Source organism: Panthera uncia, chromosome B1, assembly GCF_023721935.1.
Source record: "Panthera uncia isolate 11264 chromosome B1, Puncia_PCG_1.0, whole genome shotgun sequence".
In the NCBI taxonomy this organism is placed as follows: Eukaryota; Metazoa; Chordata; class Mammalia; order Carnivora; family Felidae; genus Panthera; species Panthera uncia.
Genome location: NC_064811.1, coordinates 59,055,101 through 59,199,279, shown reverse-complemented (window position 1 = coordinate 59,199,279; position 144,179 = coordinate 59,055,101). Strand labels below are relative to the sequence as shown.

General features: G+C 41.6%; 1 protein-coding gene across 1 annotated transcript; it reads left to right on the top strand.

Moving 5' to 3' along the window:
* The first annotated feature begins 41,019 nt into the window (after positions 1-41,019).
* On the top strand, positions 41,020-87,616 carry BTC (betacellulin). The gene is made up of 6 exons (XM_049630650.1): positions 41,020-41,488; positions 66,700-66,798; positions 76,854-76,971; positions 81,673-81,819; positions 83,914-84,024; positions 85,420-87,616. Exons 1-5 carry the CDS (start codon positions 41,425-41,427, stop codon positions 84,020-84,022), a joined length of 537 nt encoding a protein of 178 aa, XP_049486607.1. The 5' UTR covers positions 41,020-41,424; the 3' UTR covers positions 84,023-84,024; positions 85,420-87,616.
* The last annotated feature ends 56,563 nt before the right edge of the window (positions 87,617-144,179 follow it).

Genomic DNA, 144,179 nt, shown 5'->3' with positions numbered 1-144,179 from the left:
CCATCCCCATGGCCCTGTTTTCTGTTACCACTATTCTTATCTGGCTTAAAGGTCAGTCCAGTTTTCACAGGCCAGGCAGAAGGAGAAAACTGCCAAGCCTTGTCGGTCCACAAGCACCCAAGTTTCGGTGCTAACCCCATGGTGCCTACATGCTTGAACACTGGCCCTGAATGGTCCCATGTGCAGACATCCATTCTGTGGCCGAACTCTTGTTGACCCAGGTGTATGTTCAGCCTGTGGTTCTGCCTATGCTTGGTTTTCAGAGCTCTCCGCACGCTTACATATTTGGCCAGTTTTCCTCATGTTATAGTACCTTGCCAAGATGGCTAGATACCTGATGTGTAGAGGTTTCCAGACCCAATCATGTTTTGTGCTGGAATCAGCCTCTCCAATAAAGACTCATGGCCTTATGCTCACCCTGGATCATCAGCGTGAGTAAGGTTGTTCACTCATTCATAAATTCATTTATCCATGCAACATGTATTTATTATGCACTTACTATGTGCCGGGCACTGTTCTTATCAATAAACAAAATAAAATCTATCTTCATTGGCATCTTTTGAACAAAAGCGGAAAAAAAAATAAAAATTGAGTACGTAGAATATCATACATAATATGGAGAATAATGAAGTAGGTGTTGGAGGAAGAGATGGGAGCTGGTGGAAGCTGCTGTTTTAAATAGAGTGGTCAGTGCAGGATCCATTGAAAGGGAGATGTTTTATGAAATGCTTTAAGGGCTGGAAGGTATTGCACGTAGGGGGAACAGAAAGAACAAAAGCCCCGTGGTGTGAATGTGCTCTGTGCATTCTGGGAGGAGCAAGGAGGTGAGGTGGCTGGAGCAGAGTTGGTCGGTGCAAAAGTAGAGATGAGAATAAATTTAGAGGTAGTGGGGAGGGAGGAGGGAGCCAGACTACAGGACTGTGCAAACAGTTTAAGGATTTTTTATTTTACTCAGAGCCAATTGGGAAGCCACTGGAGGGATCTGAGCTCAGGAAGACTATGATCTGACTTAAGCATCAACAAGGTCACATTGGATTCTGGGGGGAAATAGGCTGCAAGAGAATATAAACAATAAAGAAAAAAAGAGTAGACTTCTCATTAAATTCAGAGGATTGAAGACGTGCATTTATCTTGGATCTCTCCTGAAATAGCGCTAAAATGACAGCATAGAAGTATAACAATAATATACTCATAAGGAGAGAGTGAGAGAGAATGAGAGTGAGAGACAGAGAGAGAGAGAGAGAGAGAGAGAGAGAGACTATGTTAGCAGTCACAATATCTATATCTTTTATCTATCTATCTATCTATCTATCATCTATCTCTATCATCTATCTATAAGAAGATAGAGCAGTACGTCCAGGCATTCTTCTTTGTAGCGAACGAAACAGTATTTCTTCTTTCATCCAACTTTTGGTTGGATGGTTCCATTTGGTGGAAGGGTGGGAAATAAATTTAAAAAAAAAGTAAAAATATATCAGATCTTGCAACTTAGCATCTTGCTGAGGAGGCTGAGGACCAGGAAGCCTGTTCACTCCGGAGAACCCCAGAGGGGCTCACAAATGGGAGGTACTAGTTACCTCAGAAGACTGTGGCAGGCAGAAGGTTGCAAAGAGAGGGCATCGATTGAAAACCTCTACGTGAAAAAAGAGGTTAGAGTGGGAGAGAGCCAAAGCATAAGAGACTGTTAAAAACTGAGAACAAACTGAGGGTTGATGGGGGGTGGGAGGGAGGGGAGGGTGGGGGATGGGCATTGAGGAGGGCACCTGTTGCGATGAGCACTGGGTGTTGTATGGAAACCAGTTTGACAGTAAATTAAAAAAAAAATTGGAGGATAAATAACATGACTATAGGTATCCTGCTATAGAATAAATAAATAAATAAATACATACATACATAAATTTGGAATGTGTTAAAAAAAAGAAAGAAAAGAAAAAAAAAAAAAAGAAAGAAAGAAAACCTCTACGTGGAGTAGATGGATCCCTGCTCTCCTTTCTTTTACCCTTAAAGGAAAGTATGGGTTTACTCTTTAGAAAAATTGAGAGGCCAGGGACATCAGCATATGAGAGGGCTGGAGTGAAAACTGGAAATTAACTAAATGTCCACCTGCTACTCCCACAGCCCTTTCCCCCTTTTCCCAAAAGCTGCAGCCAGAGGTACACCCCCAGCCGGAAGTGTAAAGGATTAGTATCTGGAAGAAACTTTGCTGAAAGCCCGACGGGCCACCCAAAGAATTTATACGGATGTAATTTAGGGTTTAACTAACATTTCTTGAGCAGCCAGCGTTCCTGTATGGATGTTGGAGGGGAAAAAAAAAAGAGTCAGGGATGTTCCTTGCCCTAAGCTCAATTCTACTGAGGGAGAAAGGCCCCCCAAAGGTGAGGAGGGTTCCGGGCAATGTCAGTGTGGTGAGAGGTGCAAGGTACCATGGGGACTCAGAGCAGGGCCTCCCGAAGCTAGGAGGTCAGAAAGGGTATCCTGGTGATGGGAGATAGAGCCTGTGCTGAGTTCTGAAGGCGGTTGCTGTGGCCGGTTGGGGTACAGAGGATTCCTGGCAGAGGGAGCAGTGTGAACGAAGTCTGGGAAGCATACGTGTTCAATATTGGTGTCTTGCCTAGTGTGTGTATTGGGGGCGGGGTGGGGTGGGGACATGAGATGAGGCTCCAGAGGCTGTCGGAGTCAAATCAAGGGGAGCCAGCCATGCCATTGCTGGAGTGAGTGGAGAGCCCTGGAAGGGTTTTCAGAAGAAGAATGACATGGTCAGATTTTAGGAAGATGGCTCTAGTCTGTCCAGGTCCTGGGGAGTGGATTTCAGCAGGGCAAGATGAGGAGTGGGAACGGAATGTCCAGATGAGAGATGAGCAAGCGAGGGGTCACATCAGCAGGAGAACTTGCTGAGTGAGCGGCCATAAGCAGCAGTGTTGTGGCAGTGTAGTGTGGACCCGGGTTCTAACCCTGGCTCTGCCAGTCACTCCCTGGGCAAGTAACTGAACCTTCATATCGCTCAGCAGATCACCCTTTCGTGTTCACTTTCTTGATCTTTACCCGCCTCAGTTTGCCTTCGTGACTCTGCTGGTACAAGTTCTTGCTGTTGTTCCGTGTTTCGCCAAGATCCTGAACACCCCTCACACCTGTTCTGTCTTTAACTCCAGGCTCACTGACCTGCTGTCAGAGTTACATGGGTTCCTAAGCAAACCTTCCCTTTCTTTCTCTTCCAAGTATGTGTGTGACTGTCCGTGCCAGTGTGGGTTAATGTAGAGCGCAGTCTTGCCTGATGATACAGGACTTGGCTTATTAGTGGAATCTCTACACTGGTCCATATGCTTCCAAATATTAGTTGGTGTGCATGATGTGGATAGTATCTCCTTAGATGTGGCATACTTGTGCAGTGCACAACCTGAACATATGTACCGGAAGGGGTGGCTGGTTTTTCAATACCCAAGTATTTTAACAGGTAAGCCTTTGGGTATACTAAATTTGGTACTTAGAAGATCATGCCTTAGAAACGAAAACTTACCCAATATGTGTCTTTAGTGATGGCAGATCATTTGGTAGATTAGAACTGGAAGCCTGTGAAAAGCACATAGGGCTCTTTTTCTCTACTTGGATATCTTTATAGTGTACGTTTTCCGAGTTGGGTTTAGATATTTTCAGAACTAGGCAACCTTAGCGGCATTTGCCTAGGAATAGCCCACACTTCTTACTTTAAGTCATAGCAATCAGAAAAGGCCTATCACCCCTAACAAAATGTATGGCTAATACGTTGGCACCGTGGCTCTTTGCCCAGCCTCCTTGGCTGAGATAACTCAGTCTTGGACATTAGTGCTCACTGCATTTTCCTCTGGGCCACTCACAGAGGCCACACCTCTCAGGTGTAGTCAGTTGCCTTCTGAAATGACTGTCACCCTGGAACCATAACATCGTTAATGACATACGCTATCCCATATGCTACTCAAGTCAGTGTGACTTTAATTATTTCTCCTGGGATGAGCTCAAGGGTTCAGAGATTCTCAGAAATTGTGGAATAAGACTGTGACTTAATATGCAGCCAGACAGGGCGTGATGGATCCCCAGTAGGGCTTAGCAGCTGTGGCCCATCTACATTGAAACAGTGATGCACACAGATGTCACCATGGTGACCTCCATAACTCAGAGGGTGTGGGAATTTAGAGATTCCCAGGGGAACACTGCAGTTGCACTCATAAGGCCCCTGTAACCTGGCACTCGCAGGCTTTCAAATATAAGTTGTCCCAATTAAGATTTCTAAAAATCTGGTTCTCTGGTATCCATGTGCCACAACCAGGTGAACTTTAGTGGAGGAGTGGAGGAACTTTCGAGCCTGAGTGCATGTGTGTGTGTGTGTGTGTTATGAAAATGTGGGGGGATTTTACAGTGTTTGTATTAATGTCTCACAAGGCATAATACGACCCATGAGCTCCCTTTGATCGACATTTCCCAGAATTATAAGTTTCTGTAGTATCCTCTTCATTTCCAAAAGTTCAAGTTTTTTTCTCTTTATGCTCTACGATTCCTCATAGTAATCTTGACTACCGTGTCTAAATTTTGATAATTCAATTGATTTATCGAAGAAGAGTTATTGAATACCTACTCTGGGTATAGAATTATGCTTTATGGTTAGGCGTCACATGTGAAAAATGGTATGGAAGAAGAATTAATTTCGGTTGAAGCAAAGGTATTCAGTGTTCCTTGTGCAATTTCATCATTTAAAATCTCTACCTTGAAAATCTGATTTATGCAGATAGGCAGAGGCAACATGAGTCAATTTGTCAAGTTTGCAGATGAAGAAAATTCTTCATCTGGTTGACAGTAAATTAGTCCTCAGACCCAGATAATCAATTAATCAGAAACCTCATTCATTCATTCAGCACATATTTATTGAATCTACAGTCTGGCCAAGATAGGCACCTGGGCATACGATGATGAATGAAGCAATTGGAGGCCCTATTTTCATGAGCTTATGGTCTAGTGGGGAAGAAAGACAATAACTGCTTAAACTAAGATGAATATAGAATTACAACTTGAAAAATACATTCAAGAATTAAATAGGACAATGTGGTAAAGAGTAGCTGGAAACTTACTTAAATATACATGAAATACTGAATGTAAATGCATGTATGATTAGGAACACAGCACACACAGGCGTGTCTGGGAGGCTCAATCAGTTAAGTGTCTGATTCCTGGTTTCAGATCGGGTCATGATCTCACAGTTCGTGGGATCCAGCCCTGCATTGGGCTCTGCACTGACAGCATGGAGCCTGCTTGGGAATCTCTCTCTCCCTTCCTCTCTGTCTCTAGCCCCCTTAAAATAAATAAATAAACTTTAAAAAAATAGAACATAGCACACAGAGATTCATTTCAGGGGTAGATTCATTTCACACAGAGATTCATTTCATTTCATTTCAGATTCATTTCAGTATCCTGAAGAGGATACTACAGAAACTTATAATTCTGGGAAATGTCGATCAAAGGGAGGACAGGACAACTGTATATTTGTACATTAGGGACACATGCCTGCCTAAGATCATGGTCAACTGTATTCAGGGCTTGAGGATTTAATATTTGAATGACATAGGAAGATATGGGAAGAGAGAAATGAATCTGTGGCCTCTTCTAAGACCAAAATGAATTTACTTTCTCACCCGGGAAGTGAGAGAAAACTAAGGGGGCGGTAGGGGTGGTGTTAAAGATGCATCTAGCTTTATCAAAGATGCTGGAGAATCAGAGTTAGTGTTTTTGTGGGACTGATTCCTAGGTCAAAACAAAAAAAGAGAAGTTGACATTTTTCGAATACCCACCATGTACCAGACAGTTTTCATATTATCTCATTTATACGTGGGTATTGTTTCTATTTGGGAGATTAAGAATCGAGGCACAGGAAATTAAGTAATTTGCTTGAATTCTTACAGACAGTAAGTTAAGAGCCTGGAATCCAACACTTGGTCTGCTTGACTTCATAATTTTCTAGTCTACGTTGTTTTGTTTTGCTTTGTTTTCTTTTTACCACCTCTATGGTCACAAACAGGCACAATCCCATTTATAATTTATAGGACCAACTTATGTTTATATCTTTTAAATAAAACATTTTATTTACATTTGTATATTTCTCTGTAGTATAACAGTAGGTACTATAATAATTTAACACAACTATTTTATTTTTTATTGATTTTTATTTTTTTAATTTAATTTATTTTTTAATTTACATTGCAGTTAGTTAGCATATAGTGCAACAATGATTTCAGGAGTAGATTCCTTAATGCCCCTTACCCATTTAGCCCATCGCCCCTCCCACACCCCCTGCAGTAACCCTCTGTTGGTTCTCCATATTTAAGAGTCTCTTATGTTTTGTCCCCTCCCTGTTTTTAGATTATTTTTGCTTCCCTTCCCTTATAACATAACTATTTTAAAGCATCTTTAGAAAACTTAGGGTATAAAAGGTAGAGAAAGACTATGTTCATGGATTAGTGAATCTATATTATAAATATATAAATTTGCCCCAAATTAATCTATGAATTCAATATAATCCCAATCATAATATTAGTATGATCTATTTTAAGGAAACTTGAGTCATTCTAAAATTCTTATGGATGAATACGGTTCACAAATAACTAAGAAAAAATAAAGAACACGGATTCACACTTTTAGCTGTGTTTTGTAACTAGTGTGATAACAATGCAGGAATAGTGTCCAGAAACAGAGCCACCTTTATGTGGATATATATTACATATCAGGGATGGTAACACAAATCAAGACAAAGTGGCTACCTATATGGAGAGAAATATAGTTGGATTTCTCACACAGCATTAAAGAAATGGATTCAAGATTTAATTATGAAAGAGAGGGCTACAAAATTCTTGTTGACCTCAAGTAGATTCAGTGTTCTTAAGTAAAACCTTAGAAGTTCAAACACTAAAGGCAATCAAAACAAAACAAAGCAAAACAAAACAAACAACCCCCCCCCAAAAAAAAACGCTCCAAAAATAAAATGAAAAAACAAGCCAGTGGATTTGACTAAATAAAGCAATTTTAAATATTTTTTTATAATGAAGAACCCCAAAGATAATTAACATTAGGGCAACAGATTGGAAGGGAATATTTCCAATACAGGTAAGAGATTAATATTCAGTATATTGAAGAAATTCATACAGGTGAAAGGTACTATCTCATTATGGTTTTGATTTGTAAATCAACAAGAAGGAAGAAAATTTAAAAGAAAAGTGGCAGAGGTTATGAAGAGGCAATTCATTCAGCTGATAAATACATCGAGAAGTGCTCCACCTCACTATTAGCCAAGAAAGTGCTAATTGGGGCTCCTGGGTGGCTCAGTCGGTTAAGCATCGACTTTGGCTCAGATCCTGATCTCCCGGTTCGGTTCATGAGTTTGAGCCCCACATCCGGCTGTGCTGACAGCTCAGAGCCTGGAGCCTGCTTTGGATTTTGTGTCTCCCTCTCTCTCTGTACTCCCACCCCACTTGTCTTCTCTCTCTCTCTCTCTTAAAAAAATAAACATTAAAAAAAAAAGAAAGTGCTAATTGAATAGCAAAGAAAAAGACGTTTTCACCCCATAATTTTGTCAACAATTAGAAAGTTAGATAATATGCAGTGCTGGCAAAGATGTGGAAAAAATACAACTCTCATGTACTATGGCAGGAATGACAGCTTGTGCGGACATTCTGGAGAGGAATGTAGTCGTACTTAGTAAAACTCCACATGAAAATACCCTCTGACCCAGAGTCTCCCATCTGGATATATACCCAAAGAAATCCCTCACATCTCTACAATTCCATTCCTCGCCCTATCAAAACGTGTACGTGTGTTCACCGAAAGATTTGCACGAGAATGTTCATATAAACACTAATATGTAATAACCAAAATAGTATATGTGTCTGATTATAGTACAGTTAAGTAAACAACTATGGTTAGATAAAATAAATTAGGATATATTCATAAAATTGAATACTGTACAACAATAAGAATAAGTAAACTGGAACTGTAGAGAATGGTACAGCTGATCTCACAGATATTGTGGTGAGGGAAAGAAGGGAGATTCCTGAGTATGTACAACAGGATTTGATTTGAAAAGTTCCAAAAACAGACAAAATTAATGTGTGGTGTTAAAATTCAGGATAATGGTTACTCTTGCTCAGGGAGAGACGTGCCTGGAAGAAGGCACAGGCGGGACTTCACAGGGGGTGCTGGAAATGTGCCGTTTCTTGATCTGGATGCTGGATGTGGGTGGGCTCATTTTGGAGAAATCATGAGCTGTACATCTATGATTTACATACTTGTCAGTATGCATGCTGTGCTTGAATAAAATTTGTATTAAAAATAGGTACGTGCACAAAACAACATTATATAATTTTCAAGTATACACATCAGTCTAAGTTACCATTGCGTAAGGAGTCAATTAAAAAAATACTGATAATTTCCGGGGCACCTGGGTGGCTCTGTTGGTTAAGCATCGGACTTTGGCTCAGGTCATGATCTCACAGTTCGTGAGTTCAAGCCCTGCGTTGGGATCTGTGCCTATAGCTCAGAGCCTGGAGCCTGCTTCAGATTCTGTGTCTCCCTGCCTCTCTGCCTCTCCCCTGTTCACACTCTATCTCTGTCTCCAAAATAAATAAACATAAAGAAATTTATTTAAAAAAAACGGATACTTTCCAATGATGTTGAGCTGAAGATTAGATTATATACAAAATGCACTAATGTTGGTATTTTGTAGGGGGAGAGAGAAATGCAAGTAGGGACCAGCCTCCTAGTGTGAGGCCCGGAACACAGCAGGAAACCAGGAAAACACAGCCCCTGCCCTCAAAGATCCAAGAATCCTGTCAGGAGACAGCCATTGAACAAATGCCCAACTAATAATGACTTACAATTCTGGTAAGTGCTACAGAAAAGAAGAAAGAAAGAACTGAGGAGGATAGAAACTGTAAAATGGAGTTCCCTTCTGCGGTAGATCTGGAGGAGAGAAGTCCACAGAATGGGAGAATAAGGTAACTGGGAAACTGGGCCAGGATGTCAGCAGGAGCCCAGGAGTGTTATAGACACAGTGGGGGAAGGCTAAAGGATCATAGGGCATCAAAACTTAGATATCCCTCGCCAAATGGGATTTCCATGCCCCTTGCTTCATACAATATTTCGATGTCTGCCTATTGGTTTTACCAATATGGCAAAATTACCTGGCCTGTAATTGAGAGTGGAAGTGACTTAGGAGACAGTCAGAGTAGAAATGCCATCTCATTTAAATGGGGATTATCTCTTCCTTATTTGCCTACAGAGTCAGATAAACCTAGTAAACGGTTTAAATATTGTTAAAGGGGCCATCATCAGAAATTACCAGTATTTTCTAATAAATTTTTAAAGTATGCATTATGATACAGATGACAAGTCTTCTAAAAGCAACTGAAAGGCTTAGAAGTTTCTAGGAAATATTAGACATAAGGACTGATTTCAAAGTTAGATATTTTTTATCTCTTCTGTGTATGCATTATGGACTTCTGCTGTAAAATATACAGGCCCTGTCTCTATGATCTCAAAATTGACTCAAACACTAAGACAAACAAGACAACCACATTTCACATTTAGGAGTACAGATTTTTTTTTTTTTTTTTTACTAAGTTTTAAAAATATGAAGCCCACGAAAGCTAGGAAACCTCACTAAAATAGGACCCCTGGAAGAATTTTATCTTGGCATCTATGGGTCTGTTTCAGCTGCAACAACATTAATGGGCTGAAAATTCAAAGTCATTAAAAATGACTGGTATTATACAGAGTGTGATATGTGTGAGTAATACTTAACAGACTGTTTCTGGAGAGATCTCATGGGTTGTTAAGCACTGATACGATTAACAGCATCCAAAACAGGTACTTAGCTTTTCATGTTTAGAAACAGAATTTCTATCTGGTTATGCAAGAGTGATCAGTCTAATGTGTTCTGAATCTTCTTACATATGTGTGTATATATACACATATATAAACATATATATTTATGTTTCATTTTTTGTATTTTGAGAGAGAGAGCAAGTGTGAGCAGAGGAGAGGCGGTGGGGGTGGGGTGCGGGAAACAAAGGATCCTACAGGCTCTGTGCTGACAGGCTGACAGCGGAGAGCGCCATGCGGGGCTCGAACTCACGAACCATGAGATCATGATCCGAGCCCCAGTCGGATGCTCAACCAAGCGAGCCACCCCAGCGCCCCTGAAGCTTCTCAAGGAGAGCAAGCAGACAGAATGGATCTGACTTCTACTTTGTTCCATCCTTCTGGGCTTGTAGGCAAGTGCATGAACCTTGCTGTGGACTGATCTCACCTTGGGGTGGGTGGGTCAGTAGTAACGCAACTCCGATGGTCTCTTCATTTCAACAGGCAACCTCTCTCCCTGGGAGCTATGATACTTTGAGTTGGCTTCCTCAATGACTTGTTTTCCAGTACTGGGGTCACTACCAAGCTGAACGAGCCATGTGAATGCTTCTTGATGAACGCGAACCCGGGACAAAGAAGGGAATGTACGTGGAGGTATTTCACCTTGGCTGCGGCAGATCTTGAGGAAGACCTCCAGCTCCTTAACAGAACGCACCTTCTGAGAAAGCCACAGAGAAGGGCCACTCAGCTCTCTCCTCAGGGAGGAACTTGCCTTCTAGCTGCAGGGAAGCCTCCAGCTGCAACCCCCTCGGCATCTACCACAGCCTGGGAGTGGAGGCCACGCCTTTTCTGGGCAGCCCACTGTCGGGGAGTGAACAGAGCAGCGGGGACCCTAGGGCCTTGCCATTTCTGCCTAGTGGGTTCCAAATGACCCACTGGACTGGTAGAGGCGTGCCTTGCAGTCTGAGGCTCTCCCTGTTCAAATCCGCTTCCTCCTCCCTTTCCTTTCCACAGGTCATCCTGCGGTTAGAAGGCTTTTCTGCCCATTCCTTCTTCTTCGTCCCTCTGTGTCTTTTGTGATGGTTCATTGGAAAGATGGGGGAGGGGCAGATGGCCCCCGCTGTCACCTCTGCCTCCATAAGTGTGCGAGATACATTTCCAAACCAGGCAGTTCATGGTATTTTGTTATTGCGGCCTGAACAGGCTAAGCTACCTTTCGGCGACATTCTCCCCTCGCCCATCTTTCTAACAAGCCTCTTGCATTTCTAAATTTGTCTCACCATCTGCTGTCTGGACAACCTACACTGGCATTCCTTTCTAGTGGCCAAGCAGTATGTCTACCTCGTTTCACGTCTTTCTCCGTGGGGACAGTGCTGGATCTGTGTCATCACCAAACACACACAGAAAACGAGCCAAACGAACAAAACCCCAAATGAAATGCTCTCCCCTTTAGTTCCGTCTTGCTCGCCACCTTATTTTTATGGTTGTCGTGATAACATCACCCGTCTTCGTCTTAACGTAGTCTCCTTACAAGTGACAATTCTCAAAACTATACGTTTTTTACTGGCCATTTTATTTTTTATTATTATTTTATTATAAATATTTATTTTATATTTATTATATTAAATTTTATTTATATATATATTATATACATTTATTTATTTATAATAAATTTTATTTATATATATAATTAAATTATATTTATTAATATATTTATTATAAAATAAATAATATATTTATTATTATTTTAAAAGTTTTTATTTATTTATTTTGAGAGAGAGAGACAGAAGAGAGGCGGAGAGAGAAGGAGAGAAAGAATCCCAAGCGGGCTCCATGCCGTCAGCGCAGAGCCCCATGCGGGGCTCGAACTCACGAACTGTGAGATCATGACCTGAGCCAAAATCAAGAGTCAGACCCTTAACCGAGTCACACAGGCTCGCACAGGCTTGTAATTTTAGATTGTTTCTGGTAGGTCTCACTCCCACACTAACATCATCGAAGACTCGGCAGTGGCTCTGGGGAGGAACAGAATGAAGAGATGCCGGGGTCCGGGCGTTGTGTAGTCAAGTTCTGCTCCCAGCTTCGTCACTTACTGTCGGTGAGACCTTGGAACAGTCACTTGACATCTTTGAGTCTCAGATTCCACCTTCTGTAAAATGAGGGTAATATAATTTTTGATGTTGTTGGCAAGATCTAAAAGCTATACGCAGTGATTGGCATACCACTGACCCCATTACCCCGGGAAGGTTTTGGTATAATGCTGATGTCATCTAGGTTGAGCTGGTTTTGAGAACATTCACTTCTGGCCTTTGTTACTTGTACCATTATATTCCTTGCTCTAAATCTTGGGGTCAGAGCACCTCGGTGGCTCCAGTCAGTTAAGCGTCCGACTCTTGATTTAGGCTCCAGTCATGATCTCACGATTTGGTTCGTGGGTTCGAGCCCTGAGTCGGGCTCCACACTGCTAGCTCAGAGCCTCCTTGGGATCCTCTCTCTCCCCCCTCTCTCTGCCCCTCCCCCACTCACCCACACACACTTTTGCACTCTCTCTCTGTCTCTCTCTCTCAAAATAAATAAATAAACATAATTTTTTTTTTTTTAAATCTTAGGCTCTATTTCATTTTGGGGCCTGTAACCAAATAACTTCATAAAACAGAAGAAAATGAAAAAGCCCTGGTTTGTTTCTTTGCACCGTATTATAATCTCATTTACTTTTCCAACCTTAACCTGAACAAGTGGAGTCATCAAATGGAAGTTTCTTGGTAAAAGCTAAACATTCATCTGCCTAACTATGTGGATTTGATCTAAGTGATCTAAGTGATCTAAGTTAATAAGATCACTTAGTCGTCATTGAAAACTAGGTAAATGTTCCGTAGAGGGATAGACCCTAGCCCTTAGAATTAAATCTCGTTAGACTTGTTGAATCGCTATGTTGTATGCCTGAAATTAATGTAACACTGTGTGTCAATTCTCCTTCAACAAGAAATGATGATATTTAAATCTTGTTAAAGATTTAGTAAGTTAAATAATAGTTAAAAGTTAAATAATATTAAATATTAAATAATAATAAATATGAAAAGCTAAGTAATTTCTAAAATAATAACAATTAGGTCTTGTTAATCACAAAGCCCTTCCAGAGTGAGCAAAAGAAACACCGCCCTGGCATGGAGAACAGGCCTGCACCCATTGCAAGGTCTCAGTGCCCTCGTGCTGAGTAATTTCATAGAACACCAGCATCAGACAAGGGTCTGATGGGTCGAGACAGCAAGACCACTCCATAATCACAACTGAACACTACAAAATCATGAACCTTGTCCAAACCACAGAAAGGACCCAACGTTCTCGCACCCCGCCTGAGGCGAGTGGCTGCTGGATCTTTACCAAACACAGCGTCAGCCTCCCTCTACTTTCCCTTTCTCTAGATCAGGTTTATCAAGAGGTCCAATCAGAGCCACTTCCCGACAGCACCCCATCTAAAGCAAAGCCCCATTTCCTTAAGCGCTCCCCAAAAGCGTCTTAAAATAAAGTCGGATTCCTATAATAAGTCCTTCCTTATACTTACTGAGATGCCCCCCGTTCCCCAAGGTGTACTTTCTTCCCGGCTGTGGAGATAATAGACCCATCTTGTCCAATCACAGGTGTGTTCTTGCTAGAGGACATTGATAACAGTATTCTAGTAGGTGACGTACCAATGAGATTACTGCGTCCCCCCACATCCATTCATTTGTTTGCTCACTATTTATTCTACACACATTTTTAGAGCACCTACTTTGTGCCGGGAATTCTGTTGGACATTGAGGAGCTGGAGATCGATTACATGCTGCTGATCACAGAAGCTCTCTCAGGGAGGTGAGAACCACCGTGGGTTACATACCAGCAATGTGCCTGGCACTGTACCAACCGCTTTACATATTTATCTCTGGTCCTCCTAGCTAAGACTTATTATTTCAGTCCTACAGATGAGAAAACTCAAGCTCAGAGAGGTTCAATATCCACCACTGGAAAGAGACAGAAGCAGGATTTACATAGCTCCAAAGTCCGTGTGCCCTTTCTTTCTAACAGGCTACAGAAGGAGAGAATAAAGTTACAACAACAATTCTGGTGCAACAAGAATAAAGTTAGTTACCAGTTAGTACATATTAGTTTGAGAGAGCAATTCCCAGAGGAAAACATTCTGAACAATATTTAAAAAATTTTTTAATGTTTATTTATTTTTGAGACAGAGACAGAGCATGAACAGAGGAGGGGCAGAGAGAGAGGGAGACACAGAATCCGAAGCAGGCTCCAGGCTCCGAGCTGTCAGCACAGAGCCCGACGCGGGGCTCGAACTCACGGACCGCAAGATCATGACCTGAGCCGAAGTCGGTCGCCCAACCGACTGAGCCACCCAGGCATCCCTGAACAATGTTTTAAATGTTTATTTATTTTTGAGAGGGAGAGAACGCACCTAACCGACTGAGCCACCCAGGCACCTCTGAATGGTATTTTAAAATGATAAAGTCACTATCATGATCTCATAGAAAGATCACTTATATACCCTAACTTGACACCTGTTACTACCTTTGTAAATTAACTTCTGGTCTTTTTCATACACGTAATGATTATGTACAGCTCCGATCGATACATAAGCTTTGTGTCTTATCATACTAGCTCTGAAGAAAGAAGAGTTGCCAGGCCAGCCACGGTGGTGGTTGTGGTAGTGGCGGAGGGACGGGAGGGAAGGGCGTTCTAGACAGAGGGAACAGAAAGTGTGAAGACATGCACGTATGCTAGAAGTTAGGACATAACCACCTGAGCCTCAGCAGTTGCAATGCGCATGCTTAAAGTCCACTATATCATATGAAAATCTGTTGAATCCAGAAAGAGGTGTAATAAGAACAAAGAGAAGGGACTCGGCCAACATGGAGATCAGAACCAGAAATGAATGTGTCGACGTTAATTCTGCACCGCTCAGGTAAGGGCACTTTCCCCGGGTGAGCCGCATACCATGATGGGCAGGGGGTTAGCTCATGTCATATCATGGTTCTCCGGTGGCTTAAATCAAAGATCCCTCAGGAATGTCCTGCCCACCTGCACTGATCCCAGCTGAGTATGTAACTTCCCAACTAGCTCCCCTGATTCCAAGGAAGCTGAGGGATGATTATGCCTTCCTAGTATTTTGGATGAGATCTGACGTCCCGTCACTCATCCATTCTCGGGTGACACTCGTTCCGACAGCAAGGACAATACTTTTTGCCCTGCCTACCTCACGGAGCTGCTGGGAGAACCCGATGAGGAACCGGAAACGGCTTTGTCAGGGTCCAGGTCGTCCCCCTGAAACTGTTACACGGTTTTTGGTTATTCCGTTAGAATGACCCGCTTAAAAATGTCTGTTTTCCGGAAGCCCCTTAAAGGGCGACCCTAAGGGAGGGGATTTCAGACACCACAGCAGAGTTGACAGAGAGGCCGAACTCCCACAAAACGTGCTGTGCACGTGACTGCTTCATTTCACTCAAATGCGATTGGCCCCGTGGGAATATAACAAAAGTGATGCCCCAGAACTATCTGTTCTATGGAGAGAGGATTTATGTGTGTTCAGGACTACGAAGTCTTGTGTTATAACTTGCTGCTGCCACACATCCCCTTGCGGTGTAGTTAATGATAATGATTTCATAACGTATTAGTCAGCTCAGGCTGGCAGAACGAATTAGCACAGACTGGGTGGCTTGAACAACAGACATTTATTTTCTCACAGTTCTGGAGGCTGGAAAATCCAAGATCCAGATCCCGCTGACTTGATTTCTTGTAAGTGGCCTCTTTGTGGTTGTGTCCTCACATGGCAGAGAAAGAGAAGCGGAGAGGGAGAGAGTAGGGGGAGAGAGAGCTCGCGCACACGCGTGAGTGAGCATGAGTGCTTGCGTCTCTTCTCATAAGAGCTTTAATCCCAGCATGAGGGCCCACCCTCATGATCTCATCTGACCCTAATTACCTCCCGAAGGCTGCATCTCCAAATAACATCACGTTGGGGGTTAGGGCTTCAACATAGGAATTCTGGGGTGACACACACACTCGGTCCGCGATACACAGTCTCGTCTCTGATGAAGCATCTGGCATTGTAGACTCAATGTTTTGCCCATGCAGAGCACCCAGCGGTGGAAGGGGGTGCATTTTAACAAAACTACCGAAGAGAATGCACTTGGAGCTTTCTTGTTTCTTATTCCTAAATCCAAAGCAGGGCATACACCACAGACTGAAGCTGCGCCACGTTTAATGTGGGCCTCTTGTGAATCTTTCACCAGCCGTCATACTGCCGTGGATGGTAATAAGACTGTGGAGCTGGAGGTGATGCCATCACTGTCTAACTCAATTCCTGCTTTATTCTTGAAATCAGGGCAGGTTCTAGCAGCTAGACAGAAGGCCAAAGAGGCAGAAGAAAACTGAGCCTCTCGAATACGTCCTATTGATAATATGATTATTCTGGCCAAGCCACATTCTCTTTAGACTCCGTAACTCCTAGTCAAAAGTCTCAAACTCAGTTTAGATTTTCTTCCTTTTTCTTTTTTGCAAATTCTTAAGAAGCACATGTTAAATACTCACCACCATTTTACTCTCTTTTTATGAGTTTGGTTTCTTTAGATTCCATGTATAAGTGATATCCTACAGTACTTGTCTTTTTCCGTCTGACTTATTTCACTTAGCCTGATGTTTTCAAAGTCCATTCATGTTGTTGCAAATGGCAGGATGCCCTCCTTTCTCGTGGCTGAATAATATTCCATGGTATGTATATATACCACATCTTCTGTATCCATTCATCTCTTGATGAGCGCTTAGACTCTTTTTGTTGGTTCTTGTGAATAGTGCTGCAATAAACATGGGCATGCACATATCTCTTTGAGATCCTGTTTTCATTACCTTTGGGGATATGCCCAGAAGAGGAATTGTTGGATCATAGGGTACATGAGTTTTTAATTTTTTAAGGAAACTCCTTATTGTTTTCCATTAAATTATGTGGATAATTAAAATTTTTTAATGTTGATTATTTATTTTTTGAGAGGGAAAGAGAGAGAGAGCACAAACAGGGGAAGGGCAGAGAGACAGGAAGACACAGAAGCAGCCTCCAGGCTCTGAGCCGTCAGCAGAGAGCGACCCAGAGCTCAAACTCACCAACTGTGAGATCATGACCAGGCCAAAGTCGGATGCTTAACCGACTGAGCCGCCGAGGTGCCCCAATTATGTGGATAATTTTGATTATAATAAGATAACTAGTGATTTTGCTGAATAAATGTAAATGAGGAAAAATAATCTTAGAGAATAGACTTTAATCTTTTTTTTTTAAATTTTTTTTAAATGCTTTTATTTATTTTTGAGACAGAGAGAGACAGAGCATGAGCAGGGGAGGGGCAGAGAGAGGGGGAGACACAGAATCCGAAGCAGGCTCGAAGCTCTGAGCTGTCAGCACAGAGCCCGACACAGGGCTCGAACTCACAGGTCGCGAGATCATGACCTGAGCCGAAGTCTGACGCTCAACCGACTGAGCCACCCAGGCACCCCATAGACTTTAATCTTTTATACATGATTCAGTATATAACTTAGGGTGATAGAAATGATTGAATATATAAATACATATAAAGTATTAATCATGTGTATATCACATATGGCTATTTACTCAACCAGACATCACGAGGCCACCTGCACTGGGCCACCACTAATAACAGACCACCCAGATCTGTGCAATAACAGTTAAGCTCCAGCATCCTCAGCCAGATACAAAGCATGGCTTCACAAAACTGTTTATTTTGTTACGGCTGCGTATCTGTTAAGATGGGAGAATAGAACATATTCTGTTCTAAAAAGCTGTTTTGAACAGCTTTTTAGCTCGAGTTATATTTTTGCAATATTTAGATATATGATATACGGGTCTCTATTTTTATTCTTTCCCTAAGCCTCACAATTGTTTGGGGCAGCTTAGGTGGACCCCGTTCCTATCTCTAGAGAACGCCTCACTCCAATCCTTCATTTTTCCCCAATTACGTGTCAGTTCTTCTCTTTCCATCACTTTCTCCTCCTATTAGCACCCCTGGTTTTCTAACAGCAGGAAGCCATTCTGACAAGTTTGGCACCGGGTCTCCTCCTGACAGTTCTGGGAGCTTCCACACTCCTTGGTAAGGTGATGCTGGCACTCTGACCACTGCTGTCTGCTGCAGAGTTGTGAGGCTTCATCGCGGAGGGCCAAGCCAGACAGAATCGTGTTGAGGCCGTGTGTGCATGTGTGTGCATGTGTGCGTGCATGTGTGTGTGTGTGTGTGTGTGTGTGTGTGTGTGTGTTGGGATGGGGATGGTCATGGAAGAAAGGTGCGGACAAAGAAAGGAAAATCAAGAGGAAAAGTGAAAATAAGATGTACGAATGTACAAAATGACAATTATGGGTATTTGTTTGTGTTACAGTTTCAAAACGAAAACCAATGGTGAACATAGGGTTCTGAGGGTAATGACAAAGTGGTGGTGAAACCCATCTCTTCATCAGTAGTCGTGGGAAGCTCACTTTGGGAACTACAGATATTTCGAATCAGAATTCTTTAACTCGGGTAATCCAATTCACTTTAATGAATAAATCAGAATTATACTTATTCTTTTTAGCCAAAGCCTAGGCAAATTCATCAACAGGACATAATACGGCTTTCTGAAACTTTGACCCCAAGTGGCTCTCCTCTGTTTACTTCAGGCTAAGCTTCTCAACACTCTCAGGCAATTGGTCAAGCTAACTATGGCCTCATCAGTCCAAATGTCCTTCGATATTAGAAAGGTAACTGGGAGGGCTGCCTGGGTGGTGCAGTCTGTTAATCATCTGACTCTTGATCTGGGGTCAGTTCATGATCTCATGGTTTGTGAGTTCGAACCCTGATAGCTCAGAACCTGCTTGGCATTCTGTCTTTCCTTCTCTCTGCCCCTCCCCAGCTTGTGCTCTCTCTCTCTCTCTCTCTGTCTCTAAACAAACAAACTAAGGGGAAAAAAAGGTAACAGGGAGGAGCACCTGGGTGGCTTAGTCTGTTGAGCAACTAATTTTGGCTCAGGTCATGATCTCACAGTTTGTGAGTTCAAACTCTGCATTAGGCTGGCTGCTGTCAGTGCAGAATCCCCTTTTGGTCCTTTGACCCCTCTCTCTCTGCCTCTCCCCCCACCTCTGTCTCAAAAAGAAATAAAACATTTAAAAAAATGGTAACAGGGTTCTGGCAATGGCTCAGGTCTTCAGAAAGGTATGAATGGGAATTAAAGGCAGTGAAAGATGAAAGGAATCCCAACACCCTCTCCTTAATAGTTGTAGTCCCAGAATCAGCAATCTGCTTCACAAACAAAAATAGGGAGAAATAAGATAAGATGATAAAAAGAATTCAGGAGAACAACCGAATCAAGAGACAAGATACAAAGCAGGGGGCTGGGGAAGCTTCATACGTTGTCACTCTAACGGGTGTGACTCCAGTGAGGGCCAATTACAATACCGGGGGATACCATTCCTGGATCCTGAGAAAATGCAATAGGATGATTTTGCTGTAAACCATAAATCGTAATTTGCAACTCCCGCTTGGGAAGGAGGTGTTATGAAAGCTGTCGTGAAAAGAGATGCTGTCCAGATCTCTCCTAGCTTGCTCTGAGAATCAGAATCCATCGCCTGCATCAGAATCACCCGGCACTTGTGAGGTGATTGCCTCCGGGGCCTCACCTGAGACCTACTGGAGCACCAGCTCTGAGATCGGGGCCTGGGGGTAGGAAGTCTCTTCAAACTCCACAGAAGGTTCATATGCACAGTAACGTGTGAGAATTTCCGGCTTGGAAGGTAACTAGGAATATAAATTTTCTTTAATCCATTGTCCCAACTTGTGTTTTGACTGGTGAGAAATGAAGTGGTGACACTGAAGGTTTCCAGGGAGAACCCAGAGAATCTCTGTAATGATCATGATCATGAGATCAGGTCATGATCTCATGGTTCATGAGATCAAGACCTATGTCGGGGTCTACACTGACAGTGGGGAGCCTGCTTAGGATTCTCTCTCTCCATCTCTCTGCCCCTCCCCTGCTCCTGCTCCCTCTCTCTCTGTCTCTGTCTCTCTCTCTCAAAATAAATAAATACCCATTAAATAAAAAAAAAAAAAAAAAGAAAAGAAAATCTCTGTAAAACAAAAGCTTGATTTCATAGTGTGTCACTGAATGAGACAACTGTTAGTGTGGAGGGCAGGTTGAATATCCTCACTGACATGAGCTTACCTAGTTTGGAATTTGAAGAATTACAAATTACAGAAATTTATTGAAGTCGTAAGTATGGAATAAGAATGAATGTAAATAAAATATGATGGAGTATTTAGTTAAAGTGACACAACAAGCTCTGAATCTGTAATGTTTGGATAAGGTAACTCTGGTTATTCTTAACTATTCATTGAAGTCATACTGGACTGAGCAATGGTTACATAACAGGCTGTTAAAATAGAAGCATCAGCTAACGAAGGGAGTGGTGAGAGAGAACATTGATTTGAAATAGAAAAATATAGGTGTCCAAGAATTAGTTGACTTTTCTCAGCAAGAGAAAACTCAACTCATCTCAACTCAGAGGGAGATGCCAAAGGAGGTCCTTGAGAGCTTACTGAGATCATTGTGAGTTGCTGGCAGTCTGAGAGATTCACCATGACTATGTGGGAATCCTACCTGAAAATATGAAGGGCAAAAGTGTAGCTGCTGACAGATGGGCTGATGGGTCAGTGTCCTGGGACTGGCTTGCACCCTCAGGGTTGCAGTGAAAGGATACCTGGATGTTCCCTTTTGGTCAGAATACACAGGGTATTCTGCACAGTGGAAATGTTGGACTAGAGTTGTCTTAGTTTGAAAAGACCCCCCTGGATGGACTAACAGGGCTCAGCAAAGAGAAACTAAGGACACAGTCAGATTCTTAGGATGTAGGCAATAAGGTAGAATAGAGAAGTACTCAAAAGAATCAAGAGAACTTCAGAAAGACCACCCTAGTAATGGAAGGTTCCTGGACAATAAGTGAATGTGCTCATCATTAGAAAGGGCAACTCTAATTATCTTCCAGGCTTTGACAGTTCTAGGCTGGCTTATGATGGTGCCAGCCCAATGAAGAACTTTCCTGCTTCCCTTCCCTTTCTTCCCTTTCACTCTCCCACATCCCTGTCGCCAACCTCAGAGGCATCAGAGGCAGCAGTTGGCTGACTAGGGAGAATTGAGAGAAAGGGAGAAAAGAAGCCAACCACACTCTCCCTCCCAGCTTCAGCCTTGTTATAGGCAGCAGGGCCTGGCTGGGGACGAAGGGAGAAGTCTCACTTTTGAATGAGGATCAGACATTCCGATTTTGAATTGAGACTTTCCAACTTTCAGTAATCCCATTTTAAAATATTTAAAGATGTGTAATGGTATAAAACAAGGATCTTCTGAGTGTTCATCCAGGAACAAGGAAAACAAACAATAATGACAAAGCGATAACAAAATAAGGACTGGAGGAGACAAAAAATAACGTTGCTTTATACTTGTATCCCATGATACAACTGCGCGATGTGCTAGTTTTATTTGGTTAGTGTAGCTCTAGAAGTTGCGTGCCTTGGGTGTAATTTGAACAACCTTTTCGCTTTCTTAATGTTATCCTTTTTGCTTGGTAACTCAGGCTAAAACCCCGGAACTAAGGAAGATTCAAACTCTCTGGACCCTGAAGTCCTAGGGGTCCTGTTGAAACAAAGGATTGTAAAATTACAAGTATGAAATTTCTAGGGCCCATCTCAAATGCCTGGAAAATGTCCTTTCAGGTGAATGGCCTTGAAACTTGGACTTCTTCAGCTTTACGGTATATCAACCTCCCTCTGAAAGTTGGCTTTTCTCTCTCCTGTCCGTCATCCAAACGATTAGCAAGTCCTGTCAGCTCTACTTTTAAAATATATCCCAAATCCCATTACATCACAGTATCTCACTAACCCTAGGCCAACACACCATCAAATTCTCGCCTGGACTGACTTCTCATTTCTAACTTGTCTCTGGGAGTCCACCTTTCTACCTCTTGCACATTCAATAGTCAAAATGATCTTGTGAAGAGATAAATGAGATTCTCGTGTTGTTTCTCTTCTGTGATGGATTCCTATCAAACTTTGAAGGAAACCCTAAGTCCCCTATGGTCTTATGGGACATTCCGTGATCTGGCCCATGACTGCTTTCTGACTTCATCTTCTGTCATTCTTCCCCTTTATGGGGGAATATTGGCCATATTGGCATACTTATTCCTCATAAACACCAAACCATTCCCACCCCAGGGCCTTCACATTTGCTGTGTTCTCTGCCTGAAATATTCTTCCCTATAGTTTGCATTTCAGATTTCACCTCCTGAGAGAAGCCTTCCCTGAGCACCCTATCTAAAAAAGTCAGAATAGGGGTGTGTGGGTGCCTCAGTAGGTTAAGCGTCCAACTTCAGTTCATGTCATGATCTTACAGTTCGTGAGTTCGAGCCCTGCATGAGGCTCTGTGCTAACAGTTCAGAGCCTGGAGCCTGCTTTGGATTCTATGTCTTCCTCTCTGTCTGCCCCTCCCTTGTGCTTTCTCTCCCTCTCTCCAAAATAAGTAAACATTAAAAAAAATTTTTAAAGCCAAAGCACACACACACACACACATGCCCACTCCCACATTACCACCTGATTTCAATCTCTATTCCCTAATGCTGCTTTAATTTCTTCACAGCACTTAACATCGTTCATGACTGTATTAATTGCTTAAGTTCATTGTAGATGTCCCTTATTCCCCTATGAGGCAAATACTTCATCTCATTTAATGTCACATTCACAATCGACTAGAACGACGTTTGGTACACAGAGAATGCTCAAACATGCATGGGAAATTAATGAATACAAGTCTTAAATATATCCTGAGATGGAGACTTTCTGTGAATGCAGAAGACCTCCTTTCCAGCAATCTGTTCTGGGGGGATTTGCTACAACAAAAGCATCTTCTAATTCTTCCCTCTTAAATTAGAGACATCCAGAGGTTAGTGTGAGAGAGCATGGATGTTGGGGTTCCATTCACAAAGACTCAAGAATGAGCGAAGCTCAGCCCCCCTCCCTTTTTTTAAGCGTTTATATTCTAAATAGGAATAGATTCTCCTTCCAAAAAGTCCAAGTCCTCTGGGGCCTTTTCAAGCCCATGATGGAGACCAGACTAATAGGCTAGAATCTGGTGCATCCGGCCAGAGTATGACTTAGTGGTCTTCTAACCCTAAAGGATGCCCTAAATAGAAGACTGTTCTGCCTACATCTTCCTGAACCTACCTTATGACAACTGCTACTGAGCCACGTTGCTAGCGAGAGCATATAACCACAGAAGGATGAGCCTCCTTCTTGCTGCTGCTAGGTGCTTAGAAATCCCAGTGCAGTCAGCAAGGTGGCCACATCTATTGAATGGCTACTGGGTGGAAGAAAGGGGAAGGATATGGCGTTCTGTGATTTCTCCCTATGAAGATTCACCATGTTCATTCATGTGGAGACACTCCCATATCACAGCGTCTGCATTCTTGATGTGCTGATCAAAGACATATGCCTGCCAAGGACATACATGAAAAAGCTGATCAGAATAGGATTATATTCATCTGTTCTCCAGAGAAACAGAACCAGGGGTCTTTATTTTAAGGACTTGGTTCATGTAATTGTGGAGGCCAAGGAGTCCCATCATCTTGATGTCTGCAAGCTGGAGAACCCGGAGAGTCCATGATGTAGTTCCGGTCTGAGTGCAGGAGAAGACGGACATCCCAGCTCAAAAACTGCCAGGCCAAGAGCAAATTCACCCTTATCCCACTTTGTGTTCTATTTAGGCCACTAATGGGTTGGATGAGGTCCGCCCACATTAGGGAGGGCAATCTGCTGTACTCAAGTCTACCAATTCAAATGTTAGTCTCATCCAGAACCGCCCACGCAGACACACCTAGAAAAATGGTTAACTAAGTATCTGAGCACCCGGTGGCCTGGTCAAGTCGGACATAATTCACCATCACAAAAATTAAGGTGCAGACTTCTTGAAGAAAAATTCGAGGGTGGTTTTGAAAAAGGAGAGACTTCCCTACGGAAAAGGGATGTGGGATTACCTCGGCCTTTAATGTCTTCCAAGAGTTTTTTTCCTACTTCTGGCTGCACAGACTCCTTCTATGAGAAGCCTTCCCTAATCCTTACCATGGATAACAGGTCTACTCCCTGCCTAGTGCTTCTTCTGGATCTTGTTTGTAGCTTTTCTGAATTTTTCCGAGTGTACCGTTTTGCTACTGCACATTTACACGGCTCTGTGCTCCACTTAAGCTGTGGGTTTTTTGCAGGCTTCTTGGATATCCAGCTGTGTATGGCACATAGAAAGTACTCAGTGTGTGCCACAGGAGTGCTGGCCAACGAGGCAGGAATAGAGGTTGCAGGTGTAGATGTATACCCAGGGTGGGGTTAAAGAATGAAGACCCGGTCACTCAATCTGCCTAACGTGCCTCAGGATATGTGTCTGGGTTTAAATCAGGGCTTGGTCCTTTATCAGCTGGTTGGACAAATTACTTCATTTTCCTGACCTGCAAAATGGAGAACAATAGTATCTGCCCTTATAGGGCTGTCTGACTTAATACATGAAGAGTTAATACTATGGGAAAAGTCCTGTGTGGCTGGAATGTTGTACAAATTTAATTAATTTCAGCAACCATTGTTGTCCTTGTTATTATCACTATTACTCTATTTATCATACTTTACACAAACCTTTGATGTATTTTTCTGTTCTTTAATCGCACTACACATTCTGAGAGCAGAGTCTTGTATAATATGCTATTCCCAAAGCCTTGCAATGTACCTGGCGCATAGCGGGTACTTCCTTCCCGCCCCCGATTGTTGAACGAATTAATTGAATGGATGTGAGTATGAAGGAAGTACCCTGGGAAGAGGGCAGAAGATTCTCCTTGTCTATTTACGCTGCAGATGTGTATTTTGCTGGAAAGCTTGGGCTGGAGGAAACAGAGCTGTACCCAGGGTGGGTTATAATATGCTCAGCAAGATAAACTGAGAGCACAGACCACATTTTGGAGAGAACTTTCAGCAGCAGCCCTGTGAGTTTTTCTTACTCCCTGTCTCTTGGCCTGCAATTTGAAGTTTAACTGACCTTCACGCACAAAATCCTAGTAATGAGTTCAACTCATCTTTGGACAGAAGGTGATAAAAGTAATACTGCGCGTCGGGAAAGTAGGGGAATTAATGAAGTAATTAACCTTAGTCAGCATGTTGTGTGACCCTGGCCCAAGGAACAGATAACAAAACAAGGAAAAATGCCTGAACCAAAAGAGGGTTTATCATCAGTGGGGAAAGAGGAGGGTACTTGAGAGCAGTAGTGAAAGGGCAGCACCAGAGAAAGTTTTATGGGGCGAGTGCTCAGGGACTGCCCCCACTGAAAGATTGTGGGTTGAGGTTTGGGCTAATGACACACAGGGCATTCATTGTAAGGGTGGTTTTGATGGAGGAAGAAGCAGCATTTCTTTTCTTTTTTCTTTTTCTTTTCTTCTTTCTCTCTCCTTTTCTCCTTCTCTGGCTTCTCATCTGTTCCTGCCTCAGCATTTTATTTAGTTGCCATTATTGGAAGCTCCTTGCAAGTAATCCCCATCTTTTGTGATGGCCCACCCCCTAACCCCTATACTTTAAGAGAGACAGCCCGGAGTTAATGCAATTCAGGAAAGATCCAGAGATCTGGGTGGTGCAGTAGGACCCTCCCTTGGCCACCATGCCTCCATCAGCAGGTGTGAAGGCTGTACCCCAGGTTCCCTGTGTGCTCCTGGTTGGACCCCTACCTTCCATCCACGTTCAGTACTCTCTGCCTCACCTCTCTTATCTTCCTTAAAAGCATCAACACTAGTCTGGAGTTCGAAGCAGAGAGGCAGAATGGCTGACCTGGAGGTGCTTTGCTTTCTAACCTACGCTCTGCTATTAGACGTATTAGAATAAGCAGAACCCAATGGACATTTTTCACTCCTTCCTATGAATATATCACAATATATATTGAATATCTGTGACTCGTATGACCTTGTTTGCACTGGGCAAAATGCTGGGTAAATGAGTAGGTTCTCTGCCCTCAGGTCACCTGTAATGTAGTCAAGGAGAATAGCTATGGAAACAAAGGAAACCAATCCAGGGTCTTTGCTGCTGAGATAGAACTCTCTCGGGATATACCAGGGGCACAAAAGGGGGAGGAATTCATTCTACTTGGGACTGGAGAGTCAAGAGAAGTGTCACAGTCGAGGGGACATCGTGAAAGGTAGGAGATACTGCCAGGGAGATAAGACAGCACAGACATTCGGGTCAGCAGCATACGTTCAGCTGTATGACCAGGAAACCACACATAGTGCACGTGCTTCAGTGCCACTGCGGTGAGCTCTCAGAGTAGGGCTGGAGGAATGGGGAGGGACCCGATGGCCAGAGCCTCCTATGCTGGCTGAGAAGTCTGGACCAACCTCTGGCAGTAGGGAAATCCTGAAGGGGATTCAGCGGGGTGGTAACGTGTCTACTCATTTATTTATTCACTGTTTTATAGGATAGATATGTTTTGAACAGGTTGCACACCAGGCATTTTTCCAGGCATTAGGTACGTATCAATAAACTAAGAGATAAAAGCCTCTGTCCCTGTGGGGTTTACTTTCTACTGGTGGGAAACAACTGATATTATCACTAAGTACACCACAGAGTACATTAAAAGGCTGTATGTGCTACGGGAAAATACAGGGCAGGTTAAGGGGATCCATAGTACTGGGTGGAGGAAAAGTTGCATTTCCAAGTGGTGGGGGCGGGTGGGGGGGGACGGTCAGAGATTTGAAGTAACTGGAGAAAATAATGCAGATTGATGGACAGAGAAGGTGTCGCCTGCAGCAGGACCTCTTGGTTCCCCGGGAGCAGGCCTGACTTGTGTGAAGAATCTTGGAGGCCTGAGGGGCTGGAGTTAAGTAAACTAGGAAGAGTGTAGGTGGGGATGAGGTGAAGGAAGTCATCAAAAGGGGCCATGGGCGCCGCAAGGCCTTGTTGACCACCATGAGGACTTAGGTTTATATTGTAATGAGATGAACAGCCGTTAGGGAGAGACTGAGAGACAAAGGGAGAAGAGAGAGAAAAAAGAGAGAGAGAGAATGAGCAAGAGTGAGCAGAGGGTGACATGATCCAACTTAAAATTCAAAGAGACCACTCAGCCACTGAGCGAGGCACAGACTGCAGGGTAGGGTCCAGAGCAGAATCAGAAAGAGTCGCAAAGGGGCCGTTGGAATAATCTAGGCAAGCGATGCAGGTGGTCTGGACCGGAATGGTAACGACGAAAAGAGATGGGAAGTGGTGGATTCTGGATATATCCAGATTTTTATTGCAGAATTATCAGTTGAACAGTATAGAGGATGCAATTTTGCATGGGGTTGACATTTACTGAGCGCCTATTATGTGCCGGATACCGTCTACACACTTGCCGTGTATTTACTCATTTATTTTCCACAGCCATCCAATGAAAGACAAATCATTATTATTCTCCACTTTATGTATGAGGGGACTGAAGCAATAGTGGGGCTGGGAAAGTCAGAAGATTATTCCAGGCACGAGGTGATAAGGGTCTGAGTTAATGCAATAGGATTGGAAATGAAGCGGGAAATCAGGCTATGAAGTGGTGGGGGAGACGAGATAATATTTTCCATCTTTAGTTATTTTATTTCTTTCTTCCTGAGCGGGGCATCACATAAGTGGCCATTAAGATGGCGCAGACAGCTTGAACCTCTTCTCTGGACAAAAGACTTGTGGAAACATTTTCTCTGTGAAGCCATGAGAGACGTTTATTGTTTGCAGGAGCTATCATTTTGATGCATGGGGAACCAGTATTTTAGGTGATAATAAAGCAGATCATTGAAATAACTTCAGTATAAATATATCCTTAAGCTGGGAGAGGTGATGGAAATGTAAAAATTGAGAGGGCTGAGGGAAGGTTTTTATAATAAATATTTTAATTTCTTTCCCATACCATTTTCTGCTAAGCGGATTTGTAAAAGAGGGGCATAATTTCCTTGTCGTCCCTGGAATGATGGGCGATGCCAATTTGCAGGTCCAGATTGACTTGAAATGGGTCTTATCCAGGAAGTTGTCAGCTCTAAGCGGCAAGATATAGCGTGCCAGATTATGTATTGGATTCGGCGGTAAAGACCTTGACCCTGGCTCGAATGCCGAGGCTTGCCTTATAAAACTTCCTTATGCCTTATTTATAAAAACAAAGACAACAAGAGACAGCAAGGGCAAGGGATGCTTTCTTGTTGTTGGGGTGAAAAGGATGCTAAAGAAATGCAAAGGTACATAATGAAAAACGAAGATCTCACACTATGAAACTTTGAAGGCAGAGAGTTAAAGTTGGGTACTCACTCGGAATTTTTTTTGCTGGGTTTACCATTTTGACAGTTTGCCCAAAGAAAGGGATACAGCACTTAGAAGTTATTAAGATTTACAAACGTCATTTGTCATCACAGCTGGAAGACTCAATAACAGCTTTGCTGTCTAGACTGCATTTCAAGTCTCACTCTTCTTCTTAGGGCATTGGCTGTAGTTACAAAGAAGCCTTCCTTTAGGTTTCTCTGCTCATGGGAATGGTGGCTGTGTTTTGGTGCAGTCTATGTTTGTTTCTACTGCTGCATAAATCTCCATTTTGTACCCTCAGGCCTCCTTACAAATATATTCCAGATAGCTTAAAGAAGGTGGCTTGGGCTGTGTCAAAATCTAACCTATGTAACTCACATTTAAATGATCGGGTGATTGACGTTACTTTGGACTTGTTGATAGGCTACGAATGCAGAAGTGGTTCAATTGTATCACGTAGGAGACCAAATAGACCATGATTTGTAAGAAATACATTTCAGTATTTATTTTTTATTTCTCTGGGAGCAAGTGAGCATATAAATATTACGGGCCATAAACCAAAAGGATGGGTCTTAAATTAAATTGCAATTTCAAGATAGTCTAGAATATGGGGAATCCTTCGCCATTTATATGCTAATTTGCTTTTTAAATGATTTTTTAAATGGCTAGTTTCATGGCAGATTTAAGCAGAAATAGTTTCTTAGTGACCATCTGGTCATATTAAACCGTGTTGAAAGAAGAAATCTTGACATGTTGTATTTGCATTTTATGGCTAAAAAAAAGCTTTTAGGGTCATCTCATCTTGGGGCCTCAGGATCTCCAGGTTAGGAGTGAGACGAAATTATCTGAATTTCCTTTTCAATGCACAGCATGCCCCTTTCCAGTGCCAGGGAACTCATTATTTCCCAAAGGAATCTATTCTCTCATTAGAATGTTCACTGGGACTGAACAGTACGAATATAATTTGGTTTCTATGTGACATCTCTTCGAATATTTGAAGAAAGCTCTCATGCAAGCTACCTGCCCCCTTGCCTATGTCCTCTCTGCTTAAGGCTAACCACCCCAGAAAGAACTGTTATTTATGAAACAGAGGCAAGAACCCTTGCCACTCTGGTTAAGTTTAGCAACCTATCACCTTCTTCCCTTTTGGGATCACTAATAAGTATGTTTCCTTATCTTCAGTCTTTTGGAACTGATTTCACATAGATTGCTAATAGCTCATCCTCACCCCTCCCAGACCCCTGTGTCTAGGAATGTAATTCATATGAATCAAAACACTTGAATTCATCAAAGGATTTGGGACTCTTTTAAAATCTCTATATTGGCTTTGGATTCTTTTCTTTCTTTCTCTATTTCCTTCTTTCTTCCTTCTTTCTTCTTTCTTTCTTTCTTTCTTTCTTTCTTTCTTTCTTTCTTCTTTCTCCTTTCTTTCTTTCTTTCTTTCTTTCTTTCTTTCTTCTTTTCTTTCTTTCCTGTTTAAGTTTATTTATTTTGAGAGAGAGAGAGAGTGTGTGTGTGTGTGTGTGTGTGAGCATGAGCAGAGGAGGGACAGAGAGAGGGAGAGAGAGAATCCCAAGCAGGCTGTATGTTGTTAGCATGGCCCAACTCGGGCCTTGATCTCACTAACCATCAGACAGATCGTGATCTGAGCAGAAACCAAGAGTTGGGTGCTTCACTGACTGAGCCACCCAGACATCCCCGTTTCTTTTTCTTTTTACATTTTATTTTATTGCGGTAAGAAGACAACATGAGATCTACCCTCGTAACAAAATTTCAAGCATACAATATATTGTCGTTGGCTGTAGGGACAGTGTTGTAAAACCAACTTCCAGAGTTTATCTATCATGTTTAACTGAAGCTTTATGCTGGTAGATTAGTAACTCCTCATTTCTCCTTCATCCTGGCCCCTGGCCATCACCACTCTACTCCTTGATTCTATGAATTTGACTATTTTAGACATCTCATATAAATGGAATCATGTGAGATTTGTCTCTATGTGACTAGCTTATTTCACTTAGCGTAATGTCCTCAAGGGATATCCATGTCGTTGCATATGGCAGAAACTCCCACCTGTCAGTATGGTTATTATATGAAAAAACAAAAGACAACAATTGCTGTTAAGGATGTGGAAAAATTGGAACCCTTGCCAGTATGGAAAATAATATGGGAGTTCCTCAAAAAACTAAAATTAGAACTACTATATGATCCTGCAATCCCACTTCTGGGTATTAATGCAAAAGAATTGAAATCAAGACCTTGAAGAGATATTAGCACTCCTGTCTATGTTTCCTGTGTCACTATTCACAATAGCCAAGATGTGGAAAGAACCTAATTGTCCGTCGACCGATAAATGGACAAAGAAAATGTGGTGTGTACATGCAGTGGAATGCCATCCAGCCTTTAGAAAGAAGGAAATTCTGCACTCATCTCAGATTTTGATACCTTTTCAAGCACTCTTCCTGCCTCTTTTGTTCTCCTGGGCAGAATAATTAAACCACACCAAAAGTAAAAACTTGTAAAAATGTGCGTGTGCTTGTGGTGAGCATAGTGTAAGGTAGAGACTTGTCGAATCACTATGTTGCACACCTGGGCTAACGTAACACTGATACACAATTTTTTAAAAAGCTAAAAATAGGGACGCCTGTGTGGCTTAGTTGGGTGAGTGTACAACTTCAGCTCAGGTCATGATCTTGCGGTCTGTGAGTTCGAGCCCCGCGTGGGGCTCTGTGCGGACAGCTCAGAGCCTGGAGCCTGCTTCAGATTCTGTATCTCCCTCTCTCTCTTCCCCTTCCCCACTCACACTCTGTCTCTCTCTCTCTCTCTCTCTCTCAAAAATAAATAAACATTTAGAAAAAAGGGGGAAGCTAAAAATAATGTGCACGTGCATCCCATGTATGTTGCAGCATTGGCCCAGAGTAAATTGGTCGTGCTCCCATTTGCTATTTTCATTGTGAACATAATTAGGGCAAACTTTCCATGCTCCCAAATCATTTTCATGTATCTCAGCTTCTTCAGATGCTATTTTCATGGGTCTGTGACAGTTGTTCTTTTTTCTTTTTAAGTCTATTTATTTATTTTGAGAGAGAGAGAGAGAATGAGCCGGGGAGGGGCAGAGAGAGAGTACCATGCAGGCTCTGCCCTCTGTCAGTGCAGAGCCCAATTTGGGGCTCCAACCCACGAAGAGTGAGATCGTGACCTGATCCAACACAGAGAGTACCATGCTTAACCAACTGAGCCATGCGACACCCATCCTTATCTGCCCTTGGCCATGTGACTTCCCCTCCCGCTTTCATAGAATTCTTAACTAGAATTGTTAATAATTACATGATTGGAGTCATGTTTTTTGAGAACTTATAATTCTTCTCAAGCATTCACTCTTTTTAACTCCTCAAGCCCTCTGAATATGCCTATTTGTCTCCAACATGCCTTTGAAAGCCTGTCTTCTTTCAGTTGAGGCTGCATAGCTGACTCCAGCCTTTCTCCGTGTGGCCATGACTCATTCTAGGGTTGCACTGTCATTTCTCTCCTATGTTTTATTCTGCCTTTAACTTTACAACCAATTTCACCTTGTGAGTTAGAATTACATACCAAACAGCAATCCTGGCCCCCTACCGCCATCTCTTCCTCTGTATTTTGAAGAGATACAATTTTTTCAGGAAGTCAAGTGAGGAACTCATTAGATACGCTGTGATTCCCGAATGAGACTTCCAGCAGGTGGCTGAAGGATTGACTTTACCCGCCACTGCTATTTGAGCTGCTTAAAGTCATAGTCAGTGGTTTACTATTCTGGGTCATTGGAGTTGAGGAACGTGCTCAAGATTCAGAATTTGAATATATGACAGCATAGCTCTGCCACAAATCAGCTCTGTGATTTTGGACAACTTCTTTAACTTCTGTGTCCTCATTCCCTTATCAGAAAGGAGGAGGGCAATAGTTGATCATTCAAGATATAGTCAGTGAGCATTAAAAAAGTTAGAATTCCCACCAACAGTGCAAGAGGGTTCCCGTTTCTCCACATCTTCGCCAGCACCTACAGTCTCCTGATTTGTTCATTTTAGCCACTCTGACCGGCGTGAGATGGTATCTCAGTGTGGCTTTGATTTGTATTTCCCTGATGAGGAGCGACGTTGAGCATCTTTTCATGTGTCGGTTGGCCATCTGGATGTCTTCTTTGGAGAAGTGTCTATTCATGTCTTCTGCCCATTTCTTCACTGGATTATTTGTTTTATGGGTGTGGAGTTTGGTGAGTTTTTTATAGATTTTGGATACTAGCCCTTTATCTGATATGTCCTTTGCAAATCCCATCCCATCAGTTGCCTTTTAGTTTTGTTGATTGTTTCCTTTGCAGTGCAAGTATTTTTTATTATAAACAACACTGTGATGAAAAAAAAATACTTAGAATGGTGGCTGGTATACGATAAGCATCGCTAAGTGTTCATTGTTACTGTCACTCTGGCAGAGGGATGTGGCACTTATGTCCCCTTAACTGAAAAAAGCCATTTCTCCCCTACCTGTAAAGGGGACCTATGGAATAACTAGGGTGGACAGGAATATTCACCTTGCCCAGAGTGGGGTCAAAGATGCTACAGGCCGACCACCCTCATATCTGATGTGTTTATTTGGGTAATCCCAGGACTTCCTAACATATGACTGGTACAAAGTAAGCATTCAGTATCTGTTTGATGAACTGGAATATAGGGATGAGAGCAGAAAAAAAAATTCTTTTGAACAATTTTGCCATTATATGGGTTAGGAAAATATTCTCTATCTGGCCAGTTGTTTGCAAGATAGTCTCACAATAATGTTACTTGTATGCCTCTGTCTCCCCCTTTCCTTACCATTAAAACTTTCCGCCATGCTTCAGAAGCTCTGTTTTCAGGACCTGAGATTCCCGCAGAGATATAAATACCTTCTAACAAATCTGCTTCTTTCTAATGTCCCGTACCAATGATCGCTATAATTGCACCACATCTTGGGATAACTTGGAAGCCGTCTTGAGTATCATCATCATGATACTCAGTTAATACTGAGTACTTACTGTGTGCAGCCACCGTGCTGCATGTCTTATAGGAACTCTCCCTCATTAAACCTGCTGTAAGTTTCAATTTAGAGATGCAAAACTTTGGGTGCGGAAAAGTTAAGTGGCTAGCCCAGAGTCACAGAGCTGATAAGGGACAGTGCTGAGATTCGAACTGAAGTTGTATCCTTCCTTAAGATTTAGATTTCAAGACTGCAGTTCTCCTCACTTGAACGTTTTAACTTACTTTTCGTACTTATAACATTAGCACATATAAGACAGTGTTGTCTAAAAACTTTCCCAAATTCTCTTTCTCATGGAGTCTATTGTAACTCTCACGGATTGAGTGCTGGCCACTTACATTAATCTCTAGGGGGTGCTCTCTTTACCCCTCTGTACTTCATCCCAAGGGAGGAATAAGATACAATGGAGTCTCCAGACATTGACAATTGAGCCGCTGTGCTAAGAGGTGAAGTGTTTAGATGGAGGAGCGAGGGATCATTGCTGCTGTTTCCTTCATGGTACTATATTCTAGTTTGGAGAAAGAAGACTTTCAGATATTGCAGGACCAGGATATGGTACAGGGTAAAGGAGGTAGACAGACTAGACCAGCTTTGCCCTCTATCAAAGGGAAATGGCTCTCTTGATCCTGTGCTTGGTCTCCTCACCTTCTCTTGAAAACTGTCTGCTAAAAGTCAGAGGACAGGATCAGGATGTGACCTAGAGAAAAGGCACTGAAGAGATGGGTATATCATCTTTTAGTTTCGCTATGCTTTGTTCATTGTAACTTCTCCAGGAAAAATAACTAATGGACTAATCAAATGATGAACTAATCACTCTAACAATTCATTTGACTAGGGGTTTGTTCACACTTAATATTCTTTCCTTTGTTTCCACATTTAAATTTTTATAGTACATTTGTCTTGAGAACTAATTAAGAAGCTGGAGGACATAATCAACTTTCTAGATTTTTCTTACAGGTTTTTCAGCAATTTTGCATCTTAATAGAGGAAGAAGTAGTCATTGAGACTATTCCTGGAAGGTCCTCTGAATTTTAGCTGTCCGGATTTAGAACATCTCTACCCCAGATTCATCCAGCTTTGCAGAGTCCTACCTTTTTGCTACAGTCTATAAAGTTGGTCTAAGTTTCCAAAAAGGTTAAATTCTCTTCTATTGTGGTTGCAGCAGTAAGATGCCATCCCACCAATGCACACCTCCCACATCCAGGCTCACGTGAAGAAGGAAAGTTTGTCAAGGGCCTGGAAGATTCCATCTTCAGGATATATGGCACCGTCCCCAGAACGCATGTATGTAATTACCTGTATTATGTCCCCTATGACTTGACTTTACCTTCACAGCTTCAAAACCAGCAGAGAGGCCTGATCTTATGTTAGTAAAGTCTGGAGTTCTAAATGATAGGCTCTGAGAGCGAGACTTAGTTATATCACATCCCATGGATGCATCCCTAAGCAAGTCATTTAATTTACTTTAGCCTTACTTTTTCATCTTTACAATGAGGGAAGTAACACCTCACAGAGTTATGATGAAAATTAAATGAGAAAATACAGCAAATAGATTCTTTGTATATTATCTCTATTGAGGTTTTATAAAATTAGTAGCAGATAGTTGCACCATCATGGTGCCCATCTTAACCAGATTTCACCTGTGTGACTAGGAGGCACAGGAAAAGGGCCTGCTCTCCCCAGGTTCAGCTCTACCCCAGGTCGAGTGGGGAGGCACCTAGGTTTGCACTTCCAATGAAATTCTACAGATCTTTCTGCTAGTGGAGGACTGTAGGCCAAAGTGGACCATAAACAAAATGGAGGGGAAGCAGACTGCCTGGGATTTCCCTTCCCTGAGCTTTCACTGGGATCTTTCTCCCTTCTCTTATTCCCTTGCCCCGGCAAGCTGACCTAATTTTGAGACTCGCATCCCAGCCAGCAGTCTTTAATGATGCCTTATGTAGCAATCAGAAACTGCTTGTCACATCTCACCTTTTACACTAAATTTGCTCATTGACACCAAGATGATGGCAAATGGTATTAACATCTCAACATGTTATCTCTCTCAGGTAACAGCTCTGAAGTTTTCATAAGCCCCTGTGGGAACTTTATTCACTGGAAAAAATAATTTTAGTCAATGGGAGTTTTAGCAAACCAGAGAAGGGCAGTTGAGTGTTTATATTGGAGGCCCCTGAAATCACACAGCTGAGTCACCAGCATGTCTGCTGAAACTGTGCTGCCCCAGACCAGGAGATAGAGGAGTTTATAATTTTGAGTTCAAAATGCCATATTTTATCTAATGTAAAATCCCATTGATAAGATGCATATTATTTTATAACCGTTAAGAAGTTTTTTGAATTAAAAAATTTAAATTATAACCCATCCTTTCTTTTTTTATAATGTTTCTCTATTTTTGAGAGAGAGAGAGAGAGAGAGAGAGAGAGAGAGATAGAATGCGAAGCAGCAGAGACAGATGCGGAGCTCACATTCAAACTCACAACTCACAAACCATGAGTCATGACCTGAGCCACCCAGACGCCCCGTATACTTTCTTATTACTTAGAATTTTAATTTTGCCCTAGTTGAGGTATATATACATAAACTTCAGGATTAATCACATTAATACATGAGTATTGATACATATATGTCAACATTCGATGTGCACAACAAGGAACACATAATACGTGAAATAAATTGGTTAATATATTTCTAAGACTTTTTCAATTCCAAGTCCTACTTTTCCTAACCATGTTCAACTCTGAATCTTTGGCATTTTTGTCTTTTCACACATTATTTTCCCTTATGCATTTAAAAATGTTGGTGACGTAGCATTACTTAAAAGGGCGTTCCCCTTTGGTCTACAGGATTTTCTTCTAAGCCTTTGAAACTGCTCACAAGCCATGGCGATTTCATTGTAACTGCTGCCCGACAGCAGCAGGGATACATCCTGATGTCAAAGTATCAAAAAATATGCAGCTTAGGATGGATACATTCTAAATTAGTCATGACTGTTAAGGGTAAATATTTACATTTTCAATACGTATTTTTTTCAGTGCATGAAGCTAAAATGAGAAATCACCATGATACTTGACCCTTGTGTATAACTAGTTGTCAGAGCATTTTTATACACATTATCTGATTAAAATTTCAGCCAAGAACCAAGGTTAGCAAGAGTGTTATTTTCTCTGGTAGTAGATAATGAAGATCAATGTATTCACCCATGTATTCCCTTTCATCTCATTTGCTAGCTGGGGCAGAGGCTCTATGTCCACCCAAATCCATTCTTCTCTTTCCCCAGGGCACAAAATCCAAACACAACAAATTTAAACAGAGATGTTTGCTTTGTTTTCTTTGGATTACAGTTCTTTGAATCTCAAAACTATTGGTGTGGACCACCATTAGGTGGTAAGGCTGAAGACTAAATTATTAAAGACCTTCTGTAGTTATCAGGAGGGACATTAAAAACTTTTAATTCATCAAGCAAACAGAAGACCAAAATAGCAGAATACTCTGCAGGCACGATACCAAATTTTCTGCGAAGTCATTTGACAACATTTTACATAGGTTATAACATTTTAAAAATACTGTATCAACGGACAGAGAGCAGGTATATATTACAGGGCTAAGGAAACATTTCAGAAAAAAAAATTATGCTATGAGAAATGTGAAAACAATTTAAAGCTATCATTAAAAGAGCACGCACGGTTTCCTCTGAAAAACAAACTCAAGGGATTTTGAGGTTAGGACATAACTGAATTGTCTGTGGGAATCATAAGAGCCACTAAACTATATTGATCATTTTAAAGAATTATTTCAAGCTTAAGTGTCCCCTCCTTTCCTGTTTTGCTGCTTCCTACTTCTTACTCTCTCTTTTTTTCTTTCCCAAAAAGTTGGAGGAAGGAGAGGGAATGAGCTTCTAAGCCTGGGGGGATTTATCTTCTACTTACTTGTGAAAAACTAATTGAACATTAATTTCTTTGACTTAAAAGATTAAAAATTTATTTCTTTGGTTGGAAAACTAGATAGCTCATTTATTTGGACCTTCAAAACATAGTACTTTCAATTTACTGTTTAATAAATTATTATACCTTGGGTTCTATGTCATCTTGATCTCTAAAGAGGAGGAATGAAAAGGAGGGAGAAGAAGGTCAGAAAGGTCTGAGGGAGGATGAAGAGGGAGAATTAGTGCCCAAATCCCTGGAATTTTGGGCTCAGCATTACTTTCCCATCAGGGTTTTGCTGGGTACTGTTTCCTTCCCTCCAGCACAACTGTTAGCAAGAGAAGGCTAGTGAAAGAAGCCAGTTCCTACTTTCTACGGACCTACAAACAGATTTTGATAATAATATGACACCCCTAATGCCCTGAATAACTTCTAGTATGCAAGATTCTTGCCTTAGAGATATACATCAATGTGAATCATAAGGATTGCAAATCGTTACCATCACATTTTATAGATGAGGACACTGGGCTCAGAAAGGTGAGTAATTTGTGACCCAGGCCTCCAGCTCCAATTTGCACAGACCTAACATACTCAAAAACCAATTGTACATAATAGCCCACCTCTGTTGTCCTAGCCAGAGTGTCTGGGACCGCATAGGAGTGGATGAAGCCACCGTGGAAGGTTTTACTAGGTTGGCATGTCTAGGGCCTTTGCCATATTATAGCTTTAAAATCATACCACTTAGGCACTAGCTTACTTTGTCTACACTAGGGCCAGCACAAAAGCCCAGGTTAAAAAAAAAATCAGCATTTATCTTTTTGGTGTATGTACGAATGGGTAAAGACAAAGATCATAATGATGGGCTGAAACTCATAGATATAATATCACAGAGAAGATTATATCTTAGATTTTATTAAGTTTGTATTAAGCTTCCATTTTGAAAATATGGCAAGTCAAACAGATTGAGGCATATACATTTAAAAAAACAGCATCCCTAGGAAAGGGGGGGATGGATGAAATAGGCAATAGGGGTTAGAGCGTACCCTTGTCATAATGAGCACTGAGTAATGAGTAGAAGTGTTGAATCACTGTATTGTGCACCTGCAACTGATATGACACCGTATATTAATACCTATACTGGTATTAGTGACCTAACTGGTATTAGGTATTAATTAATACCTAACTGGTACTAAAATTAAAAAAAGCTTAAAAAAAAGATCCTTGAAAGACTGAACAGGAAGGTACAATAAAATAGATAAGAAAAAAATAAAAGTAATAATCCTCTCCTTCCAGAAAAACTAGATTGTAAAACAAAATCACTTGAATGCAACTTTTGGGCAGTGATTTTTCACTGGTTTTCCTTAGAGACTAGTTCAGTGACTTCAAATGGAATATTTAAAAGCTCTCTACATAGATCATACCACTAATTTTCAACGAACTGCAATGCAAAATGTTTATCATTACAACAGAATATTATTTTTTAAAACTTTTTCACCATTCATATTTCTTTTCAGTCACCCACTCTTACTAGATTAAATAAGGTTAGTAGCCATTAGGAAGTCATCTTATACTACTGAATGCCTTAAAGCGATAATTGGGAGAATACAGGCTGACCTAGAAAGAATACATTCCCACATTTTCTTTTCTACCACCACCTGTGGCTTATATGTTGTGCCCACAAATAATCACAAGCTTACATTGTCCTATCCAGAGGTGGGAGGAGTGTCCCAGCTGGAGGCTGATCTGTGTAGGAGAAGATTCTAGCATAAAGGCCCTCCAAAGGAATCCACTCAAGCCTCATACCAGATTTGGGAGGGCTGGTTTTACCAGCTTAAAGCTGGCACAGGAAAGACACCACTAAGCAGTCACGTGGCCGGGGACAGTGGGGATACAAATCCTACCTTGTGACTCTGGTGGACTCTCCTTCCATCCTTAGTTTACAATCTTAAGCTCAGTTTACAATCTGAAACATTCAGACACGCCTCAGCTACCCGAGTGAGGCCACAGAAAGGTCAGTTCTTACCTTCTACTCTTCCAAAGTTTATGGCTGAAAGCATAAGAGACTGTTAAAAACTGAGAACAAACTGAGGGTTGATGGGGGGTGGGAGGGTGGGGAGGGTGGGTGATGGGTATTGAGGAGGGCACCTGTTGGGATGAACACTGGGTGTTGTATGGAAACCAATATGACAATAAATTTCATATATTGTAAAAAATAAAAATAAAAAAAAAAAAGTTTATGGCTGGATCATAGATTGACCTTCCTCCACCGAGTGAATGAATTGAGAGAGAGTGGGGGGGAAGGAAGGGAAGGAGGAGGAAGAGAGGTAAGAAGGAGGTGAAGAAAGGTAGGAAGGAAGGAAGGAAGGAAGGAAGGAAGGAAAAGGAAAGTGGCTTGACCTTGAAGAGATTGGACCTCCAGTGCCAGGAAATTTGGAAGGCATATTCTCCAGAGTACTTATTTTATTTCCAGCATTACATAAAACCCTTAGGGAAGGCTATTAATTGATCTGTGTATTAAATTACACTCTTTCATACTCTAGAGCCTGAAAAAGTTAATTTACCATTTGAATGGTACGAATGATGAATACACCAAGGCCAGGCACTTTACAATACTCGACAGACATTTAGCCTTTTTTATTGTTTTGGTGTGCTTTATTTTTTATTAGTATCTATGGAAAAGGAAAATAAAATAGTTATGTTCTGTTGGAGATAGCAGGACAGCTCCTCAATAGTGAAAGATGCTTCAACATAGGGCCCTGGAGGAAGGAGAGACTATCAGAAAAGAAAAGAGAGGGAGGGAGATGAGGCCAAATCTCTAGCCTCCTGTGCACCTACCCTTTTTATTCGAGATGGGGTAACTTTCTTTCTCACAACCTTGGATTTCTTTAACCCCCATGCCTGTCCTATCAATGCTTTATGAGCTGTCATGTGGGGGCTAGAATGGGATTCTGAAAATGAACAGCTGATTTTTATTCCTCTGGATATATCAGTTGCCTGGAGCACTGAAATCATGGGAATTGGTTTTGAAATGAAATGTCACTTGTGGAAGACACGTGCATTATAATTTGTTTAATTTAAACAATGCGGGGGGACGGCCATCGGAACTGCATTTCATAGGCTAATGAATGTTTATTGGACTTTGGATACTATAGAACTAGGACTTCTGTACTGAGGGGGCGTGATTACATAGCGATCTTGCAAGACGAATACAGATCAGCATGAAAACAGCTGTGCCCTTTAGTTATTTTGCAGGCAAATATACTTAATCACATAAGGTAACACTGGATGTGGCGGTAAGGATGCTTTTCTGTTCCAGAAAATGATTGGTGCGGAACCATCGGATTCCATGTCTCCATAAAGGGAGGGTGTGATGAGGGAGCGAGTGCGGGAGGAGCCCAGGCAAAAAGCGTTTTTTAAATAGATCCAATACAGTGAATGAAAATACAATGAATAAAGGAGTCACTGGGCACAGAAGAAAACAGAACGAAATTTCCAGAGTAGCTCTCGGTGAGCCAAACTTCCAGACACGCAATACACGACCCATGTGAGAGAAAGGCTTGTAGATTGTCAAAGGCCTGCGGTTAACCACAGCAAATGTTGGCTCTGGTCCCTCCGGAGACCCCAGCAATTGGTTGAAATAAGGGAGGCTAGCATTCAGGGCGCGCGTGGGGCTCCAGGGCGTTCCAGAAGTCTAGAGCCCGCGTCCCTCAGTGCTGCCTGCCGGCCCAGCAAGTGGGCCACCCCTCCGGGAGCATTCTTCTCTGCTCCCCACCTACCTGGCTTACGCCCCAGGGGGGAGGGAAACCGAGAGCCAGGTGCGACCCAGCAGGGGGAGTGGGTGAGCTGGTCCCAGGGCAGCCCGCATGTGTCCTCGAGCGTGGGTGTGGGGTAATTTGGGTGGGAACAAAGTGGAGGCTACCGCGACCGAGTCCCGCGCCTCGCTGGCGGGGTGTGTGCAGAAAGAGCGAGGATAAATAGGAGGCTCCCTCCTCCCAGCCCCACTCCCGGAGCCGGCCGGCCGCCAGCCCCGGGTGTTTGCCCGCCCTGTGGCCGGGGTGCCAGCCTGGGGAGTAGTTTCGTTTCCTGCTGGCCCGAGAGTAGTTTGCAGGCCCGCCCTCGGGCGCCCGCGGCCCGGGAAGGGGCGCAGGAGGAGGCGGGGGACTCGGCCAGGGGCTGCCCGGCCCCGCAGCGTGGGGTTGATGGACCGGGCCGCCCCGGCCGGCGGCGCCAGCTCCCTGCCACTGCTCCTGGCCCTCGCCCTGGGTAAGTGGCGCGCCGGGCACTGGAGCCCCAGGAGGAAAGTCTGGGGTGGAGTGGCCGGGAGGGCGAACCCTGATCCGCGCGGGCATCTGGACCCCAGGGCGCACTGGGGGTTGCAGCTCAGGGGCCTGTCGTAGCACCGTGACCATCCGGCTAGCGCTGGGTTAAGGCTTGGGCACTTGGCACCTAAGGCTGCACCTGTTGGGATTTCCGGAGGGTGGAAGGATCCCGTGGGCCCGGCTGCTGGGGATGCAGACGTGAGCTCAAGTGCCGTCGGGGCAGTGGGGGCGCCTTGACCTCCCTCGAGTGAGGCGCGTGGGAGGCCAGTCCAGCAAAGAAGGAGCAGGAAAGACCGGCCGGAGAAGGACCTTTGGAGGGAAGCAGAGGACCGAGCAAGGTGGTGAGCAGTTTGGCAGGTGTGTGCGCGCCCTGGGCGTGTGCGAGAGTTAGAGACTTAGGGGGATGGCTCCTGGAGAGCCGGGCATAGATTCTGACACCCAGATCTTGTCAGGGCAGTTGGGAGGGGCTGGAGGAGAAAAGGAGACACTTCTGAGACCTCAGTCTCCTGCTGCTGATAGGGAAATGGCATATTCTGCCCAGGACACTATCTAAGAAAGGCAGAGGTGTTTTGCTTGGAATATATTATTTCCTATTTTCAGAAGAAAGTGGGGAGGGAAAACTTTTCTTTGTTGAGAAAAATTACACTTGGGCTGTTAGGTTCAGGAGCACTGGGTGCTTTGCTGGTGAGGAAGGGTGGTGGGGATGGGGGACGTCTCTATAACTGAAGTGTCTACATGATTATCACTCCTGCCTTCAAGCCTGGGAAGGACTGGAGGGGTCCATTTCTCACGTGGAGGGGAAAGAGGTGGAATCTATATGGACACTTTGATTTGGCTGTAGTCCTTGGAGTAAGAGAGGTGGCTAGGTGTCACGACCTTGGTTGGAAGTGCATCTGACTTAGGGCTGTGATTAGAGAGAAGAGACTGACTGATTTAAGAAACCCAGCAGAGGAAGAAGTCGGTAACCATGTGATCGGGGCATCATGTGGAGTCTGAAGAAGAGCAATGGGGGTAGAGAGTTAGGCTCAGAAAACGGTGCTGATGCTTTGGACGGCATCACTCAGATGAAGCAGGTGTTTTCTTCCTCCACCTTGTCTGGACTGTCCAACAGAGTATTGACTGAGAATCTGTTACCATCAGCCAGATGTTAGAGTATATGGAGATAGGGGTGGGAAGAGGGCTCAAGAGATTCCTAAGACATGAGTCTTGCCTTCAAGATGTTATGCAGAATTTGGGAATGCCAGACCCACCGGTAGGAAACAGTAAGAGAAAAATTCATAAAACCAAGGAAGGGCTGGCTCACCAGTGACGGACAGAGTAGGGGAAAAAGCTGTGGTAAAGGACATGAGTGGGTGCTTCGATGCTTGGGTAACATTTGAAAATAGGGAAGAGAGGCCAATGATAGAAGGTGCGGTGTGGGTCGAGATGGGGGAGCTGTGGGCCGGAGGACCTGATTGTCTGACAGGTAAAATCCAGGGGTGAGCGAAGTAAGGCCTGGGTGAGCGCACTGTGCCAGCAGAAAGGTTATGGTAGGAGGGGTTGATAGACATTCTTCCCCCTGTACTATCACATCGTGCTTTATTTTTTCCTCAAAACGTGTCGCAAGGCAGAAATGGAAACAACAACAACAACAAAACTCTACTCCGGTGCTGTTGTGTCTCAGGATAACCTGGTTGTACATCTGCCCTGTTGAATGTTCGGCTTAGGGAACTGAATCTAGGCTCCAGATCCCCTAAGCTCCACTGCTTGCAAAATTCCGAAGGATATAAGTGGTTGGCGTCAGCGTTCCCGTAAAGTGATTCTAGTTCTCTCGCACACACTTAGCTTAACTTTTCAGTCTCGTCCCTAATTTAAATCACATGTTCATGTTATTTACTTTTTGAACAAAATGTGAGCAATGCACTGTGTGATGCACTAACGTGTGTGTGTGTGTGTGTGTGTGTGTGACTGTGGAAAGTGCCTTGAGAACTCTGTGTGTGTGTGTGTGACCGTGGAAAGTGCCTTGAGAACTGGCCTGGAGCAGACATGAGATCTGGTTCCAGCTGGGCCATCCTGTGACTCTGAGATGTCTATAAATGACAGCTTTCTGGACATTGTTTTTTTCATTTGTAAAATGAAGGGGTTGCTTTAGATGAGCCTACGGTCCTTAGCAACATGACATTGTACTCATCTTTAACTAACATTTCCACTGGGAAGTTTAAGAGAATTCTTTGTACAACACTATTTAACTTCCAGTCACTTTGTAAAGGGATCTTTGTTTCATGCAAACTTTGTAATAACAGAGAGAATCATGGATGCATATTTCTTTGAGAAAGAAATTTCTTTGGGAAAGAGGCAAAAACTGTGCTTAAAGTATTCTTTTTTTTTTAATCTCAAAACAATCAAACTATTCCTTTTTAAATTCTGTTTTTGAATTCCTTCCTCTCATCCAATTTCCGTGTAAAACTAAAACTGAGGGGCACCTGGGTGACTCAGTTGGTTAATCAGTCCCGCTCTTGATTTCGGCTCAGGTCGTGATCTCCTGGTTCTGTGGGATCGAGCCCCGAGTGTGGCTCTGGCTCCTCACTCTCAGCATGGAGCCTGCTTGGGACTCTCCCTACCCCTCTCTCTCTCATCCCCTCCCCTCTAAATAAATAAATAAATAAATAAATAAACTTAAAAAAATAACAAAAAACTGAAATCATAACCAGTGAAAAAGGTAAAAAAAAAAATGTTACCTTTTAAAAATTGAGTTTTAAAATTAAAAATACGTTCCCCTCCTCATTAGAATCAAACACATTAGTGTTTGTAAGTTGGTTTCAGTTCTGCTTGAGAATACGGGCATTCATGCCATTTACCTACCTTCCAAGTTATAGAGCAGGTAGGTGACAGGAAGCAAAATTCCCATTAAACAGATGCAGTAACTGAAGCCCCGAGTGCTGTAAGATTTTGGGCTTTTCCTCTTAAGTCGTACTTCCGGTTTAGAAGAACGGGAGGAGTGTTTTTTGTTTTCCTCTTCAGAACCCCAGGTTTTGCACATAAGCAGCTGTTGCTAATTGATTTTTGCTATTGCCCCATTCTCAGTTGTTGTGTGGAAATTCCCAAATAATTCTGGAAGATCCCACCACGGCAGGCCTGCTTTGTCATGCCCACAGGAGGTGCCCCTGCTGCTGCTTTGGCCTGCCAGTGTCTGTGCTTAAGTCAAAGGCCCTGAGGACAGAGAGTACCTACGTCTGTCCCAGAGTCTCTGCTGACACCACTCGTCCCAGCACCCCCGTGTTCCTCAAGTCCTCAGAGAACGCAGCATGAGAACCTCATCTTGTTTTTTCTCGCTCTTTTACTGTAGTCTGCTCATGCCAAGACATAGGCATGAGTGTCACGAAGAGGACAGTCAGGTGGATAGTCAGAGGCACGGGCACCAAGCTTGTACCTTGAATCAGCTCTCGGCACCACCAGCTTGGCTTGTAAACGTCTCCATTAGGACTTAGCGTCTTCCCAGGAGGGTCCAGACAAGCCAGAATCCAGGCTGCATGCAGTTGGGTCTAAGCCATGGTCCTGATACGCTTCCAAAATTGTTATGACAGACTCCTGGATCTACAAAGTATCCATAAACCAGTGTATCAGGGTCAGGAGGGCTCCGAAGTAATATGTAAGAGGAAAGCAATCTTATTAAAATGGGTATGGTTTGTAATGCTACTAACAGCTAGCATTACAGGCTATTTAGTATCTTTAGTATCCCAGGCGTATTAGTATCTTGAAGAAGGAATCTCGGTAGCTCAAATGACTCTCTAATTGCTAAAATTTGAAGCAGTCAGAGGGTTTTTTAGATGGTTGGAGAGAGAGGGGGGATTTCCTCTTAATTCAGATCAGTTAGGCAATAACCTACTTTGATCGTCAGCAAAGTCCACTCAAATAGCCACGAAGTACTTTTGCTCATTCTTTACATTTTTTGAGAATATGTAGCATGTTATTTGGCTGACCTGTAGAGTAGAGGCACTGAGTCCAAAATGGTGATGAAAAGTATAACAAATGTTTGTGTTCAGGCTTTTTATTGAAATGTGCCTGAGTTGGTAGTATAACAGGATGAGTTATTAATACAACATTTCCCCCTTTCCAAAGTCATGGATTTATTCATTCACGTAGCCTTATTTACTTTGGGGGGGAGGGTGCATAAAGAGCGCCCGGCACATAGTAGGAGCTCAAAACATATTAGTTACTTGAGTGGGTGAATGCAAGTGTCTGTTGGTGACAATGCCCAGTCACTGAAAAAACGGCAGATTCGGTAAAGAAAGCTGTTCCATTTCTTGTTGGCAAAACACGTGCACAATCCAGAGATGCAGAAAGACTTGTCTCTTCGTCTTTTTTTACTTGGGACTTGCTTCCAGCAGCGCTAGAGATGCTTTCACAAAAGGACTTGTGTTCTGCCAGTAGGAAGTTTACTTCTGTTTCTTATGTGCTGTACGGGCGGCTCAGAAATGCTATAGGTCTCTCACATGTTTGCTTCTAGGGCAGATCTCATCAGTCAAAATAGGAGTTTTTAAAACAAGTGTTTAGGGGCACCTGGGGGGGGGGCTCAGTAGCTCGATAGTCTGACTTTGGCTCAGGTCATGATCTCATGGTTTGTGAGTTCGAGCCCCACGTCAGGCTCTGTGCTGACAGTATGGAGCCTGCACGGAGCCTGCTTCGGCTCCTCTGTCTGCCTCTCTCTCTGTCTCAAAAATAAATGAACATTAGGGGAGTCTGGGTGACTCAGTTGGTTAAGCGTCCGACTTCGGCTCAGGTCATGATCTCATGGTTTGTGAGTTCAAGCCCCACATTGGGCTCTGTGCTGATGGCTCAGAGCCTGGAGCCCGCTTCAGATTCTATGTCTCCCTCTCTCTCTTTCTCTGTCTGCTCCTGCTCCTGCTCTCTCTGTCTGTGTCTCTCAAAAATAAATAAATGTTAAAAAAATTAAAAAAAAAAACATTAAAATAATGTTTAGGGGTGCCTCGGGGGCTCAGTTGGTTAAGCATCAGACTATTTCTGCTCGAGTCATGACCCTAGGGTTGCGGGACTGAGCTCTGTGTCCGGCTCCGTGCTGAGCATGGAGGTTGCTTAAGATTCTCTCCCTCTTTCTGCCTTTGTTGCTATCCCCTTCTCTCTCTTGCTCTCAAATAGATAGATAGATAGATAGATAGATAAAGCATTTAAAGGGGGAAGCAGGAAGGGCATTGGATTTAGGGTGTTGTCCAATGGGTCACTTAAAAATGCCCTTTGAATTCTGTGAGGTGTGAGGTAATTTGCACTCTCGTCTGATGATGACTTTTCCTAACACACATACGTTGCATCGACTGGGCGTAACCGAGTTGCTATATTCATGGCTTCTGCTTGGTATTAAATGGAATAAAAACATTTGGTGGAGCCTATGGAAGTTGAGATAGATTTGCTGTGCAGGCCGACTGCAGTCTGAGTTGTTAGTGTGGAGGAATCCTTACGTGATCTAACATTGTCTGTAAATATCTCACAGCCATCATTTGTCGGGAATGACAGGCCCACATTCCCCTGTCTTGAGGTGAGTCACATAGTCCAGGCCTTTCCAGAGCAGGAGAGGACAGCCTGCCTCTGCCTCCTACTCCTGGAAGCCTAGTGGGAAGGCCAAGAACTGTCATCAGAGCTGAATGAGGCCCCTTTAGGAGGATTCACCTTTGACTTTTTCAGGACCACCTTCCCACTGAAATGCCATTCTGTGTTTCTGACACTTGACTGGTCCCGTCTCCTAGAGTGCCCGACCCAAGATGTTTCTGATGACACAAGCAGATACCTGCTTGACCTTTGGTGATGGAATCTCCACGTAACCCTTTACATTTTGGGGATGTTTACAATTGAAGAAGCATTTTCGTGTCCTCGTCTCATTTGATCTTTACACCAAAAACAACCAGAGGGCAGTTATGTGGTATGCACGCCAGGCACTAGTCTAGAACCTAATGACCCGTTGTATCCGTATTACGCTATCCATCTAACACACAAGCTACACATCCTTCCCGTTCCCATTTATACAGGAGGATATGAAGCACAAAGGCATTAAGTAACTGGTCTAAGATTCTGGCTCTATGAGCGTGACCTGTGGAAGATCAAGTAACGGTGCCTGGATAGTAGTCGGTAAATACTTGTTGCTGAAGGAGGTAAACAGAGGGGAGATGGGACAATGATATGTCATTGCATTGCAGAGGGAGCATTGAACTTCATCCTAGACGTTTTCTACCATCTTTGCTTTCCCTTGCCGCCTGCCCATGTATTTGTGGTATCCCCAGCTCTGGATACACCTCAGCTTCGTGGATTCCTGGCTCTTGATCCCAGCCAGGAAACCTGCCTGCTTATATTTTAGGCCCAGGCCATCCTAGCTCATGGTGAACAGTTGGTGGGAAAAATGTTCCTAATTGAATCGCAGGCCTATAGCTAAGAATGGCTAAAAAGAACATATCCTGAGGCAGTATAGTGTTGAGGTCAAGAGTGTAGACTCTGGGATGGGCGATGTCTGGACATGACCCCCAGATGCGGTGACTTACCAACTCCTTAACCTTGGGAAAACCTTTTAAACCCCCGGGCCTCAGTTTCTTCATCAATAAAGGCCAATAGTGACAGAACCAAGGCTATTGTATGGTTCAATTAGCTAGTGCATAAAGCACTTAAAATGTGCCCAGAACATAGTAAATTCTGGATGAACATGGGCTACTATAATAGATAATAGGAGATTACAGAAGAAATGATTAATTATAATCCGTGTATTTTTAAAATTGTGGGTATTTTGATTTGGGGTACTTCTTTCATGTAATCCAGGTCAACCAGTTGATAGGGTAACTGTCTCTTATCTTTACTGAGAAAATTCCTTCTCCCACTAGTTATGAAATAGGAACTAGACAAAAATTCTCAAGAGTTCTATTTGACTGCTTTGTTAGAAAGGAACAAATGTAAAAAAATAATCCTGCAAAAGCAAAATGCATGTCTGCTTTCTAAAAATGTCTCTATAGATTCTTCTTCATCTGCCAAATTTGATCCTAGTTTTATGCCATGAAAAGCTTCACAGCGCTCGCCTGGCATTGACACTGAATCCCAACATCTTAAGGTTGAACTAGACCCAAAAGGCATCCTGCACCAGCAAAGAAACATGAAATATTTAGGAGATCTTTTTAATATTTTAGGTACTCTCATCAAAATGGGGCTATGCCACTTATTTGAATTATACAACTAATTGCCTTAATTAAAAAGAAATAAAACTCATCTTGGCAGAATGGATGATAGCACAGTGTCAAAATTTGTTTCTAAAAAATCATAAAAATGGAAAAATAACTAGAAATTATTTTAGGGAGTGCTCTCGTGACAAAATAATTTTTTTCAGGTTATAAAGTGTAAACAGCTATGCATAAATATTGTTGTTCTACAATATTGTCTTGTAACATTGAGGAAGTTATTTAATCTCCTTGTGCTGCATCATCTCATCTATAGAATGATAGTGACAATGATGTCTGTCATCTAGGGATACAGGATTGTTTTGAGGATAAAATGAGATAATTCAAGAAAAGATTTTAGCAGAACAATTGGCTACTAAATGTTCAGTATGTTACTAATATTCTCCCATGTAGATAAATATTTATGTAGATAAGTTATTTCATAGGTATTGACTGAAGAGGAGAAATAGAATCATTGTGTTTTTTAAGCCAATTGAAGTATTAGTGTTTGTGCTTTGATAAGAGGAAATTGCTGTAATATTCACCACTGGAAGCAAAGGGGAAAAAAACAGGAATCGGCTCCATCATAACCATGCTTTCAATAGTGCTTTAAACAGTTCCATTGGAATGTAAGTTCCATCATGGCAGAGATTTTTGTGTGATTTGTTCACATCTGTATTCCCAGAGCCTAGAACAGTGCCTGTACATAGTAAGTGCTCAATAAACATTTGTTCAGTAAATGAATCTGAGTGCCCATCAAGGAGTCCTCCTAGACCAGTAGCTTCTCATAGTGAATCACAAAGATCGTGATGTAAACTTTGTGTACACACACACACACACACACACACACTAGCTCCTATATTCAAAAACAAAGAACCCTTTATGTCTTCCAATAACTGTTTATATTTCATCTTCACTGTCTCTGAATTTGAGAACAATGACTTATTTTAGGTAATTCTTCACCTGGATGGAAGCTCTGCCTGGTTTTACTGAGTAAGCTGACCTGATAGAATGAGATTTGCTCATGAAATTTTGGTATTGACTGTCACCACCAGCAAAACATGAACTTACCCAAAAGCAAGGGTCTCTTGCCAATGGCATAGTGTTGGGGGGGGGGGGGGCTGTTGGAAAGTACTCTTTATTTCTAAACCATGTAATAATAAAGAAGACATAATCTAAAATTTTTTGCTAACGTGTGTCTAATAGCATTATAAAATGTGTCTAATACTGTGTTTAGCATTAAGGAGAATGGTCTAAGTATGTCATTGTCTTTCCACAAAGAGTTTGCATTATAATGGGAAAAATGTTCATCAGAAATGAATACCTAATAATGTTCAAATTACATAGTAAAACCTAAATATGACCTCAGAGAAGGAGAATCTGTTATGGGCTGGAGGGATTGGGGAAAAAAAATCATGAAGGAAATAGGGACCTGCGTTAGTTTTTCCATGATGATGGTGGAGGAAACAATGGGAGAAAAATTAGAAAGTGGACAAATTAATAATTACCTTTTCTTTGTGGGTGCAGCAGAGAGTGAGCAGACCCAAATGTCTAGAACAAAGAGGTAATTTTGTTTGGTATTGAGGGAAATGTTGACTGGATAAGGACCTGGTTTCCAGGATGAGAATATTAGTTAGGATCCTGAATTCTTGATGCAGTGCCATTTTTGCAGGATTTTCTAGGAATTAAAGCCAGAAGATTTTGTAATTTAGATAAATACATGCATTTAGTTATACGTTAAGACTTTAACTTTAAAATGTTACATGGTCTCCTACCTGGGGAACTTGTTTGAATACTATGGAAACATCCAGATTCCATTTTACTGCATGCCCTGTAGCTTGGTGAAGAGCTGACCTCGTCCCTGTTTAAGTCCAGATTAGAGGCTGACCTGAGTGGTTTGTTTCTCATTCCTAACCATGTACTGCTAGGCTTTCCATGGTTGAGGGTGGCTTATAATCATGAGGTGGCCCCAGGCCTATCTTAGAGTAGCAGATGCATTTGGTGAAAGAGGCTAATCCAAGAGGACCGATTCAAGAGCGTTAACTCCTGACCATAGAACATTTAGAGAAAAACAGAAGTGAATGAGTTTAATGTGCCTAACTCTTGACAGAGAGAAAGCACATTAATGGAAAATTGGTGGAGTTAGAACGAAGTCTTGAGTTTATTTATTCTTCTCACTGGCTCCCCCACCCCCCTTTTCTATGACAGCTTCATTCTCTAACATTAAAGATGTCATTTAGTGCCTAACTCATGTCAGAAGGCCTCCTTCTTGGGAGTGTAATAATAATGGATAATGGGTAGCTATTGTAGTATTTTCAATAGGGGATTAATACAGGGAATGCAGTGGTTTTAAGATTGCTTTTCATTTGCAGAATGGATCAGATGAGGAGAGGTTAATAAGAGGCAAATAAAGCAGAAGCTACTGTTTTAGGCTAGGAAGTAGCCTAGAAAGTCTGGACCAGACATCGGAGAGAAAAGAATAAATTCAATAAATACTTTTAAGTAAGAATTTATGAGACATAATGACAAGTCATGTGTAGGTAAGAAAGGGGAAAGAGGAATGAATTAAAGTTGTCTCCAAGACTGCTAACCTGAGAGAGAAAAAGAATTTATGATGCCATATGTGAAATAAAGCTGCTTTTTGTTTTTTTGGGGTTTTGTTTGTTTGTTTTTTGTTTTTTTGGTGGGGATGTGAAATGCTTTTGAGATATTCAAATGTCTTACTTATGAGCATTTGGAAATGTGGAAATTGACTTCAAGTTAGAGCAGTGGGTCCCAAATCTGATTGTTCTCCCAAGAAATGTAAAAGGTACAAATTATCAGTCCTCTTCCTAGACCTGCTAAAGTCTGGTAGAGATGTTCCTATGAAACTAAATTTTTAAAGACTTTACAGGAGAAAAAAAACCCAAGTATTTCTTATGGAATAATTGCAAATAATGTGTGTAGATTCTCCCCCAGGTAGGGAGTAGAAATTAATTCCTTGCTCTGTTTGAGTGTAGGCTAGTTTTAGTGACTTGTTCCCAAAGAATAGAGTATGAACAGGAGAAAGAAAATGGTATCTTTACAGTGTAAAAATCTGGCAAATGCTACTTTAACTAAGTGGCCAGGATTAACATAACAGGGTTAATGATGTCATATAAATATCATGTATCTTTCATATAATGTGATGAGGGAACACTTCTCTTTAGTGTTGTTCCTAAAATCCATAATCCCAGTCCAATCATTACAAAAATACCAGTCAAACCCAACATTGAAGGGAATTCTACAAAATACCTGACCAGTACACATCAACTTTGTCAATGAAATCATAAAACTAGCAAAACAAAGCACAGAAAGAATGAGAACCGGTCACAGACCACAGGAGACTAGGAAGCTTGACAGAGAGAAAGCACGTTAATGGAAAGTTGGTGGCATTAGAACGAAGTCTTCAGTTTAGTTAACAGTAATATACCAATGTTGGTTCTTCATTTTGATAAATATGCTACCTCGAATGATGACATTAGAAGAAAGAAAAGTAGGTGAGGGGAGTACAGGGGTACAGGAATGCTCTGTATTTGCAACTAGTCTATAAACCCAACATTATTATGAAATAAAAAGTTTAGTACAAAAAAAAAAGAGGCTTTATAGGAAATTCTAATGGCTACCTAGTTTGGACAGTCACCTGGTCAGAAAATACGGCTAAAAGCATAAAGTAATTATTTAGCTGATTATAATTTCAGGATCTACCACAGTGCCTAGCACATGATAAATTCTCAGCCAATATTTATTTAAATACTGAGTCCATGGGTATTTTGTGATATTGTCTGGCATTGTGAAAAAGAATACCAAGGCAAAATCATAGCGATAGAAAGTAGAATGGTGGTTGCCAGGGGCTGGAAGAGGCAAGAAAGGGGAGTCATTATTTACTAGGTAAAGCATTTCAGTTTTGCAAGATGAAAAAAGTTCTAGAGAGGGATGGTGCTTATGGTTGTACAATGGTATGAATATGTGTAGTAGCACTGGGCTGAACACTTAAAGATGGCTAAGGTAAAGAATTTTATGTTATGTGTGTTTTACCACAATAAAAACATTTGGGAAAAAAAAGACTGAGAGTAGAGTGCTGGTGGCACCAATTTTTGTGGTGTGGGAGACAGGAAAAGGGTTGGCAGAGTTGAGTGAAAAAGGAAGGACAAGTCAGGAAGCCAAGAATGGGGGTGGATTTTAGATGGAAGATTTGGGAAGGTCAACCATATCAAATACTGTGGAGGAGGAGGAGGCTGAGGATCAAGAAGATGCCACCGGTGGGTGAGCTATGAGGAAATCACTGGTGCTCTTAAAAAGTCCGAGACAAGACACTGGTGGTAACTGAAGACACCACCCACCCCCCCCCCCCACACACACACACACATGACTGAGAGGATAGAAGTTGAAACGGTGGGTAGAAAAGAGAAAAGTTTGGCTTATGAGAGCCGATTTCACCCCACTGAAAAGGTGTCTCAACAAAGGTTTCTTCTGTGCAGTTCAGAGGGCACAACTTGGATTAATGAACTAAAATTCCAGGAAGACATCTCTCACCTTAATTTTCTCCCGTGTGGAGCTTTGAAAAAAGTGGAATCAGCTGCTTGGGATGTGGTGGCTTCCCATGCCTGGACATGTTTATGGTCTGCTTACACTTATGGAAGTTGTGTAAAAATGATTCCCGAGTTAGGTAGGAAGTGTGTCAAATGACCAGCAAGGGTTCCTGTGTCTCTGTGAACATACATCATGTTACTGCACTTTGGGAATGCTTTGGAGTTTGGAAGATAGGGTTTTAAATCAAGACACTGTCAGAGGACCTCTCTGGGAAGAGAAGAGGCGGGACACTTGGAGCCTTGTGAACCAATGGTGTTGAATTTTGAAAAGTAGCTTGAGTTTTTCCTTCCTAAACTGTATTCAGCGACCTATCTTCTCATGAATGGAGATATCAAGGTTAACATCATCAGTGATGTCATGTGGGTATCATGCACTTGTCACATGATGTAATAAGAGGATATTTTGGGATTTAGAACCAATACCATGCCCAGGCTATTTTGATCTTCTATTTTACCATTTATTAGGACAATGATTTATCAGTGGGGATCTGATTATGAATACAAAAAAAAGAAAAGAAAGAAAAGAAAGAAAACCCAAAACCTCTGGCATAACTTTGATAAATTATATTGACAAAAGTTTCAAATGTGATTCTTTCAGGAGACACATGTCTAACATTGCCATCCTTTGATAGGAAACATCTATGTGGAAATCCTATAATCACATTTAGATACCTGACAATTGTAATGGAGGGTACAAACAGTGGCTGAATGTGTGATTTAGATGCAAGAAGAAACTACACCCAAGAATAAGCTATGCTTCCCATTTGCCTTTGTAGAAGCCCAACAAAGGAAACCCGTCCCTTTTTCTTACTGGTGTCTATCCATCAGCATTCACCACTATTAAATACTTCTTAAGTGGTTTTCTAGACTGGTCAGATCCTTCTGTTGGGAATCTGTCTTTCAGGATGTGGTGAACAGACACTACAAAGCTTTGTCTGGAAATATGTGGTGTGACCATGTCTTAATGCATCTTATTTTCCTAGGTCACACAAGGAAATCAATTGAATTATTGCACAGTCACACCATGCACATCAAGAAGGCCCTTGTTCTTAATACTCTTGGTGGAATTCTTCCCTCCAGCTGGACAGCTTTACTCATTATCTCCCAAACACACTACACTCGTTTCTATGTCATTGACTTTGATTCAGTTTAGTTCCCAATCTCTGAAACTTTTCCCTATGATTTCTCCAGCTTAACACATTGCCTCTTTTTGGGATTCCAATAGAATCTGTTTTCTATATGCCTGACACTTAAACTATATGGCCTAATATTTCTTTCTTTCTTTATACTTTTGGTCTCTGCAAATAGTTTTATTGGTAAAGAAAATAATTTATTAATGTTAAGTTGGATTGGCTTTCCCTAACGCATTTTTAAGACCCTAAATTCTGGGGCTTTTTCAGGTTGGGTAAGCATCTACTCTAAAATTCTATCTTCTTTTCCTTACCATTATTAAAGTTTGATGACTGTTTCGCCATGGGTCAGAGACTGTGTTATCACTAAATCCAGAGACCAACTCCACATTTTCTCCTCATTTTGCAATCGGATTATCCTCCCTGATAACAAATTGTTCTTTTGGTTGGTTCCTTTCGCCTCCTCTCTATGGACTACTATGGAAATTCAGTGAGCCAAGAGCTTTTCATTTAAAGTATTATAATGTCTGACTGTCTGGAATGGTCTTATCATAAAGGAATGGGAATCAAAAAGTCAAGTTTTGACAACTGATGATTTCTAAGAAACTAGCTCTAGGTTATTATGGGGCTCCCATTCAATTTAGTCATTGTCACAGATTTAATAATGGTCATGGTGAGAAAAAAAGAGGTTGATTTACTGGCAAAGGCATTATTGTAGTGTTGACAGTTTTCAGATATATTAGTTAGTTTATGTGTGACAGGTTGTTAAATTATTTCCCTCTCTGGGCTTTAAAATATGAGATTGTGGAGTACTCTTATCAAAAAAGTGTTATCCATCATTCCTTAGCCTTTCTTAAACAACAAGATACTGTTTCTGCCATTTGGGGTAAAATTTTACATTGGAGAAGGAAAGAGTTTATATTTTAATTTCTTAATTTTGAATGAACATAAAGTATTTGTGAGGACCCCCTTATTTTTTTCTGTCCTATCACTGCTTCTCTTCCTAGCTCTGAAAATCCAGAAGCCTGTCCTTGAGTTTTATAGCATATGCAGTTTTCCAGGTGATTTGAGAGATCTTGGAAAAATACATCCTTATCTTAGAACATGTCTTTCCGTGAGATGTCCTGATGCCCCAAATCCTCACTGTCCTGGGACTCAAATATTACACCCCTCTTAAGAGTCTTCGACTATTTCCCTTATATATGCTCAACTCCCTACCCATAGCAGACTGCCGTTCTTTTTTCTTTTAAAGTAAGCATTTGTGTTTTTTTAATGTTTATTTATTTATTTTTGAGAAGGAGAGAGAGACAGGCAGAGAGAGAGGGAAATAGAGAACCCCAAGCAGGCTCCACATTGTCAGTGTAGAACCCGATGCGGGACTCAAACTCATGAACCATGAGATCGTGACTTGAGCTGAAAACAAAAGTCAGATGCTTACCTATCTGAGCCACCCAGGCACACCTAGGTTGCCCTGTTTTTGGACTTGGATAACACCATGTCCCAGGACATCAGTTCTGGCCTCTCATTCAGCAAGGGCCAGAGATGGAAGGAGTTAGCACTCATAGGGAATTTTGTCCAGGAAATGGGTGATGAACGTGATTGAGGCAGATAAATTTCTCCTTCATTCTTTGTTCCATGATCTACTTCAAGATGCATTCTTTAAAAATGCTTTGTATAGCTTATGTATGAGTGAACGTGTTGTCTGAACAAATTTCAGTGTCTTTTTGTGGTGCAACTTGGAGCTGCATCAGTGTGATGAGTACACACATTGCATTCATTGCTTTGCCTTCTTCTTTGCTTCATTTCCTTTTTTTTTTTTCATTGTCATGACCCCAGAGCATGTACCTCCCAAATAAAGTCATAATCCCTTCATTTGTATCTCAGACTTTGCTTTCTAGAAGACTCAGGTTGAAGCACTTGATTTTAGAGTATTTGAGTTAAGCCATTTCTCTCCTTGTATATCTGCACTGAAAGCAAATACATTTGGAAAGGAAATTATATTTAAAAGCTATCCTCTATTTGGAGGAATTTCAGGCCAGGACAGAGATTCTGGTTTATAGGAGGGCGAAACAACAATGGAAAAAGAGGTAGTTAACAAAAAATGCTGGAAGAGAACACCAATGTCAAACTTCACCTGTTTCAGCTTTTGTCTCAGCCAACCACAAGCCCACGATGATAAACATCATTCCATTCCCTAATAGTTTTTTCGACTGCATGTTAAACATTATTTCTTTTTTTCACCTTAGAAAATTCTCTCTGTATAGTACGCATACTCAGGATTCTGTTTTTCTTCTTGACAATGAAGATACAATGAGAAAATCCCCCAGATCCTGATAGCTTTTACTCTGAATGTTGATTAAAACTTCGAAGACTGTATGAACTTTATTTTTTTTAACTAGAGATATGATTTATAATCCACTTGGTTGTTAGACAGTACCACCCCAAGGATCTGCCTTTATCTATTGTTTTTGTATCACTGATTCACTTAACCAACCAACTGAATCAGTAATCCCACCAGACATACACAGTGTGCTAAATCAGGAGCAGAAGTGTCCTGAGAATACAAAGAAGCATACATGTAGAAGATGCCATATTTCTATTCATCAATTAAAAATTCTGGAAAGGAACAGTGCGGGGGGAAGGCCAACATACAGTTTTGCCTCGCTAAGTACTTACATAAAATTACACTGTAGGAATGTGGTATGTGGTGTGCATACATATATGTGTATGTATCTTTTGTACTTTATTTCATAACCATGTTTTATACATGGATCAAATCACAGCATAGATGTAGAAAAATGTCAACATCCACTTATGAGAATGATAATTTACTGTTTTACCAGAGTAATTAGAATTCTCTTTTTTACTTCAGGTCTTTATAGCTGCCACCGTGTGGAGTACCTACCCTGTGCCAGGCGTTACCAAGGTTAATAATTCATAATTTATTTTTCTTTAAGCACATAGCTCTATCTCTACCATGTAAGTTACTTATTATGGGCCTCAGTTTACAGATGGAGACCCTGAAGTTCAATGTTCAGTGTCTTAATCATAATCACAAAGCTAGTGATGAGAAGGTGTATCCAGGATTCAAATGCAGTGCCATTTGACTCCAAACTTACTCTTTCCCCATTAATCTGTACTGCTCCTTTCTAATATAAATAGAACTTTAGGGATTTGACTATGAAATATTCTTCCAGTTTCTGCTTATATTCGTAGATTGATAAATTCTCCTCTGACTTACAGTTGGATTCTTTCTTTCTTTCTTTCTTTCTTTCTTTCTTTCTTTCTTCCTCTCTCTTTCTTTCGAGAGGAAAAGAGGGTGCAAGTGAGTGAGGGGCAGAGAGAGAGAGAGAGAGAGAGAAAGAGAGAGAGAGAGGGCGAATTCCATGAGGGGCAGAAAGAGAGAGAGAAGTGGGGCTTACCTAAAGCAGGGCTCACCCAAAGCGGGGCACGAGCTCTCCAGAAGCAGGACTCGAGCTCCCCAACTGTGAGATCATGACCTGAGCTGAAGTCAGACACTTAAACTGACTGAGCCATCCAGGCACCCCTACAGTTGGACTTTCTAGTGGGGCATGGAGTGTGGTTCAAATCCTAAAATCAGATATATATGATGTCGTAAGAAATCATTGGATTTGAAGTTGTCCTACATCATCAGAATACAGATGAATGGCCATTTTGTGATAATGTTATATTTTTTATTTTTAAAATATAAAATGCACTTGGCTCTAAAAATGGAAAATTCAGCTCAGAGATGAGGCAAATACAACGCACATGACTGTTTAGGTTGGTCACATTTGATTTTTTGAAATAGTTGACCCAGCTGGCGTATAACTTACCTCAGCATTTAGCAGTTAGCTATGAGACAGTGGGTCATGCTCCTTGTCAAGCTGTGTCTCTTTCAATGCTTATATTGTTCCCAATGACTTCATTCTCCGTGCTGGCTGACAGGGATAATACTTTTAGTAAATTCAGTCATTTTTAATTTGAGCATCTTGTAAATGGAGCTTTGACGCACGAAAGTAGAATTGGGTTGCTTTTCTTTTTTATCTTTAATGTTATGAGTACGGTGGATATTTAAAAGCTAGCACCAGAAATACTCAATTTCCAGTCACTTTGCAAACAACTGATCTAACGTTATTTTGTTTTGTTTTGTCTTTATCGCGTTAATGCATCTTTCAGAAATTCTGCCAGCCACATGAAGTAGGTTGGATGAAAGAATAAAAAAGGAAAAAGTCTGTGAAATATATGAATGATAGGTGACATCTAATACAGTTTTAAAAGGGACATCTAAAAAGTTTAGAACTATTCTTTAGGTAAAAAGTAAAATATGAAACAAAACAGAACAATGACAAAAAAGAACAAATAGACCATCAATATACCACTTCCCAGTAGTACAAGAGATTTAGCAGTTTCCTTTAATTGTACGGAGACTAAAACCCCCGTGTTTAATCAGACAGCCAAAAATGGCCAACGTGCTATGGGGCTGCATTACCAGAAATAAGGTGCCCTCAATTTGGGGGTTGAGAGCCCCATTCTACTCTGTCTTTGCCAGACCATGTGAAATGGCACTTTGGTTTGACCTTACATATAGAGGACCGTGGCAAGGTTTATAAGGGTCTTGATGATGACAGGGAAAATGTACTTGAAGGATCCAGGATGTTTAGCCTGAAGAGAAATTCTTTCAGGGAGACTTGATAGCTGGTTTCAGATAGATGAGAATCTGTCATGGGAAAGAGTAGATTTAATCCAGGGGCGCCTGGGTGGCTCAGTCGGTTAAGCGTCCGACTTCGGCTCAGGTCACGATCTCTTGGTATGTGAGTTCGAGCCCTGCATCAGGCTCTGTGCTGACTGCTCAGAGCTTGGAGCCTGTTTCAGATTCTGTGTCTCCCTCTCTCTCTGACCCTCCCCCGTTCGTGCTCTGTCTCTCTCTGTCTCAAAAATAAATAAACGTTAAAAAAAAAAAAATTAAAAAAAAAAAGAGTAGATTTATTCCAGGTGATTCTAATGAGCAGAGTAAAATTACAGGAAGGCAAAACCCAGCTTCACATAAAGAAGCATTTATAGAGCTTAAGACATAGGTGCTTAATAAACGTTTTAAAAAAGATTTTTTTTAATGTTTATTTTTGAGAAAAAGAGAGAGAGAGAGAGAGAGGGAGTGCGCAGGGGAGAGGCAAAAAGAGAGGAAGACACAGAATCAGAAGCAGGCTCCAGGCTCTGAGCTGTCAGCACAGAGCTGGAAGCAGGGCTCAAACCCACCAACCAGGAGATCATGACCTGAGCCGAAGTCGGATGCTTAACCAACTGAACCACCAAGGCACTCAATAATCTTTCTGAATGAAGGAAGGACTGCAGTTGAAAGAATGGATGGATGGTCTCATTGAAGTGGACTGCCTTAGAAGAGAGTGAATACTCTCTCTACTGAAAAAATTTTTTTAACGTTTATTTATTTTTGAGACAGAGAGAGACAGAGCATGAACGGGGGAGGGGCAGAGAGAGAGGGAGACACGGAATCGGAGGCAGGCTCCAGGCTCCGAGCCGTCAGCCCAGGGCCCGACTCGGGGCTCGAACTCACGGACCGTGAGATCCTGACCTGAGCTGAAGTCAGACGCTTAACCGACTGAGCCACCCAGGCGCCCCTCTCTACTGAAATTTTAAAGGCCAACTTGATGAACTCTCCCAGAGGATGATTTTAGTTGGTTGGTAGGATATTTTAATATGTGTAAAATTCTTACTAATTCTGGAACTGAAATTTAACAAAATTTGTGACTCTTCTGAATGAAAATCTTGTTATGTTTTCCACATCTGAGTACGATATTTTCTTTCATTTTCTCTAAAGTAGAATCCATACTTTCTCTGATGCAAATAAGGATTATTTTAATAACATGTTGTTTTAAACAAATTCTTTTGCTCTATTATTTCATTTAATTTTAATGAACTAGATTATTGGATGGGCAGAGAACCTATGATTCTAATTTTTCTTGAGGGAAAAGGTCAGGAGAGGTTGCTAATTAGCTCAAGATCACATAGTGAATTAATGACTGAGTTCAATGATCTTTCCGTAAGATAATGGAACTCTCCTTAAGAAAATTTTTAAGAGCCAAAATTCGAGCCTTCAAGGTTGTGTGACTGATTTATATTAAAACAACACATCCAAAATGAAAGCTGTATTTTAGAGAAAAAATATTAAAACAGGTTGGAGAGATTGCAATGGTTCTCAACCAGGTCAATTTTCCTCCCAGGAACATTAGGCAATGTCTGGAAATTTTTTGATTGTGACAACTCAGAAGTAGGGGGCGGGGAAGGGGTGGGATGCTACGGGAATTTAGGAGATAAAAGGCAGGACTAATCATCCTAGAATGCACAGCCTCCCATAACACAGAATTATCCAGTGTGAAAGTTGAGAAACCTTTGGATGTTTTGCATCCATTTAAACCAGAACTTGGATTCCTTTGAACAGTGAGGTGAGATGTATAGCATGTAAAATACCTTTAAGCTCTTATTTTCTAAAGACTTTTCATTTACTCAGAATCAAGTTATATTTGCCAAATTGCTACCTTTGACTGCCAAGGATTATACGTTGCGGAAGAAGCCCTGCCTTTCAGGCTAAGCATTGTAAATCTTTTCTGCCTCTACTAATAGTCCTTTCTTTGCCTCTTTCCTATACCTTTGGCATCTTTCTATCAATTTTCTCTCACAATAAAACCAAAAACAACTGGGGCCCCTAGGTGGCTCAGTCGTTGACCATCCGACTTCGGCTCAGGTCATGGTCTCACGGTTTGTGGGTTCGAGCCCCGCGTCGGGCTCTGTGCTGACAGCTCAGAGGCTGGAGCCTGCTTCGGATTCTGTGTCTCCCTCTCTCTCCACCTCTCCCCCACTTGTGCTCTGTCTCTCTCTCAAAAATAAATAAAATGTAAAAAAAAAAAAAACTTAAACCAAAAACAACCTTCTTTTTTTCTTTATATATTGACTGATCTTTTCCCTCTCTTTCTCAGTTTGACGTCTTTGAAGAGTCATCTGCAATTATTTGCATACTTTCTAGGCATTAATGTTTCTTCCTAATGTTTGTCTTTTGGCATCCCTTATACGTGTGCTTGGCACAGCAATCCAGCGAATCACTCAAGCCACAAACTCCAGTCACTCTAGACTTCTTTTTTTCCTCACTGCCTACCTTATCCCACCAGTCACCGAGTCTTTTCTATTTTACTTTGTGACTGAGTCTCGCAGATTCATTTCTTCTTCCCCATACCCACTGCTGCGACCTTTGTGTTAAAGTACTGGTGTTAAAGTAACCTTTCCAAACCAAAAAAAGAATTCCGTTGTGTCTCACTTAAAGGTTTTCAATGACCCCAACTTAAGTGCCTAAGAATCCAAAGTAATTAATATGGTCATTTGTTGTTACCTACCCGCCCCCCAGCCTTCTCTCCAATCACAATCCCCACCAGACAAACCAGAATAAGTTGTGTTATGCATATTGTGTCTTCTTACAAGTTGTCCTTTTGTTTAGAATGCCTTGGTCAATTACAACTTTATGTGTCCTTTTCTTTAAAATTAATTTTAGTTTAGGGCTCCTGGGTGGCCCCTCATTGGGCTGCACACTGGCCATGAAGCTTACTTAAAAATTAATTTTATTTTAATTAGTATGTATAATAAATCATCATAATATGTATAATAAATATTTTAATTAAGTTATGAATAATAAATATACATAGATTTTTAAAAGCCCCAAGAGTACTAAAAGGTTTATAACCAAAAATAGCATAAAAACTTAAAAAACAAAAACAAAACACACAAAACAAAACACACCAAAAACAAACAGCAGATCTTTGCACCAAAGCTTCCTGCCTCTCTGCCTCCTGGAAGCAACCACTTTTGTCTATTTTAAGTGTCTCTTCTGCATTTACCTCCCTCATGCTAAATAACTTGCTTGTAATGCTATTTCTTGGCTTGTCAACTTAAACTTTCCCTACTGAATTTCTCCTCTCCCATAATTTCAGTGTGGTTACCATTAGGGATGCCGCTGAGAACATTGAAAAACCAGCACAGCAAAGATACTGATTCGTCGCAACAGTCTCCCCACATGGTGTAGGTGGGCTAATTACTGGCCTTGATTTTATGACAGTTTTTGATGTAATGAATTTAAATAATCAGTGTTTACATCACTATTACCATGTAAGTACTGTCTCCTGCAGAAACAAATAACATCAATGATTATGTCATCTTGCTTACACAATTTTTTTCTTTCTAGAAGTTACTGGTTGATGTTTACAACAATCATTTCTTCCTTCTTAAAACTCACCACAAGCCTCACCTGTTCTATCAAGTCTTTGCAGCTAGGTAGAGCCGATTCTCCATCTTGCGTTACAACTCTGTTGTCCTTGCTACATGCACGACCCTTAAAGATTTCTGTGTCTCTCTTCCTCACCAGAATGAGAGCTCCTTCAGGTTAATGATAGCATCTGTTATCTTTGAACCCTCAGTGTCTTGTGGCAGTGCAAAACACATAGTACTTAGTAAATATCTGTTGCATTAGGGATGGAACAAGAGTGTCTTTTCTCTTTGAAGCTGCCTTCAGTATTGAGCAAAATGGTTTTGTGCACATTTCTCTGATTTCTGAGTCACTACGTATAGATCAGAAACTGAAATGCCTGTCAAGACGTAGGCAGTTAAAATAAATGAGTGCGGCCACGTCTGATGGGGTCCGTGGCATTAAACGGGTCACCTGCTGCTTGACTCCGGCTAGTTGATGCCCGGAAGGTGTTTCAGACCTGTGCTGCCAGCCCTTCTGCTTTTTCAGCGGAAGTAGAAAAATCCAGGTTTGCTACGAACTGCCATGATTCAATTTTTTAAGACTATGCAGACTGAGAACATGATTCCTGGGAGCGGATTTGGTTCGTGGCCACCAGCTTGTGACGGTGGCCTGAAGATTGTGGGTGAGCAGTAGCATAGCACATGTGACTCCAGTGCCTTGTGCTTGGTGTTTGGTTTGCCTGAGCATGGATCCTCCCTGGGGGGTCCTCTCCAGGGCTCTTCCCCGTGGTGGCATCCCTTCACCAGCTGACGCCAGCGTGTGGAGTGAGTCGGAACAGAAGAGAGTCTGGGCACAGGCCCCAGCCTGCCAGAATGTTTGAAGGTGCTGGGCAGCGTTTCAGTGGAATCAGGGCTTCGACTGTTAGGTGGAAGTGGAGAATGATGGGTTAAATAATACGTGGTAGAAGAAAGCGCAGGTAGACGAAAAACTGTATACTAGGTGCCAAGCCCTGTGCCTTCTCATATGTTATTCAATTTTTTTAAATTTTTATTTATTTTTGAGAGAGAGAGAGAGAAAGAAAGAGATATAGAACATGAGTTGGGGAGGGGCAGGAGGAGAAGCAGACACAGAATCCGCAGCAGGCTCCAGGCTCTGAGCTGTCAGCACAGAGCCCGACGCGGGGCTCGAACCCACAAACCGCGAGATCATGACCTGAGTGGAAGTTGGACACTTAACCAACTGAGCCACCCAGATTCCCCTTATGTTACTTAATTTAATTTTTACAATAGCCTCGAGGAGATGGTGTCATCTCCAGTTTGCAGAGGTTGAATCTCTATAAGATTTAGAGGTTTTTAGTAAAATTCCCGCCATTAAAATAGATTAACACCAGAATTAAGGCTTCCTGATTCTGCCCATGCAGAAAGCCCATGTATGGGATTTTAAAAATGAATTAAACCTATTTTATAATAATAAAGACATGGATTGAAATTTTCTACTAGAAATGGATCCTGGGATCTTTGAATCTGAAAGTTGTTTTCTTCATTTACAGATGGATTATTCATTCTTTCAACATTTGTGGAGTATCTGTTGTGTTCTGTGTTAGTTACCAGGGTTACAAAGATGCGTAAATATACAATCCCTGTGCTTGGAAAGCGCTAAATGATTGTATGTTTCTGGTTTGTTACAAGTGTGAAAGGAGGGTGGCAGGTGTTGGGATAAAAGATATGAAAACTCTAGAAATTTGGTGGCCAAATTGTTTTTTTTTTTTTTTTTTTAATTTGGGAGATACTCCTTTTTTTGTTGTTGTCACAGATAAAATATGCTAGTAGGAAATTGAAAAATGAAAATAAGGAAAATTAAGGCAAAAGTCTCCTAACCAGTGTGAGCAACTCTATGTACTTAATTACCTACCTTTTGATTATCTATCAATATGAACATTTTTTACATTTATCACACACAGATGCAGAGAAACACACAGATCACACTGCATTATTATTCTATAGCCTATTTCTCTTATTTAGGAATATATCAAAATGTTCTATTACTATTTGAATTATGCCTGAATAGTATTTTATTGCATGAAAACAGTTCTGTGTATTTAATCAACTCTATCTTGTTAGATATTTAGGGAATTTCCAATTTTTTATAATCTATGTCATAGAGAATTTTTACTGCTAAATCTTTTTATGTACCTTCAATTATTTCCTTAGGAAAGATTACTAAAAATGAAATGACTGGATTTAAGCATTTGTATATTTTTTGAGTTTTTTGCTTTTAGAACCTATAGCACTAAATTGTCCTCCAGAAAAGTAGTACCAATGTATCCATCACCAGTGGATTTGATTTTCCATTTTTATTCACTATTTCAAATGCTAGTTACAACCTTTTTTTTAAACTTTTCTAATTAGACAATTAGAAACAAGTCTCTATATTGATTCTTTTTGAAAACTCTTTTGGCCTTTGAACTTGCTAGATACTATTGTCCTCTGGTATAATACTCTCACTTCTTATTATGGTTAATTGGTTGGCTGATTACTTGCATTACTAGCTTTGGAACACTTTGAAGGTAGAGCATGTCCTATCTGCCTGGGTGTTTCTGGATGCTCATGGATGTCTGTTGAATTGAGTTGAATTAAAGAAGATGCATAGCTTAGAAACCATTGGCTAGATGGATAAATGTCAATACACCCAGTGGGCAAGTTATTTGATTCCTGCCAGTTACATGATAATGAGTAATTTAAGTGATCATTGGTCACATGCCAGCACTGTGTTAAGTGCTTTGCATACTTACCTGATTGAATCCTCACAGAAATGCTCTGGAGAAGAGATAATAATTGTCTCCACTTTGGCAATGAGGAAATTGAGAGATTATGAAATTTGCCCAAGGTACATGGCTGTAAAGTGGCAAAAAAGGTCACGAACTCAAGACTAGCTAACTCCCAAGCCCTCTTATCTTTTCCCATCTGTCCTCCCTTACCTTCTCCTCCCCTCTCCAACTTATTATAGATATTTAAATATATTTATACAAAAGTAGATAGAAGAGCATAATAAACCTTGGTTTAGCCAACACCCAGCTTTCATAATTATCAATATGTGGCCAATCTTGTTTAATCTGTAAGTTTCTCTCCCCCCCCTTGCACCCATCTTCTCTTGTTGGATTATTTTAAAATAAATGTTGGATACATTAATTTCATTTATAAGTTTTTAAATGTGTATCTTTAAGAGATATGGACTCTGTTCTTTGACCTAAACCACAATATTATTAGCACACTTTAAGTTCTCTAGAACAATTCCTTAATATTATCGAATGTGTAGTCAGGGTCTGATTTCCCAGATTATCTCATAAGTGACTTTTTACATTTGACTTGCTTAAATCTGGTCCACCCAAGGACTGCACACTGTATCCTAAACTGTGCTAACCACAACACAGTATTCCTTTCTCCCCCATATTTTTTCATGAGACCTGTCCTTCTCAACAACAGAGATACTTAGCTGAGGGAAACTCAAACTTTCAAATAATTCCCACAAATTGAATATCTAGTTCACATATCCCAAGAAGGAAGTACAAACACTAATTAATACCAGAGAAACACTGAGTCTGTTTGGAATGGAGAAAGTACGTTGCCACATGGGTTTGTCATTCATTCTCCCTGGAAATTCATCAGTGTATTTGTGCAGCAGTTGAGAAGTCTTATTTCTCTGCCTCTGTGATGTCTCCCTCACAAGCTATGGCCAAATCTCTTCACTTAAGATGCATACTTAGTTGCAAGTGTTGCTGGCTTTTAAATTCTGTCTTTGGCATTGAGCTTAAAAAACGAGACGTGCTGGCCTGTGTACCACCCCCCTTCCTGTGGGAGAATGCCTTGGGAATGGAAGGCACAGGCTTGTTATTTTCATAAATGGGTCATGGCTTCGATAGAGTATTTTGCATTGAGGAAATTTTCAAGTTTTCATGCTTGTTTGGTTCTGTTTTGAACTTGAAGGTCTAGTGATCCTCCACTGTGTTGTGGCAGATGGGAATGCAACCAGAAGTCCTGAAAGGGATGGCCTTCTCTGTGGAGATCCTGGGGAAAACTGCGCAGGTAAGGCTTAACACACAGTGCATTTGTGTTTTACCAGCCTCATGTTCAGTCTTGGAACGTTGATTTCCCTAAGTTTTAATTTTTAATACTACACTAATCATAAGACTGGTTAGTTTTGTGAGCATATATAATGGACCAGGCTCTCTGCCAAGTGCTTTATATACAGTAATGCGTTCACTCCTCGTGAGAGCCCTCTGAGCTGGATCATATTTTTGACTTTATTTCAAGGTGAAGTCCAGAAAGATTAAGTAACTTGCCAAAGGCTACCCAGCAGGTAAATTGCAAATCTGGGATTCATACAGGTCTTTCTGATTCTAGTGTTTCCATTTTTAATCATTACATTATTTTAGGTATTGCAGGTGTATGCTCCAGACTCTGGCATGGGATATTTTGGACTGGATGCATACAAAGTTGGCATATTCTATTCAAATTAGCTTCTTTCTATTCCATAACTTAAAAGAAGGGAAGAATGACTTTTGCATATTTTTGCCCTAGAGATGCTTCAATCAGTATTCTCAAAGTTGTTAGTCTAAAGCAAAGGTGAGCCTTAGTAAAGGGTCAGGTAATAAGTATTTTAGGTTTTGTGGACCATGCACCGTTTTTTTGCAGCTACTCAAAATTAGCCACTGCACTGTGAAAGCAGCCATTGACACTTTGCAAATGAGTGGCGTTGGATATGTTTCAATAAAACTTTATTTAGAGAAACAGGCTATGAGCCAGATTTGGCCCTTGCGCCATAGTTTGCTGACTCCTACTTTAAGGTTCTGTCTGTCCTTTATAGATGCAATGGTCTGTTCTTCTCCAGGGTTGTTTCTGAGTCAAAACAAAACAAATCAAATCAAAACACAACACAACACAACGCAACACAGGCCAATTCTAAAAGTAGGTGGGAGAGAGATTCCTGTATTCCCTGGAAACGTTTTGGAGCTCGGAGGGTAGTGACCTGGTGTAAGTGCTCCTGTCCTAGCACCCTGGAGAAGTCATAACTGAGCTGGGAACACGCTGAGCAAGTCACTGATGACGTGAGCCATCAGTTCCAGCCCAGTCTTCTGCTTTCTTCCCTCACGCTAATGGGTGGTCTGGAAAGTGCCTCCAGGCTGTGGAATCTGTTGGTGTCTTAGATCATGCTTGTGTGGGTCTTTTCACTCGAGTAGAGAAAAGAACAAGGCCAATGTTATGTGTTTGTGTGCTTTTCTTCAGTTGGGTTTTAAATATCTCCAATGATGGCATTTTCACATTTCCCTTGGGGGTTATTGCATGATCCAGTGACTGACAGTTCTAAAAAACTTGCCTCATCATTATCCTAAATGTGTTTCCTATTTTTTTTTTATTTTAGTGAGACTATTTAACATGAGATCTACTCTTTTAACAAAATTTTAAGTGTACAACCCAAGATCGTTAACTATGGGCAAGATGCTGTACAGCACCTCTCTAGAAATTATTCATCTTGCATGACCCAGACTTTATACCCAGTGAATAATGACTCCTCATTCCCACCCCCCCCCCCCCTCCCGGCCCCCTGGCAACCACCATTCTACTCTCAGCTTCTGTGGATTCAGCTGTTTGGATTTTTTTTTCTTTAATAAGTGGAATCATGTAGTATTTGTCCTTCTATAACTGACTTATTTCACTTTGCATAATTCTTTCAAGGTCCAATCATGTTGTTGCAAATGGCAAGATTTCCTTCTTTTTTAAGACTGAATAGTATTCCGTGGCTTACGTAAACCACATTCTATTTATCCATTCATGTGTTGATGGATATTTAAGTTGTTTCCACATCTTGGCTATTGTGGATTGAATAGTGCTGCAATAAACATAGGAGTATGTGTGTTTCTTCGAGATTCTGATTTCTGTTCTTTTGGATAAATACCCAGAGGTAGGATTGCTCAATCGTATGGTAGTTCTGTTTTTAATTTTTTAAAAAAACTCCGTACTATTTCCCATAGCAGTTATAGGTTGCCTTGTCAGTCTATTGTTTCTATCCTGTGCAGAAGAATTTTAGCTCATTTAAGGTCACACAGTAAGCAGAGTAGCCGGACATGAATTTGGAGAGACTGACTCCAGAATGTGTATTGTTAATCACAATGCTAAACTGCTAGGATCGTGGGGGGAGGTCAGAATGCTGAATATGTGAAGAAAATTCTGAAAAATAGTCCTTGAAAGTAAAGCCCAAATAAGGGCAAAATGTTCTTTTTTTAAAAAAAAAATATTTTAAATGTTTACTTATATTTGAGACAATGCAAAAGACAAGTGCAAGCAGCAGAGGGGCAGACAGAGGGAGACACAGAATCTGAAGTGGGCTCCAGGCTCTGAGCTGTCGGCCCAGAGCCCGACGTGGGGCTCGAACTCACGAACTGTGAAATCATGAGCTGAGCCGAAGTCGGACGCTTAACCGACTGAGCCATTCAGGCGCCCCAAGGGCAAAACATTCTTAAAGAGGAATTAATATGGAGTAGGAGAAGATTATCCTTATTGACTGTGTGACCGTGGATGAGTCACTTAAGCTTTCAGACATCAATTTGTAATCTATAAAATGAAGGAATAGTTCAGATCATCTTTAGGAGTTGGTCTTTTTTTTTCTTTTTTTCTTTCAATTTTTTCATTTTTTATCTTTTAATTTTTTTAGAGAGAGAGCATGCAGGCATGCAAGCAGAGGAGGGGCAGAGAGAGAGAGAGAGAGAGAGAGAGAGAATCTTAAGCAGGCTCCACACCCAGTATATATCCCAACACAGGGCTCGATCCCACACCCCTGGGATCATGACCTGAGCTGAAATCAAGCATCAGGCAGTCAACCTGAGCTATCCAGGCCCCACAGGAGTTATTCTTATTTCTAAATGATTTTATTCTTTTATGTTCAAATAGCCCCAATCTCTAAGCATTTCACTTTTAGTTTGTCCTTTTCTGTCTTGAGTAAGGAATTTATTCATTCCTACCAATACTTTTGCAGCAGGCTCTGTCCCAGGTACCAAGGATGAAACAATGAACAACATAGTCAAAGATGAGGTCAGAGAGGTAATGCAGAAAGAGAGGTAAAGAGTAATGTCATGCAGAGCCTTGCCAGGGATTATAAGGCCTTCAGGTTTGAGTTTTAATAGCATCACTCTGGTGTCTGTGTGCAGACTAGACAGTTAAGAGTGGACAGGATAGAAGCAGGGAGACTAGTTAGATGTTGTTGCCATGGAGACTACTTTCAGCCTAGAGATGATGTCAGGCTTAGACCAAACTAGTAGAAATAGAGGGACGATTCTGCATACATTTTAAATACAGCCAATAGAGTTTTCTGATGAATTGGATGCATAGTAGAAGAGAAGGAAGTCAAACTGGCTCTAAGATATTTGGCCTGAATAACAAAGAAAGTATCATTTACTGAGATGGAGAAAGACCAGACTTGAGGGAGAAAATCAGGTGTTCCCTTTGGAAGTGTTCATTTGAAATGCCAGTTAGGCAACCAAGTGTTGGTTGGACAGTTGGACACTGAAGGAAGAGATCGGGGATGGAAACATAAATTTGGGAATTGTTACCATAACGGTGTTTAAAACCAGGAAATGCCCAGAAAGGAATGTAAAAGCACTGAGTCCCAATGCACTGCAAAATTTAGAGGTTGGGGGATATAGGGAAGAACCAGAAAAGGAGACTGAGCAAAGGGGGCATTATATACATAAGAGTTCCAAAACAGGCACTCATGAAAAACAAAAGAAACACAAGTTTTCTTCCTGTTCATTGTTCTTTGTTTGCCCCTCAGCTATGAATAATTTTAAAAATGCAAATATACACACACATATACACTAAACTCTTTTTTCTTCCTTTAGAGGGATGGCATGAAAAAGGGCAGCTCTTTTTTGTTTTGTTTTGTTTTATTATTATTATTTTTTGATTTTTAAATTTTATTTAAATCCAAGTTACTTAAGATATAGTGTAAGAATTTAGTGACTCATCACTTACATATAACACCCAGTGTCCATCCCAACAAGTGCTCTCCTTAATGCCCATCACCCATTTAGCCCATCCCCCCCAACACCCCTCCAGCAGCACTCAGTTTGTTCCCTGTATTTAGGAGTCTCTTATAGTTTGCCTCTCTAATCTTATTTTTCCTTCCCTTCCCTTATGTTCATATATTTTGTTTCTTAAAATTCTACATGAGTGAAATTATATGATATTTATCTTTCTCTGACTTACTTTACTTAGCATAATACCCTCTAGTTCCAACCACGTTGTTGCAAATGGCAAGATTTAATTCTTTTTGATCGCTGAGTAATATTCCATTGTATACACACACCACATCTTCTTTGTCCATTCGTCAGTCGATGGACATTTGGCTCTTTCCATACTTTGGCTAGTGCTGATAGTGCTGCTATAAACATTAGGGTGCATGTACCCCTTCGAATCAGCATTGAAAAAGGACAGCTCTAAGTGAGGGCCCACTCCTGTAAGCTGAGAAATCATTGGCCTAATCCTCCTGTTTAAAACACATGCTGACCTATTCTGATTAGCCCCCTATATGAACATATTCTGGAGGGTTAGCAAGGACATCTGTGAGATCTATTTTTCTTTTCCTGGAGTAACGAACTCTTTTACATTTCTGTAGGGAATGGCATTGGATATGAAACCAAATGGTAATTCTCAAATAAGAGAAATTTTCAAATTTTGCACTTCTTCAAGGGCATTGTGAATTTACCTTCCCCTGTCTCAGGGAGAGAGTGGGCAAGATACGACGGAAAATTAACTTAGAAAATAAAAAATTTCTTCTCACCTCCTGGCTTTAACACGGTTGTAAAGTGAGGAAACTCATATTGAGAAGTTGCCAGGAAGCCAAGGACTAGATTAAAGACTTAGGTTCTACTTCATGGAGTAGGAAGAAATTTTTCTTCAAGTTTTTCTGTGACTACTTAAACTCTTCTGTACATTAGCTGTTCCCTTTTTAAAAAAATGTTTATTCATTTTTGAGAGACAGAGAGACAGAGCATGAGCAGGGGGAGGGGCAGAGAGAAAGGGGGATACAGAATCCGAAGCAGGTTCCAGGCTCTGAGCTATCAGCACTGAGCCCAACGTGGGGCTCGAACTCATGAGCTGTGAGATCCTGACCTGAGCCAAAGTCAGATGCTCAACTGACTGAGCCACCCAGGCACCCCTACCTGTTCCCTTTTTAAGGTCAGATAGCTATGTGGGAAGATAAATTTATAGGTATTTGTTTCACTTCCTCTCTGTCTTCGTTAACACTTATGGGACTTTTATCTCAAAATTTAGCACCTCCTTTTAATCTCTCGCACAGAGATTTAACTATGTATTTAATAGGGGGTTAGAGATACTATGAGGTTATCCACATTGTAATGAGAATTACATAAAATAATTGTATATTGTAATTTTATAATAATTGTATATTACCCTTAGAGTTGATTTTAGAAGAGCTGCTGATATTAATATTTATAAAATCATTAAATGGATTTGTAATGAGCACAACTAGACTAAGTAAGTGAACGTTTTATGAAAAATAAACCTAATGTGTCAATTCTGAGGAGTTTTGTTTTTTTTTTTTTAGTTTATTTATTTTGAATGAGAGAGAGAGAGAGCCAGCATGAGCGGGGGGGGGGGGGGTGGTAAAGAGAAAATCCCAAGAAGGCTCCGTGCCATCAGCACAGAGCTAGATGCAAGGCTCAAATTCACAAACTGTGAGATCGTGACCTGAGCCAAAATCCAGAGTTGGGCATTTAACGGACAGAGCCACACAGGTGCCCCAATTCTGAGGGGTTTTAAGCAGAAAAGCATCACAAGGCCTGTTTTGGTTTGAGAATAAGAGTTATGTACAAGAAAGACTAGAGAGCCATACTGTTTAATCAAACCATTCATCCATCTGAGGAAAATTCCACATTTAAACCGAGTCATTTGAGTGTGTGCTATATTCCTCCAATTTAGTTTGGCCCAAGAGAATCTCACGTCTCATCGAACTATTCATAGGATTCAAGAAAGATGACCACTTCTTGTCTGTCTGCTCATATGATGGAAGAAAGACGCTCTCGCTTAGAATTAGGTTTTGACGTACACCTATCTGCAGTAACCCTAGTATTTCCTTATTTAACTGGCTTTAGCATCTTTGGAATATGGCGCCTCAAGAAGAGATTGAGATACATTACCCCACAAGTAATGTGGGGCCCATTCACTTAGGAGAACGTGTTGCAACCTGGCCTGCTAGTGGGTGTAGTTTTCCAGTGCGATTTTGTGGGAAAGACTCAATCCCAGAGAATGCTTTGGTTTTGGAAACAGGGGTTAGAAAAGAGTAAGGGTGGCGGGGGCGGGGGGGGGGGAGAACAACTAAGTTCCAGCACCCCCATTATCAGGGGAATTTTCATGTCGCATTTTCCGGACCAGGCGATTCACTTCTCAACAGAGAAACACAATACATGGGACTAATCATTCTTTTGTCATAGGATTAACTTTTCCTTCTTGATAAGCATCTCTGGAATGGAAGGACAGATTTTGCCATCCTCTGCCCTATGTCATCGGGTCTCATGATAGGCAGAAAATGTTAGATTTCACAGTTGTTCAATTTTCAGATAATGTGACCTTGATGAATATTAGACGAAAGCAACTGGATTTTAGGTGCATTTTGAAAGAGGGTATGCTGATAAGCCTTCTCATTTCCATCAGAGAACTGAGATGATCCCATCTGTTTTGGGGAGGGGGCAGTATGTGTGATGTATTATTTTTTTTTCCACGTTTTAAAGTTCTATAGAGAAATCACTGGACATTTTCTGCGTGGTGGCATGGAAGGGTTTTCAAATCCAAATAATGCTGGGAATATTTAAGATCATGTTTATTTGGCAAAGGAGAGAGCTCTGGGAATGATCCGAACAGTGCCTGGCAACCATTTCCCTGGCATGGATCTGTGCTGCTTGGATGGGCTGAGGCTGGTCAAATCCCTGCACCCAGCAGCTGCCGGTTAAGGCACTTTTTGGGATCATGCTCTGTATGATGTTTATTAAAAGGGCAGCTACATTTAAAGGGACGTAACCACTAGAGAAATTAGTAAAGCTCAGGATACGGAGCCATATGGCTTATATTTAAAGTCAGGTATGCTTTGCAAAGTAGGAAGGACCTTCCTGGATCACAGCAGATCCGTGACTAAGTCTTACTGCTTCTTAAATTCATCTCCTTGACCTCGGTTCCCCTCCCACAGGCCCACATCACATATATTTGCATGGCTCAGGCATGCCTTGGTTTTCTCCTTGCTCTTGGCATCTTCCTACTCTAACTCAGCCTGCAGATTCCTACCTAATACACTGAAAAGTGTCGTTTTTACATATACCATTTAATTTAATTCACGAGAACCGTCTTCAGCTCTCCTTTGCCTTGTAGTTCAAATGTAAACACTTCAGCTTACTGCCATTTGATGACTCTAACTTCCATTCACAGACCCCCTTGGCTGTTCCCCTCCATTTCCATTAAATCTGCCTCCCACTCCCCACATGATGAGGCTTGCATGTTCCTGACCTTGAGTTTTTGCTCCTAGCATTCTCCATAGCTGAATAGATTGCTTACCTCCTCCTAAAACAAACAAGCAAAAAAAAAAAAAACAAAAAAACAAAAACCATTTCCCAGAACTTTTTCTTTAATTAAATAAGTGCTCTTTGTAATGATACAACATTTCTCTTGGAATTGCTAAGATCTTGAAGATTCTAGAATCAACTCATTTACTGAGGACTTTATTGTGCAGGGTACTCTGCTAAGAACTTGTGCATGCACTCTTTATTTGAGTTCCTCAACAGCCCTTTGAGGTAGATGCTATCATCTTCAGGGTACAGGTGAGGAAACTGAGGCTCAGACAGCTTCATAAGCTTGCCCGGACCCATCCAGCGAAGGAGAGGCAGAGCTGAAAATAAGACACGATTTTTCCTTCCTCATCTGATGTTCTTTCCTTCCCCTGTTTCCAGTGTGCCACAACTATCTTTGCGGTTACTATGGTTGTTTTTACGGGTTGGTTGCTTATTTTGTTGCCTTTTTTTGTTGTTGTTGTTCTATTGTTCTAATTTAGATAGACAAGATATGCTTCATTCTTTTGATGTTTTCCAGTGCTCTCTACAGGGCTCTGGAAATAGAAAGTAGGCATGAAAGTTGGCCAATACATTTATTTGCCAAAACCTACAGATCTTTGTTTTTGAGACACTTTGGAGTTATTTCCGGAAGAAATTTCGGTAAGAGTCCCATTGACCGGTATGCGTGGGAGCAAATGTCTGGCGTGTAGAAGCTGTCAGCCTAGCTGGTAATCAAGTCACCATCCAAAACCAGGTCAGCCAGTTCCTCAGCAACATCCTGCCACCCCCTGAAGCTTTGTGACCTGGCATTGTGGGAATTGAAACTTTGTGACCTGGCATTGCGAGAATTTGCTGTGTATAGATCATCTGAAGTTCTTGGCAATTCCTCCCTCTGGTTGCCCTGGGGATTTTTTGTGCTCTTTTTATAATACTAATTAAGAAGTTTAGCAGTCATTACTATTAATATCACTCAGATGCCAGGTGAGTGTGAAATGCTCTTCTGAAGTGAACATCACGGTCCTTCTGACTTCACAGGTGGCTGAGTCTGTAAGCTGTTGGTCATAGCATGAATGTGAAAAAGTCCAACCCTGGGCTGGAGCTGGCTAGTTAGCTGTTGGCTCTGGGTGTGGGCCCATGTCCGGTGTGAATCAGCACAGGAAACAGCAAGTCAGTATTTCTGTACCGTTACTCTTGTCAACCCTTACTTATTAAAACCTTCTACATGCACGGATGGGAGAAACTTACATATCACCCTCCCTAGTTGAAAAATTAGGCAATGAAAACTCTAAATGGTAAGACAAGGAAGTCAGAGCAGGATCAAAATCCGGGATATGAGGCTTCCAGTATCTTCCTCTTTCTTTAGAGCAAGAGAAACCATTGAGGGGTTAAATGAGAGGGAGAATCTCCTATTAGGCAAGCGTGACTTCTGGATGCATCAGGCTGAGAGCAGATGACAGCTACCTGCTGAACGGCTGACTTGGCAGAGTGCCAGAGTGGAGAGCTCAAGAGCATGGACTCCGGGGCAAGACCTGTTGGGTCTGAGTCTCAGTTCGACACTTCCTAGCTGTGTGATCTTGGAAGATGACTTAGCCTCCATGTGTTGTGCTTTGTTCATCCATAAATAGCAGATAAGAATGATGCTTACCTCACAAGGCTGTTACGAGCATTAAATAAGTTACTATATATTAACTATTATGTATATAACTATTATAACTATATATAGTAGTACTATATATAGTAGATATATATATAAGTACTATATATGATATATATAGTTATAGTTATGATAGTTACATATATATGTGTGTGTGTATATATATATATATATATAGAGAGAGAGAGAGAGAGAGAGAAGATGACCAGTATCTAGCACTTGGTTACTGCTACATGCATGTTTAAGGGAAGGGAAGGGAAAGGAAGGGAAGGGGAAAAAAGGCCTTTTCTTTTTTTTAATGCCATGTGCCCCATGGCTCCGATAACCTTCACAGAAAGAATAGCCTTCTCTTACAAAAACTATGCTTCCCCCTTTAAACAACACCAAGGTTTCTAAGAGGTATGTTGGGCACCAATCTTTGTTAAAATATGAAACATTCCCAGGGCATCAGGGTGGCTCAGTTGGTTAAGCATCCGACTTCGGCTCATCTCATGATCTCACAGTTGGTGGGTTCGAGCCCCGTGTCCGGCTCTGTGCTGACAGCTCAGAGCCTGGAGCCTGCTTCGGATTCTGTGTCTCCCTCTCTCTGTGCCCCTCCCATGCTCATGCTCTGTCTCTCTCTGTCTCTCAATAATAAATAAACATTAAAAAAAATTAAATATGAAACATTCCCACCAAGATCCCCATTACCCTATTGATAGAGCTATTTGGGGACCACAAAAGTCTGGCTTTTATCCCAGTGTTGAAAGAAAGGGATACTCTATAGGAGTATCTCCTATTGAAAAACCTGCAGCAAAGAGGGGAATATGATTCCACATAGAAATAAATGTGTATCTAAAGTGAGTTGATTTATTGGGCTTTTTCTCATTTGTCAGCTACCACCATGCAATCGAAGCGGAAAGGCCACTTCTCTCGGTGCCCCAAGCAATACAAGCACTACTGCATCAAAGGGAGATGTCGCTTCGTGGTGGCCGAGCAGACGCCCTCCTGCGTGTAAGTGGACCCCTGAGCCAGCAGGCAGAGGGCTGCAGAGCAGTGCTGGCCGTGGACTTGACAGCGCCGGGAAGTCTGAGCTAACCGAGTCCTCTGTGTCAGGACACAGCTCCCCTGGTCCTGCCCTCGGCCATTTGTTTAGGGACCCTTTCTGCAGCCACTTATGGAGAAACTGACACACACTTTCCTTCTGAAATAGGAGCCTGCGAGAACCCAGATCAGCTCCCAGGCTGTGTCCTCTGCTGCCTTACGCAAGCAAGCAGAACTTTCTGTCCAGTGTTAAGGATGCTTTTCAGCTCCATTCATCTCCCAGGTGGTTTGAATGGAAGCAAATTCTTCTGGAATGTGTTAGGTGGTTTGCAGTTAATGTAAATATGAAGGATTTTCTGCCAAATTAAAAGTTACTTTTGCAGGTGTCAATTAAGTACAAGGAAATTAATCCTGCTTATAAGCAGAGATTTATTTGCAAAGCCTGTTTATTACAGAAGGGAATTGGAAGAAAAGTGCTCTTTCTGCCTCTTAGTAGACTGATTCCAAGTTTAGTTTTTATTCAGGCACAAACAACTTTTTTGCACTTACAAAATATTTATTTTCTTCTAAAGAGATATCCTTCTAGGATATCTAGAGAGGATATCCTCTATTTTCTTCTAAAGAGATATCCTTCTAGGATATCTGAAGAGATATCTAGGTGTTCTCTGAGACCTTTTCTGAAAGATGAGCAGGGTGATTGTTTATAATTTTGACTTAAAGTTTGTAGAATGTTTATGTTTTTATGTGTCGTTCCCTTGGTATACATTTGTTTTCATAAGTGTCTCAAAACAGTGATTCGGAACCCTAATTTAGTGGAACATTTAAGGGTCATGGACTTCATAAAAATTTAATTATAATTAAATTTAATTTAAAAATAAATATACTGGATAATACTTTGAGAGGATAAGAATTGCTAATGTAAGGAAATAAGGGAAACGTGTGTGTGTGTATGCTGTGTGTTGGGAAAGAATAGAGTTTTGTTTTTTTTTTTTTAATTTCCTCTAATTGCTCACTGGCTTAGAAGAATATATTGCGTTTTGAAAATATTAATGCCCTTTAACCCAGTACATTTATCTAACTTGTCCCTACGTCTGCAGATTTATTGTCCTTTAATCCTGCTGCCTTCTAAAATGAAAACCGCAATATGTAATCTCCCTGCCTAAGATCGATACACAGCTTGTCCCCTTCAGTGTGAGGTTAAGACTCATTTCCATGGTCTCCACAGCTCCTCTGATTCCGGCTTACCTTTCTAGCCACATCTCTCATCATATTCCCAGCTGTTCCTCTGAAATCCCACATTCCTTTCCACGGTTTATCACACAAGCTCTGCTAGTCTGGAAAGCTTATTCGCACTGATGTTTTGGATGCAGCTCAGACCGCAGCTCCTCCTGGATCCCTGCACTGACTTCCCTCTTCTCAGACACACACTCAGGTGTGTTAGACGTCCTGTCTCTGAGATTTAGTCTCCCTTCCATGAAAGCTCTTTTCCTCTGGAGCATAGCTGTTGGTCCCCGTGAGTGTCCCTTCCGTGTCTGCGAGCACCCAGAGGCGGGTCTCGGGGCGTATTCGTTTTTGTGTCCCAGTGCCAAGCGCAGTGTCAGAATTTTAATAGGTGCTCAGGAAATGAGTGGTGAATAAATGAAGAAGTCCCTCTAGCATGGCGCATCGAATGCTACGCTGACAACACCAAGGCCTTACTCTGAGCCAGGAACAGCTTCTTCGTGGTTAAATGGTGCAGAATCAATAGCAAGGAGAAGAGCAGAGAAGCCAGCACACAGATTTTGAAGCCAGGTAGACCCAAGTTAAGGTTTTGTTTGTACCAGAAGAACTGCTAACAACAGGTCAGTTACCCTTCCCGAGCCTCAGTTTTATCATCTGTAAAAGGGGGTAATAATATCTCCTTCTTAAGTGTTGAAAATAAAGCAGGAGAATTCATTAAGCAAAAATACTTTCTGTCGTACCCAGCACAGAGTAGGTGTTCCATAAATTGTACTGCTGAGGAGCAGGGTGTATGTGACCTGGGCCTGACCTTTTAGGTGACTGGTCATAGCACAGATTCGGGCAAAGCTGTGTTGCCATTGGTGACTCCACTAGCTTGGAAAAGCACAAGTATCTCCTTTTGCTTGGAATTACAGGAGTTTGTGGACTCCTGCTTTTACATTAAAAAAAAAAAAAAAGTGTGCATCTCAAATAACTCAAATCCCCTTAGTCTTCTTAGTATTCTCTTGGAATGGGAATGATTTCTTTCCAGATACGTATCTTCACGTATCTATGTGGTACAGTTCATTTAAGCAGTATTTCATGTGCTTGGGGCATCAACTTGAGAGTCAAACAGTTTGAATCTGAATTTCTCTATACTCTCAGTTTCTCCACCTTCCAAATGGGTTAATAACGACACCTGCCTCAGAGGTTGTTGGAAGGATCAGTTGACTTAATAGTTACAAATCCCTTACAACCGTGTCTGGTGATTATTTCAGGACAGTGATCCTAACTCTGATTTTTCAGAATCCTGAAGGGTCATGGGTGTCTTTAAAAGTGATTTTAAATGCTATAAGATGTTCACTAAATAAAAACTGATGTATTCAGCTACTCAGCATTTCATAAACATCTGCTAGGATCTTGGAGTCTTTGCCTCTTCTTTTCCCATTGAAATGACCATAGCTGACATGTTATTGGTTTGATGAGAAGTGAAATAACATGAGAGCCATGGTAACTGCCTGTGCAAAGGTTGGCCTTCTGGCCTGGCCTCATTGGGTTATAGCTTTTGCAGGAAATCCTGCTTACTGAGAAATTCAATTAAAGCACGGCTACACCACTGAACCCAGAGCCATAATAATAATTTAAAAAAAAAAAAAAAAGACAAAAAACATTCTAAAAGAGCAGCAAGTAATTTCTGTGTATTTTATGGGCAAATTTATTGTTTAAAAATGCCAGATTTAGTAAATGTGTTAGAGAAGCCCTTAAGCTAATTGGAAGAGACTCTATATATTGGTAAGATTTTCATTATGACCTTAAAAAAAAAAAAAAAAAAAAACTCTTTAAAAAAAAAAATCTCCCTCCCACACACGCAATAAAAAGTGATTCTCCCCACCAGTTCCAGTTCTATGTGCAAGAGATTTTTGATGTTTCAAGATCTTTCTAAGCTCTCTTCCTGTTATTTTGACCTTGCCAGGAAGGAATTTTCCTCACGTATGCGGGGGTTTTCTTGCAATAGACGCCATCAGGTATCGTTTCTCTACAGCTTGCACTGATCGTCACCTTTCTGTATGGATGTGACCATGCCAGATGTTTCTTCGTGCTGTTGTCTCAAGCATTATATCAGCGATAATGTTGGCATTATGGGATCTCCTTCCTTGTGCAGGATAGGCTTTGTGGGAATTAACTGCACTGCTCTTGTCAAACACGAACCAGAAAATGATCTGGCAGTAGATCCTTTCTTGCAAAAACAAAAAAAAAGAGAACGAAATAAAACAATAACTAAATAAATAAACAACCGAGATAACACAGAAATCTTTTTAAGAAACAGGATTTCATCTTTTGGGGATTTAAGCAATTATGTATATGACCACTATCTCTTTTGTTTTGAATGAGTCTGAGGAGAAAAAGGGAAGATATTTGCTAATGCAAAGGTACTGATGTTACAACATATGATTTCAGTTTTGCAGCGTCCTCAAACTTCTTACGTACCTTTTAAGCGTCTAATGGGATTCAGAGAATACTGTGGATAGTCCCCAAATCACTGAGCCTTTAGCTGAGTGTTGCTCAGACAAGCCTTGGCTTGGACAACGGGAATCTGCCGGGTTGGGGTAAATCCTAAGGCTGTATCGATAAAATGTTGAGAGATGGAGGAGAGTGAAAGTCACTCTTGGAGATTCCTTGACTTGTGGCCACTGCGCTTTATGAGGGCCGCAGAGAAAGGGGCCATTTACAGGACAGTGGAGGGAACGGTATGCACGTCTGAAAATGGGCCTCTGAGCATCAAATAAAGGAGCTGGAGAGGACAAGACCTATTGTGTTTTGGGGGGGTTTTAGTTGGAGGGGTGAAGAGCATCACGTAATCTGTGGCCACTGTGAGCAGAAGAATCAGAACTGGTGGGTGGCAGTTAAGAGAGAGAAAGGAATCCCGTGGAAGAACATTTACGGAGCTTTCTATGTAGTTCATAGGCTATCGGTCTATGAACTTTCACACACGTTACCGCGTGTGATCACATGAAACAGTATAATTTCTAACAGTTTGGAGCAGGAGGACTTGGGCACATTGACTGCCCTCCAATGACATGGGCGGTCGTGGGGATTTTGAGTTCCTTGTCATGGCGGTATTTAAGCGCCTGGGGGCACCACGGAGGGATTTTTGCCATCTCCTCTCTTTCCAACTCAGAATCTAAAATTTTAAAGTAAGTTTTAGTAAATTGTGATTGCCTCTGTTTGTTTAAATTAGCCATGTTGCGAATGTTCAAGTGATGACAGGCTTTCAGCGAAGCAAAGAAAGTGAAATTACTTGTGAACACAGCGGTATCCAGCTTTATTTGAAAAAAAAAAAAATTTTTTTTAAAGGAACTGAGCCCTTTATTAATTCCAGTAAATGACAACAGTGTTAGTTCCTTCAAAAAAAGAAATAGTAGAGGTTCTTAAAAGTCTTGCACGGTTTCCCTTGTTGTTTTATTTTCACAGCTGTGATGAAGGCTACACTGGGGCAAGATGTGAGCGAGTTGACTTGTTTTACCTCAGAGGAGATAGAGGGCAGATTTTGGTGATTTGTCTGATAGTAGTTATGGTGATTTTTATCATCTTGGTGGTCGGTGTCTGCACATGCTGTCAGTAAGTATTTTTTTTTTTAGTATCATTTTAAGGAAATCTGAGAAATTTTTATTTTGCGATTTCTTTTCTTCTTGCCTTCTTTCCCTCCTTCCAATCTTTCTTCTTTCCTTTTTGTTATGATTGAAATAAATCACTTACAGCGAAGTGTCTACTTACAATGAAACACATGATATACGGCGTTTGTCATTTTACTGAGCATAATTATTATCATTGAAAATAAAATGTGGGGGCGCCTGGGTGGCTCAGTCGGTTAAGCATCCAACTTCGGCTCAGGTTGTGATCTCGCAGTTTGTGGGTTCGAGCCCTGTGTCAGGCTCTGTGCTGACAGCTCAGAGCCTGGAACCTGCTTCAGATTCTGTGTCTCCCTCTCTCTCTCTCTCTCTGATCTTCCCCTGTTCATGCTCTGTCTCTCTCCGTCTCAAAAATAAACAGACATTAAAAACATTTTTTAAAAATAAAATATGTATAAAACTCTTCATTAAAAAAAGAAGAAGAAGAAGAAGAAGAAGAAGGGCAAAAAGTATGAAGGTGATCAAAGGTACAAACTTCCAGCTGGAGGATAAGATAAATAGGTCCTAGGGATGTCATGTGCCGCATGGCGACTGTAGCTAACAACACTGTATTGTATATTTGAAAGTTGCTAAGAGAGTAGATCTTAAAAGTTCTCATCACAAGAAGAAAAATTTTGTAGCTGTGTGTGCTGACAGATGTTAACTAAGCTTACTGTGTTGATCATTTTGCCATATATGTAATATGTATTTGTGTATATATATATGTGTGTGTATATATATATATATGTAATCATTGTACACCTGAAATTAATCCAATGTTATGTTTCAACTACATCTTAATAAAAAAAGCCAGCTATGTAGTCTTAAAGTCAATCATGTTTTATGTGGGTTTGTTAGCAGACAAACTAAGACTTTTATTACCTTACATTGTATCATGACCCAGTAACTTAGGAAGGTAGAGATAAACACACAAAAACATTTTTCCCCCCTTGGCCACCGTAAAATAATGGATTTTATTTACAAAAGATGATTGCACTGGTTTTCTTGTTTTTACTTTTCATGATGTACCACAACTTTGGAAATCAAGAAACACCTTGATTTTTTTCTCTGAGACAGTGTTTTGATACACTTAAGTTAGTTTCTTTCGTGAAGCTATCAAAATTTGTATCAGTCGGGGACTCCGACAGAGTATGCTAAAAAGACTTTTTTTAACATGCTGTGTTCTTGTCTTGCGAAGCTAGTTGAGCCTCCTGAACTTCTCCCTTTACTTTTGGGCTACTGGGCACACCAAAGAGGGTGTCCTGTGACTCCTTTCTTCACAGAAAAACTTCAGCATAGCTACTAGGACTCTAGAGTCTTGGATTTTTATCCCAACTCTGCTATTCAATATCTTTGGGACCCTGGACAAATTTCCTAACATCTTTAAACTTGAATTTTATTTTTTGTAAAACAGAAAGATTAAGCCAGGTAATCTGTAAGATTCCTTGTAGCTATAAAATTGCAGGGTATTTAAAAAATTTTTTTACCTTCCAAATGGCAAAAAAAAAAAAAAAAAAAGAGCTTTTATAACAGCAGATTTGGACAGATCTGAGAAAATTAATTATGACATCAATTTTGCATTATACTTTAAGAAATTGGACTATAACCCAGAGGATCTAACACATTTTTTAATGTATCTATAAGCTTAATTAACAAATCCTGAGGCTATCTTCACCCTCTTGGTTTTCTTATATCTGTTTCCAATTTGTGTTATTCCTTATTCACATACTACACAATGCTTATTAGTCTGTTTTGTAAAATGACGTGTCCTGAACATTTTTCTTGTGCTAACCAAGCTCCATCAACAGCCAGGTACCCTATTCTTTCTATTTTGGTAACTCTATTCACACTTTTGCCTACTGTGGCTATCATGGGAGCCTAGAAAAAGAGACAGGTTAAAAGAGAACTTAAAATAGTTAAGAAAAAAATGAACCTACAAATTTTTAACCATCTAGAAATAAGATCAGAGGCCCTCTTGATGGTTAATTTTGTGTTCATATGAATTAACAGGTCCATACTAACTTCTAACACCTTATCTTCCAAGCCCTCTTCGGAGGCGTCGCAAAAGAAGAAAGAAGGAAGAAGAAATGGAAACTCTTGGTAAAGATATAACTCCAATAAATGAAGATATTCAAGAAACTAGTATTGCTTAATGGTAAGTATGAAAAATTTGGTAGGCAAGAAACTATTCAAGTGACAGTTACCAGGTGAGATTGGGCTTAACTTTATGTAGTAAATCAATGATTCGAATTTAATTATGCTTAGAAACATCTGAAAGTAAATTGATTTTTTTCATAGAATCTGAAGCGAAATGAAAGACTCTCATATCTTTCTTTTGCATGTTAGCACATTGACAGGCATGCAGAAAGAGGACTTTTATACACTTTTTCTAGTTTACTGAAATCAGCCTGCTTTCTAATTGTACATGGTTGTGGTGGTGACTTTATATTTTTTTCTTCCTTGCTTTTGGGCACAAGGAAGAGGTATTGTAGCTTAAATATCTCACACTGAAGAAAAAAAACAATAGCTACGTTTTAATCATAACCACAATTACATAGCATTTACCATAGGCCAAACGCTGTTCTAAGCCCTTTCAACGTTACATCAGTTAGGATCCCAGCAGGATCGAACAGCAAGATTTATTGAGGGACTGGGAGGGCAGGGTTGAGGGACCCACAGGAACTTCAAGGCTCCTGGAGCCTAACATTGGCAGGAGGCTGCTCCCCTCCCCTGCCTGGAAGGGCCCGGGAAGGTTACCTTGGCACTGAGAGGCTGGCCACCAGAGGGCCTATACTCTGTAGGAGCTGTACCTGCGGTTAGAAGTAGTCACTGCCGGAACCTCAACAAGGAAGAGGAGCAAATGAAGAAAAAAACTTCCCAAACTGTCTCACCACCTGCTTCAGATCTTCAGCAGGAGCCTCCCATTAGCCAAACCCAATGAGGATCCAGGAGACAAGGGGGCCCTTGTGATGTGTCAGCCCCCCCGGGAGCTCAGAGCAGGACAAAGAATGGCTCCAAGGGGGCAAATGGATCAGGGCTCGTACAATCGGCTAGGGTAGTTTGGCTGTGATAGCGTCAAACCCAATCGAAAGGATTTCAAATGAAGGAAATGTGTTGGCTCATGTGAACTGGCAGTCCGGAGGAACGGTACTCTGCACACTTCGGTGAACGAGAGGCTCCCACACGGGGAAACGTTATTTCTGTTTTTCTGCTCGCTCACCGAAGAGTTGGCTTCATCCTTGGCCGGTTCCCCTTAAGTCATGGCAGTAGCAATGGGAGCCACATGCTTCCTTGTTCATAGCCAGCAAGAGAGAGCAGTGACTTTCCCTAGCTCTGCCAGCAGCGTAAAGCATCTCCTTCCCCCCCCCCCCCCCCCACCAAACACCCAGTGGGTGTGTGGGGTATAGTAAATGCTTATCGAGAAATCGTATGTTCCCCTAAGTTATTACAGGATGACGCTAATCATTAATGAATGGAAAACAAAACTATTGGCTCTAGATTTTTTTTTTTTCTTTTAACTAGCGTGCTCTCTTTTCCCTTATTTCTCCAGGCCATGAGGTTCACTCCAGGCTGGTGCAAGCTGCAAAATGCCTTGCTCATTCGAAAATGGACAGAATGTGTCTCAGGAAAACAGTCAGGAGAAATGAATTTTAAATAATGTATTTACTTTTTGTTTGTAATGTTAGTCTGTGTTTTTTACTATTTTTGTAATAATAGGTAATTTCAGTATTGTTTCGGAATTGGGAAAAAGCGCTCACTTAAGACATTTTAATAAACTTCCACTTCAAGTTTTGTTACCAGGATTACTAGTCGAATAAAAAATAGAAGTGAAAAGGAGTTTAGATTTTAGGAATTGGATTAATCATAAAGCTGCCATTTATCCAGCACTTACCATGGGCCAAGAGTTTCAAGTATATCATTTCTTCTAAGCCTTTCAAGAACCTATGAGACATCTATCATGATCCTCATTTCCCACATGTGGAAACAGACACAAAAAAGTTAAATAATATAACCCTGATTTATACAGTTTGGAATTGGTGGAGCTAGAATTGGAGCCGAGATTTACCCAATTTCAGTTTGTGTTCTTAACTGTCATTTTTGTTGATCTGAGTGGGTGCAGCTTAACTCACTAATATAGCTCAGGACTTTATACTAAACTGTGTTTCGCCAAGACTCTGAGATGCCGGGGCTATTTTTCTGCAGACACTCAGAAGGCAGAGTCCTGGATTTATATTACTGTTACCATCGTGTTTTCTATAGCATTGACCTCTATTATGTTTCTTTGCTCTTTTGTAAATTCTCATTGACATGAATAAATTCCTACATTAGTAAAGCAAACAGGTTTTCCCCATAGCTAGGGTAATGAATAACGATGGAAAATAAAAAATAAACAGGTAAGTGTTTGCACTCACTAAGGGATAAATGATAGCACTGGGAGAGGTTGTTTATTCCAGAGCAGTGGTCAGTGATAGCACAGCAGAGCCCAGCAGACACGGCTCATGACCATATCCTCATTTTTCTTCTTCCTGATGGCTCTCAGGTGGATGTTGTTACAATGAAATCACGACCATAAGAATCTACTACTTGGGACCATCTCGCCAGATGTTCCTTCAACTCCATAGCATATTTAATAAAGACTCTTTTAAAATTGAAAAAGCTAGGGGCACCTAAGTGGCTCAGACAATGAGCTTTTGAGTCTTGATTTCAGCTCAGGTCATGATCCCAAGGTTGTGGGATCAAGCCCCATGTCAGGCTCCACACTGAGCATGGAGCCTGCTTGAGATTCTCTCTCTCTCTCTCTCTCTCTCTCTCTCTCTCTCTCTCTCCCTCAGCCCTTCTCCCCAGCTTGCACTCTTTCTCTCTCTTTCTATATATATAAAAGCAATTAAAAAGAAAAAAAACACTGAAAAAGCTAAATCTCCATTTAGCCAATATTCCATAGAAACTGAAACTTTCTACATTGATCGGGTGGGTAATTTACGAAAACCAATAGAAGATGTCCCCAAATTGCTGTACTTTGGCTGTTGTGATGTTAGCCAAGCAGCTTCTTTTTTTCCAGAATCTTTTCAAATTTTTCTTTGCAGTGTAGACTTCATACACAAAGTGAAGTGGAGAATTCAGACAAAAGGTGAAGTTGTGTATCACCTTCTATCACACATTGTGTTTTGAGAATGAGGCTGCCTTCACAGAAATAGCTCAAATGTATTAAGAACTAAGCCAAACAACTAATCATCTTCTAAGTCAATTTTTCTTCTGACTTAATAGCCATCCTTGAAACAAGATTATATCCAACTGATTCATGTTGCATATGCTTTATTCTCAAAAGTCTTTTGGGCTCATTTATGCCCTTGCTTTTTCTCGGTGTTCTTTGATGCCAAAGTGCTTGAAACAAATGCTTGTTAATAGTATTTAAAAACAAAAACACAGTGCTATAAAGGTTCCTACCCTGAATTGTTGCTGGTTGACCAATGGACTCTCTTAAGCCAACCCAGGCTTAGGAATTTTGTTTTGATTCTAAAATGTAAATGGTGTCTCTTGAAATTTAGTAGGTCCCATATCAAGAAAGAACTTCAAAGATTTTCGTATCTTTTTAAAATGTAATTTTATAATTGTTTTGCATGTTCTAAATGGTGTTGTTTATGTAAACTGTCAACATTATCACATAATAAAATAAGTTTATTTTTAAAACAAAGCAATCTTATTTCTTTGGAAATTTTTTAGTGGTACCATGAATTACGAAAAATAAATTTGCAGATTATTGCTTTGAAGACTTTATATTTTATAGAGATGACCATTGATACATTTGAAATAGTCCATTTTGATTATATGTTTTTCTTAGAAACTAATGAATTTGAAAGTGTGGTGGACGCCTATGAGATTGTCTGCCCAACAGCCTGGCCATATTTTTGAACCCCACCAGCAACTGCACTTGGTTGGTTTAAGGTAAGCGCTTCACGAAGGTGAGCAATTTGGAGTCATTCCCGGTAGGACCAGGAACCAGAACAGAAGTTAATCTTTTGGGGTTCTTGGCACATAAAAAATGTACATTTTGAAGATATTGCAGTCATGTTTTGCTCCATGTGGTCCAGAAAAGCAAAAAATGCTGGTCAGAGAAGAACAGAGACCAGACTCGTGTTTCCTGATGGTCTGAGTCCCCATTATGTGTATTCTCAAAGTTTAGCCACATTCTGCTCCTATCTGGGGGCTCTATGAGACATATTATCATTATAATAAGTACTCTATTTGGATTTCTGGAACCTGGAACCACGGTCCTGACCAACTCTGGTGCATCATGAGATTGTGGACAAGTTTCTTAAAACGGAAATGGCATCCTCTCTGAAACAGAATATCGAGCTATGTTTTCCAAAGAGTGCCTTCGATTGTAGGAGAGGAACGTTTCCAGCAACAATATTCCATCTTCATCATACAGTCTTTCAAGATGATAGTTGCGACAGGTATGGAATTCAGGAAGCACTGACTGGGCACCTACTGTTTTTAGGCGCTGTGCCACCATGACAAATGCGAGGGCTCAATAAGACATGGCCTCTGAGGAAGCTTACAGTTTAGTGGGAGAAGCAGCAACGCACTGATGGTTTCAATATAATTTGGTGCTCTGGGACAGGTTCGATGTCAAATGAGATTCGCGGGCTAAACTAGCTTACAAAGAATTGGGGTAAGCTTCTGAAAGATATTACATCTGAACTGATGTCTCTGAGAAATAAAGGTTTCTGCCCCAAATTCTGGGCCAGGCCAAATATTTCTTGGATCCTTGTCAAATTCTATAGAATTTCTTAGAAAGTTCTAGCAGTGGAGGAACAGGGAATGAAAGAAAAGAACAAATTGAGCCTCTATACCTTTTTCCAAAATGCCCTGGGCATGACAGGCTAGGGTATACGGACTTGTGAGCTGAGAGGTGAGATGTTCCTGGTTCCAGTGATGTTATCTTATTAAGTGATGGGCTGAGATGGGGAAGAAATTTTGATGTCCTTCCTGAAGTGGATTATGTGGGCCTTTCACATTTCCCACTTCCTATCATTGCCCATGGAGTAGGCAAGTTACACAGAAAATGGAGTAAATGCTCTGGGACACATAACTTGCTATTTGGACAAAGCTCTGGTTTATGCAAAATTTTGTGGCCTTTCAGTGCCCATGGCTTTAAGACCAAGCTGATGCCTCAATGAGACCTTGATTTTAGTATGTTCCGCATAGATTCTGTTATGAGAGCCTAAATATATTGGGGCATTGCTATCGTTCCCAGAATATTTAGTAAGTACCAAAAGGGCCAAGTATCTTAGATGTCAGGGCTACATCAGTGAAGAAAAGGTTAAAAAAAAAAAAATCTGTGACCTCATGGAGCTTATATCCCAGTGGATATAATCTTTCATAGCATGGAATTTAAAACTAGGCTTATCCAAGAAGTTACGTTACCCAGAGCACATTGTCGTTAGACTTTTAACCTATGCCATGGTCTCGGAGCGTGAAACTCCAGATGAGCATTCACAGCAAAAAACTCATCATATGGAAGGACTAGCAGATTCCCCTTGATCTCCAAATGATTTACCTGTTTTGATAGTGACTTTCAAGAGCAAAAAAAAGTATAGCCATGTGTCTTTGGTGTAAAAATCTTGGTTTATGCTTTATTCTGTTTTATTTTTTTGCCATGATTAATGAATAAGGTGTCACATTTGCGCATCTGTTCTTTTTCAAAGAATCCTCTATGCGTCAAAGAATTTTTCAGAAAAGGACCCTGTTCCCATGTGATCATCTTTGGCAGCTAAGCGTTAATACCAGAACATAATGTGCAAATAGTTTATTCTTGCCTGTTTGTTAATGTTACTGGATCCTGAGAATGCGTATCTTAACAATAATATCTAGGTGGCACTTCTGTAAACTGATTCTTCCCCAGAACCTTTCAGCTATTGGTGTTTGAAGCCATCTGAAATTCTGTATTAGGAAACTAAATAAATTGTATAACTTCGAAAAACTCTATCAGCAATTCATTTCAGGTGATAAGTTATAAGGAAACTTTTCTGCTACTAGAAATAGCAAAATGTGGATCTGTAGGTATGTTTAGCTAACAATTCCAGTCAGTACTTGTATTATAAAAACAATGGTAACCAAACATGTTTGTGAGGTTTTTTTTTTCCCTCCATGTTTTATTTTGTTTACTCAAGTTTAAGTCACAAAAAAGTAAATGTGCAACAGAGGTACTTCGAGAGTGGTTTTCTTTTTTTTTTCTTTGGTTTATTTAAAAGAAGTCAAACAGAATTCTTCACAAACACAGAGCTCCTTAATATTGCTTGTTGTGGCAAGTATAATTATTTTTGTAGGACGTGTGCAGAATAATGAAATATTCCGAAACTCTGTGATCCAAGCTAGATGAAGAATTTTCATATATTGGGTTTTAGTAAAAAGTGAGAGGGCACCTTTTTCTGACTTGCTCTGTAAAATTATTTTTGAAATACTGCAGTGTATAAACTAATTTTAGTAAGCCTGTTTCTGGCATATTCTTTTTTAACACCTAAAAACCTTTGTTTACTCAATGAACTAGAACTAACAATTCTAAAAAAAAAAAAAAAAAGAAAAGAAAAGAGAAATCATTTACACAGTGTTTTTTTGTTCGTTGGTTGGTTTTGTTTTATTTTATTTTATTGATGTTTATTTATTTAGTTTTGAGAGAGAGAGGGCACAAGAGGGGAGGGGCAGAGAGAGAGACACAGAATGTGAAGTAGGCTCCAGCCTCTGAGCTGTCAGCACAGAGCCTGATGTGGGGCTCAAACCCATGAACTGTGAGATCATGATCTGAGCTGAGGTCAGACACTCAACCATCTGAGCCACCCAGGTGCCCGTGTTTGTTTTACTCTTAAAGATAATCTAGTCTTGGGTACTGGACCTCCACCCCTCTGCCTCCTAATTCTGACTGCATGTCAAAGTATCTGAAGTCTTTTTTTTTAATTAAAAAATTTTTTTTTAAATCTTTATTTGTGAGAGAGAAAGAGACAGAGCATGAGCAGGGGAGGAACAGAGAGAGAAGGAGACACAGAATCCGAAGCAGGCTCCAGGCTCTGAGCTGTCAGCACAGAGCCTGACACAGGGCTCGAACCCATGAACTGTGAGATCATGACCTGAGCTGAAGTCGGACGCTCAACCAACTGAACCACCCAGGCGCCCCCAAAGTATCTGAACTCTTAACCAATCCAGTGCCCCTCATCATTCCCTAAATGGCATAGAGATGGGGTAACTTGCTGCTGAGCTCTTAAAATGTAAAGGTTATGAGCACAGAATCTTTGTTCAGACAGACCTGGGCTTTACTCCAAGGTATCTCACTTACAGTGGGGCCCTGGGCAGTTTCCTTAACCCTACTAATGTTCTCATCAACAAGTGGGAAAAAACAAACAAACAATAAAACCGGGTGGGCTGAGAGGATTAGATGAGATAACTCAAGCAAAATGCTTAGTTCTCTGCACCTGGAATATTTTAAACACTCTCTGGGGGAAGTGTTCACTTAATATTAGTTATTATTAGTAAGATCAATAATGATAGTGATGATGATGATGTTCCCAAATAACTGTTATGGAAAACAAGAAATTCTTTTTGGAAGTTAAGTCATGGCACTGATACCGTGAAGGTTTCTGTATTTTAAGGATTCCTGAGCCCTATGGAAAGGCATGTCTTTCTACTGTTGTCTGAATGAGCCATGAGCCATAGGTAGGTGAAGATTTCCACCTCAGTGACTGACTCTGAGGTTGCCTCTTTTTTCTCCCTATCTTCTTCTCTCCCTCCTTGAAAGTACCCAATGCGAAAAATTAAAGAAGAATTATTACAATGCTGTTGAAGATACTTCAAAGCCTAATAATTTTTAAATGATGCAGAGATAAGTTTGCTGTTTTTGGAGATGGACTCGACACTTGACATCACTTGAAAAAATAGCTGGGGCTAGGGATGCCTGGGTGGCTCAGCTGGTTGGGTATCCACCTCTTGACTTTGGCCCAGGTCATGATCTCACCACAGTTCATGGGTTCAAGCCTCACATTGGGGGAGCTTGAGCCCCATGTGGGGTTCCACACTCTCTCACCCTCTCCCTCTGTCTCTGTCCCTCACTTGCTTGTGCTCTTTCTCTATAAATAAATAAATAAATAAATAAATAAAATTCAATCTTCTGTGCAAGTTTACCAGGCTTGGCTATTTCTTCTTAAGTTAAAATATCTGAAAACAGGAGAAAAGGACCTTGAGCAAAACACATATTGATTTAGCAATATAGCATGCACACTAATGTAACATACGCATACCATGATCTTACTGGAGAGTATTTAATTTGGTGGGGCCAAAATAATTTTTCAAACCAGGAAGGCTATGAAGAGGTAAACGACCTGGGGAATATTTGGCTGTTCCTGAAGCTTTTATAATTAGTAGAGTTTTGTACACACCGATGTAATTTTAAGAATATCTTTTGGCAGCTACAATTAATTCCACATTGCTCAAGTCTCTTGAATTCAATGGAACCTCATTAATGTAAACCCACCAATCCAGAATTTTCAACCATTCAGGCATGGACAAGGCAGATGTTTACCTACATGATAATTAAGAAATAGTATTTTGTAAAAATCAGTGCTGCAACCTTTTCCAGTACATTGAACATTACACTTGTACAGCAGGATCTTGTAATTGTCTTTTTTTTTTTAATTTTTTTTTTTAACGTTTATTTATTTTTGAGACAGAGAGAGACAGAGTATGAACGGGGGAGGGTCAGAGAGAGGGAGACACAGAATCTGAAACAGGCTCCAGGCTCTGAGCTGTCAGCACAGAGCCTGACGCGGGGCTTGAATTCACTGACCGTGAGATCATGACCTGAGCCGAAGTCGGCCGCTTAACCGACTGAGCCACCCAGGCGCCCCATCATCTTGTATTGTCTTCACGGTAATATCATCACCTCATGTGACATCACTTATATGTTTAGAATCAAACTAATCATTTTTATAAACTACCTTCAGATCCTAATTCAATTGATTAAATACTACCAAAAGCTGACAATGGGCACATACACCAAGTGTCTTAAGTGCAGGGAAGGTGGGGAGGAGAACAAGAGACAGCATATTTTTCAAGTAGGAGAAAAGACAAATAGCTATAATAAAAATCAGAATAAATTCACTCATTCATCCGATGAATATTCAACATTTATTATGCATAAGATAGCACCCAGTGCTTAGGATAAAAGGATGAATGGACTAGACTTAATCCAGGTCCATATGAATTTACCTTCACTACTAGAGAGTAGAGAAGATGAGAAGTTTTTTTTATGGGGGGGAGGGTTTAGTTCATTTATTTATTTTGAGAAAGAGAGAGGGAGGGAGGGAGGGACAGAAAGAGAATCCCAAGTAGCCTCTACACTGTCAGTTTGGAGCCCGATGTGGGGCTTGAACTCACAAACCATGAGATCACGACCTGATCTGAAATCAAGAGTCAGCTGCTTAACCAACTGAGCCACTCAGGCACCCTGAGAAGTTGAGAGTTTTAAATCTATGAAGAATGCCTTGCTAGTTTGTGCAAGGGATTGTCGTGGTTAGGGAAGACACAGAAAAGGTGACATTTATCTAGTCCTGGAAGAATGAGTGGATGTAGTAGGCACGTTTAGGTAAGAAGACATTCTTGGAGGCAATTTCAAGCTAAGACCAAACTAACCCTTTTTCCTGCTGGGTCACTGTCTGTGAGTCTCGGAGATGCTCCGAGTAACCCCAGTAGCCCACCTTGAACAGGTGGCTTGTCAGCCTGTGACCAGGAAGGGGGGGGGCACTCATCAACTTTGCCTGAAAGTGAACATGTACTGGATTCCGTCCCTGAAGAGATTTCTGCAATTGTCCTCAGACTGTTCAAGCTAAGAACAGATGGGGAGGAAGCTGGCCTCAATCAGGGCTGTCCCAGGACTTCAGAGGGTCTTCCAGTGCCTAATGTCTTCCCCTCTACTTCCCCTCAGGTCCACTCTCCCTTCCCCATCTGTTGATCCCATTCCTCCTTGATCAAATCTCAGTCTCCTCAGGTCCTTCTGGCGTCTCACAAATTTAGCAGCCTTAGCCATAGAATGCCCATGTTTTTTCACAAGAAAAGATGGGTTTCATCTCAAGGTTTGCTGGCTTCTTTTCCACCCCCACCCCAGGCAAGGTGGACAGGGATTCCACTATTTCCCTATTTCCAAACAAACAAAGCTTGGCACTAGAAGAATTCTTTCTCTGCCATGCCTCTCCCAAAGAAATCGGAGTCCCTTTTATGATGAAATTTTTACTCTTTTTTTTTTTTTGAAAAGTGAGTTAACTTGGCATTATCATACTAGACAAGCATTTCTGCCTCCCACTCATATCCCCTTGAGCTACATCACAAAACTTTCTCTCTTTAATAAAGGGCACCTTAAGAAAAAGGAGAGGGGACTCAGGTTTACCCCACTGCAGAGCTTTAGATGAGGTCTATGCCCCAGGAGGGAGAGGAGCTGGATCTCTTCTATTGGTACGAGATCCATAGGATGGATAGGAGATAAGGGCAAAGAATTCCACTTGAAAAGAACCACCATTACAGATGAGATCGCATGGGTTTGTAAATGTGGGGCATATTTGGAGAAGACTGTATGGGACAGTGTCACAAGGTAAGTGAAAGACACCCAGTCAAATCTGAATTTCATATAAACAAATTTTTTGTATAAATATTTTCAGGCGTTGCTATCTAAGTGGGCATTCTGTATTTGTATTTATTATTATTATTATTATTTTGCTAAGTCTGACAACCCTAGTGTGGGAGAGTGGACCATGGGGTGTTGAGGGGAACACAGTTGAAGAAGAGGCTGTCGGGTAGGGACGGGGCAAGATAATACTGTACCTGCCATGTCGTGCTAAGAATTCTTGGACTTTACTGGATGGGAAGGACAAAATGTTTTGGGCAAGAAAGTGACATGATAAGATATATCATTGAGGAAGACGAGTCTCTAGACATCATGAAGGATAAACTGGAAAGCTGGGCGATGAGAGCCAGGAGCAATGACAGGAGCTGGAATTGAAAGATATATGTATAAACGCTGTGATATCCTCAGGGCATTTGGTAAGAGAATCCCCCATGATCTCGTGATCTGTTGCATTTGGGGATGTGAGAGGAGGAAGAGGCAGAGAAGACTGATAACTCTACATTGACGACCAGGAAGCTCTTGGTGTGATTAGTTGAGATATGGATCGAGGAGGAGGAGTAGGCAAGGGGAGAGGCTTGGGTGAGGGAGTCGAGAGGATGACTTGGGCTTAAAAAAATGGATTGAGGACTCCAGGAACATCTTTGCAGAGGAGCACCAAGCAACTGAAATGAAGACCTGGGGTTCCTGGCATGTCCAGGTCAAGAAAAAGGCAAGCCTCGAGCAGAGAAAAGATATAATGAAATTACACAGCTGCAGCAAGCATGACCTGAGAGTGTTGGAGAGGGACCGAAGAGTATAGATGCTGAACTCATGAGCAGAAACTTGTACGTTGGTGGGCATTATCTTGATGTGTAGTAGTAATGTAAAAATGGGAATGGAGAAGTAAGGGGTAAAACCTAGACCCACCTGGCACTGGATGCAGCTTGGGACGAATGAGAAAGGGGGGAGACAGAGGTGCCTTTGACTCTGTGAGCACGGGACACTGGGATGTAGAAATGTCATGTTCATGAGAGCAAGGGCAAGGTAAAACTGGAACTGGCAGTTAGGGAGAGAAGACAGGACAGGGTCCAGCAGGCATTCACCGAGATTGAGATTGCTTACGGACCATCTCCGCTAAGGTGCCTTGCTGGTAGTTTCAGTATATAAATTATACACAAGGACTGAGAATACAGATTTTGCCAAGATGTAAAATCAGAAGTGATTGGTATTTCTGAAGCTATGAATATAGAGTAGGAGTCTTTGCTCTCAGAGGTGCTGTGGACTCCTTGAAAAGAAATGCAAATTTTGAGCGTTTTAGAAAAAAAAAAAATGCAACTCACACTCCAAATTGGTTGTGCAGGAAAAATCCCGTAAATTAATTTGGTTCATTACTAATTAGTTTTTCTCTCCTGAATGCTTATATGCTAGGAAGTGAGAAAACAAACTAATTAAATGTCCAATCCGGTTTAAGTTGAGCCCAGCTGAGTAATGTAAAACGCTCCATCCAGAAATTTCCTGGATCCCTCAGAATGCAAAGCTCAGGCTCTCAGAGATTCTCCATCTCCCCCTGTCTCTCTCACTAAGGTGGTACACAGGGGATGAGAAAGGGGACTTTGGCCTCGTGTGGATCCTTGGAATGTTCTGGCAAGTGTTGTCCAGGGGCAATCTCCTTGGCCCCCCTGCTGTGTGTTCTGCTGCCTTGAGGGCTGACTCTTGAGACAGGTGACCAAGATGGGGGAAGAACAAAGAAAGTGTATTGTAAGGAAAGAGGAAGGAAATATGCAGGAGCAGGTGACCTGTCGTGGGATCTGTCACAAGGATGAAACTAAGAAACAGTCAGGTTTCAACCAGTCACAGCAATGATCTATTCTCTACATGATACCAAAAGTTGCATTTTCAACCCACTTGCAGATGGGGCCATTCCGAGGAAAGCTTGCAGAGTCAGCTCTTAGTAGATGACGGAAAGCCTATGCACAAGTGTCTCAGCACAGTGATTTAACTCAAATAGAGAACCCAGGAGGAAGAGCAAGATTCAGGCACTCGGGGTCATGGGGGCTGTAGTGGGGTAAAGTGGTGAAAACGACTGCATATTTGGAAGAGGTTTTGTAAAGGCTAAGGTGTTTTGTAGCCTAGCTAGGGACATCTGACAAGTCAGGGTGACTAGTTATATAAGTTTAGTACAGGCTTATTGTTCTAGAAGTCTCTGATTTAACTGGTTGAACTCGAACCTCTCTGCATTGGGGCACCTGGTGGTTCAGTTGATTAAGCGTCCAACTCTTGGTTTCAGCTCAGGTCCTGATCTCACGGTTGGCAGGATCGAGCCCCACGGTTGGTGGGATCGAGCCCCAGTGCAAAGCCTGCTTTGGATTCTCTCTCTCCCTCTCTCTCTGCCCCTTCCCTACTCACTCTCTATCCCTGTCTCAAAATAAATAAATAAACATTTTAAAAAAATGATATGATATGTGGTGGTCCTCATGGAGTCTAGAAAAGAAGAAAATGAGTAGCAAGGATCTGGGTTTATCCAGCACTGCCCGAGGTCAAGCTTCTGACCTCACCAGGGCATCCTACCTGTGTGTGCTGAATTATCTGCTATCATCTTAGCATGACCACCTCCTTTTCTACACTCCCCTCGGCAATGCAGGGCAGAGACCCCGAATCCTCTAGGATTCTTTTCCTCTTATGGTTCCAGGTGAGAATCTTCCAACCCGTACAAAATTTGAAAGGTGAAAGAAAAGAGAAGCTGTTTTCCTCCAGTGACACTGATAAGCCGATGTCTGGCCAGATGATGGACATAAAGTTTGTGGTGTTTTTCATGTGCATGCCCGAGGATCACAGGCTTCCGGCTGGAGCTTTCCTGACGTTTGACTCTCCAGCTCCTCCAAGGGTCGTACAATGGGCCTCCAATACCCTGCAGTAACACTCTTCTACGTGGAAACTCAGGGAGGTTCTATGTCTCTGATGGAACCCAGAATGAGTCATTGGGGCAGCAGCAACCCTCAAAAATATCAACTTCCTTTTGCTTTAATTATCAATACTAATAATTACTAATATTAATTTAATTATTAATATTATTTCCCCTGTACCTTAATGCCAGGAAGGGAATACCCTAGTACTTTAGGTCCAACTCACCTAAAAGCAGACTTTGACACGAGGCCTTGGGAGAAACTGTTTATTTGGGAACCAGCTCCAAGATACACAAGTGAAGAAGAAGGGAAAATGAGGCAGGGAAGCAAGAGAAACTCCTGCCTAATCCTACTTGGGGCCATTTGAGGAACGATGTACAATGCCCCTCAGAAGCATTCCACCAAGGCTTGTGTCAGGATGGAGTTTCTATCCACAGACAGCCACCCTTCATTGAGAGAGGGTTACCTCCAGGAATGACATGAAATCCTCTGTCCTTTTGGGCTGTCCTGCTCACAGGTAGAGAAATCCTCGCTTAGGATGGAGGAACCCTTCAGGCAGAGAAGCAGAAAACTGGATGCACCTAAAGTGGGGAAGGCGGCTTTTTTTTTTTTAATGTTTATTTATTTTGGAGAGAGAGAGAGGGAGAAGAGAGAGAGAGAGAGAGAGAGAGAGAGAGAGAGAGAGAGAGAATCCCAAGCAGGCTCTGCACTGTCAGCACAGAGCCCAATGTGGAGCTCGAACTCACTGGGAGATCATGACCTGGGCTGAAATAAAGACTTGGACGCTTAACCGACTTAGGCGCCCCAGGGAAAGGTGGCTTTTCTAACTCTGTGCAACTGACGTCCAGGCGTTGTGGTGACAGTGGCACATGGCTTCCCTGTTAAGTCATCTGGCCTCTCTTTTCTGCTTTGCTACAGTGACAGGAGCAGAAATCAGAGTGCAGAAAGAGGAGAGAAGTGTGCACGTAGACAAAATGGCTAGAATTTAGCTGGTGTCATCAGAGGAAATGCATGCATCTCACTTGTGTTTATTCCTTCCTACTTCCCTTCCCCCATCCCTCTCATCTTCTCTCCCTGTTTTTCTCTCTCCTCCTCCTCTTTTCTTATAATTGGTTTTGGTTTAATTCATCTTTCAGATCATGCCTACCACAAAGTTTAAGAAGTGAATTTAGTCATTTTTAAAGAATGTAGCCTGCGAATTGCCCCCAAATAAAACAAGATGCCTTCTTCTAAATGACCTCTCTCCAGGTTGCCTTTCCCCCACCCCCCGCCCCCCCTGGGCTGAGCAAAAGCAATCACCTGCCTTCAGCAAATACACACTGAATTGCCCAATAAATATGAGTTGCCGTGGAAACCAAACCAAAAGAGAATAGAAAGATGAGGCTGAATATTAAGAATTTGTTTGGCCTTAGTGACTTGTTTCCCCCAGATCTGAAATTGTTCAGTCTGTGAAAATGTGAACCACAAGGTTCCCTCTCAGAGATACACCAAATGAATCCTAAAGGCATCTCTAACCCCAAGTTCTGAGCATTTTGGTGCCTCTGACCAGCCGCTCCTATAGTTCTTTGTCCCTTTCTCGGGGGCTCGAAAAAGAGCAATTGCAAATGACCTCTGGGGCAGCAGGTGTTGGTGGGAGTGGTGTGGTGGACAGGCCAAGGGATTTGGGATCAGACAGACCTGGAGTGCAGGCATCCCAGCTCTGCAGGGTTATTTTCCTAGCGGCATTTTGGCACCAGAGGTTCATTCCATAAGGCTATCTTGACAACTTATTTTGTAAGCAGAAAAGCTCTCGTTTGTCCTTAAAAGATGAAGAGCGATTCAAAGCATTTTTTCTCCGCACATCTTATTGCCCAGATTCAAACCTCAGACTTCCTTCCTGCTAATAAGGATAATTTCCTTTGCGCTCCAGGTAAAATATCCTGACACAAGTAATCCAGAGGGACAAGAATCCCTACCTCTTTCTTCGCAGCTCAGACGCTCATCAGAAAATGCTTTTTTATGGATTTGGAAAGAACCAAGGGACACTTACCAATGGTTGTATTATTACATCAAGGGTTTTTCCCTGAGATTCCAAGAAGGCAACTTTTACTGGAGCTTGAGGAGGCCTCGTGGAGTGAGGTTAGAATCAGAAATTGTGGGTTCGAGTTTCAGATCGTGGAAGCGGTTAGCTAGGTAAACATGGGCAGGCACTTGTCTTTTTTGAGTCTCAATTTCCTTAAAAGCCATAGAATAATTTCTAAATGTTTGGTTGGACTGTTGAGATGTTTCTTTGTTCGTAATATAAGCTAACATTCCTGTAGCGCATACTGTGTACCAAGAAGTGAGTCATGCTTCACGTAAGAACTCATGGGATCCTCCCAACAACCCAATGGACAGGAACCTACTGTCATCCTGGAAGGGGAGCTTCAGGACACCAGGGGACCACGGTCTTGTCCAAGGTCACGCAGCTAGTTAAGTGGCACACCCAGGATTCAAACTAGGGAAATGTGGCTCCACCCTGTTATGGCCACCAGAAAATATTTATTAAGTACTCACCAATGTCCTAGGTACAGTGTTAAGCACTTTGCAAATAATGTCTAATTCATTCCTCCTTAGAACGCTATGGCACAGGCACTGTTACTGTCCCAATTGTGCAGAGAAAGAAATATGTTCAAGGGATTGCCCAAAGACCTATAATTTGCATGCAGAAGTATTCCTTTTGCTCATAATATCCTCCTTCCACCGCTTACCCTCTCTCTCCTTTCTCTAAGTCTAAATATAAATGTTCTTCTGGTGGTCTTCCCGGAGGGCCCCACCCAGGCTAGGCCTTCTTTCATACGCACTTGTAGTAAGCTGTATATTTACCTTTGTAGTAGCCACCAAAATCTTATTTAGTTGTCTTTATGTCACTATTTGCTTAGTATCTGTCTCTCCCACCAGCCCAGACTTAAATGGAGACAAGGAATGCATGTATTTCTGGTTAGCAGGGTATTTCTAGCACCTTGCACCCAGTAGGTATGCACCAAATATTTAATAAATTAATGCATCCCCAACCTTCTTAGGTTGATGTCGATAAACATGAGAGCCTGAAATGGACAAAAAGAAGAATGAAATTGCTGAAAGAAACAATAAGAAGCAATTTTATTCATTCATTATCTTATCAGGTGCCTACTGTGTGCCACATCCGAGCGAAGGAAAATGCTATGTGATCCCATTAGGGTATGGTAATTGCAACTTAAAAACTGGCTTTCTAAGGCATTTGCTATACTTGAAAGCTCTAACTAAAAGGTTCAGCGATTATGAAGGAACTCAATAAAATCGAAATAAAGTATTATCTGGGCAGTAATTTCACAGTAAATTTGGTTTAATAAAAATTTCACATGAATCATTTTTTAATTGACACTCAAACACTGTCAACTCCTTGGGAGACAAATGTCAAGGAAATGAACGTTATGCATTGCTGACTTTAAACGCGCTTGCAATATGGTGGCTAATATAAAGGAGATACTTTTATCTGATTTTTGCAATTTATTATCCTTTCCTGCTTTTCAGGTTGAGGAGGCATTATCGCTGTTCATAAGCTTTTTTTCTTTCCTTCTGGTATAAAATTCTTAGGCTGTTCCCACTGGAGGAGCTCTTTAAGAACACACAAAAATTAATTAGCTATTCTTAAAATTCCTTCACGTTTAGAGTCTGATTCATTTAAATCACTTTTAAAAATAAACTTTATTTTTTAGAACACAATAAAGATGTACAGGGAAATTGTAGGAAATTTACAGGGAAATTGTGAAGATGATACAGAGAATTCTCATGCACTCACACTCAGTTTCTCCTATTACTAACATTTTATACTTGATTGTTATAATTAATGAACCAATATTAAAATGTTCTTATTAACCAAAAACCATACTTTATTCAGAATTCCTTAGTTTTTGCCAAGTTCCTATCTGGGACATCACATTACATTTTGTCCTCACGTTTTCTTAGGCTCCTCTTGCTTGTGACAGTTTTTCAGCCTTTCCATGTTGTTAATGACCTGGAACATTTGGGAGAGTAAGGTATTTTATAAAATGTTCCTCAGCTGGGATATGTCTGTTGTTTTTCTCGTGATTAGACTGTGATCGTGGGTTATTAGGAGGACAACCACAGAGGTAAAGTGCCATTTTTATTACATCATGTCAAGGATACATACTATCCACATGGTTTATCAATCTTGATGTTGACCTGGATCGTCTGGCTGAGGTCGTGTTTGTCAGCTTTCTCCACGGTAAAGTGACTCTTTCTTTTTCATCTTTTCCATAATGTATTTTGTAGGAGGAAATTACTATGTGTGTTTCACCCATAAAGAGTGTGAAGTTATGCTCCATCAAGTTGAGCGTGGAATATCAACACAAATTATTTGAAATTCTTCTACATGGGAGATTCCTTCCTTCCTTCCTTTCTCTCATTCCTTTATTCACTATGATCAGAAAATGGGAAAGGATATATGATCTCAAATTTTGCTGTTTGCAGGTAAATTATTTCTCCTTGGAGGCTGGCCAGTGTTTCTCAAATGTTAGTATGCAAAAGAATAACCTGGAGAGCTTATTAAAATGGCCAGGCAACATTTTGATTATTTAGGTCAAGGAAGGGGCAGGTTGGGATTCTGCAGGTTAACAGGTACCCCCAGGAAATACTAATGGAGTTCTCTGAGGGCTTTGCTTTGAAAAGCAGTGAGTCTGAGGCCAGATAACTGTTCTGACAGACACATTTTTTTTTTCTAGTGGTTTGTTATACTTTTGGACATACATACTCACTGTTTGTGATAAAAGAGATATAGATTTGAGGATTTTCCAACACAAAAAACTACTTTGCCATAGTAAAGAACCTTAAAATATTCAAGATTTATGTTCAGTTAGGTTTTACATTTTAGCATTTGAGTACATATAAGGTCCCAGTTTTTCCACCAGAGTAAAGAACCTTAAAATATTCAAGATTTATGTTGTTAGGTTTTACGTGTTAGCATTTGAGTACATATAAGGTCCCAGTTTTTCCCTGCTCATTATAGAGTGCTTAGACCCCCTGACAGCATTTTAAGTTTGGGAGGAAACTGAGAGATCATCAGCCCTATGCCTCTCTTCTCTTAACGTACAGAGGAAACTGGGAGGCCTGGAGGATTGGATTGTCCAAGTTCGCATGCCTACTGGTGGCAGAGCTAGGTCTGAAAAAAGTCTTCCTAGAGATCGTTTCATCAAGACAGACACAATTCAACATAACCGGTTTAAGTTTTTTGTAAAATAGACCATTTGTATTTCTCTTTCTGTTTTTATATTTTTACATCAAGGTACAATTGCATCTGGGTTTCAGGATTATAGTTTTTGTTAGCTATAAAAGTAAATAATGTAACATATCAGTCTTTCCCATTTGAAGTTCTCTGTTTAAGTGTTTTCAAACTGAGTTTTGAAAATATTAACACTGGCACTTAGTTCTTGACTTGGATGAACTTAATCTGAATGAAGTCAGCTTTTACTATGATACAGGCAACGGGGATTAGGACTTGGAAGGTAAGGGGGGTGGGAAAGGTCTCATGGCAGAGGTGTTTCTGGAGAAAACCCTTGTTTAATTAATTAATCAGGATTAATTAATCACATGATGAGACACAATTCATATCCCTTTTAGAATGCTTCATCACATGTAACTAGCTGCCAGAAATAAGACCCCCTTGGTGGAATGTTTCACTGAGACAAAGTGACACTAATTCTAGATGAGCTTGGAGCTGTGAGATAACATTTTTGTGGAACTCTGGGCCATAACTGAGTCCTGGCTTTGTCCCTTACCAGCTGTGTGACCTTGAGCAAGCCATTTTACTTTTCTGGTCTTCTCCATTTCCTTATCTAGAAGTTGAAGGGATTGGTTTCAATACCGTTAATTAACACTTCATACTTACAAGTGTCAAGATTATGGATTTGTTATTTCTGGATCATTGCTAATAATAATCATGGCTTATTGATTGATTGATTGTATTTTTCCATTCTGGAACTTTATTTGCCTTTCTGAATACTTAGTTACTAGAACTGGGAAAGAGTTTCAGGCCATTCTCCATTCACATTTTTGTTATTTTATGATCTACTTGATGAGGTTTTGGGGTGATAGTGGGGGGTCTGGAGCCGATGACGAAGAAAGAATTCTTGAAGATGGCTTTGGGGCAAAAAGGTGATTTTGGCACAAAAAGGGACGGGACCCATGGGCAGGAAGAGCTGTACTGTGGTTGTGAAGAATAGCGGGTTTTATACTATGGAGTTGGGGAGGTAAAGTCAAAAGGGAAGCCTCCAAAGGGACTTTGATATGTTAAAAAAATTTTTTTAACACTTATTTATTTTTGAAAGACAGTAAGAGACAGATCATGAGCTGGGGAGGGGCAGAGAGAGAGGAGACACAGAATCCCAAGCAAGCTCCAGGCTCTGAGAGGTCAGCACAGAGCCCTAACCTAGAAACCACTAGATCATGACCTGAGCCCGAGTGGGACGCTTAACTGACTGAGCCACCCAGGTGCTCCAAAACTTTGATGTGTTAAAGAGGACTCTTAAGATGCCTGAGGCCTTGCTATTGTCAAGCTAAGGTTGTTTTTCCTCTAGTAAGGCATGAACATTAAGGCAGCAGGGGGTTTCTGGAGAAATGTTATACTCTGTATTTGCCTTAAGTATTTGTCAGTGGGCTGCAAGGTTATAAGGAAATTTAATTTTACCTGCCATTTCTTTCTTGTCTTTGTTCCCCATATTACTATGGAGGAGCTCCAGGAAACAGACTACAGGCTTCTGGAGATTAAGCTATTGATAAGATTGCCTTTTTCTTGTGATACTTGTAAACTTATGAAGACCCACGTCCTGTATGATTGTGGTCTCTAGCAATTGGCCACTTGTGTGTTTTTTTTTGTTTTGTTTTGTTTTTTTTTTACTTTCCTTTGTCCTTGGGCAGCCAGCAGTGCCTGAGGAATATCACACACGTCCCACCTGGTGGGAGGTGGGGGGGTGGTGGGGAGTGCTCTAGCTTGTACTTTGTCCTCAGCCGTCCCCACGCTCCCTCATCATACTGAAGATCATTTCATAAATGAAGTGCTCAGGACTGCAGAGCTGGCTGGCACCTTTAAACTGGAAAAGAGATGGCATCTCAAGAGATGTTATTTCATATCAAGGCCATGTACCAGAGGGCTGCTTGTGTTTGTGTGTGTTTAAGAGAGAGGTCGTTGAGCAGAATTTGGAAGCAGATCATCACTATGTCTCTATCTACAGGTCTACATTTATTTCTCTCTCTCTCTCTCTCTCTTTCTATTTCTACCCATATCAGTTTCTATCTATTCTATATATTTATATATATATCTGTATCTCTATAGAAAGATCTATGTAGAGATAGAGATTCGATATAGAAATATTTATTTTGTATATTATATATAAATATATACTTACAGGTAATAATTATTATATTACCATTAATATGTTTAATAATAAATATATTAAATATAAACATATATTTCTCCTCCTGGGCTTGATCTATCTGTAGATCTATCTATCCCTCCATCATCTATCTATCTTTCTATCTATCTAACTATCTATCTCTCTTCTCCCAGGAAGAAAAAAATAGAGATCAGACTGGTGGGAATGTCTATCTCCAGAACGTATCATACAAGTAGGTAGGCAGAAACCTTCTGTACTTCCCTGATGTGGTGGCACAATTAACTCACAGATGTACCTGTAATGTGATGGGGGCCTGGAAGGAAGCGAACAGTTAAGAAAGAACTCTTGAGCCATTATCAGTGCAAAAAGGTGTTCTTATTAAAGCATGGGGATGGGACCCACGCACCGAAAGCGATGCACTAGGGCTGAGAGGGGTGATTGATTTTATGCTTTTTAGTTGGGGGTGGGAAGTAGAGATAAGGGAAGTTCCAAAAAGAATTTTCATATGTTAAAGAAGACTTACAGGATCCCAGAGGTCTGGCTATTATCAAGCTAGTGTTGCTTTTTGCCACTAGCAGAGTATTAACATGAAGATAACTGGGAGTTTTTTTTTTTTTCTTTTCCCTTTTTTTTTTTTTTTTTTAGTTTATTTATTCATTTTGAAAGAGTGCTAGCAGGGAGGGCAGAGAGAGAGGGAGAGAGAGAATCCCAAGCAGACTCCATGCTCAGCATGCAGAGCCCGACTGGGGGCTGGATCTCAAGGACCTGTGAGATCATGACCTGAGCTGAAAGCAAAGGTCAGATGCTAAACTGCCTGAACCAGCCAGTGCCCCAAGGCAGTTGGGAGTTTTTGAGGAATAACAGCAAACTCTGCCTGTCTCAAGTATTTGTCCTTTTGTCTTTGTTCTCTTCATCACCTGGGTCTTCTCTCTTTCCCGCATCTCCTGCTTTTAGGGGAGTTTCCTACCATGTTAAGCTGGTTATTCGGGCTTTCTTGGTGAAGAATCCAGAGGACACGGGGCAAGAGGAGGGTGAGACGGGACTGAGCCAAGGAAAGAATTTTCTAGGGATCTTGGGTAAGAGAAGTACAGCAGACTGAACAGAAGAGATGTGGCTCCAGGACAAGGGGTGCTGAGAAACATTGTCACAGTTTCAGTATTTCCTTCCCATGGTTTGAGAAATCCAATTACTTCAAAACTCTTTTTGCTTCTGGAGGCTGTTTTGGACCACAATGCAGCTTGGTGACTGACCTACATGATCAATGGCTCATTAAGCGTCCCAATTGTTCAACTCTGTGCGGAGAACCCGAGGGCCTGCTGGGGAAGTATGAAGGAGAACTTTGGACTTAATCATTTTGCTCTTGTAAATCAATATTAAAGCTCTTCATATGATGTTCAAAAGACTGTATGTAGTACTCCAGGGGCCCAGATCAGAAACCCCATGGGGATGAGGCTTGTCTCTGTGTCTGCCATATAGAAGGCTCAGTAGACATCTTTTTGGAATGAATGAGTGTTGAATAAATAGGACAGTCTGTTTGAGGTCACTGATTCATACTTAGTGAGGGGAATTAATCTAGGAAATGGCTCTCTGAACAAGTCCAGAACAAGTCTTTATATATCCTAAGCTATGAGAGGGAGAAAGAGTAAGATACGTAAGGGGTTTGGAGTTGAGAAAAAAATTAACTGGGTGGGAAAATAGAGGTGCCGGTCATGGAAGTGGATTTCTTGCAATTTACTCATTCATAGCTTGTGTATTCTGAGTAGAAAATAAGAAAGAGAAGGAAACTCCTGTGTGTGAAGCCATCGATTTCATCTGTAAACAGGAAACAATAGTGTGTCCTTCAACGTGGTTGTGAGGCCTAGAAGCCATGGATGTTGATGTAAAGCATTGATGGGTCCAGGCATCGTAAAATGTAAAAACACATTTTATTATTATAGCTACCATTATAGCTGCTATCAACCAGTCCCATTTTTCAACTCTTAAACAATACCCATCCCCAATCCTACTTCTTTCTAGCCAAAATTTGGGTGAGTTGGTATACTTAACAGATAAAAGCTGCAGAATGGGGACCCCAGGCCTCCCCTAAGGCACATGCTCGGAGCCCTCCAGACTCCTCTAGGTGCAGCCTGGAAACCACTGAGCTGGTCCAAGGCCAGGGTCAGTCATGATTCATTAAGAAACTTGGTTCTCTCCTGAAGCAAGTCTCTTAAGTCAGTGAATTGGTTTCTCTCAGAGCAATGCAAAAATACCCAAAAAACAAAACAAAACAAAAAACACAAACATCATTGCATGACCGAGATTTCTCTGATCCCAAGAAAAATGCTTAACGTTTTTTTTTCCCCCTCTTTTTTTCTCACTTTGCTTGGCTGCTTCTCTTCTCACCTTGCCCTGCTTCCTTTAGTAATTAGTTTTGGAAGGAAATCACTCACATAAGGAAAATGATCTAAGAACTCAGATTAAAAAAAAAAAAAATCTAGCCAACATGGATATGTGTGATTCACAGTTGCTTTAAACCCACAGAAATTTGTTTGCACAAATTAATAGCAACTTTTAATAAACAGACTTTACTGTTACTGCTAAAAATATTCCAGTCAGGCTTTAGTTGAAAAGAAAGATATGAGAGGAATCTATCCCCATGGCAACAGGACTTTTAAGAGCAGTTTATGCTACAACAAAGACCTGTGACAGCTTTTGAAGATGTTTGAGGGTTTGTTTTTCCAGACTACCTCAGTGAGAGGGAAGGAATAGAAGGACATAAAGCTGAATATGCGGAGTTTGAATTATCAGCTGGGTGAGCCTTCCCTTCCTTATACTCAGAGGTGAAACTGTGATAATAAAACTGGAAGTCTTTAGAAAGGTAAATTACCTCTCCAAAGGTAAGCTGCCAAACCTTGTGGATTAGTCTCTACCTGAATAGGAGTCCGCGTGCAAGGGTTTGATAAGAATAAAAAAGATTTGTAGTTATTTAGAATGCATCTTGAGTCAAAACAATTTTCCTTGGACCAGCTCACCAGTCAAAGGGAGACTGAGAATTCATCTCAGTTAAAAAGACGTTGCTGTATGAAAGACGGATTTTACTAGAAAGTGTGTTTCAGTGCTGGCTCGCTCCATTTCATCGCGATAAGAGACCTTAATAAGCCATATTGTAAAGTGCCCTTCGCAGCCCCGGTGACTCCGTGACTCTCGAGAGGAGTAATGTAGAGTCAAGAGGAGAACTCATTTTATGCAACCAGTCTCATCTTCAAGTGACTATTAAACCAGGTCTGGGACTCACTCGATGCAAAAGAGGTGACTTTGATGGTAGAAAAGCACCAAAGCAAAGAAACCAGAGCCCAGGCTTTCATTTTAGAATATGGATACAAATTGAATGCAACTTAAGGCACCCCTTTACTGTTATTGTTTTCTGGGTTTGAAGGGGAATAGTGCATACTGTTGAAAGTTTCAAGCTGTACAAAAAAGTACAAGAGAAAAATCCTCCATTATCACCAGCCAGAGGTGATGTCAATCTGATTTTGACATTTTTCTGATGCACTAGAGGCAGACTTTTAGAAAGGGAAGGTATCTTTAAAGGTCAGATTGCCAGCCCCTGGGTTTCTAGATAAGGACTATATTCAGGAGGGTTAGCTGGTGCTGAGCTCACACAGCCAAACGCACCCAAGTTCACAGACTGCTCATCCAGAATGTTCTGCCTAATACCACTATGCCTGTCAATGTTCAATTATTTTGTCTCCTAAGTATTTCAGGGAAAACATTAAACCTTCCAATCCGGAAGATTTCCCGGAGAACAACAGCTTGCAGAAAGCAAACACCTATTCTGAATTATAGTCAAAGCCCGAGCTATTCCAACTGGGATTACTTAAATGCATTTTACAGTTAGGACAGAGTCCTTAAAAAAATGCCAATTAATGGTAAAGCTGGACAAAAAAAAGTTATCCACCTACAAAGCACATTTATTTTTTCTCTAGCTTTGTGCTTGATTTTGGTATTCAAGAGGGAGGGCAATGGTTCTGTAGTTCAGTAATAAAATAGCCTTTAATCCTAATTACTTATCCTGGGAGATGTGGCAAGAGAAGTTCTGACGAAACAGGGACCCACAAATCGGGGAACGTTCTTTTATTTCGAAGGCTTCATTCTTCACCATATCCGATATATTAAAATGCACCCACTTTGCATATTACACATTCTTTTGGGTATAAAATTCATGAAAGGTTTTTTTATAAAGTTGAATGCTGCCAAGGGTCATGCTCCCTTTGGAGACTTTAGAGAAGCAGCCATTCTTTGCCTCTTTCAGCTTCTGTAGGCGGCCAGCATTCCGTGGCTTGTGGCCACACCACTCCAATCTTTCCCCTGCAGTTTCACTTAGTTCTCTTCTCTGGGTGTATAATCTCCTTCTGTATCTCTCTTATAAGGACACTAGTGATGGCATTTAAGGCCCACCCAGATAATTCAGGATTATCTCAGAACCCTGGAGTTAATCACATCTGCACAGACCGTTTTCTCTAGATAAGGTCACATTTATAGACTTCTGGAGATTCTGATATCTTGGGGGCCGCCATTCAACCCACTACAGCAAAATAGGGCATTTTGTAGCTTTTCAGCTAAACAGTTTGGATTTAAGATTTTTATGTTTGTGTGTTGGCACCAAGAAAATTTTTTCCAGTCTCAAACCTTTCTGTGGTCCCTCCACAAGCTTCTAGCTTTGCAAATACTGGATAAAAGTCCAGGAGAGAGACTTTCTCCCTGTCTACAGCCAAGCTGGTTGATAGGAATCCTCTCTTTGCCACTGTCACCAGACCAGGTATTTTTCAAACAGGCATTTTGCTAGGAAGCATTGGCAAAGGAAGAGACACCATTCTACAGGGTCCTTGGATGTCGTGTGCCTGTGGCAGCAAATAAGAGAAATACAGCGAGTAAAGCACCTGATGTCAGCTCAAGTCCAGGCAGAGAAGCACTATACTTTAAATCCCAAACCTGGAACAGTTGGCTGCATTCGCTAGCTCTCAGGAGCTTCCGGTGTTGCTGGGCACCCTGGTGGGCCTTTTTCCAGAATTAGTTCTAGAATTTGCAGCACCTCTTCCAATGAGGTAGAGGCCTCATTTTATAGGAGAGGAAAATCAGGGGCAGAAAGGTTAAGTGATTTGCCCAAAGCTACCAGGGAAGCACGTGTCCGAGTGAGGATTTGAACCCAGGGCTGCCTAGCTCCAGAGTTCCGCCTCCCATCGGTGCACTGTGCTGCAGCGGTTTTGAAACAAGAAACAGAGCACCTAAGACATCCGACAAAGAAGCAAAACGAAATGCAGCCTAAAGGACAACAGGACTAGAGCCAGGACAGACTCGACCTCGGTTGCTCCAAACTAGTCTCCATTTCTATCCTGGGATGATGAAAACACGAGATGACGTTGTTACTGGCACTGCTTGCCTGTGTATGTGCCATTTGGTAAACCGTGTTTAACTGATTCCATAGCATGGGTTCTGGTCTTTGCAACTAAACTCTTTTGGTGGTCTTTAGTCATTAAATGTCTCGAATTAAAATGACAGCAATAACAAAGCCCAAACCATTCTCAGATAGTGTTAATACCCAAGCTTGATGTATTCAATTAATGTTAAGAGTTATAAGCACTGTGCCCAGAGCAGAAGAACCGGGAAACTCATGTCCCTTACAGAAGTCTTTCCCAGAGGTCGGGGCTTTGCTCAGTAATTCTCCTTCCATCTGTATATTGCCAATAGTATCATTTATTCAATATTCCTTTAATGCTTGCATTTTATTATTTTTTTTAAATGTTTATTAATTTATTTTGAGAGAGAGAGAGAGCAAGCAGGAGAAGGGCAGAGAGAGAGGGAAACAGAGAATGCCAGGCAGGCTCTGCAGTCAGCACAGAGCCCAATGTGGGGCTTGAACCCACAAACCATGAGATTATGACCTGAACTGAAATCAAGAGTTGGATGCTTAACCAACGGAGCCACTCAGGCACCCCTAATGCTTACATTTTAAATTTATACCTACTTTAAAAGGCAACTCTATCACATAATTGGAAAATCAGTATCACCCACTGGAAATATTAATGCTCGGATAAGGAAACTATTTCTGAATTTTATTTTATTAAAATTTTTTTCAACATGTATTTATTTATTTATTTATTTATTATTTTTGAGAGACAGAGAGACAGAGCATGAGCAGGGGAGGGGCAGAGAGAGACGGAGACACAGAATCCAAAGCAGGCTCCAGGCTCTGAGCTGTCAGCACAGAGCCCGGCATGGGGCTCGAACTCACTAACTATGAGATCATGACCCAAGCAGAAGTCAGATGCTTAGCTGACTGAGCCACCCAGGCGCTCCTGAATTTTATTTTGTTTTATATTTTATTTTATTTTATTTTATTTTGTTTTTTTAAACGGTTCTTTTTTTTTTTTTAATATTTACTTAGTTTTATTTTGGGAGAGAGAGAGAGAGAGAGAGAGCGGGAGAGGGACGTTCCCAACCAGGCTTCATGTTGTCGGTATAGAGCCCGATGTGGGGCTTGATCTCACCAACCGTGAGATGGTGACCCGAGTCAAAATCGAAAATCAGATGCTTCTGAGTTTTAGCTCTTAGTCACCTGAGAAACAGGTACCTGGCTTGCTGTGTTACTGTCACAAGGGAATATTAGCAAATACCGTATGATCTCACCCCTATGTGGAATTTAAGAAACAAAACAAAGGAAAAAAGACAGAGACAAACCGGGAAACAGACTCTTAACTAATGAGAAGAAACTGATGGTTACCAGAGGGGAGGAGAGTGGGGGGATGGATGAAACAGGGAATAGGGATGAAAGACTATACTCATCATGATGAAAATATACATAAATAAAATTAAAAAAAAGAAATGTGATGATGGGCATGTATGTGAGCTGCCTGAATACATCTCACTACCCCCATGACGCCCCTCCCTTCTTGTGGTCTAAAGCCCGAAGCCGAGATTTTATGTTATGTGCTGCTTTGATGTCTGAAATTGGGCCTTGAATGGCCTAACCACAAGCTCCCCTCCCTTACTCTAGCCTGTGGATAACGTTCTTGGTCAAACAGCCCTCCTTATCACAGTGACCAGGCACAGTGCCTGCTTGTCCCTCAACCTCAGACTCCAGTTCCCTGACTACCTGTAAGATACAACAAGCCAATCTCACCCTTCCGTGGGAGCCAGGGGTCACCTCACACTCTTGTTACTGCAAAGCCTGCCTTTCACAATCCCTGCTTACGTTCTGTCCCCAAGTGAAACCCCTGAGTGGCACACGGTGTCCTCCTCCCCCAGGCTATGGAGATATGACTACAAAGCTGCTGGGATCTCATCTCTCCAATGTCAGGTGTCACACGTCTGGTCACCCCCCATAATCCTAGGAAGGGAATCCTTTCCTCACCAAGGGAGTAAAGAGGACGTGATCAAAACATCCTTCACTTTGGGAAATACTACCACCCTAGAGAACGGTACCCAACCTTATTCTCTTCCTATTTAAAAGAGCTCACTCTTTCCTCAAAGAATCATCAGGCCATCATAGAACGGACAGACTGCAGGTGTCTTCAGGTAGGAAGTCGTCAAGATGACGGAAATGGTCTTTTGTCTCCTTAAGACTCTTCATTTAACCTTACGAAGTGGCCAGTGGACTTGGTTTGACACATAATTGATAAGCTCTTATTTACTGGGGCTGATGTGGGGACCTTTCTACATTAAATTCTCCTTCCCGATGGTCCTGCCAAGGCAGCTTTACCTCCTGTTACCACACTGCTTAGCATTCAAAGAGGCTTATTTTCCAAAGATGACAGATAAAATGCTAAAAGTCATGTAATGTGTGGGTTCAGAACACAGATTCTAGAAGCTCAGGAATCAGACTGCCTGGGTTCAAATATTGACCACTTATTTGCTGTGTAAGTTTAGGTAAGTTGCTGCAACTCTCTGAGCCTCGGTTCCCTTCCTAACAGAAGTGACTTCAGGGGGCTTCAGTGCATTTTTTTTTTTTTTTTTTTTTTTTGAGAGAGAGAGGGAGTGCAAGTGAACAAGGGGCAGAGAGAGAGAATTCCGTGAAAGGGAGAGGGAGAGAGAGACACAGAGAGAAGGAGAAGTGGGGCTCACCCAAAGCGGGGCTTGAGCTCACCGGACCTCAGGAGCCATGAGATAGTGACCTGAGCTGAAGTTAGATGCTTAATGACTAAGCCACCCAGGTGCCTGGGGCTTGAGTACATCTTAAGTGAGTTACAATATAAAGAATAGCAGCTGGAATGCAGGAAGCGCTTTAAAAACGTTATCATTTTAGAGAAGAAGCAACCCACTTTGCCTTTACCTGGCCCATAATGACTTTTTAAAAAGTCACCCAGGGCGTACCTGGGTGTCTCACTCATTAGCGTCGGGCTCTTGACGATGTCTCAGGTCATGATCTCATGGTTTTTGAGTTCGAGTCCCGTCTCGGGCTCTGCACTGACAGCACGGAGCCTGCTTGGGATTCTGTCTCTCTCTCTCCCTCTCTCTCTGTCCCTCCTCTACTCGCACACGCACGCTCTCTCTCAAAATAAATAAACTTAAAAAAAAAAAAAGTCATCCAGGTGGTAAGAACCTAAGGAGCAAGGACATTTGATATGCATTTTTGATGGAAGTATGGACATACGGTATTATCCAAAAGTGATGGGGCTTTTCAGGGAGGCTTATAGCAGCACAAAGCCTCCGGGTACTCAGTGACGGAAGAAAGGATCTGAAACGAGCGGGAAAGAGGGGTGAAAATAAGCTTCACTGTTCTTATTGTGGGGGAGGATGGCTCATCATTCCACATACTGGGTGCTGAAGAAACACTGTTGACTGGCACTTTGAGAGGCTGGCGGGACACTGTGCTCTCTTCCTGAAGCACTACTCTGTCCTTCCTTGCTTGTAAGTTACTCCTGTACATACCTTTTTCTACAGTTTTTAATCTCCTCGAGGGCAAGAACTATACTTTTTCATCATTTTCATTCCCCACTGAGCAGAGCACAGTGGCACAAAGAATGGAGATGACTGAATATATGTCAAATTAATTGATTTGGGGGGCGTCTGGGTGGCTCAGTCAGTTAAGCCACTGACTCTTGGTTTTGGCTTAGGTCACAATCTCATGGTTTGGGAGTTTGACCCTCTCCCTCACTCTCTGCCCCTCCCCTGTCTTACTCTCTCTCTCTCTCTCAAAAATAAATAAATATTTTTTAAGAATTAATTGCTTTGGGGGGCGCCTGGGTGGCGCAGTCGTTTAAGCGTCCGACTTCAGCCAGGTCACGATCTCGCGGTCCGTGAGTTCGAGCCCCGCGTCAGGCTCTGGGCTGATGGCTCGGAGCCTGGAGCCTGTTTCTGATTCTGTGTCTCCCTCTCTCTCTGACCCTCCCCCGTTCATGCTCTGTCTCTCTCTGTCCCAAAAATAAATAAAAAACGTTGAAAAAAAAAGAAAAAAAAAAGAAAAAAAAAAGAATTAATTGCTTTGGGTATCAGTAGGGATACAAACTGAACTGATGTCATGAAGAAACTGAAAAATACAGTGGCTCAAAGAAAATAGAGGCTTTTTTTCCTCTCCCGTAACACCACAGAAGCAGGTGGCTTTGCTCCATGATGTCTTTCAAGGAACCAAGAGGCTAGATCTTGTGGCTTTATGACCCCCCCCCCCCCACTGTTGAATTTGTCCTCTGTATGGTCAAAGTTGTTTAATCCAAAGGAAGAGGGAAAGAGTTGTAGAGGGCATGCATGCACCTTCCTTTCGGGGAGGACTCCCACTCATACTCCATTTGTCAGCACTTAGGTATGTGACTCCACCTTCATGGGAGAAGCGGTCTGTAGATGGGCAACGATTTGCTCAGCTAATACTCAGGAACAAAAGGAAGAAGGACGTAGTCCTGGGAGACAGTTAGCCGGCTCTGCACATTTTGTTAATTCTGGAATATTTACTCAACACCTGCTCTGTGTGCTCCAATGCTCCTCAAGGATGGAGATTTAGATGGGGAGGGAGAAGATAAAAATCTTGGCTCCAGTTCCCTCTCATCATGGGGATGCTTGGCATACCCAGCCCTCTGAACTAGACCATCTGTGACTGACACCTCATTTTCCTAGGAAACCACAGGACTTTGGGAATTTTTTGGTTTGAGGCCAAATGGCCTGTGTCAACTATGGTTTGAATGCATTTTTTTGGCCTGTGGAAAGAAATGTAAAGGGAATTGGGAGCTATAATTACATGTAAAGCATGGTATGTTCTTTCAAAAGTAAATGTGCATATTTTGGTGTCTGATACAGTTCTACCAAATATAGAAAACATTTCAGAATTCTTTGAGAGCAATCCTAGCTTGGAATGTGAATGTTGACTTGAGAAATCATTTATAGCACCAATGGACAGATACATACATGCAAATGAGGCTTTCTAATTTGAGAGTTTTCCATTTTTGAGTCATGAAAACTTCTCAGTTAAACAATATTGAAGCACTAATCCAGTGATAAAACTTTTCCTGATGTGAATGCTCAAAATAAATGGCAATGAAACCAATGGTCCACGTTTGTAGACAATCCTTGACTGTTAAGATAGGGGGTTGGAGGTCTTAGAGTTGGAATCACTTCTCTTTTCTTTCCCTTCTTGCTTCTTTGCGGGTCATGGGAATTCAAATGTAATGTTGCCTACCTACATGTTGCCACGAGAACTTCATTTTCTCTTTTCTTAGCTCCTTAATCACACTTGAGAATAATTGCTCTAATACAGTCTTTAAAAGGAAGTATAATTTTTGAGTTTGGAGAATAGGAAAAAACTGGTGTCAGAAGAAATGTTCTCATAAAATGTTACCCTTAAAAAAAAAAAAAAGGTAATACATCTCCTCCCCCCCCCCAGCCCCCCACCCCATCCCGTCCCGTCCCCGTACCATAGCATTAAACAAGCTTTAAAAAAATACCCTCAAGAAGCCTAGGGGTATGCTTTAGCAGAATCTCTTCTATTGGAGCCAGAGGGTATGATACTTAAACTGGAGTACTTTTGTTCACCTTGGTATGGTTCCTCCATGAATGGGCGGCAAGAACAGGCGTGGAGGTGTGTGACTGCTATTTTATGTATTAACTTCAGTGCACTATGGGGTGCTGAGATTAAACATTGTTTCTGAGTGTGCCCCGAGGGCATTTTCAGATGAGATTTGCATTTGACCTGGTGGACTCAGTCAAGAAGATTGTCCTCCCCATTGTGGGTGGGCATCACCTAATCTGCGGAGGGCCTAAAGAGAACAAAAGAGGGAGGAAGGAGGAATTTTCCTCTTTTATTCCTTCCTGACTTCCTGAGCTGCGACATCTCATTTCCTCTTCTCTTGCCCTTGGGGTTTACATCATTAGTTCTCTTGGTTCTCAGACCTTCAGACTCAGACTTAATTAACTATCAGCTTTCCTGGGTCTTCAGTTTGCAGATGGCAGATTGTGGGAATTTTTCACCTCCATAATTGTGTGAGCTAGTTCCTTATAACAAATCTCTATCTATCTATCTATGTATCTATCCGTCTATCTACCTATCATCTGAATATCTATCCTGTTACTCTCAAGAACTCTGACTAGTACAAGGAGATTATGGTTCACAAACTCTGAAGTCTATCACTAAGATCACAGGGTGCTGACAGAAAGCTGTCCCCCTTGGCATGCGCTGCTGTATTTCCCCAAAGCAATCTTTCCCCTCTGAGGGCAGTCCTTGATGGGCAGCATTGGAAGCTCTGCTTGTCCAGATCTTAGGACAGATGCGTCACATTACTGAAGTTTTAACTCGTCTTGTGGCACCTTTACCTGAAGTCATTGCTTACCTTACCCCCAACTACTCTAGGCCATCACATTTAATTGTACCCCCTCTCTCTGCTCCCACTAGACTATGAACTCCACAATAACAAACCCAAAGCTATAGGTCACAGCTATGTCTCCTCTGCCTAGAACAGTGCCTGGCATCTATCCTATGCCATGACTGTTGGCTGAATAAATGAATGATCCTTGGTTATGAGTTGTACCTTGACTTAGTGACTTATACTTCATTAAGTCTTCAACATAGAAAGCATAATTTTTGTAAATAGTACATTTACTATTTAGGAGGTTTTGTTAATGAAGCAGGGGCTCAGAGAGTTTAGTTAATATTCTCAAGTCACATAGCTAGGATTTGTGGAGCTAGGGACCTGCTCTCTTGCAGTTCTTCCAAATGGGCTACCAGTCTGGTGTGAACCCAGTGGTGTAAGTAAGGCCTGTGAAATTGCCTTGGAAACTATGAGGGATTATGAGGTAGTAGCATTTAATATTCTTTTGAGCATAGATTATTTAAAAATTTTTTAAATGTTTTATTTATTCTTGAGAGGAAGAGAGAATAGAGCATGAGTGAGGCAGGGGCACAGCAAGAGAGGGACACAGAATCCGAAGCAGACTCCAGGCTCTGAGCTGTCAGCACAGAGCCCGACGTGGGGCTCGATCTCACAGACCGTGAGATCATGACCTGAGCCGAAGTCATTCAACCGACTGAGCCACCCAGGTGCCCCTGAGCATAGATTATTTTAATTGGTGGAAATAGTGCTCAAATAACAAAGTGTTTTCAGCTTCTGAGTAGAATGCAGATGCTGTCAGGTGCTGATGAGAAAGAACGACACTGAAAGAATGCCTTTCCACAGCAATGTAGCTTGGAGGAAAGTACAAAAGATTAAAGGATAAAGTTTAGGATATTTATTTCTTTTATCATCATTTAAAAACACATACTTTACATTTTGAAATCAGCACAAACATCTGTAAAAGTGTCAAGGAAAATAAATACTTGTAGAGAAAAAAGAGAACTTGTCCCCCTCTGGACCAGAGGGAGTTTTCAAATTGATATTCCATCATCCCCAAATATATTAGTGTGGAGTTCCTACAAACAAGGATATTTCCCATATAGCCACAATGCAACTATTGAAATGAGGCAATGGATACCCATACATTGTTTCCATATAATTCTCAGATCCCATTCAAGTTTCTAATGTCCCTTGCAGCAAAATGATTTGATAATCGATATTCGTATTTCTTTTTTGCATTTGCCAAATTTCCTAGAAAAGCAATCATTGTCCAAATAAGTTACAAATAATCACTATTTTTCGTAATAAATTAGTTTTGACCTCACCACAACTTTATATAGTCGCTTTTACACGTAGCAGGAATAATATTCTGGTTGTTTTAATATTCTTTAATTTATTTCTTAATTTATTTTTTACTGTTTTAGGGGCTCCTGGGTGGCTCAGTCGGTTAAGCATCCAACTTCGGCTCAGGTCATGATCTCACAGTTCTTGGGTTCCAGCCCTACATCGGGCTCTTGGGCTGACAGCTCAGAGCCTGGAGCCTGCTTCTGATTCTGTGTCTCACTCTCTCTCTGCCCCTCCCTTGCTCATGCTTTGTTTCTCAAAAATAAATAAATAAATAAATAAATAAATAAATAAATAAAATAATCTATATCTATATCTATCTATATAGATAGTTTTTTTGTTGTTTTTTGTTTTTTGTTTTTTTTTTTTTTACTGTTTTGATAGAACTGAAAGAGTCCATACTCACTAAGAGCTTGGCCGATTGGAACTCATTTGAGAACCTTCTTAAGATTCTCTTTAAACTGAAGAGTTTCTATCTTTTCCTTGGAATACTTCCGCTAGTGCCATAGACTAGTCTGAGCTGGAGTTTCTCCCTTCTCAGGAGCAACCAGAGGACTCCAGGCCCCACCCCTTATGCCCTTGCCTGCCCATCTCCCCAGCTGGTCACGTGATGAGGCAGCAGGGTTTTAAGCAAACAGGAGTGCTTTACTGAACTGTGAGGCAACCTTAGAATAGTCATACTTTCCAGGTGGGTAAATTGCAAGAATGCAACTCTGTTGCTTAACACCCTTCGTGAGAGCTTAATGTGTTCCCATCTGTTCCACATAAGTAAACAGAGTTCCACCCAGCAAAAATGTATTATGTTTTTCTGATTATATAAACAATGTATAATAATTAAAATTTATTTAGAAGGTTTGGAAAAGTAAAATGAGTAGGTAGGTAAAATTATTCACTAGACATAACCTTAGGCACAGAAATACATTCTATTACCTGTTGTTTTTTTTTTTTTTTTCACTTAGAAATGTTATTAGCTATTTTCTAGATTATTGGTATTTTATACAACTGAATATCCCAACGTTTATGTTAGTGAACCTAATGCATTGAGATGGACAATGAAATGGAGTCTTGTGGTTAAGCTTGGTAAAAGCAGGATGTTAGACATCCTCAAAGGAAGCAAGCTGTTTAATCTGATCTAACTTGTTTCCCAAACCATTTGATCACAGGACTTAAAAAAAAAATAAATCTATTAGCGTATGTTGATGAATATTCTTCTTTCTACAACATGTACTTTATGACTATAGAGCATTTCACGGCATTGTATCAGTTAAGAATTAATGCAGATCCAAATGGCAGAAAATTCAAACAGCAAATAAGATTTCATTTTTCTCATGTAATAAGTAAGGAGTGTGGCTTTGGAGCACCAGCTTAATAATGTCATAGGGGCTCCTTCTTTCTTCCCATTTCATTGTTCTTGAATTTCACCTCACTGCTATAAAATGGCTGCTACACCTCCAGGTACTGTACACATAATCTAAGAAGAAGAAAAAAGGAGGGACCAGCAAAAAAAGAAGGAAGGGCTAGATAGAATGGCAGCTAGGTCTGATCCTTAAAAACCGATCATATTTCGTAGAAGTCTCAAGAGTAACTTCCACTCACACCTCACTGGCCAGCTCTGGGTTACTTGGTCACGCCAAGTGGTAAGCAGGTCTGAGAAAGTAGGTGTTTTAGCTTTCCAGGCTCAGTGATAGAAGAGGTTAAGGGGGAGGGCATGGTGAATAGTCTTTGGCTGGATAGTCCAAACTATCTACCCATCCCCCTGGCTACCTAACATCTGCAGAGGCCGTTCTTCCTCCTCATGAACACATTCTCCACATGGAGAGCACACCAGAATCTCGTCCAGTTATCACAGCTGGCTTAAAATTCAGGACCCTTGTGTGATGTGCTAACTTGTCCATCAGGCCTGAAAGTAGTTCATGCTCTAGTGACCCATAAACCAAATGATAAATTATCTGTCTTCACCGCATACAATATACAATGATGGAAAAAAGGACTTTCGTAAGGAAAAATCGGATAACGGCAAACCAAGCTTCCATGTCTGGTTCACAGAAAATGCCAAATCTCGCTGCTGGCGAAGACCGCGGGACCAAGAAGTCTTAACGCACTTCTCAATTCACCAAACTGGGAGCGCTTAGTGAGGATTCTTCCTCAGCGAGGAATTCTTCCTTAGCGAGGATTCTCGTTATTCATTATCCTCCAATGACACTGGAAAGATGGCCTTCTTGGAGACTGTGCATCTTTTTCAGCCCTCTCCCCGTGGTACCAATTTGGGGCCCCTGATCTTGCTTTATGGGTTAAACACTCACAGGCCTTGTTAGCCAAACCTGGTATCCTCTGCCACCACAATTTCTTAAGCATGTAGTAGCCTTCTTGGCTATTTTCTCTGGGGTAAGTCCATATGTACAAAATCACAGCCAAAGAGCTTGCTCCTCATGGGAGGCATCTGTGGTCTGCCCATCTTCCTTTTCCTGAGATGAACTAGCTTTTGCCTTAAGACAATATGGAAAATAGTCTTTACCGGTGCGCTTGGTGTCTTCTGTGCATCCCCGCAGGCTCACCCTCTGTCTTTTCAACTCTTAAATGAGTAAAAATTTCCCTTGCTTAAGCTCACACTCCTCCCCTTAGCCCCATATCCATCCCACATCCTGGCCACCCCTTGGCAAAAATATCCCATTACCTTTTCTACAAATACTATTCTCTGCTTTCATGAACATGCACATGTCCAGGATTAATACTGACAGCAGATGTGACCAGTTTATGAAGTAGGCTGAAGTCACTGGGGTCAAAAACAGAAGATGGTTTTAGTTTTCTCCCACTTCTTCCTTCAAACATTCTGATTTCTGATCTCCCTTCCAAACTTCAGATACCATTTTAGGTATCCTCACTTATTTTCAGTTGGTTTCAACTCTTCAAACAGCCATTGTTGGTGACTCTGACCTTAGGGCCTTAAAAAATGCAATACATCCAAAATTTCAATCTCATATCCAATTGAAAACTTGCCCCCTCCCCAGCAATTAAGCACTGGCCTTTGGTTTGGGGATTCCTGTGGAAAGGGGGACATGGTCTGATTTTTCATCCATTATTCCCTATACAGTTTTCTACTTACGTCTTTTTCAGGATTAGCGCAGAGAAAGGAGAAATTATGGGAAGATGCGCAGAGTGGTATCTGTGATAGGATTGCTGGTATTTTCTGTCGCTCCCTTATATAGACAACATATACCCTAGATTAAGCCCCAACCCCTTGTATACCTCATCCATTCCAGTACTTGAGCTTTTGAATAGTCAGCTCATGCTTGACTATTTTCTTTTTTTTTCTTTTCCTAAAATTTTAAAAAATATTTATTTATTTTTGAGAGACAGAGACAGACAGAGCGTGAGCAGGGGAGGGGCAGAGAGAGAGGGAGACACAGAATCTGAAGCAGGCTCCAGGCTCCGAACCATCAGCACAGAGCGCTTCGCGGGGCTCAAACTCACAAGCCATGAGATCATGACCTGAGCTGAAGTCGGATGCTCAACTGACTGAGCCACCCAGGCGCCCCTCGTGCTTGACTGTTTTCTGTGTCACTCCTTGACCCCTGGGAATTCATGCACCTTGCGTCACTAAATGGTGGGCATGTAATTTGCTCTACTACTGACCCTCTAACATACCAGGTCTCTTCTCTGACACACCAGCATTTTTCTGCCTTTCCACATTCACCATGTGGAAAACAGGTCTCAATCTTCATATTCTTGTAAGCCCTAAATTCAAGGGGATTTATGCCACGCTCCCCATGTCACCATTGACTCTCTCAGCATGTTTTTCTCCTTTCTCATAGAAGCTCTGAACTTGCATTTCTGTAGTTTGGTGACTAGGGGATGAGGTGCCCTATTTCTCTTCCATCTCTAATAGCAGGACTAGAAGTCTGCCCTTAGAGGTCTCTCACTTCACCTCTGTGAATTGCCTTTGCAGCAGCCCTCCTCTTGAAGGCTGAGTTTGTTTTAATACAGCCAGGATGGGGTGATGGGTTCAGTACTAGGTTTGCTCTCTCTTTTTTAATTGAATTGAATTGAATTGAATTGAATTTGTTTTAATTTTTATTTTAGAAAGGGGAGGAGAAGGGCAGAGAGAGAGGGGGAGAGAGAATCCCAAGCAGGCTCCCTACACAGCATGGAGCCCGAAGTGGGGCCCACTCCTACCAACCTTGAGATTGTGACCTGAGCCCAAATCAAGAGTCGGATGCTCAACCAACTGAGCCACCCAGACATCCCGGGTTTGCTCTCTTTGAATAATGTGCCTGGAAGCTGTAAAGAGCAGATCTCCAAGAACATAGGAAGCATTGTGTCCTTATCTCTTTAAGCTCTCCACATTCATCGGAGTTTCTCGGTTAGATCAAGTGATGCTTCTCTTGCTCTAATCTCATTAAGAACACCTGGGAAATCATTCTTCTAGACTTCGGGGGAGTGGGGGGAGGTTGGCAAACTGTGCAGCTCGTATTTGTAAAGGAGGTTTAATTGGAACACAGCCGCATCCTTCTGTTCTTTACGGCTGCTTTCACACTATAGCTGCAGGGCTGGATCGAGCCACCAAGGCCGAATGGGCTGCAAAGCCAAAAATGCCGCCTGTCTGGCTCTTTCCAGGAAAACTGTGCTGACCTAAAAAGTCTTCATTTGACATAAGCAATGATTGTCAGACTTTTGACAGACCTCTAAGCTAAGAGCTAGGTATTATGATGAAATTGAATACATGAAATTGTCAATTGACTACTTTTGACCTACAAAAACAGCAATTCCTTATGTTTTCTCCTTTTAAAAAAAAATATTTTTAAGTAATCTCTACACCCAGTGGGAGCTCAAAATCACAACCCTGAGATCAAGAGCTACATGCTCCACTGACAGAACCAGGCAAGTGCCCCAATTCCATATCTTTAAACCAAAATATGATATAGTTTGCAAGTGAAGCCGACTTGAAGCTTAAATTTTTCATCCTTCGCTTACCATGTATCTGACTCGGGAAGATTCATGTAACCCTCCCCATCTCCCTCTCAGAACCTTTATGACAATTACATGTGTTGGACAAAGCACTTACCACGGTTTCTGCTGGAAATAAGTTCTTGATGATTGATAGCCGTTTTGTTACTGTTCTTATTAAGATAAGCAGTAAGGTACAGACCAGAGAACCCTCTTCGTGAGATGTTCTGAGGCCCGGCCTCACTGTCAGTAATTTACCTGCCTCTGCTCTGCGTATGCAGGTTTCCCTCAGAGTCTCCTTTTGCCACACATCCTTCTAGCTATATCCTGCCTCTTCCCACTGTTTGAAGTTCAGCTTCTGCCCTAAAATACAGCATATTAAAAAACAGTTTTAGAATTGGCCGATGACACCGTGGTATCTCACCCAGCCTAATGTCCTTTCTGTTTCATCTTCCACAAAAGCGGGTTGGGCCTCTTTTCCATAAACGCATCCCCGTGTTCAACCAAAGACTGGAGAACACATCAGTTGTCACTCAGTTTATTCACACGTGTGGCTGAGAATAGCCCTTCAATCTGGGGGAGCTGTGTTCCAGGTGAAATCTGAAACTGATACGTCGTGGCTAGAATAGTGGTGGTGGACACGGGTGGAGGGGAAGAGTGACTTCTTTATTTTTATTTTTTTTAATTTATGTTTATTTATTTTTGAGAGAGAGAGAGAGAGAGAGACAGAGTGCGAGTGGGGGAGGGTCAGAGAGAGAAGGAGACACAGAAACCGAAGCAGGCTCCAGGCTCCGAGCTGTCAGCACTGAGCCTCATGTGGGGCTAGAACTCATGGACCGTGAGATCGTGACCTGAGCCAAAGTCGGACGCCCAACCGAGTGAGCCACCAGGGCTCCCCGAAGAGTGACTGCTAAGTAGACTGAGGGATGGAGGACCCAGAATTTAGAATTCATATGCTAGCTAAGCACAAGTTAAGCATGCTCGTTCAAAAGTGGTACAGTGTGAAATATTTGGAGAGGAAACTATGTGCTTTAGCAAAATACATTCTAACATTTTCAGGGTACGAAAGCTGATCCCTCTTGGCTCTTTATAAGAAAAACAGCATGAATTGAAGTGTTGGGGACCACCAGAGGAGGAAGGAGTGTCAGCAGCATGGAAAGGGACAGGAGCTAATGAAGTGTAGATTTCAGGGCACCCCATTTGCATGGATCCTTTCTGAGATGCTGTATAGAATTTTGTATTCCTAAGTTTGTAATGCTTGCCCTAAAAGGGGCCCTTTGGATAGTATAGGCTTCAGGACTCCTACAACTTAGTTTTTCCCAAGGAAATAGTGAGAAACAAAGGAAAGGGAGAGAGAGGAGGGGTAGGAGGAGGGTGGTGAAGGAGGAGGATCCCAGAGAGGGAAGAGGGGGAGGGGGAGGGGGAGAGAATTGCCGATCCTAGTGGCGGGACACAGAAGAAAATTTTAAGGGGCGGGTGGATGATGTGGATTTGGGGCTGACTATCCTGCTGCACTGAGATGTAGATTCCTTGTGTGCTCACACTTTTGGTGGCACTTTAGGAACTTCAAGAAGCAAGGCCTACTTGTGAGTTGACTTGATGAGGGGAAGGGTCAGTGTGAACAGGATATGGAATGGGGGTGGGTGTCAAGAATTCAGCAATAGATGGGCACAAAATGTGGCTAGGAGAATTTTTTTTTTTTAATTTTTTTTTAACGTTTATTTATTTTTGGGACAGAGAGAGACAGAGCATGAACGGGGGAGGGTCAGAGAGAGAGGGAGACACAGAATTGGAAACAGGCTCCAGGCTCTGAGCCATCAGCCCAGAGCCCGACGCAGGGCTCGAACTCACGGACCACGAGATCGTGACCTGAGCTGAAGTCAGACGCTCAACCGACTGAGCCACCCAGGCGCCCCGAGAATTTAAGGCCCCTTCTTCTTCAGAACTTTGGAGACAATGAGTTTTCCAATGTGTGTAACATAGGGAATTTTTATTTATGTCTTAAAGAAGAAGATTACTCTTGCAGGGTGGAGTACGTCACAGCCATCTGCATGTCTGACACTTGGGATACATCTTTAAATACAATATATGAGTAATAATTAAGATCCACGTTTGGTCTAGTCAGATGAGTGGTTCCAGCAGACTAAAGTAAAAGGTATGGTTGAATTGGCTGAGCTATGATCAACTGAGGGTGTTTATGGAATTAGTCTCTTAGATTGGGGTGGTAATTAGCCCTGGTAGATGGGAATTAACAGAAGATAAGCTGGATATGAAAAATGAGAAAAATCCAGGCAGGAAATAAAGACCCCTTAAAGTTATCTTAAAAAAGAAACTGATGTTTCTTTTTTTTATTAAAAAATTTTTTAATGTTTATTCATTTTTGTTTTGAGAGAGAGAGGGACAGAGCGTGAGTGGAGGCGAGGGGGTGGGGGGAACAGAGAGAGGGAGACACAGAATTTGAAGCAGGCTCCAGGCTCTGAGCTGTCAGCACAGAGCCCATCGTGGGGCTCGAACTCATGAACCGTGAGATCATGACCTGAGCCGAAGTCGGATGCTCAACCGATTGAGTCACCCACCCGCCCCTAAAAAAGAAACTAATGTTTTAAAGAAAGCTTTACCTGATAACCCCAATCCAAGTCTATTCTCCGCAGAATTAATTAGGCCTTCTGTTCTTTCATTACATTGGGTACAAATGCCTATTACTGGAAACTGTTTACATGTAAATCCTCTGTTCTCAAGCAGGAAAGAAGAGTACAAATAGTTACTAAAAGAGTGCATTGCATGTGGTAAGCATTTGATACACATGGAAAGGATGTATGATTAGTGGTTTGTCCCCTGTGTGTCTTTGGAGCTCCTAAATCCTCTATCTCTAGTGAAACTCTTCTAATGTTTCTTACTATCTGTTTAAGTGGATAACTAAAGAAGTAATTGTCTCACCTGGTAAGCTGAGAGCTCTGCATGTAAAATGTTTCTTAAATTGGCCACACATTTTCTTCTACTGCGATGAAAAGGTGCTGTAGAGATTCCTTTTAAGATGCTCGTATTTTGGAAGCATTTGCAGATATCTGACTCAAAGGCAAACAATTAAAATTGTCGGAGACATCTCCAAAAAAAATCTTTGGGCTGATCTCCAAGCCTCCTTCCCGTCCTCCTGGCTGCCTGGAGTCCTGCCTTCTCTGGTCAGACATTTCCCTAGAGGGGTTGTGGTGTTGCTGGTATTTCTCTGAGGACAGAGATGGATGAGGTGTTTGGGTTTGTTGATGTTCACTTGATATTTTTAGCCCATGCTTAGCAAAAGTAGACACGGCAGCAGGTTGGCTTTTATTGAATCTGAAATTTCACATCTTTCCTGTGAAAGTCCCTTGCTTCCATTTTAACGGATTGCCCCGGCTGCCCTTGACTCTGATGCTGGGATTGCTGCCTGCACGTGGGCCTGTGTTACCAGGAACCTCCCGGCTCCTCAAAAGGTTCGGTGTGTAGTTTGTCATAAGAATTGACCTTAAAGACTATGATTATAAATAAATCAGTTAAGGATGTTTCTAAAGGATGTGGATTTTTGTCCATCTTAGGAAATGCCTGCCACGGGACTTCCCTGGTCGGCTCAGAACACGGTGTAGAAAGCACACTAGTTTTGAACTTCCAGGTCTGTCCTCACTCTCATTCAAATAACACATGGCTGCAAAATTGGTTTAAAGCTTCCTAACATACTGGGGCACCTGGGTGGCTCAGTCAGTGAAGCACCCGACTCTTGATTTTGGCTTCGGTCATGATCTCACGGTCTTGAGATGGAGGGTCTGGCTCTGTGCTGGGTATAGAGCCTGCTGGGATTCTCTCTCTCTCCCTCTCCCTTTGCCCCTCCCCAGCTTGTGCACACACACACTCTCTCTCAAAAATAAATAAATAAATAGATAAATAAATAAATAAATAAATAAATTTAAAAAATAACGTTTCCTAACATAAAATAAAGTAAAAATGGGTACACTTAGATGGTACACATCTCTACTCTATGACTAAATGAAGAAAAAGGTGTATGTGTATGTGTGTGTGTGTGTGTGCTCTTGTGTGTATATGCGCGCACACACACACACACACACATATACTCTGTATGTATGTTAAATAGCATATATATATGTATCTCCAGTTCCATTCGGTCACTCATGGTCTGTTCCATTTTGACATTCCCACTGTTCATTTAGGTATCAAGGACCCCACTCTTCGTTTGATTTCACATGTCATGTGCCATTGAAAAAAGGGTGGTGGTAATTCACACATTCAGAACAGTCTGGGTAGGCTTTAGCAAAGCCTTGGGGGTAGGGGGAATGTTCCACTAGATTCCATGGGCATTAGGTAGGCAACTGACCAGAGGCCTCACTGGACCAAGCTACCAGCAGAACAGGCTCCTGGTACTGCCTCCAAAATTCCCCAAGTGACCCTCCTCCATTTCCCTCACCCCCCAGGTCACTTACTTTTCCTCTCCAGGGTCAGGGAGACAGAGAGAGCAAAGTGATTTGGTTCTTTCCCTATTCTTTTTCCCATTCTTCTGCTATGATACAATCTCTGAGTTTCCTTAAGACTTTCCCTTCTGATTACCCAAAGCCTGCTTTATTTTATTTTTTTTTAATGTTTATTTATTTTTGAGAGAGAGAGAGACAGACAGACAGACAGAATGTGAGCAGGGGCAGGGGAGGGGCAGAAAGAGAGGGAGATAAAAAATCCGAAGCAGGCTTCAGGCCCTGAGCTGCCAGCACAGAGCCTGACGCAGGGCTTGAACTCATGAACTGTGAGATCATGACCTGAGCCAAAGTCAGACGCTTAACCGTCTAAGCTGCCCAGGCCCCCCACCAAAACTGTCTTAGAATAAAACTATACACACCCTCCACCTAATAGTACAAACTCTTTCTCTTGCTTCCTCTTTTTATTTTGCTCCACTAATGTTACTTTTATTTTAGGCATTGTGAATGCCTCCAAGAGAGTAATGAAAAGGCCACATACATGGAAATGAGAGAAGGAAAAGCACAGAAATTAACATATCATATTAGGTAGTAGATACATCTAAATATATGTTGATCTTAAAATCCAGAGATTATTTCATAAAATGAGCTGCAAAAGAAATTAACTTCTTGAGGTGCCTGAGTGGCTCAGCAAGTGAAGCCTCCAACTTCAGCTCAGGTCATGATCTCCCGGTTTGTGAGTTTGAGCCCTGTGTCAGTCTCTGTGCTGACAGCTCAGAGCCTAGAGCCTGCTTCGGATTCTGATCTCCCTCTCCCTTGCCCCTCCCAACTTGTGTGCTCTCTCTCTCTCTCTCTCTCTCTCTCAAAAATAAATAAACATTTAAAAAAAATTTAGAAATTAACTTCTTATAATAATTGCTGATTTCTGGCAACATGGCAAATCAGATTCTCTGGACAACCCTCTTGCTGAAAACAGCATTGGATAAGATAAAAACTAATCTTTAAAAAGATGTCACTGAGCTAGCAAGCAAGTAAGAAATGTGGAATCTGAAGACTGGTTTGAAGATGTGCCCTCTAAAGTGGATTTATATTTACTTCCATTGGCTACTAGAACATAAGCTTCACAAGGGAAAAAAATGTGTCTGTTTTGTTCACAGCTCTATCTTTTCTAATTAGAGCAGAGTGTAGGCAATAGTAGGCATGTTGTAGGCGATCAAAATTATTTATGGAATTGATGAGTAAAGAAATCCCCAGAAGAGCCAGTTTTCTCACTATTGGAGTGCAAGTTTATAGGCAAGCAGGGATAAGGCTAGAATAATCCATGTAGTAAAAAATTGGAGCTGGAACTCTAGTTTACATTAATATTGATACAGATGGATACTCATAAAAATATTTATAGATAAACTTAGTACATGGAGTAGAATATACACATAGAGTACCTTACCCTGTGAGCTGAGAGGGCCTTAGAGCCATAATAGCACACTAGCAATGAGCATACTCAATACCTAGACGTTGGTTTTTAATACCTTTTTCCAATAAAAGGATCTAGGGAATCTTGGAGAAATGATTGATTCTAGGACTGGGGCAGGAAATACAGGAGATGAGCCCGTGGTGCCAAAAAATAGGGAAGCGCTGAAACAGCAACAGCAACAACAGAAACCCCACAAAGATGGTGGGGGGGGGTCTGTCAAAGGGAAGCAGGAGCCTACTGGAAGAGCTTCTCAAGGTCAAAGCTGGAATAATCTGATACCGAAAATAAAGAAGTCTCAGATTATAACTCAAAGTATAAAATACATCTTCATGAATCCAAATGGATATAAATACACACATGAATGAATGAATAAATGAATAAATGGGGGAGACGAGGCAAAAATAACATGGGGGAGAATTTCAAATACATCATGTAGATACTCTGAGCTCAAGGATGTAGAGTGTATTCTGTAAGTAGGGGCTACTATGATGACTTCATTTCAAAGGGCACAGTCCGGAAAGTGGGAAAGAATACTTGCACAGTGGAGAAACCTGACAATTATTGCCTCGGCCAGGTGACCAAGGTTACCATCATCAGTGACGAGTAAGGTTGATAGTATATCTACTAGATGTATGGTTATGAGAATGGTGATTTTTATCTCTGTGGTCTTCCTCCCCACCACCTATAACTCCGGGAGAATCATGAGAAAAACATAAGATAAACCTTCTACAAAATACCTGACCAGTAATTGTTAGAACTGTCATGTCACCCAAAGCAAGGAAATGTTGGAGAAACTGTGACAATCAAGAGGAGCCTAAGGACACATCATAACACACTGTAATGTGGCTTCTGGATAGGATCTTAGAACAGAAAAAGGATATTAGGTAAAAATGAAGGAAATCTGAATGACCCGTGCAACGCACCAGTGTTGGCTCCTTAGTTGTGACAAATGTATCATTAATGCAAGATGTTGACAGTAGGGCAAAGTGGGTGCAAGACGTATGGGAACTCTCTTTACTCCCTTTGCAATTTTTCTGTGCATCTAAAACTATAAAATAAAGCATTTAATTAAAAGAGACGAAAGAAACATAATCTGCAAAGGGGCAAAATGAAACTGCGGTGCCTATATACATGCATTTAGTGATATAACCATTTTAAAAACAAGAACAAGGTTACAATAAAAACGAGGATAGTGGTAGCTTTTGAAGGGAGGGAAGGGTTTGCGATTGGGAAGTGGCGTTTAGTTCTCTCAGTAGCTTTATAAAGGATGTACTAAGAGTTCCTCGATTTTACAAAGAAAGGCGGGGCACTTGAGTGGCTCAGCCAGTTAAGCATCCAACTCTTGGTTCAGCTCAGGTCGTGATCTCAGTTTTGTGAGCTCGAAAATGAGATCGTGAGCCCCATATGGGGCTCTGCACTGACCCTGCAAAGCCTGCTTGGGATTCTCTCTCTGTCTCTCTCTCCCTCTCTGTCTCTCTCTCTGCCCCTCCCCAGCTCACGCTCTCTCTGTCTCTCTCAAAAAATAACTAAACTTAAAAATAAACTAAAAAGAAAGGAAAGACTACGAAACTAGTGCGTGGAGGAGTTGCATTTCAGACACAGACAGCTTGGCTCAGGAGCCTGACCTTTTGGCTGTTGCCTTGTCCAGTCTAACGCTCTGTGTATATAGACTGTAGACATTAATTAATTAATTTGTTTGTTTGCTTATTTCAAGTGTTTATTTATTTTGAGAGAGGGAGCACGAGCACGCAAGGGCGTGTGCATGCACGGGGGAGGGGCAGAGAGAGAGGGAGACAGAGGATCTGAAGCGGGCTCTGCACTGACGGCAGAGATCCTGATGTGGGGCTTGAACTCAAACTGTGAGATCAGGACCTGAGCCAAAGTCAGGGGCTTAACCAACTGAGCCCCCCAGGTGACCCTAGACTGTAAGAAACTAAAAATAAAATTAAGATGCATATAATTCTCTATTTTTTTTCTTAAGGACAAATACATTTCAGGAAGTTATTTGCTAATTGGTTGTAGAAGGTTTTTTTTTCTTTTTTTTCTTTTTTTTTTTTTTTTGAGAGAGAGAGCGCAAGCAGGGGAGAGGGGCAGAGGGAGAGAGAGAGAGAGAGACAATCTTAAGCAGGTTCCACTATTAGCACAGAGCCCAATGCAGGACTTGATCCCACAACCCTGGGATCATGGCTAGAGCTGAAATCGTGAGTTGGATGTTCAACCGACTGAGCCACCAGGCACCCCAGATTTCTGTTTTTCAAGTTACTGTCTAGCAGTGACAGAGACTATTGAATTTGTCTGGAAGTCTAGAAACAAAAGATAACAACAAGCAGCTGGGAGGAAAGAAATTGGTGAAAATCCTCAAACTTTAGAGATGGGTACAGTTTTTTGGGGGGCACTTAGATTGCTTCTACCTTTTGCTTATTGCACATAATGCTGCTGGGAATGTGGGTACACACATACCTGCTTGAGTTCCCGCTTTCAGTCCTGTGCATACACCCAGAAGAGGCTAATTCTATTTGTAATTTTTTGAGGAACTTCCATATTCCCTTCCATAAAGGCTGCACCATTTTTCCAATCTCATCTGGTGCCAACAGTGGACAAGACTTCCAATTCCTCCACATCCTTGCCAACAACGACAAAACAGAAATTAAAACACACATGCACACACATACACACACACATTCAACTTTAAAAAAATTTTTTTTAATAACAATCATACTGATGGATGTGAAGTAGTATTGCATTGTGGTTTTGCTCTGTATTTTCTCAATCACTAGTCATGTTGAGCCTCTTTTCATGTGCTTTTTGGTCATTTTTATGTCTTCTCTGGAGAAATGTCTATTCAAGTCCTTCACCCATTTTTTTAACCAGACTATTTAGTTTTCTGCTATTGAGTAGTAGGAGTTCTTTATATATTCTGGATATTAACCTCTTATCAAATATGTGAGTTGCAGGGCATCTGCGTGGCTCAGTCGGTTAAGCGTCCGACTCTTGGTTTGGCTCAGATCACGATCTCGAGGTTTGTGAGTTTGACCCCCACGTCAGGCTCCACACTGGCTCTGCACTGACAGCTCAGAGCCTGTTTGGGATTCTTTCCTCTGTCTCTCTGCCCCACCCCCGCTTGCTCTCTCTCTCCCTCTCTCCGTCTGGAAAATAAACGAACATTTTTTAAATTTACGATTCGCATATATTTTCTCCCATTTTGTGAGTTATCTTTTCACTTGTTGATTATACCCCTGCCCAACTGACTTTTGACAAAGGCACGGATGGCATTCAGTGGAGGAAGGATAGCCTTTTCCACAAATGGGGCTGGAGCAATCCGATATTTATAGCCCAAAACGGTGGACCTCAACCTAAGTCTCAGATGTCATACGAAAATTAACTCAAAATGAATCACAGGCTTAAATGTGAAACGTAAAACCATATAATTTTTTTAGGAAAAAAAATGGGAGAAAACCTTTGAGTTCTTGGACTCGACACCAAAAGCATGGTGCATCAAAGGTAAAAAGTGCTAAATCTGACTTCATCAAAATTTACAACTTTTTCCCTGTAAAGACCCTGTCAGTTCAACACCATTTGCCATCAGTTAATTGCAAATTTAAACCACAATGTGATATCATTGACCACCTATCACAGTGGCTAAAATAAAAAATAGTGACAGTATCAAATGCTGGCAAGGATGCATAGAAAGGACCACTCAGATGTTGCCAGTGGGAAGGTAAAACGGTACAGCCACTTTTAAAACTGGTTTGGTAGTTTCTTAAAAAGCTAAACGTCTACCTACCATACCGTCCAGAAGGTGCAGTCTCGAAAGACATAAAAAATTTATGTTCACACAAAAATCTGCACAGAGATGTTTATAGCAGCTTTATTTTCGACAGTCCCAAACTGGAAACAAGCCAGGCGTCCTTCACTAGGTAAATAGTTGGAGAAATGGTGGTATAGTCATATCAGGGAATACTACTCAGCAATAAAAAGGAACAGACTGGTCTGCACAACAATCTGGATGATTTTCTGGGTGATTATGCTGAGTGGGAAAAAAAGCTGGTTCCAAAAGCTTACATGCTATATATATATATGATTCCAGTTATATAGTCACATTCTTGAAATGACAAAATTATGGAAATGTAGAAAGATTAATGGCTTCCACAGAGTGGGTGGGGCAGGAGGTCAATCCTTGTGGTTCTAAAAGGGCAAAATGAGGTATCTTTGTGGCAGAAATTTTCTGTATTCTAACTGCAGCAATCTTAATAATCCAGGTTGTAATATTACCCCGTAGTTTCCTAAGATGTTACCTTTGCTGGAAACTGAGTAAAGGGTACAGAGGATTTCTCTGCATCATTTCTTCTAACTGCAAGTTAACTTATAATTACCTCAAAATGAAAAGTTTAATGAAAAAAAGTAAAGCAGTTAGTGAACATGGAGAATGGCTTACTTTTTTTTTTAACGTTTATTTATTTTTGAGACAGAGAGAGACAGAGCATGAACGGGGGAGGGTCAGAGAGAGGGAGACACAGAATCTGAAACAGGCTCCAGGCTCTGAGCTGTCAGCACAGGGGCCCGATGCGGGGCTCGAACTCATGGACCGCGAGATCGTGACCTGAGCCGAAGTCGGCGCTCAACCGACGGAGCCACCCAGGCGCCCCGAGAATGGCTTACTTTTTAATGTCTTATGTTGCCAGCAATAAGAAGATAAACTGCAAATGTGTCTGATGGCTTTGAAATTGAGATTGAATGTTAACATTAATTTCAGACAAGCTGTTTCACGTGGTAAAACCTACTTGAAGTATGTAGACTTAAAAGTCACTGATAGCACTCAGACCACTCAACTTTAGACTCACTCTGAATAAGGCAGATTCAAACACCCTCTAGGGAGCAATACATAGATGGGAAATGGTCCACAAGCTGGACAGCATGTCTCCTACTCTGCAGAACTTGGACTTCACCACAAGAGGGCACGATTATTCCAGCTATTACACGGGCAAAAGGGAACAGGTACAGAGATGACCTTGAAACAAACAAACCAACGAAAAAACAGACCTGAATGGAAATGATGCCACTTTATAGACCTATCGCCTTTGTAACTGAATGCTTTTGGGGAGGAGGTATATTTGTGCTGAGTTTTTTCACCTACTGAAAATCGGTTGATGAAAGTTGGCAATTACTTGGCAAATCAAGGAAAGGGAAGCAGATCATAAAAGGCATACAAGAAAAGATAACTCTCATTGGGACCCGGTCTCTGAAGGACCAGACAGCGGCTCTCTCCCTCACTTCCTGTGGAGATGCGTCTCCTACAACAGCTCACGCATACACAGGTTCTTGGAAGCATTGATACAAATAGGTATTGGATGTCTAACTGCGTGTAAAGCTGCTCTCCTGTGCTCTATAAGCATGTTTACAATGGAAATGATCTGAAAGAGAACCTATCCAAAACCTTTGGCCACTGAAGTTAAACCAGGGTTATAAAGAAAGTTTGGAGATGAGAGGGGGTGTTGGCAAGGGATTGTGGCTATGAGATTGGTAAAGGTCCTTTTTTTTTTTTTGAATGTGTAGCCTGCTGCTAGTCCCCATCCTCCTTCACTTTCGCTTTAGTAGTGGGATGGTGGGGTTTCTGTCATCTAAACCCTAGTCTAGAAATGGACTTCAGGGGGCCCCTCGGAGAACCATGAAACGGATCCTCTGTTGGGGAGGCACAGACGACAGGTGTCCAACTTGTGCCTGGAAAGCTGAAAGGGATTCTGGACAGAGCCTGACTCCCTCCTGCCGGGAAATCCACAGGGAGCTCGTGGTGGGCTGGTGGCTGCCCCAGGGCTGAGAAAGGAGGCACAGGGGACCAGCCCCCATAGAGCAGCCTTTGCCTGGCTCAAGGGAGCCAAAAGTGACTGTGTGTTTTACACTGCGGGGTTACCTTTATCGTAATCTGAGGTGTGAACTAATTTGTAAATGTTGATCCGAGGCTTGTTTTTGAACACATTTTATTTCCCTGGCTTCGTTTGGCAGAGTACTTCTGGAAAGCCAGCTTTCATTTTCTGAGCCCTTTTGATGAGTCAATAACGTGGAGGAAAATGTTAAAAACACCCACAAAACTGAGCCACTCTCAGCAGCAATAGATAGAAGAGGTACAACGACCTGTTGATTAAATGTCCAAAAACCCCGCAACCTGCCCACGTCCCAAAGAGAATTGACGATTGCCTTCCATGCCCACCAACCCTGTTGTTCCTCTGTTCTTCCTCCTCCCAGTGACTGGCACCACCGTGTATTTGGTTTCTCTGGATCAACCCCTAGAAATCCTTCTTGATTCCCCATCTTCCTCCATCCTCCATCCAAACGATCTAAGAGAGTAGTAAGTCAGCTGTCCCTTCAAAATGCATCCACCTGTGACCTGTTCAGCTCTGCAGCCCCACCCATGCCCTAATCTCTCATGAGGACTCTTACAATAGCCTCCTCCCTGATCTCTCTACTTCTCTTGCCTGCTTCTCGTCTCTTCCCCCAACAGCTGGCCTGGTTTTAAAATAGAAAGCGGGGGCGCCTGGGTGGCGCAGTCGGTTAAGCGTCCGACTTCAGCCAGGTCACGATCTCACGGTCCGTGAGTTCGAGCCCCGCGTCAGGCTCTGGGCTGATGGCTCAGAGCCTGGAGCCTGTTTCCGATTCTGTGTCTCCCTCTCTCTCTGTCCCTCCCCTGTTCATGCTCTGTCTCTCTCTGTCCCAAAAATAAATAAACGTTGAAAAAAAAAAATTAAAATAGAAAGCGAATTGCATTATCCCTGACACCAAACCTGTAATAGGAGTGGAACATCCAAATGTCTGCTGCGGCCTCCGAGACGTTCTGTGACCTGAGGCTTGCCAGAATCACTGGCATCGTCCTTTATTTCCAGCTGCCATGACTCTCTTGCAGTCACACCAAGATCATTCGCATCTTAGGGCCTTTATTCCCGCATTTTCCAGATCTTTTTGCATGGCGCACCTCGTAAATTATTCAAAACATAATTCGATTCTGTGTTCAAATATCATCTTCCTCAGAGAAGCTTTTTATTACCAGCCCATCTGAAAAACTATATACTGCCTCCCCAGTCACTACTTAGCCTTTTACATTGCTTTATTTTTCTTCTTAACAGTGATTGTCTGACATCTTATTACTTGTGTTGGTATATTGTCTGTCCCTATGAGAACAGGGACCACAATTGCTTTACTCTTTGAATCCTTGGGACAATCCTGATACTTAGGAAGCTTTCAATCATTTAAAAAAATATTTATTAATTAGTTGACTAACCAATTAATTTTTAAGAAGTAAATATATGGCATAATAAAAAGAGCATTGGATTTGGAGTTGTGGATTCCTGATTTAGTTTTTCCACTAATTAGTTGTGTGGGTTTTGACAAATAGCTTTTACTTCCTGTCCTTCTCCTTCTTCACGCAGAGATAATCTTTAAGGTAACCCAGTACCCTGAAATTCTATGATCTTTAAAACACAGAGCCATCTCTGATATAGGATAGTACTTTATTTCTTTGCATTTCTGTGCAGACATTATAAATTAATAAATTTACCTGCCTCCTCTGGGTATATTTAGATAACTATACGCTTTTCTTCTCTCCCTCCCTGTCTTTCTTCTTTCATTAAAATTTTGTGGGTCCCCTTCTATGTGCCCTAGTATTGAGCCAGGAACTTGTGGGACAAAAATAAATCACACTTTCTCCCTGCTTGCAAGAATCTCATAAACTGAAAAGGAAGGCAACAGTATAAACAAATGAATTAGAATTTAGCTTGAAAGCGCATAGGCAGAAATTTTGTCAATATAGATGGGTGAGTCACTCTACCTAGAAGAGTAGTGTGCGAGAGGCAGATTGTATGATGTACCTTTCCGGAATGCTGCACTGCTAGAGGAAAGGCAACAGCGGTAGCCGTGGAGGGTGAGGTTAATAAAAATAAACACTGAGTAATCAGTCCACTGGCCTATTGACTTGGAAGTCCTTGACAATATATATCATTGTAGTTTTGGTGGGATAGTGGGTATAAGACCAGGATGCCATGAATTGAGCGGTAGATTACAAGGGGTGTTAGGGGAGCTGGGGTGGCTCAGTCTGTCAAGCATCTGACTCTAGATTTCGGCTCAGGTCATGATCTCACAGTGTCTTGAGTTTGAGCCCCGCATTGGGCTCTGCACTGGCTGCGCGGAGCCTGCTTGGGATCCTCTCTCTCTCCCTCTCTCTGCCCCTCCCCCTCTCATGCTGTCTCTGTTTCAAAATAAATGAATAAACTTTTTTTAAAAGGTGGGGTGGAAGAGGAGATCAGTTGTTAGCTTCTCATTTGGAAAGTTTGAGAAGGAGAGAAAACGACTAGGCAAGGCAAAGGAGACAGAAAGACTTAAGGATGCAGAAAGCCTAGGCAGTGTTGAGGAATGAGCAAATAGAGCCCAACGGGCTGAAAGTATGGTTATAATGCTGTGTGAGAGGCTTTGCGTCTTCGTAAGGAGGTTGCAGAGGAATGAATGAGATCCACACGACAGCTCAGTCAAAGGAGGGAACTCATCTTCTCTGGGACCAAAGGGAAGATGGAAAGATGACTTACGAGACTCAGGGGCATTTGTAGGGCACGGTTAGGAGGCAAGGCCATTCTTGCCAACCTGTATTTCCTTAGTGAAGTACATGGTAACGTCATGTGCTGAGCTCAAGGGAGCAAAGATTGTGTAGGAGATTCGAGGCAGTGAAACACTGGAATATTCTCTACACATGAATAGCAGAGCTAAAGTCTATTGGCTGACTAATGCCTGGCAGTTTACAATTACACTGTCAGCTTAATGGGTTACTTATTTCTGATGATTCCTGTTTTCATCATGGGCTGTTAGCAAGCATTAAATTGTGCTTGGGCTTACTCTCATTTCCGAGGCTAATTACTGTTAATACTATTTTGCTGTTTTAACCTCTTAATAAGAAGGCATAATAAACAATGATGCTGAGAACAGAAGGCTCAGCACGAAGTCTTCCAAATGAGATGTTGTGGATGCCTGTTAGCCAGCTGAAGCATTTTACCTGTCAGTAAACAAGTGCACTTATCTGTACAGCTTAGTTTCATGTTAACGAAACGTATAGGCATATGTGTTCATTCATTCATTCATTCATTCATTCACTGCTCTATGTCAGCCACTCTGGTAGTCAGAGGATTCAGTGGACATAGACCCAGGGATTTTATCCACTCTAAGTGTACTGAATTCTAATATTAAAAGTAAATATTACACGCTTATAACAGAACCCACATGGAATATTTTTGTTCGATTTTATTTAGGTTTGGGGGGCACATTGGGTGCTGTGGCCCAGTTGCAATCACTGAAACTACATTTTATGGGTTACTAAACTGCATTTAGTCCTCTAGAAGTGAACAAGAAATGTGAAAAAAAAAAAAAAGCTTCTTGTGTACTTCTTTATTGTGTGCCCTCTGCCCTCAGCCTTCAAATTACCATTCTGGGACCAAGCCTGCCTTTTACCTTAGTCATTCCCCCTTGGATCTCCCTGAGCACTCTGCCAATAGGAAGGAAATCTTGGTTGCTTCCCAGGCTGCTTGCCTTTGGCCTCGGGCGGGCATTGTTGCCCTTTCTTACCCATTGATGTCTATAAATTATTTAGCTGAAATAAAAGGTAATTCATATGCAATAATAAAGGAAACCTTGTAAGGAATTTCAATTTTATTACATTCCTAGGGATCTGAGGCAATTTATTTGCCTATTGCTTATTTATCTTTAATTATTACAGTAGTTATTTCGCACCATACTTTTTAACCTTTCAGCCACTGAGGTTGGAGAGAACTTGTGTTGATCATCTCCCAAGGAAATTTCTAGTTTCCTTCTTCCCATTTTCCTTCTTTCTTCTCTTCCACCTTCTCTCTCTCTCCTCTGCCTCTCCCCTTCCTCTGCCTTTCTCCCTCCAGTCTTTTATTCACTAATTCCACAAATATTTCTGCTTATTCTATGCTATGCTGTATTAGGGTCTGAGGATATAGGGCTGCGTAAGAATAAGGTTGAATAAGGTCCCTGAGAGGGATACTAGTAATACAAGCAATGGTTGTAATACAGTGTGTTTAAGGCTATGATAGCAGTAGACACAGGACACTGAGAGAGAACATCATAGAACGGCATGGAGGTCAGGTAGGGCTTCCTTTCAGTTCATTCATAGAGGCTGAGCGGACGATAAGCATGTGAAGTTGGTTAGAGAGAAGGGAAAGATCTTGACTCCACATGCACACCTTTTAGTTTGGATCCTTGATATAGAGGAAATTTACACACGCACACACACACACACACACACACATTTCTGTTTTTCTCTTTGAAATGTTGACTTCCCTTCCCATCTATCAATTCATATCCACGTTGAAAATTATTGGCGTACTACGTACCCCATCTACTTATCAGTTAATCTGGGATGAGAGGGTGCGAGACTTAATTTTTCCAACCCTACTGTAGTTCACTGTTTCTTATACTGTATGATCCGTTTGAAGGGCGAACACAAAGCCTAGACAGAAGCTTAATCCATGATTCTCCCAGCCAATACACAAGGATATGAATTCCTTCATTCCACTTAACTTTCTGCTGTGGGCAAAACTTTATTCTTATCTTCATCAAGTAACTTCTCAACTCAGCTTCCACATCAGACTCTCTCAAGATATCTAAAACAAAAAACAAAAAACTAAAAACAAACCATGGATGGACCTACTATTTCCCCAGGAATTTCTGATTTGGTAAATCTATGTTGGTACCTAGATAGCTCTACTAAAACACAAAAACAAAAACAAAAACTCTAACGATTTTGATGTTGAGACAATGTTGAGAACCAAAGTTTGACAAATGCTCAAGTGGTATCCTCTGATGGAAGAGTTTTAACACTTGGAGTCACACAAATTTGACTCTGAATTCTGCTGCTGTCACATACTAATTGTGTGACCTCAGCCAGGTTACCAAACCTCTCTGAGCCTCGGATTCCTCATCTGTGACGTGGATACATTGTACACCAGGCTTGTAATAAAAGTGGAATTTGGGAACCATCCTTTCTCAGCTGAGCTACTGAACCAACCAGAACAGGAATAACCTTTTTCATTTCTCAGTCCCTCCTGCGGATGAGGGGACACTGAAAGTGAGGGGGTCAGTGGGGACTCTGACGCTCAGCACATAGTGGTGGTCATGCCTTTTTTGGAAGTAAGATTTCTGGAACACCTATTTTATGCAAGGCTCATTTAGCTTTTTTCTGAAATATCCACAAATCTCTATCCCTTGTGATATTTCCTAACTTAGTCTCCGTTGGCTCTCTCTGTTCTAACAGGCTCCCACTGGTCATCCTGGCTTTATTCTCATTTATCTCCAGGGCACAGAGTCATACCCCTCCCCTTTGGAACTCCTTCTCCGTGATCCCACTGGAAGCTCCTCGGCAGGGAGAACAAAGCCCCAAGAGTAGTTTACTTCTTCATGTTTACCTTCACCATCTCATTGTTGGGCAAGGACTGTAACGAAACATTAACGGTTCTGAACAAAAGCTTCTATGTTGCTACCTTTTACATAGGACACTCAGTCTGCCTAGAAACCCCTTCTCCCTGTTTCTGTCTAGCAAGACAAAATGTTGAATCGATCAGTAAATGGGCTGCTTTGAAGACATTTCATTTACTTCTCAGATCCCCCTAACGTGTTATATAATTTCACTTCCATTTCACCAAACCGGAGGTATGAGGAGTTGAAGGTTTTATGGGAACACCCTGCCCTGCCCTCCCAGAGCCCTCTGTCCATTCTGTAATAACTGCCTTTTTCGTATTGAAAGGGAAGGGAAGGAAGGAAAGAAGGATGGTGGGAAGGAAGAGAAAGAAGAAGGAAGAAAGAGAAGGGGGGAAGGAATAAATCGATTTGAATGTTTCAAAGTAGGTACCTGAGTTTCAACGTCGTATTCTAATGTAGCACAGTGCTGGGCCTGCTGTTGTCAGATATGTAGGCCAAATGAGTAGAGTTATGACTTCTTTGTTTCTAGATGCTACATCTGTTTTTTAAACGAACAGTATCCATTCCTTTACATCAAGGGCTATAATCAATATCTAAGTAATTTCAAATTCAGTCCCACCATCCTCTCCAACTACTGAAAAAGGAGTACATTGAATTTTCATTTAGTCTATACAACTACTCTGACAATCTTACCTTTGTCGTTAGAACAAAGTACAACCCCCCCCAGTGCCCGCCCCCCATCATCCCTACCCACTTCTACACTATATCCTCAATAAGGATAGACTAGGTATGAAACGAACAAAACAAAGCAAAACAAAACTGAAAAGGCAACTCTGGAGAAAAATCCATTAGCAGAGCTTCAGCTCCAACAAAATAGTGTTTTTGCTTTTATAAAATGGACCACCATTTACAGGAAACACACCCGGCTCTCAAAGCCTGTCCCCTGTTAAATGCTGTCTTGTGTTAAGAGTTAATTATATTTCTTTCCAAACAGACTCAGGGGCCCTCTGCTTTTTTGAAGATAGTTTTGCCTTTAGAAGTCCATGGATATGCTACATGGTATTGAACTGTGTATCATAGCTCATAACAGTCCTGTGATTTGCTAAACAAACAGTCCTTGCTCAATAAAACACAGCAAATGTTTCAACCAAAAGGGTGCAGCTGTATTAGAGAGGTTTGCTATTCACACATTTCAGTTTTGCAGTGATAAAACAGTATTAAAACATGCAAGCTCTTTAAAATTGCAGCTGCCAGGCCAAATGAGGTTTATTTCAAGAGTGATTAAAGGTGAGGGTATTCACCTCACATTTTAGGATGATTCCTGGGAAGGCAGCTATAAAATTAAAAGAGAGAGAGGTCAGGGTCATGGGGGCATGGACTTTGAGTGGTGCAGTTCTTGAATCTTGACCTGGATACTTTGTACTGAAGGCAGAATGCCTTCTGAAAAAATGCTTCTATAAAAACAACATTTTCTTTGCCCCAGGTAGCCCTTTCATTAAAATACAAGACCATCTATGATCTCAAAATTTACTTCTTGATGATTAGAATTTCTCATCAACAAGGCATTGTCTAATCGTTCAAGAGCCACTTCCTAATGAAGAAGAGTGGCAGAAAAGTAGAAATCAGAACTTGATTTTTAAGAAGAAGAGTTACTTATAATTATTGGAGAATCTAACCTACCTAAGTGATGAATGACAACAAGCTGCACTCAGCTCATTTTTATACCAAGGAGGTTTTTTTTTTTTCTATTCAAACTATATTTTATGAAATAGCAAGATATATAGTTAGTGTATAAGGTGTGCCTGGAGGTCTAAGAAAAAACCTTAAGTTTTTAGTTTTCCTAAGAACTAGATGGAAAAATGGTCAAAAAGAAAAACAAAAACAAAACTCAAAAGAGTGTTGGAGAATAATACATTGAGCTCAGTAACAATGAGCTGAGTGCAATTCGAAAGAATAGTGGGGTGCAATTAGCAAAGAGTGTAAGAAAGGAGATCAGTGAGTGTGGGTGAAGGTTCAGTGAAACAGGTGGTCTCACTCACGGGTGGTGTGAGACAGTATGTTAGAGGGAGCTTTCTCAACAAGGCTCTGGCAGTCCCTGTACAGAATCTCTTAAGATGTCATGAGAGGTAATGCCATTTCTGATCATCTACTTTAAGGGAATGATTAGAAAACGAACCTTTGCACACAAACATGCTTATGGCAGCCTAACTTAAACAGCTATTAACTTGAAACAAACTCAAGATCCAGCAGGAAAGGAGTGGTTGAGGAAACAGGATGCATCATTTAAAATGGTATTTATGGGGGCGCCTGGGTGGCTCAGTCAGTTGAGCGTCTGACTTCGGCTCAGGTCATGATCTCACGGTTCGTGAGTTTGAGCCCCACGTTGGGTTCTGTGCTGACGGCTCAGAGCCTGGAGCCTGCATGGGATTCTGTGCCTCCCTCTCTCTCTCTGCCCCACCCCTCTGTGCACTCTGTCTCTCTCTGTTTCTCAAAAAAGAATAAATGTCCAAAATTAAAAAAAAATAATAAAATGGTATTTACGGAGATTAGTTGTTGTTCTTATGGGAAATGTTAATAATATAATTTTATTTGCTACATGCTATAAACTAAGTAAAAGATTTTCCTCCTTCTCCTAATACTACTAACAAAAGTCAAAATTATCTGGCACTTGACATGTGTCAGGCACTCTTATAAGCCCTTTACATATAATAAGTTATTTAACTCTTGCAACAACCTTGTAAGAGAAGTGTCCTTACTATCCCCACTTTACAGATGAGGAGACTGAGGCTGACTGAGATTCAATAACTTGGTTCCTGTCACACAGATAGAAAGTGACAGGGCTGGGTTTTTTATTTTTCTTGTTTTTGTTTTTTTAATTTTTTAGTGTTTATTATTTATTTTTGAGAGAGAGAGAGAGCAAATGGGGTAGGGGTAGAGAGAGACACAGGGTCTGAAGCAGGCTCCAGGCTCCAAGCTGTCAGCAGAGAGCCTGACATGGGGCTCGAACCCACAAACCATGAGATCATGACCTGAGCCAAAGTCGAACGCTCAACTGACTGAGCCACCCAGGCGCCCCAGCTAGGTTTTTTAATTTTTTAATTGAGATATAATTCACATACCATAAAGTTCACTCTTTTAAAGTGTGTAATTCACAAAGTGAAGTTCAATAGACACTGGTCACAGGAAGTATCTTTGAAGTAAGAGGGATTACAGACCAGAATTTTCTGGAATCTGGGCAATTTCCTTGCACATAGTGCATGAAGACAAGGCACCGTGTTCTTTTCTTTCTTTCCTATGGTATCCCAGGGTCTAGCAGGGTGCCTGGCCCCTAGTGGACCTATTTTTTTGTGTGAGTGAATAAATAAGTGCCCCCGTGACCTGGAAACTAATCCTCAATGCCGACAATACCCAGGAGCCTGGGTTTCCTGATTCCACACTGCCTCTCTGCCTTTTGCCCAAAGTTGAGCTTCTGGTTTCTGAACTGCCTACCTTGTTCAGACCCACTGCCTTGTCTGTCTTACCTGTGCATTGTGACTCAGACTGACTGTTGACTGGGCTCTTGACTGCCAGCTCCATTTGAAGATAACCCAACCCACTCCTATGCTGACTGTCTGCACTGCTCACTCAGCTCTGGCTTGGCTGTCTCAGGGTGGTTTCCATCTTGTTCCCATTGTTGCCAGCCATGCCTACCGCCAATGGAAAAATTCTCTTTGGGCTGGTACGGTTTCATCCCATGAATGTCCCCTTACTTATATTTCCTAGTCTCATCTCCACACATGGTTAGTGGAGTGAGGGATTTGGTGAATGTAGAAGCTCCAGAAACTTCCCTCCTGAAAAGTGCCTCTCTCTTCTGTCTAGAAGGCCAGAAAAGACTTGGAATGTGGTTT

Excerpts from the sequence above, each read along its gene's own strand:
- BTC (XM_049630650.1), top strand. The coding sequence starts at position 41,425 with ATGGACCGGGCCGCCCCGGCCGGCGGCGCCAGCTCCCTGCCACTGCTC. Across the intron at positions 41,489-66,699 it reads GCTCCTGGCCCTCGCCCTGG|GTCTAGTGATCCTCCACTGT; the intron begins GTAAGTGGCGCG and ends TTGAACTTGAAG. Across the intron at positions 76,972-81,672 it reads GAGCAGACGCCCTCCTGCGT|CTGTGATGAAGGCTACACTG; the intron begins GTAAGTGGACCC and ends TTATTTTCACAG.